The 144,179-nt window shown below is 38.8% G+C and overlaps 1 protein-coding gene and 5 pseudogenes across 1 annotated transcript; 5 read left to right on the forward strand and 1 right to left on the reverse strand.

Annotated features, from left to right (window-relative positions):
* The first annotated feature begins 20,724 nt into the window (after nt 1-20,724).
* Nucleotides 20,725-23,775, forward strand: LOC134384305 (T-cell surface glycoprotein CD1a-like; annotated as a pseudogene).
* A 13,208-nt stretch (nt 23,776-36,983) lies between these two features.
* Nucleotides 36,984-41,333, forward strand: LOC134384306 (TLE family member 5-like; annotated as a pseudogene).
* A 10,229-nt stretch (nt 41,334-51,562) lies between these two features.
* Nucleotides 51,563-53,045, forward strand: LOC134384307 (G1/S-specific cyclin-E1-like; annotated as a pseudogene).
* Nucleotides 53,046-63,646: 10,601 nt separating this feature from the next.
* On the reverse strand, nt 63,647-75,077 carry LOC134384308 (eukaryotic translation initiation factor 3 subunit M-like; annotated as a pseudogene).
* A 7,400-nt stretch (nt 75,078-82,477) lies between these two features.
* On the forward strand, nt 82,478-85,194 carry LOC134383883 (T-cell surface glycoprotein CD1a-like). Its single transcript, XM_063105382.1, has 5 exons — nt 82,478-82,538; nt 82,898-83,164; nt 83,846-84,124; nt 84,312-84,590; nt 85,100-85,194. Exons 1-5 carry the CDS (start codon nt 82,478-82,480, stop codon nt 85,192-85,194), a joined length of 981 nt encoding a protein of 326 aa, XP_062961452.1.
* A 40,287-nt stretch (nt 85,195-125,481) lies between these two features.
* LOC134384309 (T-cell surface glycoprotein CD1a-like) lies at nt 125,482-128,647 on the forward strand (annotated as a pseudogene).
* Nucleotides 128,648-144,179: the final 15,532 nt, after the last annotated feature.

Genomic DNA, 144,179 nt, shown 5'->3' on the forward strand with positions numbered 1-144,179 from the left:
ATATATATACAACATTTAGCTTTAATCAAAGAGTAGGTTCCACCATGAGCAGTAGTTAGTACATCCAAAGCCATTTTATTTTGTACAACAGCCTTTCTCATTAAGCCCCTTTCTGAGTTAAAGCTATTTTATGTCTAGTGTGTTTACAGAGAGTTGGTTTAATCTAGCCTAATTTGGGGATGTTATTGGGCCAACGGTCATAAGTATGGCTTCTTTCTTTCCAGCAGAAAGGGGAAGTACAACTTAATTGTCTAATGGTGGGAATTAGATAACCACTAAGGGAGGCCTGAAGTGCTGGAAAGAGGAAGTAGCCCATAAACATGGCAAAAATCTACCTTCAGACTGTCAGTGTTGGGCCCATTGTAAAAACAAGTTGGAATCATTTATTTGACATAATAAAGGTATACCTAAAAGTATAAATAGAAAACAATTATTAAAACCCACGGTGTTAATTACTTTTCTTTTTTAAATAGACGTTTGAGGCCCTCTAACAGTTCACAAATCTGTGAATCAGGCTTAGGTTCTACATCTAGTGGTGCCTTTTTTACAGTGATGAAAGCTTAACATTGGCAAACTTTAGGGAGGTATGAGTTGTTAACAAGGTGTCATAAGGACCCATCCACTTCTCAGTCAGTTGGTCTGGGTCCTGGTCTCACCATGTCTTCAGCAGAATTCTGTCTCCTGGATTGAAGGGGTGTAAAGGTTCATCTGCTGGCAAAGCTGACCTGGAAAAGGCAAACTGGTGTAGAATAGTTAGAGTCTGACATAACTGTTGTACATAAGCTTTCAGATGCAAGTCATGTTTTATATTTAGAGAGGGAATCCCTAACATGGAGGCTTGGAAGGGTCTCCCATATATCATTTTAAAAGAATTCAATTTGAGTTCATTTTTAGGTTCTACCCTAATAAGAAGCAAAGCAATGGATAATGTTTTAGCTCATTTCAGATGACTTTCCTGGAAAATTTTGGCTACAGTTCGTTCAAAGTATGATTCATCTTTTTGGTTTTTCCTGTGGACCAAGGTCTCCATGATGAATGTAGTTTCCATTTGATTTGTAGAGCTTCATTCACCTCCTGTAACATTGTTGAAATTAATGCAGGTCCATTGTCATTTTGTATCATGCTGTGTAAGCCAAATCAGGAAACTCTTTTAGTAAAAACCTGGCTACATCTGTAGGCTTTTCAGTTGAAGTCAGTGTTTTAGTCCTTTTTGTATTGCTATAACAGGATACCTGAGATTGGGTAATATATAAAGAACAGAGGTTTATTCGGCTTATGATTCTGGGACAGCTGCATCTGGTGTGGGCCTCAGGCTTCTTCTACTCATGGCAGAAAATGGCAGGCAGGCAGCAGGTACAAGCAGATCACATGGTGAGGGGAAGCAAGAAAGAGCAGAGAGAGGGAAAAAGACAACTCTCCTCTTATTTTAAAACCCTCAGAACCATGCCCCCAACCATCATTTTTAATCCATTCACAACTGCACAATCCTACAATCCAATCACCTCTTCAAGGCTCCACTTTTCAATTACCATAATAGGATTTCCCACCCTCTTAACAGTCACAGTAGGGACTAAGTTTTTAATACTTAAAACTTGGTGACATAGTTCAAAATTCAGTGAGTTTTGGGGGAACATTATTCAATCCACTACTGTGGGGTAGGCTTCTACCCATCCAGAGAAAGTGTCCACAAACACCAAAAGAAATTTAAAATTCTGCATAGTTGTGGGCATTTGAGTGAAGTCTGTTTGCTCATCCTCAAAGGCCCATGTCCCTCTGTATTGTACTCTCTTCCTAGGTGGGAGCTTTTCAGTCTTAGGATTATTTTTAGCATGTAGGTGGCATCCTTGAGTAATTCTTTGTATAGTCCTCTGAAGATGGGGTCCTTTTAAGTAAGGCCTGACTAAATCTGACAAAGCATCATGGTCATAATGAGTACCTTCATGTAGGTGTTTCATAACTGGGTTTACTAGAGCTTCAAGGGTGATACTGATGATCTTCCATAAAGAGTTTCAGTCTGTATTTGTAAATCGCCATTCTTGAGTGTGTTCCTCATCTTGACCTGTGTAATGGGGCTTAAAGTCAGTCCACATGAGATATCAAAGTCCCTAATAACTGCATTTCTTTATTTGTCTATTTTGCTGTTCTGTAGGCTCTTTGGTTTCCCTTAGCTATTTGGGAATCATCTCTTTGATGGCCCAGGCAACCTTAACTGGCAGCAGAACTACATTTAACCTTAACTGGTAGCAGAACTACATCCAAGATTTCTGCTGGATGTTTTTTGTCCTTGTTGTTGGAGATTGGTAAAACTGGTTGGATGTCTTTTAAAGCCTCCCTTTTGGCGGGTATTGTCTCTTACGTGGACATGTGCCCCCTCCTTCAATTCAATGGCTACCGGTTCCACATTTTTGGCACCACCAGGTATACCATCTGCCCAGTCAAGCTTACTCACTCTTTCATAGATCCCTGGTGATGTGAATTCTTCTTTTTGTCCTTCCAGGTGGGTGAGTAGCATCTGCAATTATAGGGCTTGCCCTGGGCGTACATGGACATGGAGTTGCTGTTTTTCAGGAGGGAATTTTACTTGGGCATTCAATTTACATAAAATATCTCAGTCCAACAAAGGGATTAGGCATTCTGGCATGTAGAGGAAGCTATGCTTCAGGTTTTTATCTCCTAGTGGGCGTTCTAGAGGTTGGAAAAAATTTTTTGCTGTATCTTTCCCATGACTTTGGCCATGGTGACCATTTGTTATGCACTTTTATTCATTTTGGTATTTAGTACTGAGCAATCATTTGGTTCCCTACTCTCAAACATATCTGGTGCTCTGGTAGGAAAATAACATAGGCTCTGAAAACTTCAGGGGAGCCCCAGGGCTTTTTCATTTTTCATTAGACTTTTTCATCTTGCTCTATGATCTGTCTCTCAGATTTTTCTCCTTATTTTATTTCATTTTTTTTGTATTAACATTCTTAGCTGGGTATTGTCTTAATGGAAATTGCCCTGCCCCATAAAGGGGAACACCTGGACTGAAATGAGTGCCCTGTCATGTCTTATATTGGGAGACCATTCCATTGCCTGAGTCATATTGGGGTAGAGAAGTAGCCCCAGCAGATTCCAAATCATCTGGAAAGTTTTGGGAAAGAGGTAGTAAAGGCAAAGCTGCTGTGGGAATAAGCTCTGGGGCTTGTGCAGCATTCTGATTACCCTATGGGCTTGGAGGGTTCAATGTTGTTAGCAAGTTGTGTTCCTCAACCTCCTTCTCTTTTGGACAATGGCTATCCAAAAGGGGCTTGATATCTCTCCCCCTATTCTTTTTTTTCTGGACCATAAAGCCATGAGCTTCCCTGTGAGGAGTCTTTATTACATAACAACACAAAATCTTGTACATAAGGAATTTCATCCAATTTCCTTGACTTCTAACAAAACAACTCTAATTGGAAGATAGTATAGTAAATAAGGGAACCATTTAGAGGTCAGCACTCTTTGGAGTCCAAAATATACATAGGCTGAGCAGTATTGTAACAACAACAAAAAATAACTTTTCCTATTGTCATGTTATTATAACAATAACTGGTCTATTCAGCTAAAATTCTTCCATTTCTAGCAGGGATTGAAGGTGACCCACCCATGTCTTCTGAGGCAGCAATGGCACCAAACCTGAGAATGAGGATCAAGAATTTGCTTCTGCACAGCAAAAGAAACAATCAACAGAGTGAAATGACATCCTACAGAATGGGAGAAAATATTTGCAAAATATGCATCTGACAAGGGATTAATATCCAGAATATACAAAGAGCTCAGACAACTTTACATGAAAAAAAATAATAACCCATTTAAGAAATGGGAAAAATTGTTGAATAGATGTTCCTCAAAGGAAGACATACAAATGTCCAACAGGTATATGAAAAAAATGCTCAACATCAGTAATCATCAGGGAAATGCAAATCAAAACCACTTTGAGTTACCACATCACCCCAATCAAACTGGTTATTATAGAAAAGACAGAATAACAAATGCTGACAAGGATGTGGAGAGAGAGGAACCCTCCTTTACTTTTGGTAGGACTGTAAATTAGCACAGCCATTATGGAAAACAGTATGGAGATTCCTTAAACAACTACAGATAAAACTTCCATATGATCCAGCAATCTCACCCCTGGGGATATGTCCAGAGGAATGGAAAACATCAGGTCGAAGGGATACCTGCACTCCCATGTTTATTGCAGCTCTATTTACAATAACTAGGTGATGGAACCAACTTAAATGTCCATCAATGGATGACTGGATAAGGAAATTGTGGTCTGTATGCACAATGGAATACTACTCAGCCATAAAAAAGAATGAAATTTGACCATTTGCAACAACATGGATGAGCCTGAAGAAAATTATCCTAAGTAAAACAACCTGGGTGCAGAAAGAGAAATACCACATGTTCTCACTCATTGCTGAGAGCTGAATCCATAAATAAACAAATGAACAATAAAGAGAGACAGAGAGAAAGAAAGAAACAACAATCACAGTAATATGTTGAACTTTTAGAAAACTAGAAGTGCAAAAGGGGAGGGGAGGGTTAAAGGGAGGGGGCTGATGAAGAATTGGTCGATGGACACAAAAAATGATTGCATATTGTAATGATGAATAAGCTAACTATACTGATCTAACCACGACACATTCTGCACAATTATTGAAAATCAATGTTTTACCCCACATGCATGTATAATAATTTAAAAAGTTGTCTTCAATTTCCCATTAGAGAGTTGCAATGGTTAGTGGGTACACACATACTTCAAAAGATTTTACCTAGATGTAATTATCTATTTTGATGGTTTGAAACATCATCCACAGAGCAAGGGAGTTCAGGGTTCCCTTACCAAATGGATCAACAATAGCCAATGAGTTTATAAACACTGGTGTAATGTTTCCTGGGCTTGGATGTTCCCCAAGTGCCAATTATTATTATTACTATTTTGAAAACATGAATCCCACCAGTGCTGGGTTGTGTCCTTGCACCCAAGAATTGCACTTTCTTCAATAAACAGAGCTCCTAAAAGACACATTGAAGCACTCAGGGCTAGCCCCCACTGTTGTAACTAGAGTAATCTAAGATTCAAGAGCCCAGTGAGTGCCCTGAGGAGCTAAAATCTAGTTTTGATATTGTGACTAGGACCTACATCCACATGAGAGTCATTCTACTGGTTTGCCTCAAAGAGAAAAATATAGAGGATCTACTCCCTCTATTCCTAAATGGAAAAGAACGAGGGTCTGACTCACAGTCTGCCAGCTCTTGACTAAAACAGCAAAACTCTCTCAAGGTGTACCTGCCATCTCAGGAGGCCAAATTGCACCAGTGTGAGTCCAGCAGACCAGCTGCTATATAAGCATTAAAGAAGAAAGTTAGAATGAGTAGCCAGAGCGACAAGCAGAAACAGACAGGTGCCTCGCAAACAAATGCCTAGTCCTGGGGAACCTGATTACAGTCCTCGATTCCCCTCTTCCTCAGCCAATTCGGTAGCACAAACAACCCGACCAGGTCCAAACAACCCAAAAAGGGTTCAAACAGACGGGCAGGGTACTCTCAGCATGTATGCCGATGTGAAAAACTGAAAGGGACCTTACCCAGAAAAAAAAAAAAAAAAAAACATCTTTGGGGTTACTAAGACCAAGCAGAACATTTTTAGCCAGACTTTAACTTGGAAACTGATAATTATCAATTCCTTGAGGTTAGCAGAAGAATTGAGAGAATGCTGGACGATGAAATCACTATGTTGATTTACTTCGGTGGCGGGGGGTGGGGGGTGTGTGTGTGTGCATGTACAATTAGGAACTGAAACTGGTTTCCTATTTTTCTTGCCAAAAAGAGAGATAAGAGAGAGGCAGACAACCTAGCTGGTTGCAAACTCCCCCTCTTGTGTAAAGGAAAACTGCATTCATGCTAATTAGAAGTCCAAGTCAGGTATTTTTATGATGTCTGACAAAGGTTGTTATCCTTGAGCTCTCCCTAGGAGATAAGGACTCCAACCTTGAGATAACATCCAGGACTCGAAGCTGACCACAGACTCTGTGATGCTGAAGTTTCCAATCCATCACAGGACCCTAACATTTAACTCAAACCACCTGCCGCTCCCAGACTCTCCTTCCACTTTTTCTTAGAACAAAGACTCACACCTCATCTTCCTGCCTCTTCCCCTTTATATACCCCAGAACAGGTATCAGAAGGCGGGATGCTTTCAGCCTGGTCTTCTCCCAGATGCTGGTTATCTGAATAAACCTAATCCTTGCACCAACGTCTGGACTTTCGAGTCATTTGTTTAATGTGAGAGGGAAAACCGAGCCTGGTCTGTTGGTAACATAACTGGTCAAAAAGGCATGTCGTCCAGTCCAGATGGTTCCAGTTCCTTCACCAACTGAAAGCAAAAATGGCAGCTGGTGCTTCAGCTGGGAGGACAGGGAGTTTCCCTACAGGAATAAAACCTCCAGTGGCCACTGGGAAAGTCCCTAAGATCACAGCCACAGGGTCAACTAGCCATGAGCAAACAACACATCCAGGCTGCCAAAACCTCTCTCTCAGCAGAAGCCGAAGGGGCTAGGCCACCCAGATTGCATAATCTCTTGGCTGGCTGGTCAAACTTGTTACCCAGATCCTCTTATTATTTGTGTGCAATGTGAGAGCAAGAGTCATTGTGTTCTGGCAATTAGCTGCAGGCTATGTGGTTTGGGTTACAGGAAAACAAGTTTTAAAGTCAAAGGTTTAACAAAATGGAGTCACTTCTGATCAGGCTGTTACACTACTGGATTATTGCAGCCAAAGTTGTGGTGCTCAGAGTGAGAAAGTTCATTTAAACAGTGCAAATATAGATGAAACAGATTAAATGGGGCTCATTTATTTCCCTGTACTTTCTCTCATGAGAGAATTATGATGCTTTGTGTTTATGGTTGTTTTGTTGGTTACTTTTCTAGAGTTTGAGCTTTTATCTTTTGTACTTTTTAAATGTTAGTATTTACATTGCACAGCCCTTGGTAATTAGTAGACATTGATTGAATGTTTATTTAAGAAATTACTGATATATAAGAAAAATTGAAAAATTTTGCCTTACATTGTCTTATATTCAGTTAACCATATCTTTGAGTTTCTTTCACTATGAAAAATAAAGATTATTTTTTAAACTCATTAATGTTGCTTTGTATATTTTGTCTTTCCTGAATCTAGAGATTCATATCATTCATTAATTATCAAAAAAATATTTAGCCGTGATTTCTTTAAATATTTCCTCTTCCCATTATGTGTTCTGTCTCCTTATCAAATTTCTATTGGACTTATATAACAGTTCATACTAACCTTAATAACAACATTTTTTCATATTCAATATAGTTCTTTATCTCTGTATTACATTAGAGGAAATTCTCTAGATATCCCAATTTTGAAATACTTTAAAATTGCCTTTTCAATATGGTTTTTAATCCACCATTGAGTTTTAAATTATAGTGTTTAGAGTTTATATTTCAAGAGGTTTACTTTGCTTTAAAAATATGCCTGATATTTCTTGATGTCACTTTCTTTTCTGCTATTATTTCTTTTTAAATCTTTAAACTTTCAAGATAAAATTTTCTTCATGTACAATTTCTAAGGCAAGTTAATTAAATGAATTATTTATCTCTGGGTTCCCTAATTTTGGAGAATTTCTTTATTTTCAAGATTTAAGCTTGTAGTGTGAGGTTTTGAACCAACCTAGTCAGGAGTTAACTGGATTTGTGTTTCATTGATAACAAAATCCACTAATGCTTATGTTTCAAGTTCCTGATTAAAAATGGTATAGTATTTCCATAGAACCTATGCACATCTTCCCATATATTTCAAATAACGTCAGGACTACTTATACTACTAATTAAATGTAAATGGTATGTACATAATTGTTTTATTATATTGTTTTAAAAATTTGCATTATTTGTTATTGTTGTATTGTTATTTTCCTCCTACTATTTTCAAGCCATGATTGGTTGTATCTGCACATGTGGAAACTGTAAATATGGAGGGTCATTTATACTTCCTATGGTGGCTCTGGTTTGCTTGGAGGTTTTCTTAATGTCTGCTCCACTGTCAGGTTTGGTATTTCCTTTGCACTGTGCCTCAGGAGGACCTATCTACATGCTCTTACCCCTCAACCAGCAGCAGACTGCTCCTGCTTCTTGATGTTTTCCTCTGTTGCTTGGCAGAGAGAGTAGAGGCTTTACGTTTGTTCTGGTTCAGACTCATGCTTAGAAAGGTGAGTTGTTTTCGAGAGTTTTGGGGTTGAGCCATGTAAGTGTTCTGCCTTTCTCCCAGCAGTTTGGGACCTCTAGTAGTCTAGGACCAGGATGTTTTCTTATTCCTTCCCATTCTTTTTCTTTCCCCCAAGTGCAGTTTTTGCCTGTGCCCTGAGGGCAGCAGCGCTTTCTTCCCCTCCCCATCAGATTAAGTTATTTTTTCTTCTGTGTGGAAAATAAGGAAGAAAGATCTTGTTGAAACATCCTACCTTTCCTGTGCAGTATGCTCTCATACATCAGGCCTGCATCATGAGAGAGGGTTTATCTGTCTACACTGCTGACTCTATATTTTCATGAGGCTCTGGTGAGTTGTATGCAAAAGAGCTTAGAAACTGATGTGAACTCCCCTGTGTCTGTGACTCCCAAGGCTTTTATACACTTATGCTAGCCTTTAGTAATTTCTTAACAATTTTAGCTGAATGCTTCTTCCTGGCTTATATAGCATCTGACATCTGTCCCAACTAAGCAAGGGTTTGCAATCCACCTCTTTACAGAGGAATCTGTCTTTCCTTATGTCTGGCTAGGCTAAGGCCTGGAATCCTCACAGTGCCAATTGTCTAGCTCTTAATCCTGTTTGTGATGCCAATTGTAAAGCTACTTGGCCACGCTAGTTGTTGGGCTCTTTTACCTGCCGGTAATCCTGCAGACTGGGCCGATTGTTGAGCTAAGGCTGGGTCTGGAGCTTCCAGACCCCTCAAGCCCACTCACAGACTGGGTCACAAATCCTTCATATGCCAGGTTGGGTCACCAGACCCCTTCACACAGGTCTATGAGGTAACCAGCCAAAAGGTCCTTGGAGCCATAGGTTGGAAAGCATGGCTGTGTGGGGTGGATGCCTGAGGTTGACATTGGCCCACCTGCTTCACCAAACTCCTCTCTACTCTCTCTCCCTTTCTCTCTCTCTCCCTCTCTCTTTGCAGAAGAACACAAGAATAACAATGAAACTAAAAAGTTACGTTGGCTCCTGCATGTGCACTAACTCCACACACACACACACACAATTTGCTTACAATGGATGTGTTAAACCACACCCAATGGGACCTGAGGTGAGGGCCCTGACAAAACCATTCTATTTTCCCAACACCTTAGATTTTGGATTGACTAGTTGCCCTGATATTTCAGGTATCTGATGGATTCAAGTTGTATTGCAGAAGCCCCAAATGTGAGAAGGCACTCTTATAGTGTTTGCCTGTTCCAAGGAACTCACGTCATCCAATAGGTAGAGACATCAGTTTATTAGACTTTCAGGAGTTGCTAGTAGTGGCCAGCAAGTTGGAAAACTGCACTGCCATGAGGTACATACAGCAGTTATACAGTGGACAGATCAAAGTAGAGGTGTAAATCATTTACATGCTTATGCAGAGACCCTCGCCACACTCACATGACTCAGAGTTCATGGGAGATCTGGATGAGTAGATATGTTAATCTAATTGCTACTCACCTGGTGCCAGAGTGCTTTAACACCAGTGTGCTAGTTCATTTACATGCTAACTTATTTACATTCTACTTCATTTACATTCTAATTCATTTACTCAGGATTCCTGCTTCCTCCAGCCTTCCATTTGTCTTAAAGGGGTGTTGGGAAAATAGAATAGTTTGGTCAGGGCCTTCCCTCAGGTCCTGTTGGGTATGGTTTAGCACATCCATTATAAGCAAATTGTGTAAACGTGTGTGGAGTTAGTGCGCATGAGCACCAACTGTATCTTTTTAGTTTTGTTGCTATTCTGTGTTCTTCACGGGAGGGGGGAGAGAGTTTTAGTGAAGCAGGTGGGCAGGCATCTGCCTCTAGCATCCACCCAGCACAGCCATGCTTTTCCAAACCTACGGTTCCAAGAACCTTTTGGCCAGTTACCTAGATCACAGACCTGCATGTAGGGGTCTGGTGACCCAGCCTGGCTTGTGAGGGGTCTGGGAACCGAGCCTGGCATGTAAAGGGTTTCTGGCCCAGTCTGTGAATGGGCTTGAGGGGTCTGTGGGCTCCAGACCCAGCCTCAGCTCGACAATTGTTCCAGTCGGTGCAGGATTACCAGCAGGTAAAAGAGCCTGACAAGGGTTGTGGTTGAGTAGCTTTACAATTGGTGATGTCAACAGGATTGCAGACATCAGCCCTAGCATAACATTGGCATAGTCTGTAAGCAAGATTTCCGACATTAGCCACCACAGGGTGCCACAAGGGAATACACCTTTCCTTGAGTAACTACCTGGCCAAGGGTAGTTTCCCAGGGCAGAAGGATAATTCTGCTATGCATCAGGAGGGGCAATAGGTCTATTCCCAGCATTTATCCTACATTCCACCCCTACATAGGACTATTCTACCCTCACAGTCTTCACATCTTCCACATGTTCCATAGGTGGAATAGCAAATTGCACACTGTCCATAGGAAACCTGACATGGCAGACAGCAGGAACTCTGAGCAGACCCAGCAGGCTAATAATGTATTATGTACTCAGGCCAGCGTTACACTAAGGAGAGGCTTCCCTGGATTAGCATTCCAAGCTCTATCAGGTCCTAGGGCTATTTTATCTGTGACACAGAGAGAGAGGGGCAGACCTGAAAAATCCAGAGGAAAATAATAAGAGTCCCTGTCTGTATAGTCTGGTCTGTGGAGTTGTGACATCTCATGATAGTTGGCCATTGTCCTCTCACTGATGGAAAGATCTCTAACCCTCTTTCTATTCCTTTACCCCAGGGAGACAATAGAGAGCACCAGCGTGGTTTGGTTTGAATTTCCCAGGGCCAGTGGAGGGTACTCACTCCAGTACTATGTCTTAAGGGGCTGGCAATAAGTTCTTTTCACTTCCCTTCTAAGGTCTTAGTGAAGTCTCTAAAGTCTTAATTTGCAGTTTTATAGCTGCTGTCCAAGGCCACATCAATGTCTCCAGTGGGGCGGGGCATCTGGATCTGGGCTTATTCATGATCAACCATTCCTGTTTTTTCTATTGGGGCAGCCACAACATGAGCCCTTAAAAACTGCCCAACTGTCAGTACAGATGGTTACTGGGCCTTTCTCTTTGGCTATCACCACCCATACTGCTCACTGTTCATCCTGTTGGCTGTTTTGCCCAGTGCCATCGTCCATCCAGATGGTATCAGTTGACTGTTGGTATGCAATGGCTTTTCATCAAGGGAGGTGCCCTCAACAGGAGCCATCAGTATACCAAACCTCCTCTGGCACCAGCAGCACACCTTCCTTAATGGATGAGGGAGTCATAGGTTCAGCGGGCACATCATCTGTGTCCACAAATGTGACAGGTCCCAATAACTGCTGTACTTCATGGCTCAAAGGACTTGTGGATAACTTAATGCATTGTTGTAAGTAGGCTTGCCATTTGGTCACCATAGATGTCTGAGCACTGGAACAGCTGAGTCACATGGATATATTATGAGTCCATCAGCGATTGGCAATGCAGTCCTCATTATCATAGTTGCCTGTCTGGTGACCTGCTCTGTGGCTATCACTGCTTGGTAAACAGTGTTTTCTTGTTGTTCAATGGGGCTAGATCTGGCCTCTGCTCCCTTCCATGTCTGGGACCAAAACCCTTTGGGGAGGTGAGCTTTCCCCTGTCATTGCCATAACCCCCAAGCATAGCCCTCCTGGGAAGTATTTATATCCAATTCACAGGGTAGTACTGGATTTAGAACACTCAATGCTTGCATGCCCTGCCCCCCGCCACTGCTGCTTCTGCAGAACTGAAAGTGGCTTGGCACTCAGAAATCCAATCCCATTATGCTCCACTTTTTCCTTGCTTGTATAGAAGCTTTACTATTTGACCTGAATGGGGAATGAACACCCCATAGTATACTAACAATCCCAGAAATTCCTGTAGTTGTTTAACAATAGTTGACCTAGTGTATGTCTGAATCTTACCTGTTTCCATTGAGGTCATTACTTTTGTCTTGACCAAATAACACCCAAGAATCTGACAAGTAATCCAGATCCCTGGACCCTGTTTTGGTTTACAGCCCATCCCCTTCTCTGTAGGTGAGTGATAAGGGATAGTGTAGTCTTCTCCAAATCTGTAAGAGCATCAGAGGTTAACATGATATCATCAATACAATGGAATAGTCTCACTGACAGAGGCAACTTCCATTTTTCCAAGTCTTCCACCACCATTCTATGGCAGATGATAGGACAATAAATGTAGCCCATTGGCAAAACTATCAATGTCCACTGGTGTCCTTCCCATGTGAAGGTGAATTGGTCTTGGCTATTTGGATGGATATCAATACTAAAGAAAGCATTAGCCAACTCTAGTACAGCATGATATGTTCCCAGTTGAGTTCCTAATTTATCCATAATATCAGTAATATTAGTTATAGGCACATGTAAAGGGGGAATTATATCTTTTAGTTCCCTGTAGTCTACAGTCATTCTTTGGGTGTAGTGGTTTATGGAAGGGCACACAGGGGAATTATGCAGCTTATGGGATGGGTGTATTTTTTTCACTTTGGCTAATTCCAGTATAGTTTCCTTGATTTCCTTGTGACCCGCTGGCAAATGATATTGCTTAGCTGCCACTAGTCACCAGGGCGGTGGTAGTTACACAGAAGAATACTGAGCTTTACATCTTTGTACCTCCTTCACACCCTACTTCATAGGTGAAACTCCCCCCCCACTAGTATGCAAATACAAACCTTGCAGTATATAAATCTCAAGTATGTATTCCCTGATCAGGGAGATATACACAGCATATTCCTTAAGGGGGAGCCTCTTAATCCTTAAAGTTAACTTCACCTTTCTTACTTTAATGGATTGCCCATCCTATCCATCTATAGCAGTAATCAGCCCCTCAAATTTTGATTAATTCCCATATATCAATGTTCATTCAAATCCTGTATCTACTAAAGCAATCACCCTTTGTATGTTCCATGGAGACTAATATATAGTGAGCTTGACATGGGGCCTGTAGTGTTTGATGGAGATAGCTCATGTTTCCTTTGTCTCTAGGCCCCCCTACCCTAGGCTTGGGACCAAGGGAACATAAAATATGTCTTGTTTTCCTCTGGAGGAGCAGTCAAAGCTCCACTTGGGTGAGCTAAAGAGGCCCCGTGTTGAGGGCAATTTTATGAATTCCTTCAGCTTTGGTTCTGCCTGCACTTCCCCTAAGGGAGTTCACTCCCTTGTCAGCTGTGCCTCCAACTGCTTGTCTGGCAGGAGCTGAAACTGTTTTTCTTTGGGCAGCTGTTGCCACAATTTAGACAATGTCCCATTGGGCTGCTTGTCTATTTCTGGGTGATTGACCCTTGACTTAGGTCCACCCAGAGCTGTTTTCTAGTAACTTTCTCTGGTTAGTTCTGATCTTCCTTTTCCCCTCTGTTCCCTTTTGGTGCAGCTTCAACCTAAGGCACCTGTTTTTCTTTTATTTTCACAAAATGACATGCCAAATCATGCAGCTGATCAGTGGCTTAGTCTAACTGATGTGCTATCATATCGTTGCTATCAGCCTGAGTTAAACAAGCCTCTCTATGTAAGCTTAATTCTTCCTTTAATTTTTTCTCTTCGGCTCCACAACTCAATTTCCTTCTCAGTCATTGGCTTGATCCCACAGAGGAGAGACCATGCAGCCATGGCAACCACAGCCTTATAGTCCTTTTCCTTCTTAATACCTCCTCTTTCCTTGACTGCCTTCAACACCTCCAGCAGTCCTGCTGCTGCTGACATTTTTGGGATGTCCCTGTACTCACACAGCAGTCCTCAGCTATTTACTAAACTGGTGATTATCAGACCATATTGAACAGGTGGCTCACCCAAATAGTTTTCCCTGCAGCATTCCCCTTTTCCTCTTCATCTCTCCCACAGCTGCTTCAGTGGGGACTTTCTCTGGAACAGCCTGGCACCTATGCCATTTGTATCATGGGAGACCCAAATGTGAGAGGGCACTTATATAGTGTTTGTCTGTTCCAAAGAACTCACCTGGTCCAATAGGTAGAGACATAGGCTCATTAGATTTATGGGACTTTCTGGCAGTGACTGGCTAGCTGGAAATCTGCACCACTGTTGGGTACATACAACAGTTATACAGTGAACAGGTCTAAGTAGAGGTGTAAATCATTTGCATGCTTATGTAGAGACCCTCACACAGCTCACATAACTCAGAGTTCATGGGAGACCTGGATGAGTAGATAAGTTAATCTAATTGCTACTCTCCTGGTGCCAGAGTGCTTTAACATTGGTGTGCTAATTCATTTACACACTAATTCACATACTCAGGGTTCCTGCTTCCTCTAGTCTTTTTTGTGAGCTGTAAGCAATAAATTTCATTTTTCTTTATAAGTTACCCAGTTCAAGGTATTTTGTTATAAGCAATGGAAATGGACTAATACAATCTTGTATGTAGTTGTGGGTCTTGTGAGGTCTGATACACCTGGGTTGTGTGGAAACTCTGGTCTGGGCCTGATGATTTCAGGAAACTGCACCTGCTGCAGATCTGTATTCCTGACCAGTCTCCACTGAGAGGTCCTGAGCTGATTGGAGGGTAAACCAGCTGTCCATGCTGTGCCCCAGTGTTCCCTGCTGGGCCTGTCTCCTGCACTGCTCCTTTGCCAAACACTTCCCGTGGGATGGGCCCTGCACTGGTCCCTTGTGATGACTCACCAGCCTCTGAGTGGCTCCTGTTTTCATTTGTTGTGGCTCCTCACTGCTATGTGGGTCCACAAGAACACTGTTAGTGGTCCTTCTGGCCTGAAGGCCACCAGGGCCCTCTCCTCCCCTGCCACCTCCAAGCAACTTCAAACAAAGGGCACAGCTTTGGCTTTTCCAGCTCTTGTTCCATGTGCTCACCAGCTCTAGCCTTGAAGTGGCTGGGATTCGAAATGGTGGGAGTGATCCTTTCTTTCTCTCATTGTGGCTTTTCCATAGGTCTCTCTTCTTCACCCCTTGAGCTCTAGTGGCCCTAGCTTGGCTGTTGTTGCTTTTTAAAAGCTGTAAATTGGTTGATTTGTGGGAGAGAGTGATGCTGGGGACTGTCTCTTCTGCCATCTTGACTAGAAGCCTTGGTTAAAAGGTGTTCAAAAGATTTTTAAGGGCCTGTAAAAAGTTTATAATAATCTTGTGTGGTTAAAACTAACTGATAATAAATAGATTTGTTTATAGTTTTTATTAAAATTAACTGCAATATTAACAGTACACAAAAAGTGGAATTTAGTATCCTCCTTTTAAATATGTTCATGTAATATTAATAACAGGTAATAATAGATTTGTGTTTAACTTTTTAGTAAACTATAAAAAACTAAACAATAAATAGGAGATATTTTTCATAAAACTTGTGGAGAACCAGCATTGCTGCCTCATTATTTTAACCTTTGCTGGAGGCATTTGGAACTACTTAATATGCCAAGTTTTTGACTGGGAAACCATTTATATCTATTCAGTAGAAATGGCCAGAGCTCAGACTAGGCCTTGTGTAATATACTCTGACAAATGGACCCCTCACCGCTTGTGGCCATTAATTTCAATGTTCTCCTGAAATCTTCAGCAGAAGGGCTAACTGGTAGTTAGCCCATTTTGTCTTCTATGCAGATGCCCAGTCAGATGGCCTGCATCCTAGTCCCACACCGAATCTTATTGTTTGGCACCAGATTTATTGTGAGTAAAAAGTGCCCAGAGGGAGAGATAACTGTACAGGACACCTAGGGATGAGAGGATGGAGCATTGAGTTCCTCTGACTTGGAGATGTCCAAGGACAAATGGTCTTACCAGAGAGAAATGCCTTCAGAAGTGTCCCTCCTAGATGCCTGAGAGATGCCTCCCCATCTACTTGAGTGGAGAGCATACCAGGAGAAAAATGCTTGCTCCTTGGTGATTGATTCTTCTTTCCTTTTTTTTCTTGGCTCCTTTTTTTCATACCCATAGGAGACAGGGCAAGATGAGAAATACTACAGCAATATTAAAGAACTGGAACTACTTGAAACTAGATGGTTTGAAAAGAAAAAATACTCATATTTTTCCACAATGTGGCTTAGCCACAATGTAAGTTAGATGATGAAGAACAATGGCTTCCAAATGGCTCTTAAATTACAACACCATCCTACAATTGGATCTTTTATGTCACAGGGCCCATAAGTGGAGTGAGGTCTTATATGTTTAGACCTTTATGACCTTATATCCAGATTGAAAACTCAAAGGAAATTGTCTGATTGTCTGTGTAGGAATCCAAGGGAAGCCTACCCTTTCCCCTGAGACTGACATCCCTGATGACCTCCCTCCTAAATAGAGCCACAGGGCTCATTTAAAAATATTATGTAGCATTTTGAGTTAGAGATGAAAGGTGGAATATTTCCTGCAGTGACTGAAACAGTATCAACTTATAGCCTGCAATGGAATGCAGTAGCTAAGACACAGCCTAATGGTTTAAAGAGTATCTACAGCAGTCAAATTAATGGAGACATGAGGGATGGCCTCTCCTTTTTATGTTCCTTCACCATGTTTTACCTCCTAGTATATTGAGTCATATGTGCTTTGCAGCCTTCTTCACTTTTTCTGTCATATCCCTTTTCATGTATCTTTTTTCTTCTTTAACACTCTTTCTACAATGTTTTTAAAAAAGTACTATTTGGGTATGAAAAATAATTCAGGGATTAAAAAAAAAAAAAAAAAAAAAAAAAAAAAAGCCAGCATTGGGAAAGCTCTGCATGCTTGGGTTTGAGTAATTAAGTGTGCCTTTTCATCACTAAAAACCTGATGACAAAAAAGAAAAAAATTTTTTTTTACTCTCTCTGAATTTCCCGAGGCAAGCATGAAAAACAAAAACCGATCCACAAAGTTACAATTAGCTACATCTGTAGATGAAATGTGTCTATCTTTAAATAGAATTCTGAAAATGTTAAAGCAGAAGCCTGCGGAGGGGGGTGGGGGTGGGGGAAAGAAAAAAGGAAAGGGTAAAAGTTTAAAATCAGACTGCTATAAAAAATGTTTTTGTTGTTGTTGTTTTTAAGAATTATCAGCATATATCTTGGTCTAGGTTTACTAGTCAGACGGGATTGCATTTGTCTTTGCTAGAAGCTTTTAAGGTTAAAGTTGTGAGTCCAGCCTAAAACAAAAACATTATTCTGTATGTAATTCTTAGACAAATGAGGCCAATTTAGTATTGATAAGAAAAGAAACAAGAATGTATGAGAAGAGGAGACATAAAGAAAGCTATGGATATGAAGATGTAATTGTGGTTAGAAAGGTTAAAAAGAAAAGAATATTTTTGTGTGAGAAAGCATCTGGTGTATTGTATTTTTGTCTTAGGGTAAAATGACTGGCTATTTAGAAACTATGAAGTATAGCATAAAAAACAGAATGTTTGAGTTAAGTCATAATAATGATTTGTGAAGGGTATATTTATAAAATAAGTTAGAAAAATTGGGTAAAATTAAATGCAATTATGTATAAGTTTTTCTAAAAATTGGGCATTAACATCAAAGTGCTCTGATGCAAAGCTAGTTTGCTCCCCTATATTGGACCAACCAGGTTTTCTGGAAGTACTGAACTGCACTTAATAGAAAATTGTGAATGATTTTTTCTTAAATCTTTTACGTAACCACCATAGGAAATATATTACATGTTTTATCAAGACAATTTCTTGTGCTCTGTGCCTTTGAAATCTTTTCTCACTGTGGCTTTATTTTGTAACAGTTTGTGATCCTATTTCACCAAGTGTTTCAAACCTCTGTTATTTGACAAACTTCCCAAAATCAAATTCTGAAAATTCAGTCTTTTGACTTGAACTAACTTTGAAAAGTTACAAGGGCCCTGGAGTTTCTCAAAGGGTATGTATAAAAGAGAGGTATCAAACCAATTGGCTATTCTGATAGATGAAACTATATGGGAAGCATTGCCAAAACAAGAAATAAAAATAATGTCTGACCTTCTTTATGTTGTATTGAGATATTATTAATACCAAAATTGTATAAGATTCCTAAAAATCTGGTGGGTCTAGGTAAAAATGCTATCAGTCATAATTCTGGTAATTTGAAATTGATGTATGCCACAGAAAGAACCAAAATTTCTTGTCATGGTCATTTTAAGTCTTGTTGTCTACAGTCAGTGAAAATGAAAAGAATTCAAGCACAGGTTTGATATAACTTTAAGATTAATGGACAAAGTGAAAGTTTTTGAGAACTCTAGTAAGAAACTGATGGGTTTTTGAAACACCATTCAAGATCAAGCAAAACAAAAAGTAATTCCATGAAGCTGAGTAATTGATAAACATATTATTTTGTAACTTTCATTTTTGGTTCTTTACCTAAATGTCTTGTTTTCCAGATTTAAAAAAACTTCTCTCTTAAGCTATCTTTAACTTACAGCAATTTGGTAAAATATAATTTATGAACAGAGATGGGAGCATTTACTTTTTTCCCTACTTGATTCCTCCAAAAAAAAAAAAAAAAAAAAAAAACTTTTTATGAGTATCTTTATGATTTTTGTGTCAATATGGTTATTTGCATAGGATCAATGGGAAGCTGCTTTCTCCTTATAATAGGATACAATTGGAAACATTGGTTATAAAATAGCTTGTCTTGTCTGAGTTCCTGACCCCACCTCATGCTGTCCTAATTTGGCCTAAATACTGTTTCAACTCCCCACCCCCACCCCATGTGGGATACAAGTCCTGGGAAAAAGCTTTCCTGCTTCACGTGATCGTTCTCCCTAGGTATGAGACTTCTTAGCACTGAAGAACCAATACAAAGAAAAATAAGACCTTGTAAATCTAAAATTGATCATCAATGCTTCCATGAGGAATGTTTTGATCAAAAAAGGGGGAAATGATGTCTTCTCTGCAAAAGCAGTTCTCTAAAAGTAATCACAGCCTGGAAGTGGGGCTTATGGCTTGGGTGAGATAAACTGTTTCTAATCAAAAGGATTGATGTAAATTCTAGAGACTGGCGATCTAACAATTGTACAGCTTTTTAACTCTAAGTATTGCTGGTCAGGAAATTGCTGGAGTGAGCAGGACAGAGGCTATGTTGGGACCTAAAACCACAGGACTGTAGGAAAATTTTAAACAGAATACATTCTTTCATTCTTAGCATGCATTTCTTTGAGTTCCCTCTTTCCTATGGCAAGATGACATTATTTCCATGAATGTGGAGTTGTTTTCCAGCCAGCCTGAGGCTGCCGACTTGCAGACCTGGGGAAGCCAAGGAAGACATCAATAAAGCTATGCTGACTCCACCCCTCAAGCAGGACCTTGAGGTGACAACAAGGATGGGAGAAGGTAACAAATGGAGTCCTGGTGATACTTTGCACCAGAGCTGAGTGGTTCAGGCTCAGTGTCTGAGGAGGGCATTAGCTCTCCTGCTCCAAGTTCCTATGGATTGACTGCCATCCAAAAAACACCATGGGGCTTCAAGGATATAAACTCTTGTGCCTCTATACACCTGAGCCTTCCCTGGGGCTGCTAGACATCTAGGCACAGAGTTGTGTTCCCAGAGACAGGCAGGGACTATTGTGCTGACCCAGAAGGAAGCAGCTATATGAACTGATGGGATCTACAGCCTTCAGCACCCCAAAAAGATTTATTGGAGCAAATATTCATGGGGGGAATTGAGGCAGGAAAGAGTGGGGACATGCCTCAGCGAGGCTGCTCATAAATATTCAGGCTGGATCAACCAGAGAATGTGCACTAGGTGGGACAGGAGTGACAAGGTTAAGCAATTAGGGAGTTTGGAGGTGGGATGGAGAGAATGGAGAAGGTCGGGAGCATGTGAATCTCTCTCTGGTGCAGATGCCTGTGCACTTGGGCACATACCTTTGCTTGGTAATAAAGCCCTGTTGTGTTCCATCTCTCTGTCTCTCTCTTCCTTCCCTTTTGCCAGTCCATGAAAGATTCTTCCTACAAGGATCAAGAACCTGGATATGCTGCCCTGTAACAATAATACTCTTAACTTCACTTCTTATGAGTTTTGACTATTTTTTTTCTTATTAGTTATGAGAAACATACAGCAGGTCCCTCTACATAAATGTTATGCTTAGTAACACAAGCTTTTATCCAAAATAAAACTGTACAAGATTTTTATTTCACTAAGTAGGGTTAAAAGTAACTTTTATGATGTCTTAAAAAGAGGTTTATGTTGAAGATCTCCTTCAAAATTAAAAGAAGTAATTGGATGCACGGGCTGAATTTATTCACTCTTTAACAAATATTCACTAAGCACATACCCCTTTCCAGGCACTCTGTTAGGTGGGTATACAGTACAGCAACAGTATAGAACCAAGACCCCAGGGTGACCACTGAAATCAAGATTATATTTGGGCAAACTTAGAAATATTGTTCAACCAGGCTTATCCTTTATAAAGAAAGTTGATGTGTTATTAATGAATTCAGCACACCAAGATTGATACTTGTTAGTGTATGCTTTTTCTCCCTAAGTGGACTAAAATCTTCTTGAATAAGGTGACTGCATTGTCAACCACTGTATATTCACAAGCACAGCAAGATGCTTGGTTCCAGGAAGGTGCTAAGTGACCACGTGGTGAGTAAATTTATATTCACGAAAGTCAAACAGAGGGAGTATTTCCTTGTATGTTTCAAAGTTCCTGTGGTTTCTGTGATGGCTACTTGCCCTTCTCTAAAGATAACAATGAATTGGTAGTTTATACTATTGAACATGGCAATTATATAGGGGACTCTGAAAAAGCAAATTAAAAAAACCAGAGATAAGTCAGAGATGTGAATGTGCTGTGGTGGGGAAGAGACAGAAGAAGAGACCATATGAGAGAATATCAAAAGGACAAGAGAAGGGCAGAGTGACTGAAAAGGTCAGGGACAGGAGAACGTTAGGTAGCATACTGGGAGCCAATAAGTTTTATGCTTTAATTGCATGAATGGGGAAAAAGCAAACAAAAATTTCCTGAGTGATAAAGTCACTTCTGAATACCACAGAAGACTTGTTCCATAGCAGTTTAATTGGTGGAAGGTGAACAGATGGAATTTGTTGAAAAAGAGAGAAGCTTTAAGCCAGAGAGGGAATGAGAAACTAAGGAGGAAGCCCAGGATTTCACGAAGGAGCAGATTTTTGGTTCCTGTTGCAGCCAGGGGAGGTTTATCCATTGGTTGGAGAAGGAAGTCACAATAGAGACAGTGTGGGAAAGATTTGTTTAAAACAGAAATCAAAGACCAACTTTTCTGAGAGAAAGAAATAACAACTGCAAGTAAAATGTTGTTTCTGCTACTTTTGCTGGCTGTTCTTCTCCCAGGCAGTCACAGTGAGTACAGTAAGAACTCTGGCAACTGCCCAGCTGTGCACAAGAGTGTGTGTTTATGTGTGTGTGTGGGTGTGTGTGTGTGTGTGTGTGAGAGAGAGAGAGAGAGAGAGTGTGTGTGTGTGTGTGTGTGAGAGAGAGAGAGAGTGTGTGTGTGTGTGTGTGTGTGTGAGAGAGAGAGAGTGTGTGTGTGTGTGTGTGTGTGTGTGTGTGTGTGTGTGTGTGTGTGTGTGTGTGTCTTTGGTGTGGTTTACCAGCATGTATGTGAAGAATTAATCATTCCGGGTTGGTTCCATTCTGAGAATCCTTGACTCTAGGTCCCTAGTCCCTTTTCAGGGTATTGACAAGGTATGGGGCCCTGCAGCAGGCAAATGTCTGCTAAGATAATTTTGGCTGTCCTGTCCACCTTCTGAGTTGCCCCACTCTGGCACTTGTTCTGCATTCTATCCTCTTCTCAGTGCCTTTTTGCTCCCCATCTTATCTGTTCTTTTGCCACAGGGTTTGAGGAGCATATCTCCTTCCTTGCCATTCTGATCTCATCCTTTTACAACCATTTCAGGATACAGTATCATGCTTTAGCATATTTGGGAGAGTTGCAGACAGCAGTTCTGACACCATCAATTTTCTGTGGCCCTGGTCTAGGGGCAGCTTCAGCAACAAGGAGTTGAGGGAAATGGAAATGTTATACCATGTGTACCTTGTTAGATTTCTTCAGGCAGTTTATGGCTATGCCCATTGGTTGCAATTTAAATGTGAGTACAAATCCCTCAATGGGGAGTGTGGAGATGTGTATGTGGGGGTGTCTCAATGAGTTTCTTGTTAATCTAAAAATCTGCTTCCTTTCTCTTCTGAATCTTACTCCACTTTCCTCACAATTAAATGGCAATCATACTCTTTTGGGCGGGGGCTATAAGTCAGAGCCTCATTCTTCAAACACTTCATGTCTTCAGCTATGTACGAACTCCTTTCTCATTGACTGCTGGACTGTGGCTTCTTATCCTCTCTCAGAGGTAATCTCTGGCCATCTTTTTGTCTGGCATACAACCAGATACTTTATGCTTACTCACTCTTTGATTGACTCCTTAGTGTAATTTTCTCCTACTTTCAATCTCTCCAGCAGTCTCTGTCTACATATTCATTGTAACCCATGCATTTCATTCCCCCTAGGCTGTTATCATCTCAGCTCTCTCACACTAGGTTCCTCCTTGCCCCACTCTGAACACAATTCACATCACGTTCTTTGAATAATTTTCCCTCTTTCTTATGTTATTCATCTTTTCCATTACTTCCAACCCCAACAATTCCCCTTTCTCTGAAACTCTGATTAAACCAAAATTTTGTTCCATTCCCTCATACCCCCTAAACTTCTCACTTCTGTTTCTATCCTCTTTTGTTCCCTCTCATTTTGTTTTATCTTTTTACACCTTATTTCCTCTAATTCATAACCCTTCTTCAACAGATCCTTTCGAGGTGCAGGTGATAGCAGGCTGTGAGCCGCACTTTAGAAGTGTCTCAGTAGGCTTCCTGCAGGGAGCTTACCAAGGGTCTAATTTCCTGAGCTTCTAGAACAATTCATGGCTGCCATCCCCAGAAGGTCAAAGTAGTGCCCAGCGTGTTTACAGAGCACTCAATCAATACCAACACAAGAAGGAAATAGCACAGGAACTCCTCAGTGACACCTGCCCACATTTCATCTTGGATCTTCTTGATGCAGGGAAGACAAATCTACAATGACAAGGTCAGTTCTGCTCCCTCCCCCCTCGAATTATCTATTCCAAGATTATACTTTCCCATCATCCCTTCAAATTTAAGATAAGAAGAAGCCTCCCAGAAGTTGGTAAGATGTGTCTCTCCAAACTGATGTGGAGATATCAACCTCTAAGTCTGTTTCAGGAACCTTGTCTAAATATCTTTCCAGTTTTTTTTTTTTTTTTTTTTTTGTAGTGAGGATTGGGTCCTGGCTACCCAGTGGCCCCAGTCCTATACCTGACCATCTTTCACTGGTGTGCCATGTCATAGGAATGTACCCAAAGCCTGTGTGGGTGATGTGGGTGCAGGGTGACCAGGAGCAGCTGGGAACTTGGCAAGGTGACCTCTTGCCTAATTCTGATGGGACATGGTATCTCTGAGTAACCCTGGAGGTGGATACTGGGGAAGAAGCTGGCCTGTCTTGCCCGGTGAAGCACAGCAGTCTAGGAGGCCAGGACTTTATCCTCTACTGGGATGAGAAAGAACTGGGGCCTAGGCTTCAAATGGGAGCAGGAGGTTCTCAGGAAGAGAACTAGGGCTAGCTAAAAATAGGGATTTTAGAGTTGTAGATGCAAAAGGAAGAAAAATAGTGTAGGGTAAATGCTGGACATACCTCTATTCCCCCTCCCCGTATGTGCCAGAGTTTCCCGCCCCCCCGCCCCCCCGCCCCCCCGGGAGAATACTCCCAGCCAAGGTATTTCCACCCAGAAAGGCACATTCCCTTTAAGAAAAACAGAAGGCTGGATCGAGCAGGGTCCCTAAATAAATGAACTAGCACTCTGGCACCAAGAAGGTAGCGAGAAGATTAACTTATGTACTTAACCAGGTCTCCCACATGCTCTGAGTTATGTGAGCTAAGTGAGGGTCTGCATGGAAGTCTGAAAATAATTTACATCCCTACTCTGATGTGTTCACTATATAACTGTTGTATGTACTCATTTTTTAATTGGATTATAAAAACAATTATTATTATTGCTTTTTAATGTTAAGTTGTTTGAGTTCCTTGATATTAATCCCTTGTTGGATGTATAGTTTGCAAGTATTCCCTCCCATTATGTAGATTGTCTTTTCACTTTGTTTATTATTTCCTTTGCAGTGCAGAAGCATTTTAGTTTGATATTATCCCATTTGTTTATTTATTCCCTGGTTGCTTGTGCTCTTGGGGTCTTATTCATAAAGTCTTTGCTCAGCCCTACATCCCAGAGTGTTTTCCTTAAGTTTTGTTCTCAGTATTTTATAGTTTCAAGAATTATACTTAAGTCTTTAACCCATTTTGAACTGATTTTGGTATATGGCAAGATGTGTGTGTCTAGTTTCCTTCTTCTACATATGGTTATCTAGTTTTCCCAGCACCATTTATTGAAGAGGCTGTGTTTTCTCCAGTGCATGTTCTTGGTGCCTTCATCAAACATCAGTTAATGTAAGTACATGGGTTGATTTCTGGGTTCTCAATTTTGTTCCATTGATATATGAGTCTGCTTTTCTGCCAGGACCATGCTGTTTTGGTTACTATAGCTTTGAAGTATAATTTGAAGTCAGGTAGTGTTATGCCTCCAGTTTCATTTTTATTTTTTTTCTCAGGATGGGGTTTGGCTATTCAGGGTATTTCATTGTTCCATAAGAATATTGGGATTTTTTTTCTATTCCTGTGAAGAATATCATTGGTATTTTTACGGGGATTGCATCGAATATTTAGATCACATTGCTTAGTGCAGACATTTTTACAATCTTAATTCTTGCAATCCAAGAGCATGGAATGTCTTTCCATTTTGTTGTGTCCTCTTGAATTTATTTCAGCAGAGATTTGTAGTCTCATTGTAAAGATCTTTCACCTCCTTGCTTAAATTGATTCCTAGATATTTTATTTATTTATTTATTTGATAAATGTTTAAATAGGTTTGCTTTCTGGATTTATTTTTCTGTGAGTTTATTATTATAGTATAAAAGCACTACTGAGTTTTGTGTATTGACTTTGTATACTGCAAGTCTATCAAAAGTGTTCATCAGCTCTAAGACTGTAGAGTCTTTAGGTTTTTCTTTATACATGACCATGTCATCTGAAAACATGGACAATTTGACTTCATTTTTTCCAATCTGGATGTCCTTTATTTCTTTCTCTTTCCTAATTGCTGTGGCTAGTACTTCCAGTGCTGTGTTAAATAAGAGTAGAGAGCAAGCCCATCCTTGTCTTGTTCTTGCTTCCTAATGAAAAAGCTGTTAGCTTTTCCCCATTCAGAATGAAATTGGCATTGCATTTGTTCTATAGGGATTTTATTGTTTTGAGATAGTTTCTTTCTACATCTTATTTGCTGAGAGGCTTTGTTATGAAGGGATGTTGGATTTTTCAAAATGTTTGTTCTGTGTCTATTGAGATAATCATGTGGTTTTTGTCCTTGCTTTCATTGATATGGTGTATCACATTTATTGACTTGAATATGTTGGATCATTCTTGCATCACTTGGATGAATCCTACTTGATCACGGTGTAAAATTGTTTTGATGTGTTGCTGTATTCTGTTTGCTAATATTTTGTTGAGAATTTTTTGTGTCTAGATTCGCCAAAGATATTGGTCTGTAGTTTTCTTTTTTATTGTATCTATGTATGGTTTTGGTATCTGTGTGATGCTGGCCTCATAGAATGAGTTTGGGAGAATGGCCTATGTTTCAAATTTTTGGAATAGTTTGAAGAGAATTTGCATTATCTCCTCTTTAAAATTTTGGTAGAATTCAGCAGTAAACCCATGTGGTCCTGGGCTTTTCTTTGTTGAGAGACTGCTGATCTCTTCTTCAATCTTGTTGCTTCTTATTGGTCTGTTAAGGTTTTCTATATCTTCTTCATTCACTTTAATTTCTGGACACTTCTATATGGCCAGAAATTTATCCATTTCCTCCAGGTTTTCCTATTTGTTGACATATAGTTGTTTTTGATAGTCTCTAATGACTCTTTGTATTACTGTGGTATTGGTTTTCTCATTTCTGATTTTTGTCTTCTGGGTCTTCTCTTTTTTAATCTGAGCCTAGGTAACTGCTTGTCTATTTTGTTTATCTTCTCAAAAAAAAATTTCTGACATTTTGTTTCATTGACTTTTTGCATCTTCTTCTTGCTTCTTCTTCTTCTTTTCTTCTTCTTCTTCTTCTTCTTCTTCTTCTTCTTCTTCTTCTTCTTCTTCTTCTTCTTCTTCTTCTTCTTCTTCTTCTTCTTCTTCTTCTTCTACTACTACTACTACTACTACTTCTTATTTTTCTTCTTTTTTGTGTCTTTATCATTTGAATCTGTTCTGATCTAAATTATTTTTTCCATCAACTAATTTTGGGATTGGATTTTTCTTATTTTTTAGTTCTTTGAAGCATAGTATTAAGTTGTTTATTTGAAATATTTTTATTCTTGCCATGTGAGCATTTATTACAATAAACTTTTCTCTTAGTACTGCTTTTGCAGTGCTCCACAGGTTTTTCTATGATGTGTCCTTATTTTCATTAGTTTAAAGAAATTTTTTGGTTTCCTGTTTAATTTATTCCTGGACCTATATGTTGTTCAGAGTACAGGGTTAGAAATTCTGATTTTCATTTTATTAATAGATAGGCTTGTTAGCTAAAAATCTTATTGGACGGAAGTCCTTAGCTAGGTGGCAAAAACCCATCGAATCACTGTTCAGGCAAAGGATTGTATACTTTGATTGTTAGCAGGTTGTTAACATACTGACCTTGTTAAAAGATTTTGAAAGAATTGTTGTGGGAAAATATGTAAACAATATTTGCTGAAGTGAAAGCTGTTCGTTAATGGAGACTTTAGAAACAATCATATATAGATATAATCATAGGAATGTAATGCTTCCTTAAGTTATTTGAGGAGAGGTTATATTTTAGATTATGATCGTAGATTGATTAGCTTAACTTTCCACAAATTGTACTTTGGTATGTCACACTGTTAGTTTTAATGATGCTGCTCTGCTCCATGCTTAGCAACGGATAACAACTGTCACATAACCAATTTCTGTATGTTCTTTTTGAAATGATTAAATCAACTGATTTTTTTATGTGAAACTTCTTTGTCTTTACAATAAAAACAGAAGCTAAATTTGAGATGGGGCTGTACCCAGTTCCTCCTTCTAGCAGAGGAGTTTCTGAGGTGCAGTCCCTTCAGACTTTTTATAGCTTCTGTATTGCTTTGAGTAATTTCTTTGGCATCTCTCTTACATAGCAGAAGTGTAACAGTTCAGGAGCATGTTGCTTGATTTCCATGTGTTTGTATAGTTTCCAGAGTTTCACTTGTTATTGATTTACAGTTTTAATCCCATGTGGTCTGAAAAGATACTTGGAATGGTTTTGATTTTTAAAAATTTTCTGAGATATGATTTGTGAACTAACATGTGGTCTATCCTGGAGTATGTTCCATGTGCTAATGAAAAGAATGTATATTCTGTAGTTGTAGGATAAAATGTTTTTTAGGTATCTGCCAGTTCCAGCTGGTCTAATGTGTAGCTTAAATCCTTTGTTTCTTTGTTGATTTGTTGCCTGGAAGATCTGTCCAACGCTGAGAGAGGAGTGTTCAGCTCACTCACTATTATCATGTTAGTGTCTATCTCTTTCTTTATGTCTGAGAGTATTTGCTTTATATATGTGGGTGCTCCAGTGTTGGGTGCATACTTATTTATGCTCTTTATGTCTTTTTTGCTGGACATATCACTTTGTCATTATATAGTGGCCTTCATTGTCTCTTTTTATGGTTTTTGATTTAAAGACTATTTTATCCAATGTAAGAATAGCTACTCCTGCTTATTTTTGGTATCTATTTGCATTATATATTTTTTCCATCTTTACACTTTTAGTCTTTGTGTCTCCACAGGTGAGACGTGAGGTGAGTCTCTTGAAAACAGCATATATTTGAGAATATCTTTTAATTCCAAAAGTTAGTTTGTGTCTTTTGAATATGGAATTTAGCCCATTTACATTTAGGGGTGTTATTTTTAAGTATTATTTTTCTCCTGTCATTATATTGCTTTTTGTTCAGATGTTCTAAATATCTTTTGTTCCTTTCTCCCCCTTTTATTTTATGTCTTCAATGTTAGTTGGATCTTTGAGGTAAATCAATGTAGCTTCTTCCTTTTCTCATTTGCATTTTTGTTTTAACAGTGGATTTTGCTCTTTCCTGTGTATCTGTGATAGTGATTATCACTTTTTGGATTCCAGATGCAGGACTCTTTTGAGAATTTCTTGCAAGGCTGGTTGTATGGTGGTGATATCCCACAATTTTTTTTTTCTTGGAATTTCACTATTACTCCCTCATTTCTGAAGGATGACTGTGCTGGGTATACAGTTTATGGCTGGCATTTGTTTTCTTATGGTATTTTGAATATATCATCCCATTTTCTTCTGGCTGTACAGTATCAGTTGAGAAGTCTGCTGTTAGTCTGATGGGGTCTTCATTATAGGTGACTTGATGCTTTTCTCTTGCTGCTTTTTGAATTCTGTCTTTGTCTTTGGGTCTTGTAAGTTTGACTATAATGTGTCTTGGAGAGGATACTTTTGGACTGAATCTGTTTGGGATTCTTTAGGCTTTCTGGATCTGAAACTCTGAGTTTCTCTCTACACCTGGGAAGTATTCTGTCATTATTTCCCTGAAAAAATTTTCAATGTCTTTTCCTTTCTCCCCCACTCCCTTCTGGAATACCCATGATTTACATGTTTTGTGCTTGAGGTTGTCTGCTAGCTCTCTTAGATATTCTTCATTCATCTGTGTTACTTAAAAAAAAAACCTTTGAAATCTGAATTTCTTTCTTTTACTTGCTTTATATTGCTGCTTAATGTCTCTGTTATGTGTTTGTTTCATTAAGTGAATCGTTCAGTTCCAGGAGTTCTGTCACATTCTTTTTAAAGGTACTAATCTCTTTGTAAATTTCCTGCTTCATAACCTGGATAATTTTTTTCTTCTTTCATTGTGTTCTGTAATTGAGTCTTCTCTTATCTCTCTGAATTTTCTTAAGATCACTGCTTGTAATTCCTTTTCAGACATTTCTAGAACTTCCTGCACTATGGGGTCTGGTAGTTGAGAGTTACACTTTTCCTCTGGTGGTGTCATATCATCTTTCTTATTTGTAGTTCTTATATCTTTTTATTGATGTCTGGCTATCTGGTTGAGTTCTTGTTTCTTCTGTTACTCTGGAGTAGGCTATAAGGAGAATGATTTCCTTCCCTATTTGCAGGCTCCACTGGTGAGTTTTCTTGTGTCAGTGCAGTTGAGTGATTGTCTGGCTGCCTGAAGGGTGGCTCTGACCACTACTGTGGTGTTGACCCATCAGGGCAGTGGCAGTAGATATGTCAGTGGCTATGGTAGACCACCTTGTCTCCTGCTTATTCCATGAGAGTTCCTCTCTGGGGCTTCAGACTAGGCCCCCAGTGGCATGTGGGATGCTTACCTAGGCTCTTGTTTGGCAGTATGAGGAGCTCTCCTATTTTTCCAATTAAGGAAATTTATCAACTGTTTTTGTTGGAATGTTAGGAGTTCCTCTTCTTATTTATTATTTTTCCAGACACTTTCCTCTAGCAGTACTGACTGGCAAATTCATAAGTACCTACACTCTTTAGAGCCAATCAAGGATGTTTGGCATTTGAATTGCAAGAAATGGAAGAAATAAGATGTAACAGAATGTAAATTTGTGGTCACCGCTCAGATCCTATTAATTTCTGCTTGTAAACCCTATTATTCCTCAAAAAATCTACCTGAGTAAGTGTGGAAAGTTCTATACAATGTTGGAATATAAGTGCACTCTTTGATGTGACAGTAAACATTAAATATCAAATGATAGAGCTAAACATATGTATATGTATATATACACATACATATACATGGATGTACATATGTGTGTGTATATAAAAGGTCCCTTCAAAAAGTTTATTGAAAGGTTTGTATTATCTTTTCATTATATTTTTCCTCAAACTTTGAATTATTGATGTGCGTGTATGTGCAAGAGGATTAAAAATCTCATACAGGTACATGAAGGAACCTAGGGAGTGGGACGTTAATGTTTTTAAAGTAGAACCATTAACACATTTTAGAAATTTAATAGACTCCAGTTTTTCTTTTGTGGCTAATAAACATTAACATTTTCTTGGTGTCATTCAGCATATAACCATAATCGTGTCTGGTAGAATAACTACCACTTGTGCTCTGTTAAAGTAGCTTGAGCCCAATTCTGATGCAGGAAACAAAGAAAGATGTGCCATTTCACTTTTTTTTCTGGCTAGAAAGTGAAAATTCTTTTAGGAGATTTTGCATATAGTTAGGAAAAAGTAGAATTTGGCAGTGATGCTGTCCAGTCACGGGCTTTTCATTATTGGGAGAGTACTGAGTACTGATTCAATCTCATTGCTCACTATTCATTTGTTCATACTTTCTATTCCTTCTTATTTCATCTTGATAGATTGTATGTGTCCGGAAATGTATCCATTTCCTCTAGTTTTCAAATTTTTTGGTTTAGAGTTGCTCATAATTATCTCTAATATTTCTTTGTGTTTCTGCTGAAGCAGTTGCAATGTTTCCTTTTTCATTTCTGATTTTTGTCACTTTGGTCTTTTCTTGGTTAGTCTAGCTAATGGTTTATCAATTTTGTTTTCTTCTCAAAAAATCAAGTTTTTGTTTTATCAGTATTCTATATTTGGGGGGGTCTTTATTCCAGTTAGTCTTCTCTAATATTTATTATTTATTTCTATATACTAATCTTGGGGTTGGATTGTTCTTGCTTTTCTAGTTTCTTGAGGTATAACATTGGCTTTATTTGAGATCTTTCAACTTCTTAAATTATTATTTTTTAACTTAGTGTTAAGATAGAAAATTATTTTCTCAGTATAGAAATGAAGGAAAACATTACAAATTAAAACTTAATTGATAATGAAAAAATAACACTAAAAAATTAAAATAGTCCAAAAAGTACTCTTAAAACTGAATTAGAAAAATCTATGAAGAAATTTGATGAAGGACATAAGTAGATAAGTGACACACACCAAAGAAACACATGTAGCTAATAAGTACATTCTAAGATGTTGTTGCAGTGGGGTGGTCGTGCTGGTCCTCGGCTCCTGTCTTGGGTCCCCAGGAAGATGGCTCTGTTGCTTGCCTGGTCAGGGGTGAAGATGGGACTGTGGCCCACAGCGCACATCTCAGGACCCCAGATGTCTAGCTTTATTGTTTTTGTCTGCTTCTGGGTGGGGGCAGGGCTGAGACCCATGGCCCCCATTGTCAGGAGTCTGGGCAGCTGGCTCTGTTGCTTGCCTGGGCATAGGTGAGGGCAGGACTGAGGCCCATGGCTCCCATCTTAGCTTTTTCAGCTTTTTTGATGTAAGCACTACTGCAATAGGTAATTCCTCTCTTAGTACTGCTTTTGCAGTATCCCATAGGTTTTAGTATGATGTGCTTCTATTTTCATTTGTTTCAAATAGTTTTTTGATTTCTTGCTTAATTTGTCTTTGACCCATTGGTTGATCAGGAGCATTTTGTTTAATCTTCATGCATTTGTATAGCTTCTGAGTTTGACTTGTTGTTGGTTTCTAGTTTAATTCCACTGTGGTCTGAAGAAATACTTGACATTTTTCAATTTTTAAAATTTGTTGATGCTTGACTGGTGGCCTAACATGTGGTCTATCATGGAGAATGAACCATGTGTTAATGAGACGAAGTTATATTCTGTATTCGTTGGATAAATTGTTCTGTAAATGTCTGTCAAGTCCATTTAGTCTAGAATAGACTTTAAATCCAATATTTCTCTGCTAATTTCTTATACAGGTGATGTGTTAAATGCTGACAGAAGGGTGTTGAAGTTTCCAACTATTATTGTTTTGGGGGGTCTATCTATCCCTATAGATCTAGTAATAATTGCTTTATATATCTGGGTTCTCTGATGTTAGGTGGAGATATATTTATGATTATTATGTCCTCTTGCTGAATTGATACTTTTATTATTATGTAACATCCCTTGTCTTTTATAGATTTTTGTTTAAAGTTTATTTTATCTGAGTATGGCTATTTCTACTCATTTTTGATTTCCACTTGTGTTGAATTTTTTTTTGTCACTTAAATGTTTTTATATGTGTTTTTAGCACTTTTGTGTTAGTGTTTTTCTGTCACTATATGTGTATGTCTACTGGTGAATTGAGATTCTTGCAATAGAGAATTGGACCTAGTGTCTTATTCTCTAGGTCCAGTTCTAGACCTAGTGTTGGACCTAGTTTTTTAATTCATTCAGCCAATCTATATCTTTTATGCAGGGAATTTAATACATTTATGTCAAGGGTTGTTATTGAAAGGTATTGCCTTACTCCTGCCATTTTATTTTGTTTTATTTTATTTTTTTATGTTTTTCAAAAAAATTTTTCTTTTGTTCCTCAGATACAGGACTCCTTTGAAGATTTTTTGTAGGGCTTTTCTTGTTGTGGTTAATTGCCACAGTTTTTATTTGTCTGGGAAAGACACTATTTCTCTTTCATTACTGAAGCATAGCTTTGCTTGGTGTAGTATTCTTGACTGGCAGTCTTTTCTTCTAGCATTTTGAAAATATCATCCATTCTCTCCTAGCCTGTATGATTTTTGTTGAGAAATCTGCTGTTAGTCTTACTGGGATTCCCTTATAGGTGACTTGATAATTTTCTCTTGCTATTTTTAGAATTCTTTTTCTTTGACTTTTGACAATTTAACTATAATGTGTCTTGGGGAGTACTTTTGTGGGTTGAGTTTGTTTGTAGATCTTTTAGCCTCCTGGATCTGGGAGACTGTATCTTTCCCAATACTTGGGAAGTTTTCAGTTATTATTTCCATAAATAGGTATGTAATGCCTTTTCCTTTCTCCCAGAACACCCATGACGGTGATGTTTGTATGCTTAAATTTGTCCAGTAGATCTTATAGGCTGTCTTTATTTTTTATTTATTTTTCTTTTGTTGCCATACTGGGTAAATTAAAAAAAACAAAACAAAAAAAGAACATTTGTCTTCAAATTCAGGAATGCTTTCTTCTACTTGTTCTAGCCTGATGCTTTTGTTACTTGATGTATTTTTTATTCTGTTGAATAAATTCTTCAGTTCCACAATTTCTGTTTGGTTCTCTTTATGATTTGTCTTTGCTAAATTGCTTCTTCATTTCCTGGAATTTTTTTTACTATATGTGGTTTCCATCCATATTTTCTTGCATCATGTTGAATAAACTCAGTTTCTTTAAGATTATTCTTTAGAATTCTTTTTCAGGCATTTCATCAATTTCCTGTTGTTTGGGCCTGGTACTGGAGAATTATTTTCTTCCTTTGGGCGTGTCATGTTTTCTTGTTTTTTCATGCTTCTTGTATCTCTGCATTGATATCTGGGCATCTGTTGAAGCAGTTTCTTCTAATTTTTGTAATAGTTTTTGAAAGGAGAAACTCTTTCCTGGAAAGTGTTCTAAATTGACATCTGGATTGGATAATTTAGGTGTGGTTCTGTGTGAGCATGGTAGTGCAATCTTTGTGTGATTTCTTTGACTCTATTCAATCTTGGAGTTTTCTTTGGGCTTACATGGTCTATATGGTGGGACCCTTGGTAATTTTTATTAGAGTGGGTGACAGTGGGTAGGGTTGTTGTGGCTGCCAGACTGGTGCACAGATCCTGGAAGCTCTGTAGAAGACTGATGAATCAGGTGTTGTGCCTAAAGCAGGCCTGCAAAAATGCTGTAGGTCCCATCTACTCTGTAAAGGCCTGTAGTGAAGGAGCAAAACTGCTACCTAATGTACTTTTGGTCTAGGAGGAAGTGTACATTTGGGTAGTAGGGCCTGGTAGCACTATAGAGTGCCAACTTGTAAAGTTAGGACTGGGTCTGGAGCTCACAGACCCCTCCAACCCATTCAGAAACCCTTCACATGCAGGTCTAAGAGCAACGGAACAGGAAAAAGGTCCTTGGAACCATAGGTGAAGTAATAATAGGCTTTATTTCTAGACACAAGCTCTGCTGAGCCACTGCTTCACACACTGAAGAATACACAAGAATAGCAACAAGCTAAAAATACGTGGGTATGCATGTGCACTAACTCCACCCCCTCACAACTTCTTTATAAAGAATGTGCTGTACCAAACCCAACCACACCTGAAGTGAGGGGCCCTGACTAAACTACTCTATTTTCCTCACGATCCACCCCTTCATGGTCCATCTACACATTCAGAATCTTCCATGATGTTCCCTTAGTGAGGATAAATGACCCTTACATTCATATAACCTATTGTATGTTCAATATGCTTTAAGGCTTGTCCTTAAGGCTTATCCTGAAGTTCTGTCCTTTCTACTATTAGCCACACATGTCCAGTTAGTAGTCATCATTGGTGTGATTTTCCATGGGAATCCTGTAGTAATCTGATGGGAAGTTCAATGCATATTCATTAAGCTGACACATTGATCACAGGACTGTGGTGCAGGGCCTGCAGCCAGAACACTATGGGTGAAAAGACAGAAGGGTTATTGGTACTAGTAGGGGGAGTTCTCACCCCTCTGGTAAGACACATGCCAGTTTGCCATCCTGAAAAAGAATGGTTGCAGGAATAAGTATCTTACCTGGTTTGGGGCCCCACAAGGCCATACAAACAGAAGACAAGTAATTCTCTGACTTTGGTAATGGTCCCACAAGATCCAATTGCCACTATGTCAGGGGCACTCTCACTTGAGTTATCTGTCCATCAAAGGCACCCATCTGCACATCAGGAGAACATCTGCCCATCAGGGGCATGTTTTCTTGGATTTATGTAGCACCCAGTGAGCCATCAGCCACCCGGTCTTGCAGCCAGCATACTACATTCTCCAATGTAGCCACCCGGCCACATCAGCTGCTGGAGCTCTCTCCAGCGACCTAACCTTAGCCAGTGCATCAGCTTCATCATTGCCAATTTAACATGAGCCCTCTGGTCCTTGCCTGCCCCCCAAAGACAAGCACCTTGGGCTGATCCCTATTTAAAGTGGAACAGTTCATCGCCTTCTTTGGGAACAACCAAAAAATCCTTTTAATCCACAGAGTGTACTTTTCTACCTGTTTCTGGACATTTAGTGAAATGCTGTTCAGGGCATAATTGCCGCTACAAGGCAAACAGAACCACATTTGGTTTCCAGTCAATTTTCTTACTATCAACCCCTGCTGCAAGCAAGCCAAGCCACATCTTCTTATGGCTAGTCTTGCTTGGTCCCTTTGGGATAAAATCCAAAGCATTTCTTGGGAGTTTGGTCTTAGCCACCTTTTGGCCCTTTTTTGCTTGTCTGCTATCCTCTACTTCACCCAGGCTGGCTATCATGGTCGTTATCTCATGTATAGGACAACCTATGTATAGGGCCAGTATGGCCATCCCAAAGGATGTTGACAGGGAATTTTGCAGCACTATGTGTCTCATGCTTCTTGTACAATTTTCATCATCTGGGCCACATGTGTTCACATTAAACATGGACTGCTGCATCCCCAGCTCCCGAATTAGTTGAAACAACTCAGCATATGTTTGCCATTTACTAACAATTTTGGGCAGTTCTCCAGCATTTACCCACATGGTTTGGGCAGCTACATTCACCCATTCCATTAAGGAGTGATTACCTGGCCCTTGTGCGTATCTATGGCTATTCTGTAGCTGCTGCCTCAGGGACAGGTGCATAGTGATGAATGCCAACTTTTCCATCTCCTCACCAGAGCATATCACACTATCCAACCCTAGGACCCATAACCACAGCAGCCAAGCAGCCAGGGGCTCTACCTGTTTCTGCCTGAACTGTCTCCCCAAGACCACTAATTCAACCTGGGTATATGGGACATAGGTGGTGAATTGGGTCACCTGAGCATTGCCCACTGGTTGTCCGCCCTGTCGCATAGGCTGCTTGCCTTTCACTTTCTGACGCACAACAGGTCATTCCTGGAGACAAACGGTCTCCCCCAACTCACCACTGGGTTCATCATCCTTCCTGGTGTGAGAAGCACGAGTGGCCAGTCACTGCACATCATCCTCCAGGACATCTATCCACACTTCCAACAACTCTGCTTTCTACTTCAAATCTTCCAGTCATTGCACTTCATCCTCCAGGACAATTGTCTGTGCTTCCAACAACTCTGCTTTCTTCTTCAAATCTCGATCAGTTTGCCTCATAATGAGCAGTAGCCAGGCTCCAGTCAGCAGAAAAGTGGCCACCGGGCACCACATGCTCAAGGACAGCCACATTTTCTCCCCCTCCCAGGGGTTCTGCATTGTAGAGCCTGGTCTATGCTGCCTTGAAGTATAGTGAGCAGCCACCAGATCCTGGTCAACAGGAAAGTGGCCATAGGGTACAATATATTCAAAAGAAGCCACATTTCCTCCTTCTCCCAAGGGCTTTTGGCTCCTGTACCTGCTCAGAATTATCCTGCTGACTGTGCCAATTGTAGAGCTAGGGCTGGGTCTGGAGCTCACAGACCCCTGGATCCTGTTCACAAACCCTGCACACACAGGTCTACAAGGTAGGTAACAGGAAAAAGGTACTTGGAGTGGTAGGTGAAGTAATAATAGGTTTTATTTTTAGACATGAGCTCTGCTGAGCAGCTGCTTCACACACTGAAGAATACACGAGAATAGCAACAAGCTAAAAATACACGGGTGTGCATGTGCCCTAACTCTACCCCCACACACCTTGTTTACAAAGAATGTGCTGCACCACACCTAACCAGAACCAAAGTGAGGGAGCCTGACTAAACTACTCTATTTTCCTCACACAGATGCTTCAAGTTCAACAGCTATGGGTAAGCTATTGAGCCTGAAATAAGCCTCCCAGGCCTGGCAGCTCTGTCGGGGTCTGCGGAGGATTACAGCCCCTGCCCAATCTGCAATTGGTCAAAGGACAGTTGTACACTGGTGCCATAGGTCCTGGCAGCTCTGTGTAGGGTGGTTGGTACAGCTTCTGGGCTTGTAGCCAACCTGTGTGGACAAATACAGCTGGTCCTGGTGATTCTGTGGAAGGCTGTGGATAGAAGATTTACAGCTGGACTGGCTGACTGCTGGTGCAAGCACCTGTGAACACGGTGGGCCAGTGGGTTGTGCAAGAGTGTGTACACATGAATGTGGGAGGAGGGCACATTGGTAGCTTTACCACTCAGCAGATCTGTCCACCCCCCTGGACGGTAGGGGTTGCCATGTGGGTTCATATGCTGGGGTTATGGTCTTTTTGTCTGACCTAAGCTCTAGGTAGCCAGAATGGTTGTCCTGCTGGTGCCTGTATGAACATGGCACAATGTAGGGAGGGCCTCAGGATGGAGGGAGTCAGTTTTGCTTGGTCCAGGGTGGAGCACACTCTAGCTTCAGCCATGAGTTCATTTTCAAGATGGCATTGTGCCTTAGTAGCTTGGGTGGGGAGGGGAAGTTTCCTTTCCCAGGGCTTTTTCTATGAGGCCGTTTGGTGGCACAAACTCCCAGCTACACTCCATCTGGGTTTGGGGCTTGAAAAGACTGTGAAACTTTCTTGTGGCAGGAATTTCTGGCAGCAGTGGAAACAGCTAGGGTTTTTCCAGCTTATCTTCTCTCTGCCTGGCTCCACACTGGTCCCTGTGGTGCAGCAGAGGCTGGATGCCTTGTTCTGTTCTCTATGGTGCTTTTCCTATTTTCTACACTTATAAGGATTTCATCTCTCCCTTGGTGCTCTGCAGCATATTTCTTTAGTCATTTTAGTCAATATGCATCTGTTTGTTGTCTTGGTCTCTTTGTGTGTGGGGGGAACTAGTGTCAGACACTTCTAGTCAGCCTTCTTTCCACATAGCCCTTCCAAAGTGGTTCTTCTGTGGATATTCTCCTTTAGCCCTAGAGTTCTGTGTAGAGTTTCCTGATGTCTTATTTTTTAAATTGCAGTTTACTAATTCTATTATACTTCCTCTGTTTAACTCACTGTGGTTTCTATTTTCTGATGGAACTCAGGTGGATACACATGTTTATTTTGCTGTACACAGAAATATGTGAATTTTCCAAACCTGTTACTTGAATTAGCTTTCGTCATAAGTATATGACATGGAGTTGATCCACTTTGCTGTAAGGTGTAGCTCTTCCTCCAGGAGCTTAGATTTGATGTTCTTTGGAAAACTGTCCTCAATACTTGTTACCTGTGCTACTCTTAATGCACTCCTCCTCTCACTCACTAGGGCATTTTTTTTTTTTTCCTTAGGGAAGCTGTGTAATTGAGAGGGGTGCTGTTATTATTATTATTAGCATTTTTTTAAAAGAGGGTTGCTCTTTTTCATTAAGCCAGGACAATAGGTGCATGCTGGCACTGGCTCAGACAAACTTTCTTCTAATTCATTGTTTTCTATTTGTGCTATACAATTGCTCAACCCAGTTCTGCTCAGGCCACATGTGTCTTCCACTCCCCACTCCCCAGTTTCTCTTGTCCCTTCGATCTTCCTTTGTCTTCTGTGTTATCATCCCTCCCCTCAACTTGTTTCCTGTATATGATAATGGTATAAGCTTTACCTTCCTCAACTTTTTTACTCTGGCTGGGTCTAGAAAAGACATGTATTCTTTTTATTACCAATTTTACTGTGCCATTCCCATGGAGACTCTTATATTTTTGTCTACCTGCTTTTCACCAGGTAGATAACCAGCTTTCTTATTTTTACTTTTTTATGAAAAGCAGAATTATCCAGTAGTTACTGCTTAATTTTCCTCCATCCTGGTTCCAAGAGAGATTTTCCCCTCCTCTCCATTTTCAGAAAAGTGATCTATCATAGCTGAGCCTGACCCTTTCTCTGTGCTTTCCTGGCATAACCTTGAGACCCACACCTAGTGTGCTGCCACCATCCATAGACTTTTTTTTTCAGTTTGAAAAGATATTTCAATGATAAAAATAAAATATCAATCTTTACACCACTTTTTTTCTAAAAACATATTTATTTCTTTATTTTTGATAGTAAATATTTATGAGCTATAGAGTTGACTAGTATCTGTGTACTGTATGTGATGATCAAATCAATATTAATAGCATGTTCATCATTACAAATTGGAACTATTCTTTGCGTCCCTTACCCAATTCTCCTTAACTCCCCTTCCCCTTCTACTTTCCCACTTCTAGTAACTGTAAGTCTGTTATCTCCGTCTGAAAGTTCAATGTTTTATTGTGGTCTGCCTGCCTTTCCTTCCTTCCTTCTTTCCTTCCTCTCTTTCTTTTCTTTTCTCTTCTCTTCTCTTCTCTTCCCTTCCCTTCCCTTCTTTTCCCTTCCCTTCCCTTCCCTTCCCTTCTTCTTCTCTCTTTCTCTCTCTCTCCCCCCCTCCCTCCCTCCCTCCCTCTCTCATCTCTTGCATTCAAATATTCACATAGAGCTTGTGCGATTTTAAGAAAAAGAAAAACCTCTGCTGGACACATTTCCCTTTTCCCCCTTCACTGAAAAACCTCTCCCACATATGATTGGTGTATGGAGTTGCTGCTTCCTCATTGCACACCCTCTTCTGCCATCTGGATTCTCTGCACTTGATTCTCCCTGAAACTAAATATTCTTACTTGTGTTCAGACCCTTCTTACCTCTCCCTTACATTGTGCAACAGCCTTTTCCTTGGCCGCTCCATCCTATGCAACACTGCCATATTAATCTTCCTAAACACCCCTGTCATTTTGTATCATAAGTCTTCCTGAGGTCCCCATTGCCTGTCTGATAAATGCCAGAATCCTTCTGTGGGCCGTTGCAATCACCATGTTCTAGTGACAATCTGTCTTCCACGTGTTATTCCATAGAGGCTCTATTTTCCTATTCACTTCCCTGCATGTCAACATCTTACCCTTGTTCAAGATTTAGCTTCAATGCCCTCCCTACTATGAAAAATTCCTTTGTCTTCTGGTTTCATTGTTTATTATGAGGCCTGTGTTTATTTCTATTTTCCCCCATAAATGTAAGATGTCCTTTTCTTCTTGTTCCTTTAAAACGTTTCTCTTTATCACTGTTAACCAATTTGATTTCAAAGTACCCTAGAATGTGTGTTTGTAATGTGCCCTTTTGTGTGTGTGAGAGCACTCGTGTGTATGTGTGTGCAATACACAGAGTCATAACAGGGAGCTGAATACATAAATAAACAAATAAACAATAAAAAAAGACAGAAGGACAGACAGAAAGAAACAACAATCACAGTAATGCATTGAACTTTTACTGAGAGGAAAGAACCGTGCTTACTAGAGGTGGAAAGGGAGAGGGGAGGGGGAGAGAGCGGGGGCTAATGAGGAATTGGTTGAGGGACACAAAGAATGATTGCATATTGTAATGAAAAATAAGCTAACTATACTGACCTAACCATCACACATTATATAGAATTATTGGAAATCAACGTTGTACCCCACATGTATGTTTAATACATTATCTTTAAAAAAAAAAAAGTAAAATAAAAATTGTCAGTGGGCGCAGGCAGTGGACGAAGCTGGGTACGAGAGGCTGTGGCAGTGGCCCTGGGAGCTGCGGATCGGGCGCCTGGACAAAGGCTGGGCCTCCTGGCTCCCCACCAGGAGGTGCGAAGCCTGCACCACCAGGCTGCGACTGACATATTTTCACAAAGCAGGCATTCATGCTCATTACACCTAATCTAGCAACTGAAATTGATCACCTCTGACTCCTGCCACTGCACAAAAGACGAATTTCAACTGTTGCAGATTCAGTATCGGCCTGAAGCTGGAAAGCGACAAGCTGGCCAGGAAGAAGTCGGAGATGCAGTGTCACTATGTGAAGTACTATGAGATGTCCTACAGCCTAAACATCGAGATGCACAGGCAGGCTGAAATCATCAAGAGGCTGACGTGTGCCCAGGTCCTGCCCTACCTCTCCCAAGAGCACCAGCAGCAGGTCTTGGGAGCCATCGAGAGGGCTAAGCAGGTCACTGCTCCCGAGCTGAACTCCGTCATCCACAGCAGCTCCAAGCCCACAACTTGTCCCAGCTTCGGGCTCTGGCCCTGCCCCTGACCCCACTGCCCGTGGGGCTGCAGCCACCTGTACTGCTGGTGGTCATTGTGGACACTGGCTTTCTATCGCTGTAGGTGCTGGGCTCCCAGGCCCACCTCTCCAAGGAAGATAAGAACAGCCATGATGGTGACGCCCACCAGGAGGATGATGGTGAGAAGTCGGATTAAGAGGTGGCTGGGATGGGAGGGGTAGGGACAAAGGAGAGAGAGGCAAGGAGAGAAAGGGATGTTCAGCACAAGACAGTATAGCTCAGGATGGCTAAACTCCAGTAGCATTTACGTAGCCACCTGCTGGGGTCCTACCCCTGCTTGTGTGCCTGCCACCCCCTAGATTTGCTCCAACCCCACCCAGTCCCCACCTCCCTTCCTCCTCCCCACATGCAGCCTGAATAGGTGAATACCTGCTCATTCCACAGATGAGGCAACCTGCGGCCTGGAGGGGCAAATGGGAGACCAGGTCAGATGGGAGCAAAACCTCAAGAAATCCAACACCCCTGGTACTTTCCCATTTCACACACATGTAACTGACAGTCTGCTCACTGGGCTCTTCTGGACACACACTAGAGCCTCCCACCACGGCACTGCATGCAAACACGAGGCTAGCCATCCTTTCCCATCCTGGGCACCCTGCCTCTCCCCTCTGGGACCCACCTGACACCCTGCTCACTTCTTCTGCTAGTCCCTGATGTACCCATGCCCACCTGGTCCTGATCCCTGGCCCACCAAGAGGAGGCAAAGGGAATCTAGCTTAGCTGGGACAAATGGAAGCGGGGGGGTGGTGACCCAGGCTTTCCTTTCTCCCCTTCCCAAATAAAGGTGAAGGTACTGAAAAAAAAATTACCTGTAGATGGAAAGGCAGGAACAGTATAGGCTTACCTGGATTTTTTTACTATATTTGTATCACAGTCCCTTTCTGTTTTTCTGAATGTTTGAAAAGATCTGTTTCATACATTTTAACTAGTTTCTGTAAGGTTTTTATTGTAGGAAAAGTTCCATGCATGTTAATCTTTTACAGTCAAAAAAAAAGTTCCATACCTCACTGTTTAATTATGTATTTCACTTATTTATTTACACATATACATATATTTTTTATTTCCTCCTGAACTGTAAAACCACTGCAGATTTTTTTTTTCTTTATGGATTTAGTGTCAAGCACTCTGAAATCTTGCACTCTGAAAGAGATGACTGAATTGATTACTAAAATTCAAAATAAAGATGACAGTAAGAGTGATTCTTCTGTATTTCATTTTCTAGGTATACTTACTAATCAGAATAATAACAGATTTTATTCATCAAATCAGATTTGATGTTGCTAGTACTTTTTATCTTTAGTGGCTTGTCTCCAGAACATTGGGTTAATATTTATAACTTCCTTGATTTGCTTGGCAGACATGAAAACAAAGTAGAAACATTGCTTGTGAAATATATTTCAGTGAATAGAGAGCTGAGGGCAGTAGTAGAAGTAAGAGGACATGAAGACAAACAATAATTAAAATAAAAAACATGGTGGTGTTAATATAAATTCCATTTAGAACAATAGTAAAAAGGTATTAAAAGAGGTCAGTTAATCAAACTAGAAAAAGAATCAAATAACTTATACCAACAACTGTTCCACAAAGGAAAAAATAATCCAATTTGCAGATGAAAACAAGAGGCAGAAAGAAAAAGGCAAACAAGAAAATAACAAAAAAAGGATACTTTAAAACAAAGAAGCTGCTAAAGGATCATTGGAATCTTATAAAAATCATGTATTTTTTAAAGTATTTAAATAAATATTTTTTGGAAGCCATTCAATTTCCTCTCCAGTTTTTCTGTAGCAGTTGATACTCTTAATTAAAAATTACAGGAGGTTATTGTTTTGGACTGAGCTCCTGCAGTAGGTGCTGACAGACCAAATTAAAAATCAAACTGGAGTCACCCAGGCTAAATTTCCCTGACACCATACCAAATCTTAGTTGTTATTTGACCTTTGGAGATATCAGAAGAAAAAGATAACAGCCAATTTCCCAAATAGGCCAGTTTCAGACTTTTAATCGGCATGAAAATGAATTTCCCTTTGTTTTGATCTTTACAATGAAAAGGTAACCTGAAGTAACCTAATATTAACCAATCTGTTCATTCTCAATTGTTCTGTCTCTTTGTACCTACCTTATAAGGAAAATAACTTTGAAATAACCAGTCCACATTTTTGTTCTTTGTTTCTGCTTTCTACAATCTTTTTTCTGTTCATAAAACCAACCCCCGCTGCTTAACCTACTGGAACACTTATTCTATTTTATGGAATAAGGTGTTGGCCAATTCTAGAATCACAAATAAAGCCAATTAAGATCTTTACTTGTTTATTTTTCAAACCCCAAAGGCAGAAAACCTTTATTTCATTTTATCATTACACATGTAAACATTTTTCATAGTTCTTTACCAATTTCTCCCTAAACCACTACCCACTTCGTGTATCTGACAGCTTCAGTTCCTTTCTTTCCTTTTGAAAGTTTAATGAATTATTTCAATTGTTGTATTTTTCTTTTTTTCTTTTCTTTTCTTTTCTTTTTTTTTTTTCCAGCTCCCACTTATGAGTGAGGACATGTGGTATTTCTCTTTCTGTTCATGGCTTATTTCACTTCACATAATTTTCTCTAAATTCATCCATGTTGCTGTGAATGGCAGAATTTCATTCTTTTTTATGGGAGAGCAGTATTTCATTGTGTATACTTATCACATTTTCCTTATCCAGTCGTCCATTGATGGACATTTAGGTTGGTTCCAACTCTTAGCTTTTGTAAATAGAGCTGCGATAAACACGGGAGAGCAGGTATCCCTTCCACATGATAATTTCTGTTCCTTTGGGTATATATCCTGCAGTGGGATTGCTGAATTATAGGGCAGTTCCATTTGTAGTTGTTTGAGGAATCTCCATGCTGTTTTCCATAACAGCTGAACTAATTTACGTTCCCACCAGCGGTGTAGTAGAGTTCCCTTTCTCCACATCCTTGCCAGCATTTGTTATTCTCTGTCTTTTTGATAATGGCCAGCCTAGGTGGCATGAAATGATACTTCAGCGTGGTTTTGATATGCATTTCCCTAATACTTAATGATGTCGAGCATTTCTTCATGTAACTATTGACCATTTGTATATCATCCTTTGAGAAATACCTATTCAGCTCTTTTGTCCATTTATAAATTAGGCTACTTGTTTCTTTTACTGTTAAGTTCTTTGAGTTCCCTGTATATTCTGGATATTAATCCCTTGTCAGATGCATAGTTTGTAAACATTTTCTCCCATTCTGTAAGTTGTCTTTTCACTCTGTTAACCATTTCAAGCCCCAGCTAATTTAAGGATGGAGCTGGTGAGCACACAAAGCAAGAGCTGGCAAAAGACACAGCTGTGCCCTTTGTATAAAGTTGCTTGGAGGCTGCAGAGGAGTAGAGGGCCTCGGTGGCCCCCAGGCCAGCAAGACCACTTACAGGGTTCCTGTGGACCCATATAAGAGCAAGGGCCCAAAAACAACTGAACAAAAGGAGCCAGTCAGAGGCTGGTGAGTCATTGCAAGTGACCAGCACATGGCCTATTCCATGGGAAGTATTTGAAGCGTAGGTGGTGGGGGAGACGGGCCCACCAGGGAAACACTGGGGTATAGCATGGACAGCTGATCTGCCCTCCAATCAGCACAGGCCCATTCAGTGGACACTGGTCGGGAACATAGAACTGAAGGGGTGCAGTTTGCTGAAAAGACACAGGCCCAGACCAGTTTCCACACAACCCAGGTGTACTGGACCTTACAAGACCTGGAAGTGCTCACGAGGTCAACAATTAAAACCTGAGTGGCACAAAAAGCCTTCCCTAGAGATCAGCAGCAAAGCAACAATTTAGCACAAGCATAGGACACAAGAAGTTCCCCATTTTAGAAGTAAGCAAAGTACAGCAAATTAGTTCCAGTGCAGACTTTAATCAGTGGGAACAGCAAAAAATACAGAGCAGAACTGAAAGCAAAAACAAAAAACCCACAGATCAGAGACAAATTTCTGATATTAAGAATTAAAGGTCTAACAACACCAAGAACACCTATAAAACCTAGAAGGACTGGAAACCCCCTGTGATCCCATGCTGGGATGGGGGGAGGGCTGAGGGCTTAAGTCATCCCCCCTGACCACCACACTGAAACCTGTGATGACCACTGAGCCACCACCGAAATTCCCTGGACTCCCCTGCCAGAATAAGGGGTGTGCCACGAGCCTTTACTATGCCCCCCTTTCCTCCCCCTCTCTCCCCATCTCCCTCACCCTTCCCTTCCCCCTTCCCCCGCAACTCCTCTGCAACTTCTGAGAATGCAAAAAAAAGTAATAATAAATTAATTAAATTAAATTAAAAAATAAAAATAAATACATTTTTAAATAATGTGTAAATACAATATAGTTATTGAGACTTATTTATTGGCCCATAGTATAGCCTTTCTTGGTAAATGTTCCGTGCACACTTTGAGTCTGTGTATTCTTTTTTTGTTGTATATAAATATTAAGTCAAGTTAGTTTTAGTGTTCTTCAAGTCTTCTGTGCCCTTAATGATTTTCTGTCTACCTGTTCTATCAATTATGGAGAAAAGTATGATAACTCTCCAACTGTAATTGTGTATTTACTTATTTCCTTTTTAGTTTAATCAGTTTTGGCTTCATATATTTTGAAGCTCTGTTAGATGCATAAACATTTAGGGTTATTGTTTTCTTGATAAATTGACTCTTTTATTATTATGTTATGTTCTTTAAATGTGGTAAGTCTTGCCTCTGAAATGTGCTTTGTCTGATGGTAATATAGCCACACCAGCTTTCTTCTGACTAGTGATGGCACGCTATATATTTTCTCATACATTACTTTTAACCTATTTGTATAATGATATGTAAAGTGGGTTTTGTTTTTTATTTTTAGGAAGCATGAAGGTGGATTGCTTTTTTATTCAGTCTGAAAATCTCTACTTTTTATTTCTTATTGGACATAGACCATTTACATTTTATTGATTGCTGGTATGATTGTGTTTAAATCTACAATTTAGCTATATATTGTCTATTTGTCTCATTTATTCTTTGTTCCTCCTTTCTACCTTCTTCTAAATTGAGAATTTTTTATTCCATTTTATTTCCTTTGTTTGCTTATTAGCTATAATTCTTTGGCTTGATATTTAGTGATTATTTTAGAGTTTACATTATGCATCTTTAACTTGCACAGAGTTAAAGTAATACTTAATATTTCAAGTAATACTTCAAGCAACACTTAATATTTCACCAATTATATGAGATTCTTACAAGAGTACATTTCCATATTTCCCCCTCCAATCTTTGTGCTATTGTTGTCATGCATTTTACTTTCACCTATGTTATAATACATATTTTATGTGTATTATGTATGTATGTATTATATAACACAGTACAATTACTATTTTTTGCTTCAGGTGGCCAATTATCTTTTCAAGGGATCAAAAATAACATTAAATGTCTTTTATATTTATTCACATATTAACCATTTCTGGTGCTCTTTATTCCTTTGTATAGATTTGGATTTCCATCTGGTATCATTTTTCTTCTTCCTGAAGGACTTCTTTTGAACATTTCTTATAGCAGGTCTGCTAGGGATGAATTCTTTCAGTTTTTATTTTACTGTTATTTTTGAATGGTATTTTCATTGGGTATAGGTTTTTTCTTTCAGTATTATGAAGACATTTCTCCCTTATCTTTTGTCTTGCATTGTTTCTGATGAAAAATTTGCTGTTATTCTGAATGTAATGTGTCATTTTTTTTCCTGTCTGCTCTTATAATTTTCTCATTATCACTGATTTTAAGCATGTTGATTTTGATGTGTAATTTTCTTTACATTTCTTATGCTTGGGGCTTGTTGATATTTTTGAAAGTGTGGTTTATAGCTCTCTTCAAATTTGGAAAGTTTTCAGCCATTATTTCTTTGTATATATGAATATTTTTTATTTCCCTTCCTTCCTTTTTGGACTCAAATTTCACATATACAGCCAGTCACTGTTGTTTCATGGCTCATTGATACTGGCTTAGTATTTTTTTGGATTTAATTTTGGATACATGTATTACTATGTTGTCATGTTCACTTATCTGTTTTTTTCTGTAGTGTCTATCCCATCCAGTGCATCTTGCATTTCAGACATTGTAGATTTCATCTTTAGAAGTTCTATTTCTTTCTTTTTTAAACATATCTTTCACTTCTCTAGCTAACATGTTCAATCTTTCCTCTACCTTCTTGAGCATAGGAAATTTACTTATAGCAACTGTTTTATAATCTTTTCTGCTATTTTTATTATCTGTTATTTCTGTTTTTTTATTTATTGACTTATCTCCTCATTATGAGTTGTGCATATATATTTTGATAGTGCTATAGTGGAGATAAAGAAATATTAGGTTGCATTTTAAATTTATAATTATATAATTATTAATTAAAATTAATTATAATAATTATTAGTTATAATTATAATTATTATTATAATTAATTTCATTAATTTTACTTAAGATGTAACTCACATTTCATAAAATTCACCATTTAAAAGTGTAAAATTCAGTAGATCATAATATACTTACTAGATTGTACAACTATCACCACTAATTCCAGAATATTTTCATCATCTCCCAAAGAAACACCATACTTACTAGCAGTCAACCTCCACTCCTTCCTCCTTCCAGCCCCTGTTAACCACTACTGTCTTGTCTCTGTGGATGTGCCTATCCTGGACATCTGATATAATGGAATAACAAAACATGTGGACTTTTACATTTGGCTTCTTTCATTTAACATAATGTTATCAAAGTCAATTCATGTAGTAGCATCAGCATTCCTTTTTATTACAAAATAATATTCAGTATAGATCTACCACATTTTGATCTTTTTGGCTACTATGAATAATGGTTCTATGAGCATTCATATACAAGTGTTTGTGTAAATAAATGTTTTCATTACTCTTGTCTACATACCTGGGAGTGGAATGGCTGAGTCATATGGTGATACTATATTTCACTTTTTGAGAAACTGCAAAAGTTTTCAAAATGTTTGTATCATTTTACATTTCCACCAGCAATATATGAGGGTTTCCATTTTTCTACATCTTCACCAATACTTGTTATTTTAATTATTTTTAATTTTATTTTGAATCATAACCATGCTAGTGGATGTGGTATACCATTCTGGATTTGATTTGCATCTACCCAAAAATGTTGAGCAACATTTCTGTGTTTATTGGAACTTTATATATATCTTCTTTGGAGAAATGTCTAGTAACGTTATTAATATCCTTTGCTTTATTTTAATTGGGTTATTTGCCTTCTTGTTGGTGGATCGTAACAGTTCTTTATATATTCTGGATTCTATGGATAACATATTTTTGCTTCTTTGTACTTGTATATCTGGTATTTTTTAATTGAATGCCAGACTGTGGATTTACCTTGTTGGATGGTGGATATTTTTGTGTTACTTTAAATATTCTTGAGATTTGTTCTGGGTTACAATTAAGTTACTTGGAAAACTTTTGGATCTTTTAGATATTTGCTTCTAAGCGTTGTTAGGGAGTGAGTACTATGACTTTAATGTGTACCCTTCAAAATTCGGGTGTTGCCTATGTGATACTAATAAGACGTAAGGCCTTTGAGAGGTAATTAGGCACTGAGAGCTTCTCCTTTGTTAATGTGATTAAGGCCCTTATAAAAGAGGCTTCACACAGCATTTGTTTAGCTTGGTCTTCTGCTATGTTTCTACTTGCTTATTCTTTCAAGGATTGATATGCCTGAAACAAAGTTCCTATGGGAATCAGTTGCAGGGCATCCGTGTCTTCTCTGCTTCTGCATCTCCAGGCTGGCTCCCTGCAACTCTTGTTAACTGCTGCTCTGTTTCCTACTTCTCTGGACTTAGTGGTCTACTTCTCTGGCTTTACTCTATGTCCCCAAAGCCCAAATTCCTGGTATTCCAGTTGCTGTCTCCCTTACTTCTCCCCCTGCAGCAGCTCCAGGCTCAGCTCGTTTATTTTTTCATTTATTATTTAATTTTGCTTGTTTACTTTTGAAGTAATGGGGTTGGAGATTTTTTACATTTTGTGAGTCACACAGAACCCAGATAGTGTGTCCTGTCTGTATTCTGTTTATACAGTAACAATGCCTAGGCTCATGATAGAAAAACTGAAATCTGAGAGACCACAGAGTTTTAAACATGTTATAGGCATTGGGAGAAATCACCCTTGGAGACCGATATGGAAAAAAATAAAACTTTATTGCCAGCAGCCGGGACGCACTAGCCAATTCAGAGTGCGGCCCTGAGCCGTTTTTACTTTTGGTTTTTACAGCTGCGAGCGTGGCAACTCAGTCGCCCGATCACCACGCTAGGAATTATTAGCCAATGCAAGCAAGCCAACAGTACATAAGCTAATTTTGCGGTTAGCATGGCTCCTCCCAGCCCCTCCCACATTTTCCCACCCAGGTTTTTCCCACCTGAGTTTTTAGGAAATGGAGGGGTTTTCTTAAAATGGAGCCAGTCCTGTCAACAGCAGAAACATCATTTCAAACATAACTAGACTCTTACAATCCTTTTGCCCATCAGGAGATAATTATGAGGAAGACCAGCTCAGTTACAGACAAAATAGTGAAACTATTATTTTCTTAGCAATTTGGCTGCAATTTAAACATAATAACCAAATTTCTGGCTGGGATGTGAAATAATGTGGAAGATATTTGTTCCCATGGTAATGCCAAAAAAACCTGAGATATTATAAAACTCATATTCAGCTATGAAACTACTAAACAGTGAAGGATGCAAGAAAAGCCCTGATGAACTGATTTTCAGAGAGAGGAGCCCTTTATAAGTGACCATCCAGCATTGACAGTTTATTCAGGCAAAGGTAAAAAAGAAAGTCTTCTAAAGATCGAGAGATAGATAAAGAGATAGATGAGCTATTGGTAATGTTAGTGGCAGGGGAGGGACATTGGAGTCTGGAAAATTCTAAAATACAGCAGTAATGTATTTGACCTAACAATTATCTCTTGGCTTCCCACTTCCATTTTGCAGAGAAAAGAGCAGTGACTGTGTGGCTAAAAGTAGAAATAACTCTCTACTCTCATGCATTTTTGTGGTGCCTGGAAATAGGGGCTCTACTACTACTGATTTGAGAAGTAAAACTGAGGTCCAACGGACACCAAGTTCCAGGATCAAACATTGAGAAGATCAAAGAAATCAGACTTGGGCAGAAACAGCTGTGGCACTGGGAGGAAAGGCTAACTAGTGGTGAGTTCAGTCTTAAAAAGTGCTACTTGGTGAAATTGGAATAATATCTTTAGCAGCAACAGAGAGGGAAAAGATTACTCATGATTAGAAATAAAAAGAAAGCAAGAGTTATGTAACTCAGTCTCCACTGTTGTCTATATACAATATTCAGTACATCATAAAATATTAAAAGACCATAAAACATATTTACATATAACCTAGACATTGGCACTGGCAGAAAAGGATTTTAAAAACTAGTGCTTTAAATATATTTGAATATTTATAAGTAAAAGATGAAACAAATAGGAGAATGTAAGGAGAATCTCATAAAATAAATAGAAATTTAAAAAAAGAGTTTTGTGAAACAAACATATCACATGGTCTTAACAGACGAACAAACAATGCAGAAGAGACAATAATTTTGAAGAAAGGTCAATAGATATTGTCTAAAATAAAATGTAGAAGAAAAAGCCTAAAAGATTAGAAAATCTGAATATAGTACCAATGTCTTGTGTTATAATAATTGGACCGGGGCAGAAATAATACTTTTAGAAATAATGGCCAAATTTTCCCCAACGTTGATGAAAATTATCAGTTCAGAAATTGAAAACTGTTTGGGATCCTAGTGAATCCCAAACAGAGTAAATAAAGAGAAAACTACACCATGTCATGTCATAGTCAAACTACTAAAAACCAAAGATAAAGAGAAAAATTTAAAAACAGTCATGAAAAATTACATAGACCTTACAGGGGAAGGGGAAGAATGTCAGGGGACTTATCAGAAATATAAGCAGAAGATAATGGAGCGAATGACATCTTTAAAGTGCTGAGGAAAAATAAATAAATAAAATAAACAAAACCCGACCCATCCAAGAATTCTACACCCAGCAAAAATACCTTTTAAAAATAAAGGTGAAATAAATACATTTTCTGACTAATGATACTTTCGAGATTTGTTACCAGCAGATTTAAGAAATGCTAAAGGAAGACCTTCAGGATGAAGAGAAATAATACAAGTTGTTAATTCAGATACATGAGACGGACTAAAAATAATTGGGAATAGTAAGTGGAATATTTAGTAATAATAAAATAATCAGTTCATACGCCGTTAACTTTCTAAATGTCAATGCACCCAAATTTATGATGGGGCCATGGAGGGGCCCAGAGCTGGGGCGGGGCGTCCAGGGACCGGGGCTCGAGGGCTGGCCGGGGCGGCTCAAGTGCAGGGATTTAGTCTCTGTTAAGCCGGGCTCGGGAGCAGCGGGACGGGCCGCGGGCCTGGCGTAGCGGGAGGAGCGGTGAGCGGTCCCGGCACCCGCGCCCTCAGCCCGCCGCTGCCTCTGGCCTCCAAGCTTCCTGTTCGCCACCTTCCTCGGCTCGTGCGCGCCTGTCTGCCTGCTGCGTAGGCTGCGTTGAGCTTGAGGTGAAGCCTGAGCTCTGCCCTGTCCTGACGGAGAGGAGAGAGGGGGCGGAGAAGGAAGGGGCATCTGCAAAGAAGGCGGCCCTGTTTCTCCCTACGCGCCAGGAAAAGGAAGACAACATGGCCTTTTTTTTTTTTTTTTTTTTTTGATTCAGGTGAAGAAATTGCCAAAATTGACGGGATCGTAACAGACCAGTCAGCCTTGGGGCGATAATACAGTCTGTGCAAACCCCGTCTCCTTGATCCCCACAGCTGACAAGAAGATGAACTTGTATATACCCGAGTTCTAAAATATGAGCCTTGCAGTTTTCCCCTCCAGAGCCTCAGCGCTGCCTATACTGAACTGGGCAGATAGGAGGTTTGGAAAATCATGTTAAACAAGAAGACTTGCAGAAGGACTAATGAGCACTTTATGCAGCGACACCCTCTCCTGCAGCCTAAAACACAAGCACTTTTTCTGGATTGGTTAATGGAAGTGTGCGAAGTCTGTTAACTTCACAGGGAGACGTTTTCATGGACACAGGCTTTCTTTGATAGATATATGGCAGCACAGGAAAATACTGTAAAACATTTTTTCAGCTTATTGAGATTACGTCTATATTTAATTGCTGCCAAACTAGAGGAAATCTGTTCGCTAAAGCTGCACCAGATAGCTTATGTTACAGATGGGGCTGTTCATGAGAAGACATTCTTACCATAGAATTAATGATTATGAAGGCCCCTAAGTAGCATTTAAATCCCCTGACCACTTTGTTCTAGCTGAATGCATACGTGCAGGTTGCATATCTAAATGACTTATATGAAGTGCTCCTGCTGCATTATCTCCATGACATCTTCATATAGATGGCACAGCTTTTAGATCTCTGTGTCCTGGATGTTGGCTGCTTAGAATTTTCTTAGTGTGTACTCCTGCTTCTGTCTTGTGTTATTTCTCTTCATCTGAATTGATGAGAAAGGTCTTAGGATATCAGTGCTGTGATACAGAGAACCGAGTCAAGTGGATGGTTCTGTTTGCCATGACTTTAAGGGAGAGAGGGAACTCAAAACTGAAGCACTTCAGGGTGGTTTCTGCTGAAAATGCACACAACATACAGACCCATATAAACAGCCTGGATTTGCTGGACAAAGCCCAAGCAAAGACAGCCATATTGTCTGAGCAAAATAGGATTTCTTCTCCCCCTACTGGGGTCCTCACCCCACCCACAGAACACTAAAGAGCAGAGCAGTGGGCTGAGAACAGTGTGACCACACCAGCATTCTCCATTCAAGACAGTTGTACAGAAATGCCTGCTTAAAATTCCCTTCTGTCTACTGCAGCAGAGGCGTGCATTAGCTTTTACAGATATTGAAATGGAGGAGTGTGTCTCTTTCACAATGGAAGTATTTCTTTGGATGCCATTGGACAGGGAAAAGTGTTTTTTTATTGAATACTTAGATTTTTTAAATAAGTGGGTCAAATACACCAGTCACCTCCGGAACAACAATGAATGCTCCAGATGCTTCTAAGGTACGTGATACTTGACTTGACTGACTATTCACATAAATGACCAGGGCTTGAGTTGTGTGAGGAGCTGCCCGAAATCGCCATTACAAGATGGCGCTGATTTCCGGTGGAGGGCAGGGCTGCTCGGTAACACGCCTGGGCCGATTAGGCAGCCACCAATAAGGTAGGAGCACGTCCTAGGCGAGGAGCAGTCTCTATATAAAGGGCGCGGGTTCCCTCGCTGGGGGTCTCCATTTTTGGCAAGCTTATGCTCTCCCTCTCAAGATGCATTAAAGCTGATCTGCAGAAGGATCCTTTGTGTGCCGCGTCGTTCTTGCTGGCGAGACGGTAGCGCGGGACAGAGTTGAGTCCCACTGTTGCTGTTGGCTCCCCTTGGGTGTTGTGGGTTGTATCCTGTTAAGTGGAGCAGGTGGTTGTGAGCATGTGTTGTGATGCAGAGCCCGGAACCAGCTGGGCTGGGGTCCTGCCCTTTTCACACTATCATTTGACAATTTACAGTGCCTTTTATGAACTTTTGTAAATGCTGCTATGTCTATCCATGTTTTAATAAAGATACTACTGTCTTTGAGAAAAAAAAATTATGATGGAAAGATTGAAGAAACAAAGGGAGAAATAAATCACAATCATGATGGAGATTTTAAACACACTGTCAGCAATTGATAAAATAAGTGAACAAAATTCAATAAGGACATAGAAGATTTGTACAATACTGTCAACCACATTGACCTAATATGCACCTATTGAACGTTACACCTAATGACTTCTGAATATATGTTTTTTTCCAGAACACATATAATCTTTACTGTAGTAGACCATATGCTAAGCCATTAAAAAAAAAAAAAAAAGCTCAATAAATATTGTAGGATTGAAATCACTGAGTATATTCTCTGATCACAAAATAGAATTTATTTGTCAGTAATAATAAGACATCTAGAAAATACCCAAGTACTTGAAATTAAGCACCACAATTTTAAATAATTCATGGGTTAATAAAGGATTTAAAAGAGAAATCAGAAAATATTTTGAGCTGAATGATAATGAAAACACAACATAAAATATGAGAGAGACTCCAAAAGTGGACGAAAGGGGAACTTCAGAGCTTCAAATGCTTATGTTAAGCAACAAGGAATCAGGTTTAAAATCATTGCTCTGACTCCAAACTTAAGAAGGAAAAACAAAAAGAGCAAACTAAAACCAACATAAATAGAAGATAATAGTGAAAATGAAGAAATCAATGAAACAGAAAACAGAGAAAAGCAATAAATATTGACAAGTGTTTGTTTTTGAGAATATTAATAAAATTGGTAGATCCCTACCAAGAATAATCACGACAGAAGAGAGAAAAAAAGAAGTTATCAGTATTAATGATAAAACAAGAGATATTACCACAGATCCTGTTATTAAAGAGGTAAAATGAGAATATAATGAGGAAGCTTTATTCCAATATATTTGAAAATGTGTATTAAATGAAAAAATTCCCTGAGAAACACAGTTACTGAATCTGAGACAAGGAGAAAGAGATCATCTATGGTAATGATAATTTGTTATTAAAACAATAAATAATACATATTAAATAAATAATAAATAATATAAAATAAAAATAAAATTAAAAAAATATTAACATATTTTTTAAAAAAAACCCTTCCATAAAGAAAAATTCTAGTCCAGAAGGCTTAGTAAATTTTATCAAACATTTAAAAATTACAATCTTCCATAAAATCTTTGAGAAAATATAGAGGTCAACAGTTCCCAATTTGCTTTATGAGGTCAGCATAACCCTAAAATAAAACTGTACAAAGAAATTACAAGAAAAGAAAATTAAGACTAATCTTACTCATAAACATAGACACAAAAAGATTCTTAAAATTTAATACAAACTGCAACCTCTATCAAAAAGCTATTATATTATTACCATGTGGAGTTTATACCAGAAAAGGAAGATTGGCTTAATATTTGAAAATCAAACAGTGTAATTAATCACATTAAGAGAATTAGCCAAATAATCATATGTTTGTATCAACAGGTACGAATAAAAGATCTGAAACTGTCAACACCTGAATGACAAACAAACAAACAAACAAAAACACGCCAGTTAATTAGGAATAGAAAGAAACTTCCTCAGTTTGATAAAGGGCAAAACCAAAAAGTTATAGCTAACATACTACCAAATGGTGACATTATATACTTTTTTCCCCTAAGAATGTGCTTACCATTTTCATTCAGCATTGTACTGGATGTATCAATCTTATTAAGAATTAATGAAGCAAAAGAAGAAATGAAAGCCATAAAGAGTAGAAAACAATAGGTCTAACTACATTTATTTGTGGATGAAATGATAGTCTTTATAACAGAGAACATTTAATCCCATTATATGTTCTTAGTCCAGAGCCTGCATACTTAGTATTCAGCTTGAAAAATTTGTGGTAGAAACAAATTAGCAATGTTACCATCCAATTCAGGACAAAGAATAATTATAGATTATCTCATTAGAAATACATCAATGAGTTAAACTACTTTTGCCTTATCTAAAATTTTAAAGACATATGAATAGCAGTAAAATTCATCACAAAATACAACTTATAGTGGATAAGATGGCATATAAAAACATTTAGATCTGTACAATTTAGCTGGGAAAATTGCATTTCATAAAAATAAGGGCTACAAAACAAAACTCAGAAATGCAAACCATTACAGGTATGATTTAACATTTTATTCACCAGTTAGTTTTTTGCCATGTATAATTTTTTATTTGAAAAATAATTGATCTCAACGAATATAGTTTTAATACAACATAAATAAAATTGGGAAAAATATAAATTATTTAATTGTGGTTTTAGAATGATGGAATTTACTTGGCTTAATGGAATTCATTTGGTATACTTTCTCATAGATACTTTTATTTAGAGATTTAAGTAAACAATAACCCTGGAAAGCAAGAGAAATTAGATTTGTTTAGATTACAAATGCAATATGGAGATCTCATTTAGGTTAACTGTAACTATGGGAAGTAGCACAGAGGTAGATAAAAATCTTCCATTTACCAACACAGCTCCCCACATCAGTATAGTTTAATTACACGTATGAAATTCTGCTTGCATGTTTTTCTTAAAGTGTGGGTTAAGATAAGGATCTCAACAGATGAACAGCTGTTACTGCAGGTGCGTTCTACATCGGGCTCCAGATATTCAATTCACAGTGCAGTGAAGCCAGCAACATAGAATATTCAGAGGATTTGCTCTTTATACACCATTAGAGTTCTAACATGATGCTTGTGAATGTCTATATTTCACCCTTTAGTGGCATCATGAAGTTTTCCTATGGAAAAACAACTGATTTTTTTATTTCGTGTATGTATTTTTTGTTTGTTTTCCTTGAAAACATGATAGTAGAAGACATCTTTTGTACGATGTTGCACATCTCAGCTCTCCAGTCCTTGCTGAGGAAATTGGTGACAGAACCTCACTTCAGTTGCAATGTATATCCCCTGCTTTTTTGCTCAAACACTTTTCTCATGATGTGTTCGGAACACCTGTGAGAAACTACTAAGCGTTTGTGAATGCTCAAAACTGCAAGTGTGGGTATATTAACACCCCATGGGAAGTTCTTGACAATTACGGGACATGGGTATGTTTTCCTCTCATGTCGTTCATGTGGACATTTCTGAGGCATGATCTTTATCTCTCATCAGAGGGTCCCAGGGAGATCAGATCCCAGTTTTCCATTGTGGTAATCAGCCTTATAACACAACTGTCTTGACTTTCTCTCTTTTCCTGTTTTACTTTGCTCAGGGTCCCACCCCTGTTATCTGGCATAATGTCCCCAAATAATCTTAACTATAAAGCTCTCCACGTCAATATAGGTTACCATATAGGCTTTCTCTCCTTTCCCATTTTAGAGACTGTTTCTGGAAGGAACCCAGGCATAACCCACCACCCCAGTAAGGAATATTTTCAGCAAGCATAAGTCTCTCTCATAGCTACTTTTCCCAGTCAACACCCTTTTTTATTTTTATTTACTATTATTTTTATTTTTGGCCACAGAATAAGTCTTAATATATTCAAAAAGAGTAAGATCATAGAATCTTACGATCTTAAGATCATAAGGTCTGGTCTTGTGGCTCGTTTTTTTTTTTTTTTAAATTTTATTTTGTCGATATACATTGTGGCTGATTATTGCTCCCCATCACCAAAACCTCCCTCCCTTCTCCCTCCCCCCCTCCCCCCCAACAATGTCCTTTCTGTTTGCTTGTCGTATCAACTTCAGGTAATTGTGGTTGTTATATCTTCTCCCCCCCGCCGGTTTTGTGTGTGTGTGTGTGTGTGTGTGTGTGTGTGTGAATTTATATATTAATTTTTAGCTCCCACCAATAAGTGAGAACATGTGGTATTTTTCTTTCTGTGCCTGACTTGTTTCACTTAATATAATTCTCTCCAGGTCCATCCATGTTGTTGCAAATGGCAGTATTTCATTCGTTTTTTTTTTTTTTTTTTTTGGTCTTTTTCGTGACCGGCACTCAGCCAGTGAGTGCACTGGTCATTCCTATATAGGATCCGAACCCGCGGCGGGAGCGTCGCCGCGCTCCCAGCGCAGCACTCTACCGAGTGCGCCACGGGCTCCGCCCTTCATTCGTTTTTATAGCTGAGTAGTATTCCATTTTGTAGATGGACCACATTTTCCGGATCCGCTCATCTGATGATGGACATTTGGGCTAGTTCCAACTCTTGGCTATTGTAAAGAGTGCTGCGATAAACATTGGGGAACAGGTATACCTTCGACTTGATGATTTCCATTCCTCTGGGTATATTCCCAACAGTGGGCTAGCTGGGTCATATGGTAGATCTATCTGCAATTGTTTGAGGAACCTCCATACCATTTTCCATAGAGGCTGCACCATTTTGCAGTCCCACCAACAATGTATGAGAGTTCCTTTTTCTCCGCAACCTCGCCAGCATTTATCGCTCAGAGTCTTTTGGATTTTAGCCATCCTAACTGGGGTTAGATGGTATCTCAATGTGGTTTTGATTTGCATTTCCCGGATGCTGAGTGATGTTGAGCATTTTTTCATATGTCTGTTGGCTATTTGTATATCTTCCTTAGAGAAATGCCTACTTAGCTCTTTTGCCCATTTTTTAATTGGGTTGCTTGTTTTCTTCTTGTAAAGTTGTTTGAGTTCCTTATATATTCTGGATATTAATCCTTTGTCAGATGTATATTTTGCAAATATTTTCTCCCACTCTGTTGGTTGTCTTTTAACTCTTTTAATTGTTTCTTTTGCTGCGCAGAAGCTTTTTAGTTTGATATAATCCCATTTGTTTATTTTTCCTTTGGTTGCCCATGCTTTTGGGGTCGTATTCATGAACTCTGTGTCCAGTCCTATTTCCTGAAGTGTTTCTCCTATGTTTTCTTTAAGAAGTTTTATTGTTTCAGGGTGTATATTTAAATCCTTAATCCATTTTTAGTTGATTTTAGTACACAGTGAGAGGTATGGATCTAGTTTCATTCTCCTGCTTATGGATATCCAGTTATCCCAGCACCATTTGCTGAAGAGGCAGTCCCTTCCCCAGTGAATAGGCTTGGTGCCTTTGTCAAAGATCAGATGGCAGTAAGTGTGTGGGTTGATTTCTGGATTCTCTATTCTATTCCATTGATCAGTGTGTCTGTTTTTATGCCAGTACCATACTGTTTTGGTTATTATAGCTTTGTAGTATAGCTTAAAGTCAGGTAGTGTTATGCCTCCAGCTTTATTTTTTTTGCTCAGCATTGCTTTGGCTATACGTGGTCTTTTATTGTTCCATATAAATGACTGGATAGTTTTTCCATTTCTGAGAAAAATGTCTTTGGAATTTTGATGGGGATTGCATTGAATTTGTATATCACTTTGGGTAGTATGGACATTTTCACTATGTTGATTCTTCCAATCCAAGAGCATGGGATATCTTTCCATCTTCTTGTATCCTCTCTAATTTCTCTCAGCAGTGGTTTGTAGTTCTCATTATAGAGATTTTTCACCTCCTTGGTTAACTCAATTCCTAAGTATTTTATTTTTTTGGTGGCTATTGTAAATGGGCAGGCTTTCTTGATTTCTCGTTCTGCATGTTCACTATTGGAGAAAAGAAATGCTACTGATTTTTGTGTGTTGATTTTGTATCCTGTTTTTCATGTCCGGTACTCAGCCAGTGAGCAAACCAGCCATTCCTAAATAGGATCCGAACCTGCAGCAGGAGCGTCGCTGAGCTCCCAGCGCCGCACTCTCCCGAGTGCGCCACGGGGTTGGCCCTTGTGGCTTGTTTTGTGGTAGTGAACTCCCATAATTTTTGTTTGTATGGGAAATACACTATTTCTCTCTCATTTCTTAAGAATGACCTTCCTGAGTATAGAATTCTTGGCTGGCATTTTTTTTTTTAATACATCATCCCATTTTCTTCTGGAATTTAAGATTTCAGTTGAAAAATCTGCTGTTAGCCTGATGTGTGCTCCCTTATAGGTACCTTGAAATTTTTCTCTTGTTGCTTTTAGAATTTTCTCTTTGCCTTTGAGTTTTACTAGTTTTACTATAATGTGTCTTGGAGAGGATCTTTTTGTACTGAATCTGTTTGGGGATCTTTGGGCTTCTTGGATATGAAGGTCTGCTATCTCTCCCTATACCTGAGAAATTTTTTGTTATTCCTTGAATAGATTTTCAATGCCTTTTCCTTTCTACTCCCCTTCTGGGATATCGATGATTCAGATGTTTGTGTGCTTGAGGTTATCTGCTAGCTTTCTTAAATTTTCTTTATTTTTCTTAATTATTTTTCCTTTCTTGGGGGGGTGGGGGTCTGCCTGGGTTATTTAAAAAACACCATCTTCGAGGACTGAAATTTTTTCTTCTGCTTGTTCTAGCCTGCTGCTCATCCTTTCTGTTCTATTTGTTTATTTCATTAAGTGAATCCTTTATTTCTAGGAGTTCTGATACATTCTTTTTAAAGCTGTTCATCTCTTTGTGTATTTCCTCCTTAATAACCTGGATATATTTTCTTATTTCATTGTGTTTTCTAATTGATTCTTATCTCTTTGAGTTTTCTTAATATCAGTTCTCAGAATTTCTTTTCAGAAACATCGAGGGTTTCTTGCTCTGTGGGGTCTGATATTTGATTACCACATTCCTTTGGTGGTGTCATGTTTTCTTGTTTATTTGTAGTTCTAGTATTTTTTCATTGATTGGTCATCTCGTAGGACATTTGTTTCTTCTATTACTCTGGAGTGGGCTTTGAGGGAAAAGGCTTCCTCCTGTGTTTGTAGGCTCTGCTGGTGACTCTCCTTGTAACAATGCATGCAGTTGAGTGTGTGGTAGGCTGCCTCAGCTCCTGTTTGGTAAGTGGGTGCGTCTCTGTGGGGCTTGGGAGGGTGTGGGCATGCCTGCAGCTGCATCAGATTTATTCTTATATTAAAAAAAGTACTCACTGCTTCTGCCATTGGTTGTAGACCTTCTTTTTATAAATATAAACATTTATTTAATTTAAAGCTGTAAATATCCCCCATGCACTGCTTTATCTACATCTCATAAGTAATGTTGCATTTTTCTAAGTTTAGAAATATTCCCTAATTTTTGCTGTTATATATTCTTTGATTTGTAGATTATTTAGTTTCCAAATATTTGTTTTAAAAATATATTATTATTATTGATTTCTAATTTACTTCTGTTGTTATCAGAGTACATAATTTGAGCAATTTCTGTTCTTTTAAATTCTGTATTTTTTTGTGTGTGTGGCTTAGTTTATGATCTACCTTGATGATCATGTCATGTGCACTTGAAAATAATGTGTCTTTTGCAGTTGTTGTCTGTAGATTATTGTAAATATAACTTAGATTGAGGTGGTTGCTTGTTTGTTTATGTCTTCTATGTTTTTACTGACATGGATGTGCATATGAAAATGTCTAACCTAATCTCCATAGATTGTACAATAGCCTATTTCTTCCTTTAATTCTATCAATCTTTGCTTCAATTATTCTTTATTTCTGTTATTAGGTATACACACAATCATGTTTGTACGTTTTTGTGATGAGTTGTGCCACGTATCATTATAAATTATCCTTCCTTATGTCTGATACATTCTCTGTTTAAATGTCTACTTTATCTGATGTTAATAAAACCATTAGAATTTTTAATGCTTAATGTTTGCATCATTTTTCTTTATCCATCATTCTACTATCAATCTCTCTTGGTCCTTAAATTTAATATGAATTTTTAGTACCACATATAGTTGTTTTGTACATTTATATCCTTTCTGATAACATGTGGCTTTTAATTAGTGTTTAGTCCTTTAACATTTATTATAATTATTAAAAAGTTAAATTTAGAACTATTGTTCTACTTTTTGTTTTCTGTTTGTCCTCTCTCTTTCTTTCTGTTCCTCCTTTTCTGCCTTCTTTTGGATTGATTGACTATTTTTTAAAATTCAGTTTTAATATTTCTACTACCTTTTATCTAAGCCTCTCTAATTTTTCGTGGTTCTGCTAAGGATTCAATATATATCCTTAGATTTTGATAGGTTAATTAGAGTGAATATCATACCAATTTACCATAAAATGTAACAATTTTATCACATAAATTGATTAAATTTCTGTATATTTGGTATAAATTATGTCTTTATGTGTTATAACCCTCACAATACAATATAATAATAATAACAATGGAAGTTATTTGTATATCTTAACATATTTAACATTTCTGGTGCTCCTCATTTCTCCCTTAAAATCTAAGTTTCCTTCTGGTTTTATTTTCCTTTAAAAATTCTTGTATAGCATATTTTTGAGATCCATGTCTGCTAAACACAGACTTTTTTTTAACCTAATTTTTTAAAAAAACTTTACCTTCATTCTTCAAGGATATTTTCACTCTATGTAGAATTTTGGGTTGACAGTTTATTTTCTTTCTGAACATTAAAGATGCTACACTTTCTTCTGGTCTCCACTGTTTCTGATGAAAAATCAAAATAATTCAAAATTGTTTTTTGTGTGTGGTTGCCTGCCTTCAAAATATTCTCTTTATCTTTGTTTTAGCAGTTCAACGCTAATGTGCCTAAGTGAGGTTTTCTTTTTTTTAATTATATTTAGAGTTTTCTTAGTTTCTTGAATCTGTCAATGAATATATTTCATCAAATTTGAGAAAATTCTAGTCATTACTTTTTCAAAGATTTGTTCTTCGTTTTCTATTCATTTTCTTGGCACTCCAGTTACATGTGTTAGATTTTTTGATATAGTCACACAGATCCCTTAGGCTCTGTTTAATTAATCTTTTTTATTTGTTCTTAAGGTTAGATAATTTATATTGATTTGTCTTCAAACTCAATAACTTTTTTCTTTCAGATCCATTTTGCTTTTATACCTAGCCTTAGAATTTTTTATTCCATATATTATACTTCGCATTTCTAGAATTTTTATTTCATACATTTTGTATTTTATATATTTCTGGTGGTATTTTCTATCTCTTTATTAAAAACATACTTTCCTTTATATGCTTGGGCACAGTTATAATAACTGCTTTAAAAATTCAGTCTGCTAATTCCACCTGAGCATTCTTGCATCAGTCTGTGATGATTTTCTTTTTCCTTCAAAGTGGGTCATAACTCTCAAATAATATTTATCTGTGTCTTGGACATTGTGTATGATATATTATAGACACTCTGGACTTTCTTGTGTTTCTTCAAAGAGTGTCAGTCTCTTGTTTTAGCAGGCAGTTAATTCAGCTAGATGGATATTGCAAATTCAGCCTTCCCTTTGCTGAATAACCAGTCAAATTTTAGTTTGCTTTTTCAGTCTTTACAGGGATGCTTGGAGACTTCTCATGGATGCATGGTTCAGGTCTCAGCCAAAATTTTGGGTAAAGTGTATGCACTGTATTTGAGGCTCCTTCTTTCTGTATTCTCCTCTCTGTTTCAAGTGGCTGTCCAGTCATGCTTCAAATCAGTGAGAACTGCAGATTTCCTATCAGAGTTCTAACCACCTGCATCATGCTAACTTGGCTTTCTCTAAGGCCAAATGCCCCAAACAAAACAAAACAAAACAAAACAAAACAAAAAACAGGTAAATTCATGCAGTGTTGATTTATTTTTCCTGGTGTTGACTCCCCTCCAGTATCTGCCTAATTTTGCTTACTTTCTAATACCTCCAAGTAGTTTTTTAAAAAAATATTGTATCTAGAGTTTATTTTTGTTATCTGCAGGAGCATTGCTTCAATAAAAGCTATTTGTCTGTTCCTGATAATTAAACCTTACCACGGACTTCTTGATATTTCTATTTGTATGTTTGAATTATATCTCCAATCTAATATGTTTACAATAAAATCCTGCTGTCCAAATCAGCTCCACCTGCACTCTCTCTTATGTCAGTTATGTCAATTTTATCCTTCCAATTGCTCACACCTAAAATCTTGCCATCATACTGAATTTCATTCTTCCTCTGGTACTCCCCATCTAATCCCTCAGGAATTCCTGTTGACTCTACCTTCAAAGTATATCTGGCATATGATCTCTTCTTACCACATACACTGCGTCAGCTCTTGCCCAAGCCATAAATGTCTGTTCCCTAGGTTATTATAATATACTCCTTAGTATGTCTCTTCTTCTACCTCTGCCCCCTAGAATCAATTTTCAACACAGTGCCCAGAATGATATATTTGAAACATAAATCACAATCATGGTACTTATCTATTCAAATTCAGAAATAGTTTCCATTTCTCTCAGACTAAAATACCAAGATTATTTTAATGCCTTCCAAAGCTTTACATAATCTGTCCCATACAGCTGCTAATACTCCCTATCTCATTTATTCTGACCTAGTTAGACCAGCCTCCTTGCTCTTCTTTGAAAATGTCAGACATGCTTTTGCCTTAGAGCCTTTGCATTGGCTGTTTTCTCTGCTAACATGTTTTTTCTCTATATAATTAGGCTAACTCTCTTATTAACTTTAAGTTTTTCCTCAAATGTCACCTTCTCAGTGAGTCCAAAGTTGATCCCTGATTTAAAAGTGGAACATACACCCTATGAATGTAAGTTCCACTAAGATCAGCATTTTACATGTTCAGTGAATTGATATATCACAAGTACTAAAAAAGTTTCTGGCACATAATGATCGCTAAATAAATATATTTTAAAAATAAATGAATGTAACATGATGTACTTGTGGCCTTTGCCTTTACATTAGCCTAAGAGGCAAAAGACCAAGAATTGCCACCACAATATTGAAGGAGAAGAACAAAGTCTTCAGGGAGAAAACAATGGTGAAACTGCCTGGGTTGGGTGTTGGGGTGTGAGGAACAGTAATGATAAAATATCTCCTGTATCTGCATAATAAATATTTTTACAGAAGTTCAAGCTGTAAGGATACTATTTTTAAAATTAAGGAAATTTATCCTCTGTTTTTGTTGGAATGTTAGTTCCTCTTACTTAAATTTTTTTCCAGACAGTTTTCACTAACAATACTTACTGGCAAATTCATAAGCACCTGCACACTTCAGAGCCAATTTAGGATGCCTGGTCTTTGGATTACAAGAAATGGAAGAAATAAGACGTAGCAAAATATGAATTTGTTGATCCTATGGACATTCCATTTATGTCTGTTTGTAAAACCTGTTAGTCCTCAGAAAGTCTACATGGGTATATGTGGGAAGTTCCAGAAAACACTGGAATATAAGTGCACTATTTGATGCAACAATAAATATACAAATATCAAGTGATAGAGCTAAACATACTTACATGTGTGTATACACATACATATGTGTGTATGTATATATATGAAGATACTTCAAAAAGTTCATTGAAAGATTCAGATTATCTTTTAATTTTATTTTCCTCACACTTTGAAGTACCATTGTGTGTGTCTGTGCAAGGGGATTAAAAATCTCATACAGGTATTTAAAGGATTTTAAGGAGTGAGAGTTTCATGTTATTAAATTGAAACCATTAAGAAAATTTAGAAATTTAAGAGACCCCTGTTTTTTTGTTTTTTGTTTTTTTGTGGCTAACGCAGATTAACATTCTCTTGCATTCGGCATATAACCATAATCATGTCTGGTACAGTAACTACCACTTGGGCCCCTTTAAAGTAGCTGGAAACTGATCGTGGTGCAGGAAACAAAGTAACATGTGACATTTCTTTCTGGCTAGAAAGTAAAAATGCTTTTAGGAGATTTTGGGGGTATGGTTAGAAAAAAATAAAAAAGCCTATTTAAAAAGTTTGCCACCATCTAAATGAATGCAAAGGACAATAAAATGTGTAAAATAAATGGCCATTATTATTATAGATAATTGAGATTAGCTACTGAAGAACCACGTATATATCATGAAATGTAATAGTCATATACAGTGTGACTACATAAGGTAGTTGTATACTCATGAGTTTCAATTTTTAAGAAAATTATATATATATATAGATGGAAAATTATATATATGTAGATTTATATATATATATATAGAGAGAGACAGATATGTACATATATGTATATATAAAGACAGATATGTAAGGCTTCCACTCGTGCTTTGGTCAACTACATATAAACAATTTAAATATTAGAATGGAATGAGAAAGGAGATCATACTTAGAGTGTACCTTAAAAATTGCATAATTTTAATAATAGGCAGTATTATTTTAGTGATAGACCTTGAAATTCCTTATTTAAATTAGAAATCTAGCCAGTATAATTATAACAGGTTTTTGTTTTTGTTTCTGCAATCATATGAAAGAAGAAGAAAAATGCAATGTTTCTCTTTGGGCTGAACAATAAAAAATTATAATTAACAGTTTAGAAAACAGAGACATTAATTTAAATACAATACACCTGTGGACATCAACTTCAGCCTGGAAAGCATTGTCTTTTGCATAACTTTAGAGCAATTCCACCATAACTTTTAAATCAGCATCACTTTCTGAAAATCTGCAAGTGCCTCATAAGAAGCTTCAAAAGGGTGTGTTTTTTCAGTGATGAGATTCTAGTCAGAAATCCATTTTCACACTTGATTTAGCTTAGTGAGAATGTCCTGGATGGCTCCACAAGATGCTGCCATTTTAATGAGGCTGCAATATACTGTATATCATACTAGAGTATTTTTATCCATCCCATGGAAAGGTTTGCTCATCGCAGGAAAAATATAGGAAAATGGTTAGGGCTCCCTCAAATGTTTGGAATCTTGCCAAGCATTTGATGTAAACATGTAACTGTGCACATGCACCCAGGTGTTCTTTGGGTATTGTCTGTGGATGTGTGTGGGCACCCAGGTGTTCCTGGGTTGTCTGATTTGCACTCAGGTGTCCTGAGTTATTGGACTTGAGTATAAAGGATGAGTGGCTCTGATCCACAGCACCCTCCCACCCCCAAGTTGCCCCCAGGGGGGCCACAGAGAGGCACCACTGCTGCTGGAAGCTGTTGCTGCAAGGTGTTTCTGCCAGGGCCCCTGGGATGCCTCAAGAGGCTGCCACTGCTGCTGCTGCTGAGGCTGCTGAGGAAGTTGAGGACTGACTTTGTGTCATCTGCCAATGGCTCCCAGGATGTTTCCCAATTACCTAGCTCATGGACCTGCTTGTGAGGGGTCTGGTGACCCAGCCAGGCTTATGAATGGTGTCATGATCCAGCAAGGCATGTGGGGGCTCTGATGACCCAGCCTGGCATGTGAGTGGTCTGTGATCCAGTCTGTGCAATGGGTGTGAAGGGTCTCTCTTTGAGTGTCCCTAGCCCTAACAATACAATTGGCTACATTGGCAGGATTCCTACAATTATCCTAGCCATACACTCATAAAACAAGATGAGATCTACAGAGGAAGGAAAAGAGAAATTTTATCCTCCCTCCCCCCGCCAAAAAAAGACAATCTGCAGATTGGGGAAATGGGACCTCCAGGGAAAAACAAAAATGCACACTCCAAAAGAGGGAGGTAGGGAACAATATTTATGTCTTTCAGAGTCATGCTTACACACATATTTAGCAGGTTCAGGGGATTTCTATGAATATTTATGAGGGAAGATAAACATACATGTAACATACCACCCATGTTTACTTTGGGTGCAGATTTAGCACCAAAATGTGGCTCCTGACGTCAAAAGGAAACTGTAGGGCACAAAAAGTTAATATGTAGTCTCTGTGAACTGGCCAAAGCTGATTTGGAGATTGAAGCCACTTATCAGAGAAGAATGTTGTGAAGCTGATTCTCTGTCCAATTGGAGCTGTAGTGGGGCCACAAAAATAGGGGGATAGTGTTGTTGGCTGGCAGCCAGGTGGTGTGTTGGAAGACAGATTGGAAATTTTCCAGTTGTGGCTGCTCTGGCATTATCTTTCAGGAGATGATTCCTGCTTAGCTGCAGGAAAGAAAAGCCTCATAACAGTAACATAAATACGTTTGGTAAGTGGGGGCAATGTGCTTCTAACCCCTCATTCTACCATGGACATTTAGTTCTGTTTCATAGTTTTAGAGCATCTGTTTTTGGCCCCAGGGAGCTCATTTTTTCCCATCTGTTGGGGTTCATTTTAACAGGTTGTTTAGCAACTGCAGTTGTAGAGACTTCCTGAAATTTGACCAACTTTTCACATAGACTTTCTTTTGTTTGTTTGTTTGTTTGTTTGTTTTTTAATTTTATTTTAATTTTTTATTTATTTATTTTTTAAAAAAATTTTATTTTGTCGATATACATTGTGGCTGATTATTGCTCCCCATCACCAAAACCTCCCTCCCTTCTCCCTCCCCCCCTCCCCCCCAACAATGTCCTTTCTGTTTGCTTGTCGTATCAACTTCAAGTAATTGTGGTTGTTATATCTTCTCCCCCCCCCCGGTTTGTGTGTGTGTGTGTGTGTGTGTGTGTGTGTGTGTGTGTGTGTGTGTGTGAATTTATATATTAATTTTTAGCTCCCACCAATAAGTGAGAACATGTGGTATTTCTCTTTCTGTGCCTGACTTGTTTCAGTTAATATAATTCTCTCAAGGTCCATCCATGTTGTTGCAAATGGCAGTATTTCATTTGTTTTTATAGCTGAGTAGTATTCCATTGTGTAGATGTACCACATTTTCCGTATCCACTCATCCGATGATGGGCATTTGGGCTGGTTCCAACTCTTGGCTATTGTAAAGAGTGCTGCGATAAACATTGGGAAACAGGTATACCTTCGACTTGATGATTTCCATTCCTCTGGGTATATTCCCAACAGTGGGATAGCTGGGTCGTATGGTAGACTTTCAATCAAAATATCTTTCCTGCCTGGTTCCAGAATCAAGATTAAGTATATCATGCTGTTCATCACACTTTCAAAATCCTTATCATCTTCTTTCAGGCACACATCACAGACTCCAGTAATTTGAGCTAATTCTACGTGAAATCCACCTCTGAGTTCTTTTCTGAGATCTCAACTTTTTAAATTTTAGATAAGTGTGAAGCTCAGCCGCTTGATCTTCCTCAATGATGGCAATGAAGACCCATTCACTGAAGATGCTCCACTCACAAACCACCCCAGGGAAGCAATTATTAATAAGAAAACAATACAGAATTACAGACTTTTTGGAAGTTAGATGTTACTTTCCTAAGCTATGGCAACCGTCTTTGAAGTCTACACTTTTATAAGACACCTCCATTAATAAAAAGATATTTGCAAGTATAGCCTACAAAAGTGAAGAGCACTTTGAAAAGTGAGAATACCTAGTGTTATGCAGTAAGTTGTGTCCCCTCAAAATTAATTTGTTGAAGCCCTATCACCCAGTACCTCAGCGTATGACTGTAATCAGAGATAGGGCCTTTAATGATATAATCAAGTTAAATTGAGGCTTTAGAATGGGCCCTAATCAATCTGACTGGTGTCCTTATGTGAAGAAGCAACTTGGACACACAAACAGACAGCATGGGTATGTGCTCATATAGGGAAGATGCGGGAAGACATGTCAAGAAGATGGCTATCTGCAAGCAAAGTAGAAAGGCCTTTGATCTCACAAGTATGATCTCACTGTATAGGTCCTATCTGGTTATTGTAGCCAAAATGCTAGTGCTCAGAGTAAGCAAGGCCATGCAAACAGTGCAAATATAGATAAAATAGATTTAGTGAGGCTCATTCATTTCCCTGTACTTTCTCTCATATGAGAATTATCATACTACATTTATGGTTGGTTTACCTGTTTCTTTAGAGTTTGAGATTTTATCTTTCTACTCTGCAATCTTAGTGTTTAGTGTCATTCTTCTTACTTAGTAGATTGTTTATTTAAGAAACAACTAAAATATAAGAAAAAAGAAACTTTGCTTTACATTGTCTTGTATTGTGAGTTACTTGTATCTTTGAGTTTTTTTATTCACTGTCAAGAATGATTATTTTTCAAAATCATTAATTCTTTTTTCGAGTTTTATCTTTCTTGAATCTAAAGATTCATATCTTTCATTAGTTCTGGAATATTCTCAGATATAATTTCATTAAATATTTTCTTTTCCCATTGTGTGTTTTGTCTTTCCTGAAATTCATATTGGATTTATATTAGATTTTATGCTAACTTTTATTTTCCTTATCTTCTTTTTTTTGTTTTCAACAGCTCCTTATCTCTGCCTTGCATTACAAGAAATTGTTCAGATCTCCCAATTTAGAAATATTTTTAAGCTAATTTCTCTATTTATTGTTTAATCCATGAATTGAGTTTTAAATTATAGTGTTTAGAGTTTTTATTTCTAGAGGTTTAATTTGCTTTAAAATAGACCAGTTGTTTTTTTCATAATGTATTTTTATTTTTTGGAATTTTTTATATATCTTTAAGCATTTAAAATATAATTTCCTATATGTGTGTTTTCTTAAGGGAACTAAACTATTTTATCTGTAAACTTTCCTTCCTGACAGATTGTTTATCCCCATGTTCTCTAATTTTGGAGTATGGCTTCATTTTAGAAAAGGCTTTAAGTGTGGGTATCTTTTGTAGCTTGTATTGGAGGTAGTTCTCTTGAGATACACATTGCTTTTGAAGGAGTGAAAGGCATTTTTCTTTCTCCCTCCCTAAGAAGGTTTGATAATTTAAGTCAATAAAACAAAATTATGTTAGACAGATTAGCAAGAGAAAAGGCACACACATTTTTCACATGCAAGTACATGGGAGCCACACACAATAGGAGACTCAAAGAAGAGCCAGATGGTTGAAGTTTTGATATTGCACAGCAACAGGTACAGGAGGGTGAGTGGAGAAAGTTCACTGCAAAGAAAGGTTGTTATCTTATGAAACAGATAAAGTCTCTTGAGTAATAGCCCTCGAAAGAATAAGTAATATCCTGTGTATATCTCTCAGCTAGGGTGCTAATATGATCATTCCTAGATCCAGATAAGGTAAATAAGGGGGCCTCAGAGAAAACCTGTGTGTGGAGGAACAAAAAGCTCTCATTGTTTTTTTCTGTTCTCTCAAAGCACAATCAGCACAGAAGACTGACTTCTGTGACCAAATGTCTGGGGATTTTTCTCCTCTAGCAAGCAAGACAGCAATTCTTCGGTGGACACCAGCTGGGTGGCCTCCAATTTAATTCCTACACTACCTGGAGATAGCATCAGATCCTACAGGTAGAGGGCTGAATCCCCAAGACTGCTCCTCCCTCCAATTTCTGATGCCAGTTGCAAGCTCCAGTTTGTTTTATCTGTGCTTATCACTGAATGGCTATAAATTGGGATTCCTGCACTCCCCTACTTGGGTTCCATTGATTTGGGAAGAAGTTCACAGAATTCAATTAAACACTTACTTACATTTTCACCAGTTTATTATAAAGAATATTACAAAGGATACGGATGAAGTGATGCATAGGTGAGGTATGGGAGAAGGGGTGTGGAGCTTCCATACTCTCCCTGGAAAGCACTTTCCAGGAACCTCCACGTGCTTAGCTATATGGATACTCCCAAAACTCTGTGTTCTTGGGTTTTCATGGAAGTTTTATTATGTAAGCGTGACTGAAATATTCTCAACTATGCCAAAATGAGATTGGACAAAAAGGATATAATCTAACATTAACAGACTGGGTGGGGAAACCCATAAAGACATGTTTGTTCAGGTTCTTCTTGGCCTTTCTGTGCAGCCTTCCTTTTCCCAGGAATGGAACAAAGCTCCTTCTAAAATGGGGGTCTTATGACCTACAATCAGGTAAGGTAGGTCAGACAATTTCCTGTATTGGAGAGAAAAAGGAGCTGGTAAAAGAAAGGCAGGGTAAGGTCAGAGTAGCATGAGCCAGGAACTGTGGACAAAAATCAATTTATAAATATCATAATGTCACAGCCTGTTTGCAACCTCTATTTGCTCACTAATATAGATTTATTCTGCAGATGCAAATCAAAATGACAGTTTTTCAGAACTATTCCTTTGTCTGCAGCCCCACTGAATAGCCATCTTGAAATATGCCAGAAAAGCACACTTTTGTGTTGCTGTGGGTTGATTCAATTGTGAACTTTGGGGAAAGTTCATATATTAAGTGCTTAATTCCCACTGTAACTGTTAATGGTGGGAAATTCTGTTATGGTAACTGAAAGGTGGAGCCTTGAAGAGGTGATTAGATTGTAGGACCATGCCACAGTGAATAGATTAATAGTGGTGGTCAGAGGTATGGTTCTGAGGGCTTTAAAAGAGAGCACACGAGAGGTCAATTTCTCTATGGTCTGTAATTTTCTGGCTATGAGACCCCTGAGTCATTGTTGTCAACACCAAGACCCTCATCAGATGTGTTCCCTGGACTTTGGACTTCCCAGCCTCCAAAACTGTAAGCAGTAAATTACATTTTCTTATAAATTACCCAGTTCCAGGTATTTTGTTATAAGTAATAGAAATGGACTAATACATATATCTTTGAGTTTTTTCTTCACTAAGAAAAGCAAAGATTATTTTTCAAAATCATTAATTCTGTTCTGGAGCTTTGTCTTTCCTCAATCTAAAGATTCATATCTTTCATTATTTCTGGAAAATTTTAGCTATAATTTTTTTTAACTTTATTTTGTCAATATACATTGTGGCTGAATATTGTTGCCCCTCACCAAAACCTCCCTCCCTCCTCCCTCCCCCCTCCCCCCACCAATATCCCCTCTGTTTGCTTGTCGTATCAACTTCAAGTAATTGTGGTTGTTATATCTTCTTCCCCCACCCCGTTTTTTTTTTGTGTGTGTGTGTGTGAATTTATATATTAATTTTTAGCTCCCACCAATAAGTGAGAACATGTGGTATTTCTCTTTCTGTGCCTGACTCGTTCCACTTAATATAATTCTCTCAAGGTCCATCCATGTTGTTGCAAATGGCAGTATTTCATTCGTTTTTATAGCTGAGTAGTATTCCATTGTGTAGATGTACCACATTTTCTGTATCCAAATATTTTCTTTTCCAATTCTGTGTTTTACCTCCTTATGAAATTCCTGTTGGATTTATTTTAGATTTTATGCAAACCTTTAGGTCTCTTAACTTCTTTTTCATACTCGACAGCTCTTTATCTCAGTATTGCATTACAAGAAATTCTTCAGATCTCCCAATTTAGAAATATTTTAAAATTGATTTCTCTATTTGTTTACTAATCCACCCATTGAGTTTTATATTATAGTGTTTAGAGAGTTTATTTCTTGTCGTTTAATGTGCTTTAAAAATAAGCTTGGCATTTTTTTGATAACATATATTTATTTTTTGGAATCATTTCTTTTTATGTCATTAAGCATTTAAAATATAATTTCCTGTATGTGTGATTTCTTAAGGGAACTAAACTATTTTATCTATCAACTTATTTTCCTGATAGGTTGTTTTCCCCAGTGTTCTCTAATTTTGGAGTGTGGACTCATATTAGAAAAGGCTTTAAGCGTGGGTATCCTTTGTAGCTTGTATTGGGGATGGTTCTCTTGAGATACATTTTACTTTTGTAGGGTGAAGAGAATTTTCCTTTTACCTTATCTCTGAAGGTTTGATAATTTGAGTCTATAAAACAAACAGACATTAGATAGATTAACAAGAAAAAAGGCATACAAATTATTAACCTGAAAGCACATGGGAGCCACACACAATATGAGACTCAAAAAAGATCCACATAATTAAATTTCTCATACTGCAAAGAAACAGAGGCATGGGGGTTCTTGGATTGGGATGGAAAGAGCTACAGGAGGGTGAGTGGAGAAAGTGCATGGCAAACAATGGTTATTATCTTATTAAGCAGATAAAGTTTCTCAAGTAATAGCCTCAGAAGAATATGTAACATTCTGTGGATCCCTGTGAGCTGGAGTGTTGATATGATGTTTTCTAGATCCAGATAAGGCAGATAAGAGGGCCTCAGAGAAAACATGTGTATGGGGGAATAAAAAAAACAAAAACAACAAAAAAAAACAACACTTTTTTTCTATACAATCATAGCACAGTCATCAGCAAAGACAGACTTCTGTGACCAACTGTGTAGGGATTTCTCCCCACTAGCAAGCAGATCAGTAGTTCTTCAGCCAACACCAGCTGGGTGACCTCCAGTTCAATTCCAAAACTATCTACATGGTAGTATCAGATCCCACAGGTTGAAGGCTGACTCTCAAGACTGCTTTCCCCGCCCCACACCTTCTGATGCCAATTGTGAACTCCAGTTTGTTTTACCTGTGCTTTTCACTGACTGGCTATATATTGGAGTTCCCACATCCCCCTAGTTAGGTTCCATTGATTTTAGGAGAAGCTCACAGAACTCAGGAGAACACTTATATTTCTACTGGTTTATTGTAAATGATATGACAAAGGATACAGTTGAAGATATTCATATGGTGAGGTTTGGTGGATGGGGTACAGAGCTTCCATTCCCTCCCTGGCACAGCACCCTCCAGGAACCTCCATGTGTTCAGCTATATGGAAGCTCCCCAAACCCTGTGTTCTTGGGTTTTTATGGAAAATTCATTACATAAGCAAAACTGAAACATGGGCAACCATGCATAAATGTGATTGGACAAAAAGGATATGATCTAATACTAACAAAGTGGGTGGGGAAACCCAGCAAGGCATGTTTGTTCAGATTCTTCCTGGCCATTATGGGCAACCTTCCTTCCACCTGAGTGTGTGACAGGGCTCTTCCTAAAATGGGGGTCTATGACCTACAACCAGTTAAGGTAGGTCAGACAATTTGCTTCCTTGGGGAGAAAAAGGAGCTGGTAAAAGGAAGTCAGGAGAAGGTAGTAGTAGTATGAGCCAGGAACCATGAACAAAAATTGATATATAAATATAATGTCACAGCCTGTTTGCAATTGCTATTTACTCACTAATATAGATTTTCTCACAGATATGAATCAAAAGAACTGCTTTTCAAAACTATTCCTCTGTCTGTGGCCCTTCTGAATAGCCATCTTGAAATATGCCAGAAAAGCACAGTTTGGTGTGGCACATTTTAAACTCCCATACTTTAAATTCCACCAGATGTCACAGAGATATTATAGACTTGGAATCACTTTTTATTTCGGCTTATGAGGTTGTGCACTTCACGATCTTGCAAATAGATATTTCTGCTCCAAACTCCAAACTCAGACCTGTGACTAGCAATTCTCAGGATAAGAAGAACAAAACCAAAACCAATATTTAATGAATAGTTGGAAAAGCTTTATTCCCTATATAATTGGATGGATTTTTTTCTAGTCTGTGTTATCATTCAGGTGAGGGTGCAGCAGAAGCTTTAGTTGCAGCCCTTACCTTGTTTGCCTGTTTTGAAGGCACATATCCTGATCCAAGTGACGACAGTAGCCAAACCCAGAGCGGATCCATACAAGACAATGCCATGTATGTGCACATACCAGGTCATGTTTGTCTCTCTGGGTTTCCATTTTATCTTTTTTTTGTTCCCTAGGGGGCTTGCCTTATTTAATTGTAAATGCAGTTCTGCATTTGAGAAGAATTAAACAAATAATCTTGCATTTTGGGGTGTTCCACACAAGTATGTCTTTTCAAATAATGTAGTGTGCCGTCTTGTCAGAAAGAGTATCATGGCTGTGTTTTATATAGTTACACACAGGAATCTAAGGGTCGTGTGGTAAAGCAATGCTTCATGTTTGGAAAGTGAGTCAAGGAGAAGGGACTGAGATTAGATTAAATGGATAAAAGAGTATGAAAAAATGAAGAGGAGGCCCTGGGAACTGAGATAAGGTCTGAGAGGGGAGTGATGGCAAAGACATGGAAGAGTGAGAGAGAATAAGGGAGAAGCAGAGTGTGGAAAGAGAAGAACATATGGATGGGATGGAGTCAGGGCACAGTGAGACATGCAGGATGTTGGAACTGTAAGTGATAGTAGAGAATATTCAGTTTGCACTGTCCAGCCATCTTACAGATAAGGAAACTGAGGCCGTAGTACTGATGATCTCTCCTATTCAGTGCATCCAGCAGGTGTCCTATGCAGAAGTTCATCCTGACTTTCCATATAAATCTCCTTTTACTGCAAGAAAGTTTCTGTGACAAGCCAGAAGCACATAGGCCAGATGGAGGGAGAGTTGCTGAAAGCCAGAAAGATGAGAGAAATACTTGAAGCAGAGTAGGAGGGAAAACAAGAAGCCCAGTAAAAGGCATGTGGTTACAAGAGTCATTGGTTTTTTCTGGTAGGGAAGCTGAGGTTTCTGTTGGTGAGAAGGGGAAAGTCAGATGAGAGTGTGAGACTGTGTGGGAGGGCAGATCACTTCTGGGGTCTGAGTAGAGGTTTATGGGGAACAAGCAATAAGAGCTGTTAGACAGAATGTGAGCCTGCTTATGGCCTGATCACCAGTGGCTCAAGCAGAGAAATATCCAGGGGAGGTCTCGTGACAAAAGTAACAATATTGGACAGTTGGGACCCCCTGCCTGGTTGAGTTCTAAACAGGGTATATACTATGGATAAACTGGAAATCTGCTCTTAGTGAGGTCAGGTAAATTACTAAAGCCTTGGCGGATGGGGGTGTGGAATGGAATGACAATCATGTTCCTACATCCTGCAATTGTTACCACAGGACTATTTTTCACCTAAGTCCAGACTTACTAAGGCCTGAAAAGGCAATACATTAATGTAGGAATGTTGAACATGTATCTTGTGACCCTTACTTATAAATCAGTGTGTAAAATGTAACTAAGGATCAACCACTAACCTATGCAATGCTATGTAACCAACAGAAAAACCAATGTGCTGATTAGGGGATGTCCCTCCTCCCCTTTGTTTTCTGCTTCTCTGTGACTATAAAATATTGAAATCAGGCCTGCAAATCAAAGGACATTCCAAGGCAACTTGACTGTGTCTGCTGGGCTGCAGTCACTCATATTGGCTCAAATAAACTCTCTGTTATTTTACCAGTACCTCAGGTTATTTTTTCAGGTCGAACACTACTCACCCTAGTTTTCTCTTCTGGGGTTTCCTGTGTTTAGTGAGCACACAATTTTCAGTGTCCTGTAAAGCCCCCTCCTTCTCTTCCAATTATTTTCTTTTTTTCTGCTCCTGGCCACTTCCCCCACCTATTTTATCTCCTGATTTTTGCCTATGGTTTTGTTCTTTCTCAGCTCCCCCAGTTCTCCACAACCTTCAGCCAGTTCCTCAGAAGCCCCTCTCCTATGCTTTCTCTCCCTCAGGTCTTGTTCTTCATCCACCATAGTTGGCCATCCACTCAGGTGTGGGGCTGGCTGGGAAAGTCCCACAGAGCCACAGTGGCACTGTGACTCAAGCATGCACTGTTTCTTGCATCTGGTCAGTACCGACTCTGCCCATGGAAAAGTTGAGGTGAAGAAAGTTGTGGTTCAGCTCCCCTTCCATTCCAAACCTGCCCCTTCCTTCCTCTTCTCTCTCCAGCATCTGTTATGCCCTTTTGTGTGTCTTAACAGCTCCCACCTGTTGGTCCCAGAACTGCATTTCTCATTTAGTTAATTCTCTTCCTTCTCCTTCCAAACCAAACCTAAACTGTCTCCCCCACTGCATTCCCACCCCACACTCACGGGTGTAGGCCCATAATTTGTGGGGTCTAGTGCGAAATGAAAGTGTGGGAACCTGTCTTAGTATGTTTGGGCTGCTGTAACAGAATACCACAGACTGGGTGGCTTATGAACAACACAAATTTATTTCTCACAGTTCTGGAAGCTGGGAAGTCCAAGATCAAGCAGATCCAGTGTCTAGTGGCCACCTACTTTCTGGTTCATAGAGGATACCCTCTCAGAATGTCCTCACATGGGGAAATGAATGAGAGAGCTCTCTGGGGTCTTTTGTATCAGGGGACTAATCCCACTTACAAGGCCTTTAACCTCCTGTCCTAATCACATTCCAAAGGCCTCACCTCCAAACACCATAACATTGGGAGTTAGGATTTCAACATATGAATTTTGGGAGGACACAAAAATTCAGATTATATAGCAGGTTTGTATTCAAAAAGCAGAAAAGAATGCCTTTAAAAGAACAAATATATAGAAATTTTTCATTTCTTCTGAAGTTACTGTCTCTGTATCTCAATCTGTTATGGCATTTTGTTTTGTTTTGCTGTTGTTTGTTTAACATGTTAATATTCCAGCTCTCGGTCACAGGTATACTCACAGGGCAAGTGCAGATGCTCTTAGGTGCCTGGGAGACCCACTCCATGACTTTGAGCACATGCAAGCTGCCCACTGGCTGCCTGGATCCCCCTGATGCCAGCTGCCTGGCTGGACAATGCCCCCACTGAAGGGAAGTGAAAAGTCAATCTGCCCTTCCCATGGTGGACATCCCAACCCTCAACAGATGGATGACCACTAAGAAATTGCAACCACTATGTGGAGAAGCACTTGATGCTTGGATCAAGGGTGGGAAAGAAGCTCTCTCTGATTAGTCTCAAAACACTCTGTAGTGCAGCCCAGATACTGTAGCGGGGGGATGTGCCTCCAAATCTTTTTCTCCTTGTATCCCTGCCAGGGGCAAGGTAATCATGGAGGGTGATGGGAGAAAGGACCTCTCTGCTGATGAAATCTGGGCCCTGCACTGTCCAAGGGCAGCAGTGGTAGCATGGTGGAGGTGGGCAGAGGAGTCCAGACCTGCCTGGGGCTACGGATAGCAGATGACAGAGAGCTAGCGCTGGGGAGGCAAGAAGGTAGCAGGAGGCAGGACTACCTGTAAGCTGAGGAGGATCCTGCAATCCCTCCCTCCCTAACCCCAAGTTTCACTGGCTCATTGGAGTTCACTTTTAAAACACAAATTCAAAACCCAAATTATTCAGAATTTCAAGATGGCAATCACAGAGCACTAACTCTGTGCTACTGCACTAGTTGCATATCCATGAAACCAGCACTGGGTATAGACACACAAACTAATTGACTAGTTTGGGGATGATCCTGACTCTGATTCTGACTCTTCAAAGACGCTTTGACTCTGCCCTCTCTCAGATTTTCAATCATATAACCGTGGATGGCTCAGTCTTCCCCAATCAAATCCACCATCTTCTTGCTCAGACTGAGGCATGGAACTGTCCTGTGCCTGATCAGTCCAATGTCATCTCTCCACATCTCACTCACCTTTTCATCCCCTACTCCTTGCACCCATTTGGGAAATATTTTTCTGTGTTTGCTAACTTTATCTCCCTCCTCTTGTTATTTCAGAGTGAAGTCTGCACAAATTGCCCACTTCTTTGCACAAGTTTCTCACTCCCCTCCCTTGTTTTATTCTTCCTCTGACTTGCCTTATAAGAAACATCTGTCCCTAGCCCCAAGCACAAATCCTCTTGCTGAATCCTAAGTCTTTCTCTTCTCATTCCTTCCACACTGATTTCTCTTTCCCTGAGCATGACTTCCCTGCAGTCTTATTTTATTTGCATAAGGGGGAAGCCTTATAAAGTTTCTTAAAGGAGGCTTTCAAGGGTCACAGTCCCTACATTTCTAAGAGTTTTCCCAGGAGCTATTCATGTGAATAATCAGGCTCAGCTTGCTAAGCTTGTAGTGTGGGGGTGTGAGTCAATATAGTCAGGAGTTAACTGGATTTGTGTTTTGCTGTTGTTTCAATAGTCCTCAAATTTCTGTAGCATTACAGTTGTCCATCGATATTCATGGAAATTAGTTTCAGGACCACCACAGATATCAAAATCCACTAATGCTAAAGACTCATGTGTAAAATGGTGTAGTGTTTGCACATAACCTATGCACATCCTCTCATATACTTTAAGTCATCCCTAGATTACTTATAGTACTAATTCAGTGTAAATGTCATGTAAACAGTTGTTATATTGCATTGTTTTAAAATTTTGTGTTATTTTTATTGTTGTATCTAATAGAGCTCCTTATGCCCTCATAACATACACTATCTGCTTGTGTAAAATTGCTTGCTTAACTTAAGTAACCCCATTTTGCCCCCTGTCTGACCTGCAGACTACCCCCTCTTCTGCACGAGAAATTGTTGACCTTCTCCTAGGAACAAAAAACAATTGCATAGAAACAGGAGCCATACACAGTGAATTATTACATGGGAACAGGAACCATACACAATGAAAACTTGTATGCTTGACTGCTTGAATGGCTCATTCTCGGTCTCTGTGACCTAGCTCCCTAGCTTGCTTTGCGCACCTGGACAAACCCATGTGCCAACGGGATGTAGATTTTGTCTTTAAAAACCCTACAAGACCAAAGCCCGATGACGCTCTACCTTGGTTGCTCCTTGGGAGATGGATGCTGGCCAGCTGGAGTGAATAAACTGCCCTTTTCTGCATGAGTGGTGTGTAAGTGCATTTCTTGTGGGACGGTGCCTCACAACACTATTGTTATTTCTTATTTTATATTTCAAACCGCAGTAGGTTGCATCTGCAGGTGTGGAACATGTTGGCACTGTACTTTGTAAAGTGAGGCTGGTTTGCCAGGAGGTTTTCTTAATGTCTGCTCTACTGTCAGGTTTATTATTTCCTTTGTGATGTACCTCAGGCGGACCTATCTCCATGTTCTTGCCCTTATTTTGTAGTAGACTGCTCCTGATTCTTCATGTTTGCTCTCCTGCTTGGCAGAGGGAGTAGCAGCTTCAGGGGTTGTTTTGGTTCAGTCTCAAACAAGTCTCAAACTGACTTGTTTTGAGTTTTTTGGGGGCCCTGTAAGTGCTCTGCCTTTCTCCCACCAGTTTGGGACCACTAATAATCTGGGACTGGGATATTTTCTTGTCTCTTCCCATTCTTTTTCTTCCTCTAGGCTGCAGTTTTTGCCTGTTCCCTAAGGGCTCCAGAGCTTTCTGCCTGTCCCCCTCCAGGTGAAGGGTTTTTTTGTTGTTGTTGTTCTGTGTGGAAGATAAGGGAGGAAGATCTTGTTGAAACTTCCCATGAAGTAGCTGCTCATACCTCAGACTCGCACCATGAGAGAGGGTTTATCTGCTCTACATTGGTTCTCTTCAGGAGCCCCTGGTAAGTTCTATATAAGAAGAGCTTGGAGACTGATGTGAATTCCCTCTGTGTCTGTGACTCCTGGGGCTTTCATACGCTCATGCTAGTCTTTAGTAGTTTCTTAACAATTTTAGCTGAATTCTCCTTACTGGCTTGTATTGCTTCTGACATCTATTCTAAGTAGCAAGGGTTTGCATCCCATCTCTTCATGGAGGAATCTGCTGTTCCTTAGACTTGTGGTTAATTCCTTTCCCTGATATTTCAGGTCTCTGATGGATTCAAGTCAAGTTGTGATTATGATTATACAGCTTTTCAAATTGTAAGTATGGAAGTAAAGTTTTTTCCAGCTTTCTGAATTCTAACTTTAACTTTTCAAAAATTATTTTCTTTTTAAATTTAGCTTTAGATAATTGTTTTCTTGTAAATCAAGAAATAACAAAATATGTAACCCAAATACATTGGTGCAGAGGAGAGTTAAAAAGTATAAACAAATATTTCAGAGGCTTTTAATAGTTATAAGCATCATGAAAGAGGAAGGTAAGCTTGCTCAAGAGTGACTAACTTATGATAAGACAACAATGGAAAAGACAAGAATAAACAGTTAGAAGAAAATTCCTCAGAAATGACTTTAGAATGCTCTGATAACTTCATTTATCACAAGTTTTGACTAGTTTCTTGTTAAAAGTTACAGGAAATTTACAGCAGGACACTGTATGTAAATTTTGTGCTTAGGTAAATATTTTTTTGTCCAAATAGAATTGTAGAAGATTCTCATTTCACTATGCAAGGTTACAAGTAAACTTATGATGTTCTAAAAATGTTTTATGTTGAAGATCTTCTTCAAAATTAAAAAAAGTAATTGGGTGCATGGACTGAACTTATTCATTTATTTAATAAACATTCACTAAGGACCTACTCCTTGCCAGGCACTCTGTTAGGTGGGTATACAGTACAACAACAGTATAGAACCAAAACCCCATGGGGACTACTGAAGTCAAGATTATGAGAGGGTAAATATCAGTTAAGGGTCACCATGTTAGAAAGCATTGTTTCAACCAGGCTTGATTTTATCCAGACAGTTGACATGTTATAATAAAATGCAGCACAGCAAGATTTACAGTTGTTGGTTTGTGTGTTTTTCTCCCAAAGTGGACTAAAAGCTACTTGAATAAAGTGACTGCATTGTCAACCACTGTATGTTCATAAGCACAGCAGGTGCTAAGTGACAGTGTGGTGAATGAATATACATACATGGAAGTCAAACAGAGGAAGTTTTTCTTTATATTTTTCAACATTCCTGTGGTTTGTGTGATGGCTGCTGGTTCCTCTCTAAAGATAATGGTGAATTGGTGGTAGTTTATACTGTTGCACATTGCTATCATAGGTTACTTTGAAAAAGCAAATTAAAAACCAGTTGATAGTCAGAGATGTGAATGTGCTGGCCTGGGGATGAGATGGGTAAGAGACTACATGAAGGATATCTAAAGGACGAGTGAAAAACAGAGTGGAAAGAGCAGGGTCAGGATAACATTAAGAAGCTTACTAGGAGCCAATAAGTTTCATGCTTTTATTGGAGAAAAAAATGGAAAAGTGACTTCTCAGTGCTGTCGAAGACTTGTCCATAGCAGTTGAATTAGAGGAAAGTGAACAGGTAGGAATTGGTGAAATGGTGAGAAGCTGTAAGTCAGAGAGGAAGTGAGAAACTGAGAAGGAATCCAGGATTTTGGGAAGCAGCAGATTTTTTGTTCCTGTTGCAGCCAGGGGAGGTTTATCCATTGGTTGGAGAAGGAAGTCACAATAGAGACAGTGTGGGAAAGGTTTTTTTATAACAGAAATCAAAGACCAGCTTTTCTGAGAGAAAGAAATAACATCTGCAAGTAAAATGCTGTTTCTGCTGCTCCCATTGCTGGCTGTTCTTCTCCCAGGCAGTCACAATGAGTACGGTAAGAACTCTGGCAACTGCCCAGTTGTGCACAGGAGTGTGTGTGTGTGTGTGTGTGTGTGTGTGTGTGTGTGTGTGATTCTGTGGGGTGTTTTGCCAGCTTGTATCTGAGTAAGAGTGCCAGGCTGGTTCCATTGGAGTTTCCCTGGCTCCAGGTCCTTGGGCTGTATTGAGGACATTAATAAGGTGTGAGACCCTGTAGCAGGCAAATGTCCTCTGGGATAACTATGACTCTCCTTCTCTCCACATTCTGAGTTCCTCGACTCTGGTGCTTGTATTAAAATGGTGCTAATATTAATTGTATTCTCTCTCCTTCTCAGTAACTTTTTGCTCCCCATCTTATCTGTTCTGTTGCCACAGGGTTTGAGGAGCCTGTCTCCTTCCATGTCACCCAGATCTCATCCTTTCACAACCGTTCCTGGACACAGACTCTTCTTTCAGGATGGCTGGATGAATTTCATATTCATACTTGGGACAGCAACTCTGGAACCATCATTTTCCTGCAGCCTTGGTCCAGGGGGAACTTTAGCAATGAGGAGTTTATGAAAATTGAAAATTTTTTGCATTTGTATCTAGTTAGATTTGCCCAGGCATTTCATGACTACATTCATCGGTTGCGATTTGAATGTGAGTTCAGAATCCTCAGTGGGGAGTGTCTAGGTGCATATGTGAGGGTGTCTAAATGAGTTTCTTATTTCACTCAGAAACAGTTTCCATTCTCTTCTGAATCTTACTCCACTTTCCCCACCATGAAGCTGCAATAACACTCTTTTGGGCAGGGGTTATAAGCCAGACCCTGATTCTTCAAACACTTCAAGTCTTCTGCCATGTATGATCTCCTCTCTTATTGATTGATTAATTATTATTTTCTCATAAAGGCATCCTGTGGCCACCTTTTTCCTTGGCCCCGAACCAGATATCTTCAGCCCCCTCATTCTTTGATTGACTCTTTAAAGTGAGATTTTCTCCCATATTCAATCTCTTCAACAGTCTCTATCTCCACATTCATTGTAACTCATGCATTCCATTCCCCCAGGTTGTTATTCCAGCACTCTCACACTAAGTCCTTCCTTGCCAACACCATTCACATCACATCCTTTGAATAATTTGCCCTCTTTCTTATGTCATTCATTTTTTCCTTCACCTCCAATCCCACAAATTCCCCTTTCTCTGAAATTCTGATCAAAGCAAACTTCATTCCATTCCCTTGAAACCCTCAAACATCTCACTTCTGCTTCTATGCTCTTGATTGCACTTATTTTATCTTTTTACTTCTTCTTTCCTCTAATTCATAACCCTTTTCTCCAGATCCTTTTGAGATACAGATGACAGCAGGCTGTGAGCTGCACCCAGGGGGGGTCTCAGTAGACTTCCTGTGGACAGCTTATCAAGGATCAGATTTCCTGAGCTTCCAGAACAATTCTTGGCTGCCATCCCCAAAGGGTGGAAGTAGTGCCCAGCTCGTTTGCAAAGTACTTAATCAGGACAAAGTCTACACAGAAATGGTACAGACGTTACTCAGTGACACCTGCCCACGTTTCATCTTGGGAATTCTTGATTCAGGGAAGGCAGATCTCCAGCGACAAGGTCAGTTCTGCACTCTCTCCCCAAGAATTTTCTATTCTAAAATTATACCTTTCTATCATCCCCTTCAAATTTAAGATAAGAAGATGCCTCTCAGAATTGAAAAAGATGGGTCTATGTGATCTCATGTGGAGATCTGAACCTCTAAATGTTTTTGAAGATCCTTGCCTGATTTTCCTGTTCTTTGCAGTGAAGCCAGAGGCCTGGCTGTCCAGTGGCCCCAGTCCTGGGCCTGGCCGTCTGCTCCTGGTGTGCCATGTCTCAGGATTCTACCCAAAGCCCATATGGGTGATGTGGATGCGGAATGAGCAAGAGCAGTTGGATACTCGGCAGGGTGATGTCCTGCCCAATGCTGATGGGACGTGGTATCTCCAAGCAACCCTGGAAGTGAATACTGGGGAGGTGGCTGACCTGACTTGCCGGGTGAAGCACAGCAGTCTAGGAGGCCAGGACATCATCCTCTACTGGGGTGAGAAGGAACTGGGGCCCAGGGTGGAAATGGGAATGGGAGGTCCTTGGGCAAAGCTAAAGTATATGGGATTTTAGGTTGTCACTATCCAAAGGAAGAAAAATAGGTAATGCAAAGAATAGAAGTGTTGATAATGTGGGACCTATAGGTGCAGAAAGATGTTGAGGGTTATGTGAAGGATTTAAATCTGAGGTACGATAAGAGAAGAAATGTAAAGTAAGGACAGTTGTGAGTTAAACACTCAAATGAGCATAAGAAGCCCAGTGAAATGCAGTGAAACAGGGGCCGAGCCCGTGGCGCACTCGGTAGAGTGCTGCGCTGGGAGCGCGGCGACGCTCCCGCCGCGGGTTCGGATCCTATATAGGAATGGCCGGGCACTCGCACTCACTGGCTGAGTGCCGGTCATGAAAAAGACAAAAAAAAAAAAAATGCAGTGAAACAGGGTGTGAATGGGGCAAAACTTGAGGTGAATTTAAAACAACATCCTTGGTGTCCACCCAAATCCACAGAACATCACAGCTCCATGGGCTTGATTTTCTTGGCAGTGATACTGCTTCTAGCTCTTCTGGCAGGTCTTGCATTTTGGTTTTGGAAGTGCTGGTGAGTTCATTGTGTCCATATTTCCTACTCTTTTCTCCTCTCCTGCTTGTCTTCCCATCTTCTTTTGTTTGTCTCTGCTTCCAGTTCCCCTCCCTTTCACTCCTCAGTTATCAACTTCATTTATGCAAAGTAACTCCACCTCTGTTCTCTGTATAGGACACACTGTGAGCCTCCTCTGCACGCTTCTCCCTTTGGAATGAGGACCCAACAGCTCAGGGGCTCATGACATACCTGAGCACAACATGGCAATGACGTCCTTTCAACTCTCCTTATAAATCTTTTGATAATATTTGTTTCTGCTTAATGATCAGTTGTCAGTGTAAGCTAAATATAATTTTGCAGAGTTTGTTGTTTTGACCTGGGTTCTGGAACTTTCACATTCAATTTTAACTCTGAATGGAATGGAGTCCTAGCAACCTCCACATGTTCAGATATTAATAGATCATCAGGCCTATTTCAGATGTCACTTCCTCCTGAGGGCCTTCCTGGATTTGCAAGTAGAAAGCAGTTTCACCCTCATCTGAACTCCCACCATATTTCAACTGTACTGTGCTACTCTGCTCCTCACTTCCTATCTTTCACTGTAGTTAGTTAGGTCCCTTTTCCCCTTCTAGTGTTTCAGCTCTTTGAGAGCAAAGTATGTCTTTCAAATATATGTATCCCTGGTGATAACATGTTTTCAATAAAAATCAGTGTGGAATTTATGTCAAATTTGTAGAATTTTCTTATTCTTTTTTTCCCTGATACTTTCATAGCAGTTGAGACCTTTAATGCTCTTCTTGTTAAAAATCTTGTAACTTGGCCAAGATGTTACTGGACACAGGTCCAGCTGACCACCCCCTTGAAAAGGAAAGAAAAAAAACCTCATAAGTTAAATGGTTGGTGTTAGAAAAGCAGATGTATTCACATGAAGGAGATGGTAGGCTATCCCATCTCCAAGATTTACATTTACTGAGGGGCTTTTAAAGGAGGGCTTGAGGGAATGAAATGTGGGAGGTGAAAAGCAGGAGAGCAGGAGATGTGAGTTACGAGGGGTCCATTTCTATGGGTCAGGTACAGGTCTTGCCAAGGCCTCATCTGGTTTCTGTGCTCATCTTTGCCGTTATCTCAGGACCCTGAAAGATTTTGATTTGCATCAGTGTACCTGGTTGGTGCCCAAGGTCAGCTTCAGTCATCTGGCTGTGATCATTTCTCAAAACTCTACAAGTCTCAAAGAAAGAACTGTTAGCTTTGCAAAGTACTAATTATCTTTTCAGCCTTGTTTTCCTACTTAGTGAGTGAGATAAGAAAGTCAGGGGATGGGAAGCAAGAGTGGAGAGAAAAAAAACGGTCATTTTAAAAATCCTCTCCCCGCCTGCAGCCCAGGCAGCTTTAGGTCCCAACATAGCTTCAGTCCTGCTCACTCCAACAAAGAAACTTCACACTTTCCTAGTTCTGTAGTTCCTTCTCTGAGACCCCGAGGAGAAACACAATTTTGATTCTTACCACTCTTATTTTTCAAGTATAGAGGGCCATTAGAGTGAAGCTACTGTTGCAAGTATTCTAAACAAAAAGAGCAAGGCAGGATGTAGGTCCTTACAATTCATTGTGGTTTGGGGACAAGCAGCAGAGTGATCACATTGCAGTGTGTTAGAAACGTAGAATCTGGGGCTTCATGTCAGATTTACTGAATTATGATTTGCATTGTAGAAAATCACCAGGAGGATATTCAGAGGTGCATTGAAATTTGAGAAGTACTGATGTAGGAGAGGCCTGAGATGTAGTAAAGTGTGTCACTGAAGAGAAAATGGTCAAGTAAAGGGCACAAGAGTATTGCACCTCAGGGATGAAGTAGAAGGTAGGCAGGTAGTAGACAGTCCATTCTCACTCTTCATGGAAATAATGTTATATAGAGTTGCTGCAAACACTGAATTAGTGACTACTGAGCCATTGCTCCTATAGGTAACATAGGATTAGGTTTTTGTGGGATTCTATGTCAACGTTTTTGTTAACTGATGAATATATAAGCTTATTTTATGTGTGTTTGTGTTCAAAACATATATAACATATATATTTGCAAATAATTCATTATATGTAGTATTTATTTATAACAAACATGAGCTGAGAAGTGCTTAATATTCTCTTGACTCTGGTTAACATGATCATATATTTCTTTGGCTTTCAGCCTTACAGCAATGCTGTTTACTATACTTCAAAAAAAAAAATCTGTTGTTATCTCTTGAATCCACAAATTTAGCTACTTTTCCATAGCTTCATCATTGCATTATAGATGTTAGTTCATAAGCAGCCTCACCTACAGTTCAGGGAATTTCTTCTTCTTTTTTCTGGCTGTATGGTATTGTTGATTCATTAACACTGAACTCACAGCCAGCAGCACTATAACTACAAGAAAGCTCGTCCATCGCACGTCTTTTCTCTGTAAGGCACATCACGGCCTTCTTGTGTGTAGGAACATTAGGCAGCTGTTACTCAATATGCCTTGGGGCCATTTGAAACAATAAAATCTCTAACAAAGAGCACAAAAATATGAAAAAAGTAGCACAAATAGAACACTAAAAATATCCTTTTCTAAGGTGTGAGAACTGAAACACCTTTTTCCACTTTAGTCGGGAACTTGTTGTTTTCTGTAACTCAAATTTTGCACCTCTTTGTGCACATCTACAAATGACTATATTGATTTAGGGATTAAAAATAAATTATAGCATGTAAATGTAGTAGAAAATACTGAATTGGTGAATAATAATGATCTACAAATGACCCCAAATAGCAGTATGAGTCATGTTATCCATGGGTAAACTTCAATTACTTAAGATTCATAAATTAAATCAACAAATATTTCTTAAGCATTTACTGCAGAACAGAAACACATTGAGTATAAATAGGTGGAGGTAAAAAGAGAGATCATCACTGTGCTCTGTGTTTGAAATTATTGCCTTTGATTTGCAGTTTACTGTTTTCATAGTTGTTGTTGTTTTAGTTTCCTATTATATTAATTTATTTGAGTTGAACTTGGGGAAGGAGACTTGGCTCTAATTTGTTCAGTGGCTGAGAAGAGGGGCACAAGACAAAGGGAACATCCAGAGAGACGAGGTACAGGTGGCAAAAGCTGGACATATAAAAAGTTTTAGAAAATGAAGTTGTGATGGCAGAAGAGATAGGGTAAAAATATGAGGTGAGGGAGAGCAAACATCATGACTGCTGCTGTCTTTCTACCTGGATTAGATATGACTAGATACAATCCATCAAGGTTCCAATCCATTTTCCCACATTTGCATGGAAGCTCTGTGATTTTTGTTTGGTTGACTCCACCCTCAGTTGTAGTAATCAGCCTAACGCAATAATGAGAACTCATTCTTGACAATGTGATAACTAAAGGATGAATAGGATTTAAACCAATCATCATTTGGATCCCATTTACCCTTGATCGGAGTGGTGGATCAGGCCATGCACCTTTCCTAAGGTGGCTCAGTTTTTATGAAGCCTGATTCTTGCATTTGATGTTAGGGGGAAAATATGCTCTCTCTTGTCCTGAATGTTATGGTGTGGGGTATAAAGCTTGAGACTTCTCAAGTCATTTTTTCAGTGCCAGAGAAGCAAATTATGCAGATGAGAAGATGAAGACAACAGATCCACAGAAGAATTCAGATTAAATTCCATCCACAGTCTGAGTGACTCCTGTGCTTCTCAGTTATGTCAGCCAATACTTTTTGTTTACTGTTTCAGCCCATCGAATTGAGTTTCTTCTTGTTTGTGCTGAAAGCATCCTGTTTCACACGGACCTCAGGGTACACTTTGCTAATTTTTGCTCTTGTTTGCAGCTTTCATCTTTGCTCCCTTTTCTTTCTCCTCTCTACCTGAGATTGACCATTCCTTAAAATTGATTTCCCTCTTTTACTTTTTTCTTGCATGTGTCTCTATTTTGTTAAACACTTACACTGTCTTGCTTTGAACTATAGTATCTGGATCAATTCTTCTCCTGGACTTTTTATATATTTTTGACAACGTAGGAACTCACTAGGAATCAAAGGGCTGGTTCTGCTGCTTGGTGTGTGAGTAGTTTTGGAAAGTTTCCTAATCCTCATTCTTCCATTGAGTTGAGGCAAAAATATATACCCTCAGTGTTTTTATAAGAATGAAGACAATCTAGCACCAGCATTTGTTATTTAAATTTTTTTTATTGTACATGTTTATGTGGGACAGTTTGTTGTTCTAATACATTTGTATATTGTATAATGATCCAGTCAGAATAGATAGCATATCCATCACCTGAATATTTATCATTTCTTTGTGGTTATAACATTCAAGATTCTGTTTTCTGGCTATCTTGAAATATCCAATACAATATTATTATCTAACATCACCCTGGGGCACCAGAACTATGTCTTTTTATCCACTCTAACTTTGTAACCTTTTACTTGTCTACCAACCTTTCCCTTCCCCCACCCCTCTCCCTTTCCCTGCCTCTGGTAACCACCATTCTACTCCCTATTTCTCTTTTTCTCTCTTTTCACTTTATTTTTCCTAATTGACCCATGATATTTGTCTGTATTTATGAGTACAATATAATATCTGGGTACATTCACATTGTGTACAATGGTCAATCATATCAGGGCACCTAACATATCCATCACCTCAGACATTTGTCACCTTTTTGTGTTGGGAACATTCAACATCATCTCAAATAACTATTAAAAGATATACAATACTTTGTGTTGACTGTGATCTCCCTATATTTCTATAGAACACTAGATCCCATTCCTCTCTGCAATTTTGTATCTCCTGGCCACCCCCTCCCATTCCGCCTCTGCCCCTTACCCCTACCAGTCTCTAGTAAGCACTATTCTACTCTGTACTTCTATGAGATCAGCTTTCTTTGCTTCTACATAGGCATGAGAACATTTGGTATTTGTTTTTCTGCCTGGCTTATTTCACTTAACATAATTTCCTCCAAGATCATCCATGCTTCAAATGTCATAATTTTTTTTTTTTTTTTTTTATGGCTGAGTAGTATTCCATTGTGTATATTTACCACATTTTCTTTATCCAATCATCCATTGAAGGAAATTTAGGTTGGTTCAAACTCTTGGCTTTTATGGATAGAGCTGCAATAGACATGGGAGCACATGTATACTTTTGACTTCTTGATTTCCATCCCTTTGGATATATACCAGGTATTGGTATTGCTGGATTATATGGTAGTTCTATCTGTAGTTGTTTGAGAAATCTCCATACTGTTTTCCATAATGGCTGAACTAACTTACATTCCCACCATCAGTGTATAAGAGTTCCCCATTCTCCACATTCTTACCAGAACTTATTTTCTGTCTTTTTGATAATAGCCATTTTAATTGGGGTGAAATGATATCTCATTGTGGTTTTGATAAGCATTTCTCTGATGTTTAGTGATGTTGAGCATTTTTCCATATGCCTGTTGGCCATTTGTGTGTCTTCATTTGAAAAATATCTGTTCAGTTCCTCTGCTCATTTTTTAATCAAGGTATTCATTTTCCTACTATTGAGTTGTTTGAGTTCTTTGTGTATTCTAGATATTAATCCCTCATCAGATGCATAGTTTTCAAATATTTTTCTCCCATTTTGAAGGTTGTCTTTTTGCTTTGTTGATTATTTCCTTTGCTGTGAAGGTTTTTAGTTTGATATAATCCCATTTGTTATTTTTTCTTTTGTTCCCTGTGCTTCAGAAGTAGTATTCATAAAAATCTTTACCCCGTCCTATGTTCTGAAGTGTTTTCCCTATTTTTTCTACTAGAAGTTTTAAAGTTTGTTTTACTTTAAGTATTTAATCCATTTTTAGATTATTTTGGTATATGGTGAGAGATAAGGGTCTTATTACATGCTTCTGTGTATGGATCTCCAATTTTCACAAGACCATTTATCAAGGAACTGTCCTTATCCCAATGTGTTCTTGGATCCTTTGTCAAAAATCAGTTGGCTGAGAATATGGGTTTAATTCTGAATTTTCTAGTATGTTCCATTGGCCAATGTGTCTGTTTTTGTGCTGGTACCATACTATTTTTTTTAATTTATTTTTTTCAGTTGAAACATAAACATTTATACATATTTATAGGGTAAAGAGTTGAATATCAGTATTTGTATACAGTATGTGATGATCAAATCAATATTATTAGCATGTTCATCACTACAAATCATAATTATTCTTTTTGTCCCTTACACAATTATTCCCTAACCCCTTCAGCCCCACCTTTCCACTTCTAGTAACTATTGATTTTTTCTCTCCTTTTGGAAGTTAAACATTTTATTATGGCCTTTCTTTTTTTCTTATTTCTCTCTCTTTCTCTTTTTCTCTCCCTCCCTCCCTCTCACTCTCTCTTCTTTCTCTCCTTTTTCTTTTGCTCCCTTCCTTCCTTCCTTCCTTCCTTCCTTCCTTCCTTCCTTCCTTCCTTCCTTCCTTCCTTCCTTCCTTCCTTCCTTCCTTCCTTCCTTCCTTCCTTCCTTCCTTCCTTCCTTCCTTCCTTCCTTCTTTTTGTTCAACAGTCTAACCAACTGAACTAACCAGGCAGCCTCACACTGTTTTAAACTATAACTCTATTATGTTTTGAATTCAGGAAGTATGATACCCCTCCACATTCTTTTTTTTCTCTGGAATTCTTTGGCTATTTGGTGTTCAATGTAAATTTTTGAACTGTTTCTTTCTATTTCTGCGATGTATGCATTGGTAGTTTGCTGGGGATTGCATTGAATCTATAGAGCACTTTGAATAGTATGGTTATTGTGAAGATATTGATTCTTCCAATCCATGAGCATGGGATGTCTTTCCATCATTTTGAATCTTCTTTAATTTCTTTAATCAGTGTTTTATAGCTTTCATTGTAAAGATATTTCACTTTCTTGGTTAAATTTCCATACATCCTCTGGAATCTGGGTGGAGGCTGCCATGCCTCAACTGCTCTCATGTCCTGCTGGCCTGCAGACTTAACACAACATGGATAACAATGAGGTTTCAGGCTTCTACTCTCCAGGGCTGCTGCATGAACCATGCTTGGGGCTGCTCTAGCCAGAGCAGCTGGGAGGCAGGGCGCAGGTTCCAGAGGGCAACTCAGTTGTTCCTCTGGGACAACTCAGTCCTTCTAGGCCTCAGGGCCTGTGATGGGTGGGACACCCTTCCAGACTTCTCAAATGCCTTTAGGGCATTTTCCCCATTGTCCTGGTTCTTAGCATCTGGCTGACTCACTGCCAAGATAGTCTTTAGCAAGCAGTTTATCTGCTTCACACTTCTGTTTTTCTCCTGCTCTGCTTCTCTACCTCATGGCCAGGCTGCAAATTTTCCAAATCTTTACACTCTGATTCCCTTTTAAATTCTGGCTTTACATCACGATTTTTCTGCCATTACTCTGAGTAGGCTGTTAAAAGCAACCATGCAACTTTGTTAATGGTTTACTGCTTAGAAATTTCTTTGGCCAAATGCTCTGATTCACAACTCTTAAGTTCCAACTTCCAAAGCCCAAGGGCATGAACACAATGCAGCCAGGTTCCTTGCTATGGTGTATCAAGGGTTATCTTTTGTCCAATTCCCAATAAGTCCCTCATTTCTATCTGAGACCTCATCATCCTCATGGCCTTTACTGTCCACATTTCTATCAGCATTCTGCTCACCACCACATAAGTCTCTAAGACGTTCCAAACTTTCTCACATCTTTCTGTCTTCTTCTAAATCCTCCAAACTCCTCCAAACTTTGCCCATTACCCAGCTTCAAAGCCGCATCCACATTTTCAGGTTTCTGTATAACAACACCCCACTCCTGGTACCAGTTTTATTAGTCTGTTTTGTGTTACTATAACAGAATGCCTGAGACTGGGTGATTTATAAAGAAGACAGGTTTATTTGGCTTACAATTCTGGGACAGTTGCATCTAGCATGGGCGTCTGGATGTTTATACTCATGTCAGAAAAGTGGCAGGCAGTTGGCAGGTACAAGCAGATCACATGGTGAGAGGAAGCAAGAGAGAAAGAGGAGGTGCCAGGATCTTTTAAACAACAAACTCTTGTAGGAAATAATAGAGTGAGAACTCACTCATTTATCCCTCCTCCCCAGGGAGAATATTAATCCATTCATGAGGGATCCACCCCCATGACTCAATCACTCTCCAGCACCCATGTTGGGGATCAAAATTCCACATGAGTTTTGGAGGGGACAACACACCCAAACTCCATCAGTGTATAACCTTTTTGATGTGTTTGCAACTAAGTTTATTAGGGATATTGGCTTGTAGTTTTATTTATTTATTTTATTGTGTCTTTGCCTGGTTTTTGTGTATGAATTAAGTATGGCCTTGTAGTATGAATTAAGAAAAATTCTGTCCATTTCAATTTTTTGAAACAGTTTAAAAAGTATTATCATTATTTCTTCTTCAAATGTTTGGTAGAATTCAGCAGTAAAACCATCTAATTCTGTGCTTTTCTTTGTTAGGAAACCTTTTATTATTGATTCAATCTCATTTCTTGGTATTGATCTATTTAGGTTTGCTATTTCTTCTTGTTTCAGTCTTTCCAGGTCATATGTTTGTTTGACATGGCTAACAGTATGTTGATTTTGTTTATCTTTTCAAAGAAACAACTTTTCATATGATTAATTTTTTTAATTGTATTTTTAGTCTCAATTTCATTTATTTTTGCTCAGTTTTTATTATTTCTTTTTACTTACCTATTTTGGGTTGTTTGTTCTTGCTTTTCCAGTTCCTTGAGTTGCATTTTTGGCTGATTATTTGAAACTAGGCCTTTATTGCAATAAATTTTCCTGTTAATATTGCCTCGAAATACTTAATATTTTGATTTCCTTCTTAATATTTTCTTTGACTCATTTGTCATTCAAGAGCATGTTGTTTAATTTTTATGCATTTGTGTAGTTTCACAGATTGCTTTTGTTATTAATTTCTAGTTTTATTCCTTTGTGGTCAGAAAAAATAGTTGATTTGACTTTGATTTTTTTTTAGCTTGTTGAGACTTATTTTGTGGCATAACATATGTTCACACCTAGAGAATGTTACATGTGCTGATGAAAATAATGTGTGTTCTATACCTGTTGGATGAAATGCCTTACATATGTCTGTTAGGTCCATCTGGTCCATGGTGCCATTTAAATTTTCTGTTTCCTTGTTGATATTCTGTCTTGCTGGTCTGTTTAGTGCTGAGAGTGGGGTATCATAGTCCCCAACAATTATTGTGTCTGTGTCTGTCTCTCCTCTAAGATCTGATAATATTTGCTTTATATAGCTGGGAGCTCTGGTATTTGGGTGAATATATATTTACAATTGTTATATCCTCTTGCTGTATTGATCCCTTCATCATTATGTAGTGCTCTTCTTTGTCTCTTCGTACATATTTTGATTTAAAGTCTTTTTTCTAATGTAAGTATAGCTAGCCCTGCTCACACTCATTTTCCATTTTCATGGAATATCGCTTTCCATCTCTTCATTTTTAGTCAATATATGTTTGTAGGTAATGTATTTTATTGTAGGTAGCATATGGATGGGTCATGTATTTTTTTTATCCATTCAGCCAGTCTATGTTTATTAATTAGGTCATTTAATCCATTTGTTTATGGTCATTTTGGATATGTAACATCTTACACCAGTCATTTTGTTGGTTGTTTGCTAATTGTTTATGCATTCTTTGTTCCTTTCTCACTCTCTTAGTGTTTATCCTTGTGGTTTGGTACATTCCTATATTGATATTATTTGGTTCATTTCTCTTTCCAATTTTTGCATCTACTCTACCAGTAAGGATTGTATTTTCTGATGTTTTCATGATTGTTGTCATCATTCCTTCTCTTTTAGATTTAGGACTCCCCTAGGCAAATCCTTTCATGCCAGACTGGTAGTGATGAATTCTTTAATTTTTGTTTGTCTGATGAAGGCTTCATTTCTCCTTAATCTTGAAGGATATCTTTGCAGGGTATAATATTTTTGGTTGTCAGGTTGTTTTTTTTTTTCTTTCAGTACTTAGAATATACTATCCCAGTTTTCTCCTGGCCTGTAAGATTTCTATTTAGAAATATGCTATTAGTGTAAAGGGGATTCCTTTGTAAGTGATGTGACATTTTTCTCTTGCCATTTTTGGAATTCATTCTTCATCTCTCACTTTGGATAGTTTGACTACAATGTGTCTTGAAGATGACCTATTTGGGTTGAATCTATTTGGGGACCTTTGAGCTTCCTGGATTTGTATGCCCATATCCTCCTAAGACTAGGGAAGTTTATAGTTCTTAATTTATTGAAGATTTTTTCAGTTTTATTGTCTTTATGGAATGCCCTTTTCTTGAATATTTGGTTGCTTAATAGTATCCAATAGTTCTTGTAAGCTGTGATAATTCTTTTTTTTTTCCTCTTTTTTTTTTTTTTTGGTATTCCTGTGTTATTTCAAAACTGCTATTTTAAGATGAGAAATTATTTCTTCTACTTCATCTAGTCTGTTTTTGAGACTCTAAGATATATTTTATATTTCATTCAATGCAGTCTCCAATTCCAAGATTTCTGTTTGATTTTATTACTATCTATCCTTTTGTTGAATTTCTCATTCAGGTGGTGAATTGTATCACCAGAATTTAATAAACCATGAATGTCATGGCAATGACAGTTAAATACCCCAAATCCAGGATTTCTTTTTCATATTTACCTCCTGACAAGGTGGTCATTCATTTGTTTGTTCATTTATTCATTCATTCATTAATGAAATATTCAGTTTTACTTTTTGTATGGCAAACAATGGTGGTTCCCAAATATATGAAATGCAGCCATGATTCTAGATATTGAAAATATAATTAATAATCTTCTCTGAGCTGTTTCCTCTTTTGATGATCATATTTAATCATGCAGAGTCAAACCTCAGAGGTTACTGTAGCCTTTCTTTCTTAGCTTTTCTGTTTATCACATCATTCTTTAACAACCTTCAACATAGGATAAATATAATGCTCTCTTCTCTCCTGTAATAGATTTCTGTTGGTTTCCTATGCAAGCACTTTGCTTTCATCCATAATGGGCTCCTTTTAAATGAAGAAAGTTTACCTCTAATGGGAAATCTCAAGAAAGAATTGAGACCCCTTCTATAAAATGTGAGGCAGCTTTTCAATTAGACTGATACACAGAGTTCCTGGTATTCATGATTGGAATAAGGTGGTATGTCCTCTACTGTCAGAATACTAGACAGAGCATGGAGGTGGGTTAGTGAAGGATGCTTAGGCTGCTCTATCTGTGAGAACATGTCAGGAGCTTGGCTGTGCCCTACCCTACCTTGCACCATTCTTATATTATTTGATTGAGTGATGTCACCAAAAATGGTGGAGTAGAAGAAAACTGGCTTCACTCAGAGAAAACCAAAACTAACTATCCAGCTGATGATTATGAACAGGAACATTCCAGGACTCAAAATTGAGGTTGTGACAGCTCCTAGAGACACAGAGAAGTGAAAGACCACAGCAAAATGCAATAGTAAGGGACAGTTCTAATTACAATATTCCTTACCCAAGCTGTCAGGAATCACATGGAATAGACTTCCCCTCTAGTTTCTACACTGAAGTAAATCATTTACAAGTGGACAACTTGCATTCCCACCATCATGGTTTTCTTTGAAAGGAAACCATTCCTGCCTTAACCCATGGGAAGCCACACAACTGCCCACAAGTTGAAAACCCTGGAGGGTACAAGGCAACGAAGACTGGGGTTGAGGTTACCATAAGCTAACACTCCACCTTAGATGACTACATTGCATCTCAGCCAAAAGAGACACCAATCAGATAGGCTGTTCAGCAACACTATCCTAAGATCCAAGGGTCCCCTGAGCACAGACCTTTTGCAAGCCTACCAATGTAGCTGGGGTACCCCCTTTGGCACCCCACCCTCACCTAGGAAGACAGTGCTCCAACCTATGTGGCAAGTTACACAGCAAATCTTGGTTTATGGTGCCATCTAGTGCCACAAATGAGGCAATGATTTTGAGCTAAAGAAAATCCACAGACAAACTCTACAGAATTACAATCATACATACACTAGAAAAACCAAATTAAACAAGACTGTGAAATTTGGACTAACTAAATAACTTCAAAGCTGTATATGTCCATAAGAAATAACAGCAGACAGGGAATCAGGACTTCCCATGGAGAAAACAAGGAACCAATGATAAACCCTAGTGAGACAATGACGTGTGAGCCCTTAGATCAAGAATTCAAGAGAGCAGTTTTCAGAAAACTTGGTGATCCCCGACACAACACAGAAAAGCAATTCAGAAATTTATCAAAGAAATTTAATCAGAAGATTGAAATAATTAAAAAACTAAACAGTAACTTTGGAGCTAAAATGTACACTGTCACATCTGAAGAGCACATTGGAGGTTCTCAACAGCAGAACTGACTAAGCAGAAGAAATAACTGCATTTGAATAAAGACCATATTAAAATACACAGTCAGAAGAATAAAAAGAAAAAAAATGAAATGGAAAATGCCTGCAGCAATCAAAATTAACCTCAAAAGAGCAAACCTAAGAGTCATCGGCCTTGAAGAAGGAGTTGAGGAATAGTAAAGAGTAGAAGATTTAGTCAAAGAAGTATTATCAGAAAACTAGATAATATCCAAACTTAGACAAAGATATAAAGGTCAAAATACTGGATGGTTAAAGGTAACAAAACAGATTCAGCCAAAATAAATTTACTTCAAGATACATAGTAATTAAACCCTCATAGTTCAAGGACAAAGAGATGATCTTAAAACTGCAAGAGAAACTGCAAACAACATAAAGAGACACAGATTTGTTCAGCAGCAGACCTCTCAGTGAAAACCCTATAGGCTGGGAGGGAGTGGAATCACATATTCAATATGCTGAATGAAAAAACTGTGATCTGAGAATAATATATGCAGCAATAATGTACTTGAAACAGGAAAGAGAGATAAGGAGTTTTTCAGACAACCAATAGCTGAAAGACTTCATTACCACACCTATCATTCAAGCGATGTTAAAAACAACCCTTCAAACTGAAAAATAAGATGCTAAACTGTAAGGAAAAACTTCTGAAGATATAAAACTCACTTGTAAAGTAAGTGTATAGACAAATTCAGAATACTCTGATATTGTAAAGATGGTGTGTAAACTACTCATTTTGTAGCATGAAGATGAAAAGACATAATTATTTAAAAGAATACATACAACATTATTAAGGGATAAGCAATATAAAATACTGAGACAATAAAAGTCAAAATATAAGGGTTATAGAGTCAAAGTATAGAGTTTTCTAGTTTTTTCTTGTTTATCTCTTTTCTCTGTGATCAAATTTAAGTTGTCATATGTTTAAAATAACCTGCCATATCTATAGATTTTTTGCAACCCCTAATCAAAATCCTGTAATAAATACAATTTTTTAAAAAAACAAAAACCCAGAAGGAATTGAAACATACTATATGAAAAAATCAATAACCACAAAGGAATACAGTAAGAATGAAAGGAAGGAATAGAGGAATTATAAAACAACCAATAAACAAATTACAGAGTGGCAGTATTAAGTCCTTACCTATCACTGATAACATTAAAATAATGAAATGAAATCTCCAATTAAAAGACAGAATAACTCAATAGATTAAAAAACAACTGCCAACTATTTGCTGTCTACAAGAAACCCACCTATTCATTAAAGAAACACATAGATTAAAAGTGAAGAAATGGAAAAAAAAATCCCAAGAAAATGGAAACCAAAAAAGTCGTAGCTATATTTATGTCAGATAAAATACACTTTAAGTCAAAATCTGATAAGAGATTATAAAATGATAAAGAGATCAATTCATCAAGAGGATATAATTGTAAATAGATATGCTTTCAACACTGGAGCACTCAAATATATAAATTCAAATATTAATAGAGCTAAAAGGTGAAATAGATTGCAGCACAATAATAGTAGTGTACTCTAACACCCCACTGTCAGCAATGGATAGATCATCTAGACAGAAATCAACAAAGAAACATTGCAATTAAACTACACTCTAGACGAAATGGACCTAACTAATATTTACAGAACAGTTCACCTAACAGATGCCAAATGCACATTTTTCTCATTAGCACATGGAACATTCTCTAGGATTGACAATATATTAGACCACAAAATACGTTTCAACAAATTTTTAAAAATTAAATTCATATCAAGTATCTTTTCTAACCACAATGGAATAAAACTAGAAATGATTAACCAGAGGAACATTGAAAACTGTAAAAATACATGAAAATAAAACAACATAAACCTAAATCACCAATAGGTCAATGGAGAAATTACAAAAGAAGTTAAAAATTTCTTAAAACAAATGAAAATGTTAACATACTTAAACCTATGAAATACAGCAAAGCAGGAGTGAGACAGAAGTTTAGAGCAGTAAATGCATACACCAAAAAAGTAGAAAGATGTAAAATAAAGGACATTATGGTGCAACTCAGAGAACTAGAAAAGCAGGACCAAATCATACCTAAAATGAGTAAAAGGCAAGAAACACTATGAAAGCAGAAATAAATAAAATGGACACACACACACACACACACACAAACTAATACAAAAGATCACTGAAATTAAAACTTACTTTAAAGAGAATCAAAATTGACAAATCACTAGCTAGACTAAGAAAAAAAGAGGGAAGACTCAAATAAATAAGTCAGAGACAAAAGGGTAGACATTACATCTGATTCTTCAGAAATATAAAGATTATTAAAGACTATTATAAGCAACTATATACCAACAAATTAAATAGCAAAGAAGAAATGGACAAATTCCTGATCATGTGCAACCTACCAAGATTGCAACAGGAAGAAATAGAAAACCTGAACAGACCAATAATGAATAATAATATTAAATCAGTACTATAAAGCCTCCTAACAAAGACAAACCCAAGAGTAGGTGAATTCACTGCTGAATTCTACCAAACATAAAAACAAAACAAAACAAAATACAATGACAAAAAATGGCTACCAAGTCTTCCCAAACTATTTCATAAAATTAAAGGGGAATTATTCCAAATTAATACTACAGGGCAAACATTACCCTCATTCTACCTTGAAAGGGAGCAGGAAACTGAAGACCAAACACACACACACACACAAATACAAACACACACACACACAAATACACACACACACACACACACACTCACACCGAACCACCCACCCACCCCACACAAACCCAAAAAACTACAGGCCAATATTACTAAAGGACATAGGTGCAAAAATTCTCAGCAAAATACTAGCAAACCAAATCCAGCAGCATATTAAAAATATCATTCACCATGATCCAGTGAGATTCATCCCAGGGATGAAAGGATGGTTTGACATACGGAAATCAATTAACATGATTCATCACATCAACAGAATGAAGGACAAAATATTTAGATAATCTTGATAGATGCAGAAAAAGCATGTGATAAGATTTAAAATTTCTTCATAATAAAAACACTCCAGAAATTAGACACAGAAGGAACATAGCTCAAAATAATAAAGGCCATGTACAAAAAAACTGCAGCTAATGTTATACTTCGTGGGGAAAAATTAAAAGTCTTTCTTTTTTGATTTAGAACAGGATGATTATGCCCACTCTCACCACTTTTAATCAACATAGTACTGGAAGTCTTAGCCAAAACAATCAGGCAAGAGAAAGAAATAAAGGTCACCCAAATTGGAAAGAAAGAAATTAAATCATCCATGTTTGCAGATGACATAATCTTATATTTAGAAAAACCCAAAGACTCCACTAAAAAAACTGATAGAACTGATAAATGAATTCAGTAAAGTTTCAGAATAAAAAATCAATATACAAAAATCAGTAGCATTTCTATATGTTATCAATGAATAATCTGAAAAAGAAAACAAGAAAGCAATCCATTTACAGTAGCTATCAAAAATATAAAACACCTAGGAATAAATTTGACTAAAAGGGTGAAAGACTTCTAACAGGTAAACTGTAAAACTCTGATAAAATAAATTGAAAAGGACACCAAAAACAAAAAATAGAAAGCAGGAGAATTTCTCATCTTGTAGACAGTCTTTTTGAAATAGCCCATGTGAACAAAAAAGTGAAGAAAATCAGAGAAAGCTAGTAGACAACCTGAAATGCACAGACGTCCAAATCATGTGTATCCCAGAAGGGCAGGAAAAAGGAAAAGGCATTGAAAACCTATTCAATGAAATAAAGGAAGAAAACTTCCCAGGTAGAAGGAGAGACATGGAACTTCAAAGATCCCCCAAAAGATTCAATCCCAAAAGTTTCTTTCTGAGACACATTATAGTCAAACAGGCAAACCTCAAAGACAAAGAGAGAATCATAAAAACAGCAAGGGAAAAGCATCAAGTCATCTATAGGGGAATCCCCATCAGACTAACAGCAGACTTATCGACAGAAACTGTACAGGCCAGAAGAGAACAGGATGATATATTCAAAATACTAACAGAAAAAAAAAAGCCAGCAAAGAATACTTTAGCCAGTATGGTCTTCCTTCATAAATGAGGGTGAGATAGTGTATTTTCCAGGTGAACGAAAACTGCAAGAGCTCATCACAACATGGCCAGCCCTAAAAAAAAAAAAAAAAAAATCCTCAAGGTAGTCCTACATATGGAATCTAAGAAATGACAATCACTATCAAGAATACACAAGAGAGAACACTAGTAGAACAAAATTCCACTGTAGTACAAAAGTGCAAATGAGAAAGAGAAATTAATTTTATCTATCCACCTCTAAAAACTAACAAACAGGAAAACAAACAATAAAAGGGGAAGAAAGGAGTGAAAGATATTTAAAACATCCAAATGAAAATTGATAAAATGCCAGGAGTAACACAATCCCTTTCAATAATAACACTAAATGTAAATGGATTAAATTTCCTACTCAAAGACAGCGACTGATAGATTGGATTAAAAAGCTAGAGTCAACTATATGCTATCTTTGAGGGCCTAAATCTGTAAAGACACACAAACACTAATAGTGAAGGGGTGGAAAATATATACCACACAAATAGAAACCCAAAATGAGAATGAGTAGCTATTCTTATATCAGATAAAATAGATTTTAAGTAAAAACCATAAAATTAGACCAGGAGGGTCATTATACAAAGGTAAAAGGATTTATCCTGCAAGATATAACAATCATAAATATACAGGCATCCAACACTGGAGCACCTAGATATATAAAGCAAACACTGATGTTGTTGTTAGGGTTCTGGGGGGCTTAGAAGTCAGCCTCAACCAACCCAGTCCTCTTACCAGGTTCTTGACTCTACCACAGGAAAGAATTCAAAGGAAGAAACACAGTAGAAAGTGAGAACAAGTTTAATAAAATAGATAAATACAGGTTCCACAGAGAGAGTGTGACATGCTCCAGAGACTGAGCAGAGCCCACACCAAGTTTAAAACAATGGTAAGTTCAGTACAGGCATCAAGTCTGACACAAAATCCAGAAAAAAATACTTAAAGTTCAGTACAAATTGCAGGCTGGTTCAAGAGAATGAGCAGCTGCTTGCTGAAAGTAAGCTAGATACAAAGTAAAATATACATACCTCAGCCAGTGAAGTGTGGGTTGCCTCCAGGAGAATGAGCAGCAACAATACTGTCTTGGCTGGGATTTGGCTTTTATAGTTTTTCTATCTAGTGAATATTCAATCAAGGGCATGGTTCCCAGTTATATGCACCAGAATGTTCTGTGCTCTCTATTGAGCATGCCCAGCCACAGGATCGTATAAGATAGTCCCCTGTCATCTCATTTTCTTCATGTTAGTGCTAAAAATATGTCTAACTGGCAACAGTAACTTTCCTCCAGGGGAGAGCTCAGAGGAGGGAGCCTTAGACATCGGGGAGTGGCTGAAAACTCAGAGACATGTCCTGAAACCTGAGCCCAGGGAAAATGAACACATCCTGTATCAACACTATTAGACCTAAAGAAAGAGATAGCCCCCAATATAATAATAGTTGGGGACCTGAACACCCCTCTCCCTGCATTGGACATATCATCTAGGCAACAAATCAACAGAGAAACACAGAATTTAAGCTACACTTCAGACCAGCTGGACTTAGCAGATATCTACAGAGCATTTAATCTAACAACTACATAATATACATTCTTTTCATTAGTGCATGGAACAACCTCTAGAATAGACCACGTTAGGTCACAAATCAACTGTCAGCAAATTTTTTAAAAATTGAAATAATTGCAAGTATCTTTTTAGAACAAAACAGATTAAAACTAAGAACCAATAACAAACGAATCACTGGAAACTAAATAAGTACATATAAATTAAGCAACTGAATGACAACTGCTCCTGAGTGACATATGGATCCAAGAAGATAAAAAGTTCCTTGAAACTAATGAAAATAAAGGCACATCATACCAAAACCTGTGGGATATTTCAAAAGCAGTACTAAGAGGGAACACTTTTTTTCAATAAATTCTTACACCAAATGAATAGAAAGATTTCAAATAAAGAATTTAATGCTAGATTTCAAAGACTAGAAAAACAAGAACAATCCAATCCTAAAATTAGTTGATGGAAATAAATAAGATCAGAGCAGAACTAAATGAAAAAAAGACACAAAAAATGATACAAAAAATCAATGACACAAAAAGTTGGTTTCCTGAGAAGATAAAGAAAATAGGCAAACCTTTAAGTAGACTAACTAAAAAAAGAACAGAGAAGACTCAAATAACAAAAATCAGAAATGAAAAAGGGTACCTTACAACTGATACCTCTGAAATAAAAAGAATCATTAGAGATGATCATAAACAACTATATGTTGACCAATTTGAAAACCTAGAGGAAATGGAAAAATTTCTGGACCTATACAAACTATCAAGAATGAACCAAGGAAACATCAAAAACCTGAACAGACCAATAAAAAGCAACAAGAATGAAGCAGTAATCAGAAGTCATCAAACAAAGAAAAGCCCAAGACTGGATGGCATTTTGCTGAATATTAACAAACCTTTAAAGAGGAATTAATTCCAATTCTCTTCAAACTATTTAAAAGAATTGAAATAGAGGCCATTTGCACAAACTCATTCTATGACATCACCATTACCCTGATACTAAAATCAGACAGAGATGCAACAAAAAAAGAAAACTACAGGCCAACATCTCTGATGAACATACATGCAAAAGTCCTCAACAAAATATTAGCATTTAGAATACAGCAACATATCAAAACAAAAAAACAAAAACAAAAAAACCTAAAAAACTCCACTACGATCAAGTGGGATTCTTCCCAGGGATGCAAGAATGGTTCATCATATGCAAATCAATAAATGATACAACATATAAATAAAATCAAGGCCAAAAACCATGTATTTATCTCAATAGATGCATACAAAATAAAACAAAAAAACCCCACATTTGACAGAATTTAACATCCATTTGTGATAAAGAATCTCAGCAAAATAGGCATAGTATCTCAACACAATAAAAGCAACATATGACAAACCCACTGCCAATATCATCCTGAATGGGGAAAAGTTGAAGCTTTTCCCTTAAGAACAGGAACAAGATAAGGATGACCCCTCCCATCACTCTTATTTAACATAGTATTGTAAGTACTAGCCAGAGCAACCAGATAATAGAAAGAAATAAAGGGTATTCAGATTGGAAAAGACAAAGTCAAACTGTTCCTGTTTGCAGATGACATGATCCTATGTATAGAAAAAACTAAGGACTCTCCAAAAAAACAAAAATGAAAACAAAGAAACAAAAAAAACCCTTCTTAGAACTGACAATTTCAGTAAATTGTAGAAAATCAACACACAAAAATCAATAGCATTTTATACTCCAATAATGAACTAGCATAAGAAAAAAATCAAGAACACAATCCCATTTACAATAGTCACCAATTAAATAAAATACCTAGGAATCAATTTAATCAGTGAGGTGAAAAACTGCAATGAGAACTAGGAATTTCTGCTGAAAGGAATCAAAGAGGACACCAAAAGATGGGAAGACATTCCATAATCTTGTATTGGAATATTTAACACTGTCAAAATGTCCAACTAACCAAAGATTCAGTGCAATCCCCATGAAAATGCCAATAACTTTCTTTATAGAAATAGCAAAAACAATCTTAACATTCGTATGGAACAACAAAAGACCCCAAATGGCCAAAGCAATCCTGAGTAAAAAAAATAAGGCAAGAGGAATAACAGTAACTGACTTCAAATTATACTACAGTGTTATAGTAAACTAAACTAAACTGAATAGTACAGTTACAAAATCACACTTGGACCAATAGATCAGAATAAGGAACCCAGATATCAACCCACATATTTACAATCAAGTGATCTTTGACAAAGGCAACAAAAATATACATTGGAGAAAAGACTGCCTCTTCAATAAATGGTTCTGGGAAAACTAGACATCCCTATGCAGCGGAATGAAACTAGACCAGTTCTCTTGCAATATACCAAAATCAACTCAAAATGGATTCATAACTTAAATATAAGACCTGAAACTAGAAAATTCCTAAGAGGAAACATAGGGGAAACACTTCAGGAAGTAGGACTGGACAAAGACTTTATGAATAAGACCCCCAAAGAACAATAAATAAAAGAAAAAATAAACCCTTGGGATTATATCAACCTGAAATGCTTCTGAACAGCAAAAGAAGCAATTAACAGATTGAAAAGAAAATGTACCAAATGGGAGAAAATATTGACAAATAGCATCTGAGAAGGGATTGATATCCAGAATATATAAAGAACTCAAAAACTGTAAAATAAATAAATAAATAAATAATAAGTAAACCAATCAAAAATTGGGCATAAGAGCTGAATAAGCATTTCTCAAAGAAAGCTAATGAATGGCCAACAGACTCATGAAAAAATGTTCATCATCACTCAGATCAGGGAAATGGAAATCAAAACCATAGTGAGATATCTTCTCACTCCAGTTAGACTGGCCATTATTAACAAACAAACAAACAAAAACCCCAGAGATTAAAAGATGCTACCAAGGATATAGAGAAATGGGAACCCTTCTACACTGTTGATGAGATTGTCCATTAGTTCAACCCTTATGGAAAATGGTATGGAGTTTCCTCAACTACAGACAGCTCTGCCATAGCATTCGTCAATCCCACTGCTGGGTATATTCCCAAAGGAATGGAAATCATCATGTTAAAAGGATACCTGAGCTCCCATATTTATTGCAGTTCTATTTACAAGGCAAGAGTTGGAATCAACTTAAATATCCATCTATGGACTACTGGATAAGGAAAATGTGGTATATATACACAATAGAATACTATTCTCCATAAAAAAGAATAAAATTCTGCCATTTGCAGCAATATGAAATTAGGGAAAGTTATGTTAAGAGCAATAAGCCTGGAAGAGGAGGAGAAATACCACATGTCCTCACTCATAAATGTGAGTTTAAAAATAAACTGAAGAAAAAAATAAAAATACAATAAGTACAATAATTCATTGAACTTTCTAAAGGAGAGAACACAGCTCTGTATCCCATGAACATGTATAATCAATAAAATAAAATAAAAAATATAAAATAGAAGAGAACAGAACTGAGGCCACCAGAGGTTGGAAAGGTGGAGGGGGAGAGGCAGTTAGCAAGAAATTGTTAAAGGCCCACAAGTATGATTATATCATGTAATGTTGAAAATGGGTATTATCTTGATTTGAGAACCACATAATACATACAAGTATTGATTGTCAATGTTAAACCCCTCAAAAATGAATAACCAATTGTGTTTCAATAAAAAATATAACCAAACAATCCAATGAAAGAATGGGCCAAGTATCTAAATAGACATTTCTCAAAAGACATACAAATGGCCACCAGGCTTATGAAACAATGCTCAACATCACTAATCATCAGGGAAAATTAAATTAAAACCACAATGAAATATCCTCTGAGCCCATTAAAAAGGCTATTATCAAAAAGAGAAAAACAACAAATGCTGGGGAGGATGAGGAGAAAGGGGAAATCTGGTGAGCTGCTAATGGTAATGTAAACTAGCACAGCCATTATGGAAAACAGTATGGAGTTTTCTTAAAAAAACTAAAAATAGAAACACCATGTGATCACCAATCCTACTGCTGGGTATAATTCAAAGGAAAGTAAATCAGTATATCTAGGAGATACCTGCACCCTCATGTTTATTGCAGCAATTTTCACAGTAGCCAAGGTTTGGAATCAACCTATGTGCCCACCAACAGATGAACAGATAAAGAAAAATTTGTACATATGCATAAGGAAATATTATTCAGCCATAAAATAAATTGAAATCCTTTCATTCACAGCAACATGAATGAGCCTGGAGGTCATTATGTTAAGTGAAATAAGCCAGGCAAAGAAAGAGAAATATTGCATATTCTCACTCATGTGGAAGTTAGAAATAAAAGTTGACTTCATGAAATTTGAGATTAGCGCAGTGGCTACCAGAGGCTGGGAAGGGTAGAGGGGGTGGGAAATTAGGAAATGATGATTAATGTGTATGAAAAATACTGTTAGATAGAAGGAATACATCCAGTTTTAAATACAACTGGCAAAGAAGAGGCATCTACCAGGAGTGTTAATTATTATCTTTTTGTGATTGCTAGAACTGGTGGGAAGTATTAAATACAGCTGAGAAAATGTTCTTTGAAGGCCAAGGAATTCTCACTGGCTTCATATCGAGGAGTTAGAAGTCAGTATCTGAACTCATTTTGTGTCACATGTGGCGCTATGTAGGTTCAGTTTCAATGACTTTAATATCTTGATAAATTTCTGAATTAAAAATCACTTTAGGGCCGAGCCCGTGGCGCACTCGGGAGAGTGCAGCGCTGGGAGCGCAGTGATGCTCCCGCCGCAGGTTCGGATCCTATATAGGAGTGGCCGGTGCACTCACTGGCTGAGAGCCGGTCACGAAAAAGACAAAAAAAAAAAAAAAATCACTTTAGATTTTCTCATGGATATATGATCTCACTGTCTATGTCTTTCTGTTATCAAGGTCCCCAAAGGTCCATTTGCTTGTTGGTCAATAGCTAATAATTAAAAGACAAGTGTTGGACATAAGGAAAAGTAGCCTTTACTCAGGAAGCCATCAGCCTGGAGAAATGGTAGACTTATGTCTCAAGGACCTTCTCCCTCTCTCTCAGGTTTGTCAGAGTTTTAGTGGGGTCTGTGGTGGGATGTTGATGCATGTTTACCAAACAGGGATGTGCAGACACATTTGACTGTTTCAGATAATTGTCAAGGAACTTCGTGGGTGAGAGTTGACCACCATCATACTTCATTCTACATGGGTTCAGTTCCTGTTATTCTCAAGTAAGATCAGGTTAGAAAGCTGGTAAAGAATGGCCAACTGGATTAAAAATTTTTCCTCTAATTATTTGTACACAATGTGAGAGCAAGTCATCGTGTTCTGGCAATTAGTTGCTGGCTATGTGGTTTGGGTTACAGGAGAGAACAAACTTTAAAGCCAAATGCTTGACAAAATGGAGTCACTTCTGTTCAGACTGTTACACTACTTGATTATTGCAGCCAAAGTTCTGGTGCCTAGAGTGAGCAAGTTCATGTAAACAGTGCAAATATAGATGAAACAGATTAAATGAAGCTCATTTGTTTCTTTGTACTTTTACTCATGAGAGAATTATGATGCTTTGTGTTTATGATTGATTTATCTGTTTCTTTTCTAGAGTTTGAGCTTTAATCTTTGTACTTTTTGAATGTTAGTGTTTATTTAGGAGATCCCTTCGTAATTAGTAGACACTGATTGAATGTTTATTAAAAAATTACTCATATATAAAAAAAATGAAAAAATTTGCTTTACATTGTCTTATATTCGGAGTTAACGATATCTTTTAGTTTATTTCTTCACTATGAAAAATAAAGATTATTTTTCAAACTCATTGATGTTGCTTTGCATATTTTGTCTTTCCTGAATCTAGGGGTTCATGTCATTCCTTAATTATAAAAAAAAAAATTAGCCATGATTTCTTTAAATATTTCCTCTTCCCATTATGGGTTTTGTCACCTTATGAAATTTCTGTTGGGCTTATATAACAGTTCATACTAACCTTAATAACTCAACATCATTTTTTCATACTCAATATAGTTCTTTATCTCTGTATTACATTAGAGGAAATTCTCTAGAAATTCAAATTTTGAAATACTTTTAAATTGCCTTTCCTATATGTTTTTTAGAGTTTGTATTTCAAGAGATATACTTTGCTTTAAAAATATGCCTGACATTTCTTGATAATGTCCCTTTCTTTGCTGGTATTATATCTTTTTATATCTTTAAGCTTTCAAAGTAAAATTTTCTTCATGTGTAACTTTTAAGGCAAGTTAACTAGATGGATTATTTCTTTCTGGGTTCTCCAATTTTGGAGAATTTCTTTATTTTCAAAATTTAAGTGAAAGAAAGTGAACTGAAATGCCAGGTACCAATCAAGCTTTATTTAAAAAGAAAATCAGCAGGGCTGCACTCAAAATGGAGGGTAACACCAGGCCTGGGGGTGGAAGAGCTTATATAGACTGTAGGGAAGGCTGACATAATCAGGGAGGGGGTTTGGTGCTGGAGTGGAAGGTAAGGCTGGTGGATGCAATTAGGTGGAAGGTTGCACCCATGTGGAAGTAGAGGAGTTTCTGTTTCTCAGAAACCAAGAGGTTTCTCGTAAGGAAAAGACTGGAGGCTATTTTGTGCTTATTGTGTGTAAAATGGCACCAGTCACATCCAAGATCCATCATTTCTGCCTTTTAAGTATAGGGAGAAGGGAAAAGGGGTGAAGGTCTTATTCTTCTGAAGTTACTTCCTTCTGGAGATGGGCAAAGATATGAACAAATAAAAGATTTATGTTGGCAGGTAAAACAACTAGGTAGTGGGTATTGGTTTTGTGTGGGGAGGCTGTATTCTTCTCAGGAAGGGTCGCTGATTCTGAGGGGCTGATATCCACCTCCCATGAAGAATTCAGTGACCTTTTGATTGGTGAAGGCCTTCATCCATTCCTGTAAGAAACTAGAGAAACTCCCAAAGAGGCAGGGACCAAGAAGAAGGATAAGTCCCATCATGTCAGGGGTCTGATGTGTTTTGTCCTGAAGTCTTCCCCTGTCTCTATAGCCTAGGTGAGTGGTTTGAGTGAAGCAGAAATATTTTTATTGGGGGGAGGCACTGGACTCCAGCAGAATCCCCTTTGGAAAAAGCTATCCAGTGGTTTTTTACCCTTGAAAGAACATGATGTGGCAGTTGTCTGGTCATAGCATGTTCTGGGAATGTATATCAGGGATATGAATGTGTCCTGTAGGATTCCCCTGAGGATTCTGGGTAGCAGACCCAGGTGGCTGGAAAGTTTCCTACCACCCACCAAGACCTTGGTTATACATTGTGAACAGGGTGTGGTGTATGTATCTGTTAGGAAAAGAAGCAGGTGGAAGATAAAAGGCAAGCATTCAGGGGCTGAGAAGTTGAGAGGGTGCATAGTAGGAAAAAGGAATAGAGGGTAACTTCGTTGAGGGTGTAATCACAGAGGGTGCCCTGCCAGGCTAATTCAGTCACCCACTCAAGGATGCCTTCAAACCTGAAGATGGCGGGTGGGAACCAGTCTTGGAGCAGCTCTGTGTGAAGGATGTGAAGCAGGCTTGCGGGAGCGAGAGGATAATTGCCAGGGGAAAGATCATCCTTCTTCTGGGATAGGGGTAAGAGTGGAGGTCCTGGAGATTTTCAATTTTGTGTGTCCTAAAATGGATGAAGTGTAAAGAAATGTTGGGTTGGGGATTGAGCAGAGGGACCCCTCTGGCTTGGTGTTAACAGATTCTTTGGGGAAAGTCTCAGGGGCTAGTTTTATCATGTATAAATGATACCAAGGGGCCTTTCCTTGTACTTTTACTGCTGTGGTGAGAAGTCCTGTATAAGGCCCTTCCCAACATGGTGAGAGGGGCTTTGGGATTCAGGTTTTATTATACACTTGCTGTCCTGGGCTCAGTTTACAGTCTGAGGGGGTGGTGAGGAAAGGATGAGGTAATAGAAGGTGGGTCTGTTCCCAAAGAAGATCCCTAATGAGCAAAAGAGTAGGGAGATACTGGCCTAAAGGCAATGAACTGGAAGGGAGAGATGTGAGAGTGAAGGGTCTACTGTACATAAGTTTGAAGGGGCTGAGGCCAGTGGGTTTGCAGGGAGATGTGTGGAAAGGGATTAAGAAAGAGGTCTAAAGCCTTTGTGCAACTATGTTCTAAGCATTGTAAGTATTTTGGGATAAGAGGTGCTGGATTTAAGGGAGGGCAAGGTTTAAAGGAGAACTGGGGATTTTCAGTGAAGGTAAGGTGGATAAGATGTAGGTAGGAAGGGAAGAGAATTGGCAGAGCCTTATAGCTGAGATAGTCTTGAAGATGATGGGGAGAACAAATGACTACTTGTCCAAAAGCTAGCTTAGATCTTTCTTGTGCTAAAAGGGTGGCTGCTGCCAAGGCCTATAAACAGGGAGCCCATCCCTGGGCTGTGGTGTCTAGCTGTTTAGAGAGGTATGCAACCAGGGAGAAAATATCTCCTGCCCCTTGTCCCAAAAACCCGACCACCAATCCTTGGGTTTTGGTGATGTATAGGATAAAAGGATGGAATAGGTTTGGGAGGGATTAAGCTGGGGCTGCGAGGAGAGTGGCTTTTAATCACTGGAAGGAAGAATGAATGGGCTTTGTGGGATCCAAGGGAATGGTAGGATTCCCTTTGGCTGCCCTATAAAGTGGTTTTGCTAGCACACTAAAGTGAGGAATCCATAGATGAAGATACCCTGTAAGCCCCAAGAAAGGAAGAATTTCACCCTTTGTGGTAGGAGTAGGGAGTTCAGAAATCAGACTCTTGTGATCCACCATTATTTCTCTGGTGTTGGGGGTGAGGTGGACTCCCAAATAGGTAACTGTAAGAGAAGAAATTTGGGCTTTGCTGGAGGACAATTGACATCCCCTGGAGGCTAGGAAATTAAGGAGAGCAACAGTGTGGGCCTGTGAATCCTTATAGGAGGAGCTACAAAGGAGGAGGTCATCCACATATTGTATTAAAGTGCTAGAGGTTGGAGGAAGTTCAGATAAGTCTTGAGCTAAGGCCTGGTCAAAGAAATGGGGGCCATCCCTAAACCCCTGAGGTAGTGCTGTCCAGGTGAGTCATTGGGAATGATGCATATCAGGATCAGTCCAAGTGGAGGCAAACAGGTTTTGACAGGAAGGGTGTAAGTGGATAGAAAAAAAGGCATCTTTGAGGTCAAATACAGGGAAGAAATGGGTTGTTGGGATGGTGGATAGAAGAGTAGAGGGGTTAGAAATGACTGGGGTTATGGGTAAAATGGCCACATTAATGGTCCCGAGGTCTTGAACTAAAAGTACGAGCCATTAGGCTTTATAACTGGAAGGATGGGTGTATTAAATGGTGAGTGGGTAGGCCATAAGAGATGAGAAGAAAGGAGTTTGTGTATGATGGGTTTTAAGGCTATTAGGTGTTTGTTAGTGATGGGGTATTGTGGGACATTAGTGAACAAAGAGGGGTTCTGCAACTTAACAAGGATAGGGGAATGGTGCATAGCAATGGAGGGAGAAGAAGCATCCCATACTATGGGATTAAACTTGTCTGAGGGGAAAGGGAAGGTGGAAGCCTCAAGGGCTAGGTCTGGGGTGGCCTGCAACAGGAGTATTGTTGCTGGAGTTAAAGTGTTTAGGGTAAGGATAGCTTTGAATTTGGAAAGGATGTCCCATCCCAGTAAGGGGGCTGGGCATTGAGGTATTATTAAAAATTTGCATGTGAATTGTGTGTGATGTAGGATGCAAGAAAGGGATTGAGTGATCTGTGGGTGGTATTCTGATCCTGTGACCCCTACTATTGTGATAGAGGATGGGGTTGTTGGTCCTGCATATTCAGGAAGGGTAGAGTAAATGGCCCCTGTATAAATGACAAAAGAGATTAGCTTATCTGCTACAAGGAGAGTTACCCAGGCTCATGCATGGTGATCTCCATGGGGGCCTCGGGCCCAGGGCATCATCAATCCTCCTCTTGGGCAAAGCCAAGAAGCTCTGGTAGGAATGGCCATGGAGTTTAAAGGTTGTGGGTTAGGGACTGGGCTGCTCCCTCTCTGGTGAGTGGAACAGTCAACCCTTCAGTGACCTAGCTGTTTGCAGGGCCCGGGAGAGAGCCTGGGGTTAGAAGAGGCCCATGCTCAGTGGGCCAGATGACTGCATTTGAAGCAGTTCCTGGCTGGCTTGCCCATAGAGGCAGCCAGCTTTGGAGTATGTGAGCCTTGGATGGCATTAGCTCAGAGCTGGTATTTGGCCTGATCTCTTTTGTAATGATCTTTCTTCTCTTCCTCTTCCCTATTGTTAAAAACCTTGGAAGCAGCATTGAGGAGGTCTTGTTGGGTTGTACTTGGACCATCCTCAAGTGTTTTTATTTTTTTTATTTTTTTTCTAATATCAGGGGCTGATTGGGTAATAAAATGAGAATGAAAGAGCCATGCCTGCAGGGGAGTTTGGGTCTATACATGTGTTCTTATGTAAAGCCTCAGAGAGGTGGGTTAGGAACTCACTGAGATTTTGGGTGGCTCTCTGTGTGAATTCTCTAAGCTTGTCATAATTCACTGACTTGTGAGTAGCCTTTTGGAGGCCATAAACCAAGTGTGTGATCATGTCATCCTGGAGATCCCAATACCCATGGCCAGCCTGTTAGTCCCAATTTGGGTCTGTATGAAGAATGGCAATGGCTCCCACAGGCTGCCTATTATTTGGGGCATGTACCTTGTCTGCCTGTTGTTGGGCTATTATCCAGACCTGCTCCCTGTCTTCAGGGGACAAAGTAGTAGTGAGAATCATAAAAATATCATGCCAGGTGAGATCATAAGACTGGGTGAGATATCTGAATTCCTTAAGACATGTGTCTGGGTTGGACTAGAAAGATCTCAGTTGTTTTTCAGTTTGGGAGGGATTGGAAAGAGAAAAGGGGACGTGAACCCAGGCAATTCCCTTCATCCCAGCCACTTCATGGAGGGAGTATAAAGGAACCAGAGCTGAGGTGGGGTTGTCACCTGATTAAGGGGGAGAAGGGGAGGAGTTGGGTGGCTGAGGATGAGCATCTGGAGACCAGGTGTGAGGAAGAGAGGGAAAATGTGGAGGGGTTGGTGAAGGATCTGGAGCATAAGGAGGTGGTTGGGGAGCAGAGTGGTCTGATGGATCAAAAGAATGATCTGAGTCCAGAAGGGGAGGTTGGCATGAGCTACGAGAATTTGAGAGGTAGGACAGTTTTGACTGAGAGAAGGATGTGATTGAAGATAGAAGAAGGCTTGAACATAAGGAATCTCTCTGACTTTGCTGTTTTGGTGACAAAAGTTGTCTAAATCTCTAAGAGATCTAAATCGAGAGTGCCATCTTCTGGCCACTGGGATCCATTGTCTAGTTTGTATTTAGGCCAAACCTAAAAGTAGAAAATGAGGCATTTAGGTTTAATATCTCCCTGGAGGTCAAGAGGTTGGCCAGGAGTCAGCCCAGAAGGCATAGAGCATGGAGGTTTGGATTGTGAGGATCCCATTTAGGGTGTGAGAAAGGAGGTGATCAGTCCCGGTAGAAAAAGGGTAATACCAAGGAGCATCCTCTTTGGTGCAAACATTCTTTTTGGGAGAGAAGCCACTGACTGGCTAGAGAAGCATCCTCCAATAACTGGGGGGCTGAGAGGTGTTCCCTCAGCCAGGCATCTGGGCTTCATAGCAAGTAGACAGTAGTCGTAGACAGTAGTAGAGGAACACATAGAAGTAGGACAAACCCACCCTAAATTGAGGTCAATTGTGGCTGCATTGGTCTGAAACAGCAAAAGGAGAGAGTCCTGGAGACACCTGATTCAGCAGGTCTGGGAAGGGCAGCCAGGAGGGCCAATCAACCCAAGAGAGGGGATTGTCCAAAGGTCATGGCCAGGACCCTTCCCATGAATCAGCACCATAATGAAAGAAAGTGAGCCGAAACACTGGGTACCGTTCAAGCTTTATTAAAGGAAGAGAATCTGCCAGGCTGCACTCAAAATGGATGGCAACACCAGGCCTGGGGGTGGGAAAGCTTATATAGACTGTAGGGAAGGCTGACATAATCAGGGAGGGGGTTTGGTGCTGGAGTGGAAGATAAGGCTGGTGGATGCAATCAGGTGGAAGGTGGCACCCATGCAGAAGTAGAGGAGTTTCTGTTTCTCAGAAAACACCAGGTTTCTTGTAAGGAAAAGACTGGTGGCTATTTTGGGTTTATTGTGTGTAAAATGGCACCAGTCATGTCCAAGATCCATTATTAAGCTTGTAGTGTGGGGGTTTAAGTCACCCAAAAAGTCACCCGAGTCAGGAGTTAACTGGACTTGTGTTTCATTGTTGTTTCAAAATTTCTCAAATTCCTCTAGCATTAACAGTTGTCTCTCAGTCAGCATCCATGGGCATTGCTTCCAGGACCCACATAGATAACAAAATCTACTAATGCTTGAGTTCCTGATACAAAATGGCCTAGTATTTGCATATAAACTATGCACATCTTCCCATATACTTCAAATCACCTCAGGACTACTTATAATACTAACTCAATGTAAATGCCATGTGAATAATTATTATATTGTATTGTTTAAAAAATCTGCATTATTTTTGTCATATTATTTTTTTCTCTTACTATCTTCAATTCATGATTGGTTGCATCTTCACATGTGGAAATTGTGGATATGTAGTGTCAATCATACTTCCTATAGTGACTCTGGTTTGCTTGGAGGTTTTCTTAATGTCTACTCCACTCTCAGGCTTGGTATTTCCTTTGTGATGTGCCTCAGGAGGACCTATCTCCATGCTCTTGCTCCTCATCCCACAGAAGACTGCACTACTTCTTGATGTTTGCTCTCCTGCTTGGCAGAGGGAGTAGGGGTTTTACATTTTGTTCTGGTTCAGTCTCATACCTAGATGAGTTGTTTTTGAGTTTTATTGGGTTGCACCATGTAAGTGTTCTGCCTTTCTCCCGGGAGTTTGGAACCTCTAATAGTCTAGGACCGGGATGTTTTCTTATTCCTTCCCATTTTTTTTCTTCCCTCCAGGTGCAGCTTTTGCCTGTGCCCTGAGACTTTTGCTCCTCCCCCATCAGGTTTTTTTTTTTTCCTGTGTGGAAAATTAGGAAGACAGATCTTGTTTTAACTTCCTACATTTCCTGTGGGGTAGCTTCTCTCATACCTCAGGTCTGCACCATGAGAGAGGGTCTACATTGCTGACCCTAAGTTTTCTTGAGGCTCTGGTGAGTTCTATGCAAAAGAACTTAGAGATTGGTGTGAATTTCCCATGTGTCTGTGGCTCCCAAGGCTTTTATACACTCATGATAACCTTTAGTAATTTCTTAACAATTTTAGCTGAATTCTTCTTACTGGCTTGTATTGCTTCTGACATCTGTCCCAAGTAACCAAGGGTTTGCAATCCATCTCTTTGTGGAGGAGTCTGCCTTTCCTTAGATTTTGGATTAATTAGTTGCCCTGATATTTCAGGTCTCTGGTGAATTCAAGATGTATCACAGGAGCCCCAAATGTGAGAAGGCACTCATGTAGTGTTTGCCTATTCCAAAGAACTCACCTGGTCCAACAGGTAGAAGCATCAGTTTATTAGACTTATGGGAGTTGCTGGTGGTGGCTGGCAAGCTGGAAATCCTCACTGCCATGGGGTACATACAACAGTTACATGGTGAAGAGATCAAAGTAGAGGTTTAAATCATTTGCATGCTTATGCAGAAGCCCTAGCCTGGCTCAAATAACTCAGAGTGTGTGGGAGATCTGGCTGAGTAGATAAATTAATCTAATTACTACTCTGCCTGTTACCAGAGTGATTTAACACCACTGTGCTAATTCATTTACAGGCTAATTCATTTGCTCAAGTTTCCTGCCTCCTCTAGTCTTCTGTTTGTCTTAAAGGGACCATGCCTTTCCTTGGGTAACTTCCTTGGCCAGGGTTAGTTTCCAGTGGGGAGGAGGAATGCTGGTATGCTTGGGGAGGGGGAATAGATCTATGTGCAGCATTTACTCTACACAAGTCAAGTTGTAATTCTGATTATCCAGCTTTTAAAATTATAAGTATGAAAGTGAAGTTGTTTCCAGCTTTCTGAAATCGAATCTTACCTTTTCATATATTGTTTTATTTTCTAACTTAGCTTGAGGTAACTTGTTTTCTTGTAAATCAAGAAATTAAAAACATATATAGCCCAAATACATTTATGCAGATGATGCTTACACAGTACAAATAAATATTTAAGTACCTATAAACAGTAATAAATACCATGAAAGAGGAAGGTAAGTCTGTTCAGGAGAGAATAACTTATGACAAGGCAACCATGGAACATCCAAGTAGAAACAGTTAGATGAGAATTCTGCATACATTTCTTCAGAATGAGGCAGGACAGAGTAGTGAAACACCCCTGGGAGGCTGCTCATAAATATTCAGATGGATTGGGCACAGCTTGCACGCAAGGCAGTATGGGAGGGGCAGAAGTGAGAGATTAGGGAGTTTGCAAGTGGGATGGAGAGGACGGGGAGAGTCTGGGGTCCATGTGTCTCTCTCTGGAAGTGATACCTGTGCAATTTTGCATTTACCTTCAAACTTTGGCCTTTACCTTCACTCAGTAATAAAGCCCTGTTATGTTCCATTTCTGTCTCTCCCCTTATTTCCTTTTGCTGGTCCATGAAATATTCTTTTTTTCATGGATCAAGAACCTGAATATGACATCCAGTAACAAAATTGGTTTTCTAGCCAGCAGTTAAGGGAACTCTGGGTCAGGCACCAGAGGAGGCTAAATTCTCTCCTCCTCCTTCTCCTCCTCCTCCTCCTCCTCATCCTCCTCCTCCTCCTCCCTTTCCTTTTTAATGTGAGTGACAGAAAGCATGGTTAGGATTTGGCACTTTCACTGCGCCTGCAGTTGCCATGGGTTGCCACGTGCCCACAGGTGTTAGGCTGGCTCTCTCCTGCCCTCTCCTATGCATCTGGCTCCTTCCCCAGTCCAGGTGCTCTTCATTCTGAGCAAATGAATGGGCCATTTGTCTGAGGCTGTTACTTTGCAACTGTTTGGCTTTCTTTGAATGTATTTTTCCTTGATACCCCCTTTTCTCTGTGGATTTTTGCTTCTCCCCAAATAAACTATTTAAGCACTTGAAAACCTTTTCCCTTGAACCTCTATGTGCTTCTCTTGCTAATGTTTTGCCAAAAGACTCTGAGGCTTCATGAGAAATGCAGCCATGGCATGCCAGCTGACCTCCTTTTTGGATCTGCTGCTGTTGGGAAAAATAGGAAAATGTCAGGGCCCCAGATGTTCAGAAACTTGCCAAGCATTTGCTGTAAATATCCTCAGGTGTTCCTTGTTACTACTTAATGTAAGTTGTGTATGGGCACCCAGGTGTCCAGGGTTGTGGACTTAAGTATAAAAGACTAAAAGCTCTGCTCCACAGTGCTTCTCAGAACTCTCAGAGAAGCCATTGGGATAGTTGCTCTTATATTGGAATAAAACCCATTCATTTTTCTATACCTATGGCTCCCAGAACCTTTTTTTTTTTTTAAACCTAGCTCACAGACCTGTGTGTGGAGGGTCTGTGACCCAATCTGTGCAACAGACTTGAGGGGTCTGTAAGCCCTAGCTTTACAATTGGCAGTCAGCAGGATACTTGAACAGGTACAGGAGCCAAAGTCCCTTGGAGAGGGAGGCAATGTGGCTACTCCTGAATAAGTTGTGCCCTCTGGCCTCTTTCTTGTTGACCAGGATTTGGTTGCTGTTTGCTATACTACAAGTCAGCATAGACCAGGCACTCCACGAAGCAGTGCGGCCTCAGAGAGCCCCTTGGGAGGTGGAGGAAATGTGGCTATCCTTGAGCATACGGTGCCTGGTGGCCACTTTTCTGCTGATCAGAGCCTGGCTCCTTCTCACTATGATACAAACTGATTGAGATTTAAAGAAGAAAGCAGAGCTGTGGGAAGCACGGATAATCTGTCTGGAGGATGATGTGCTGTGACTGGGCACCACTGCCTCTCACACCTGGAAGAACAACAAACCCAGTGGTGAGTTGGAGGAGACTTTGCATCTCCAGGCACGACCTGTTGGGCACCAGAAACTGAAACATGGGCAGCCTATAGGATCAGGTGGACAACCGGAGGGTGATCCACAGGTGACTGAATTCACTACTTAAGTCCCATATACCCAGGTTGAATTAGTTGATTTAGGGAGACAGTTCCAGCAGAAATAGGGGGAGCCCCTGGCTGCCTGGCTGCTGCGGTTATGGGACCTAGAGGTGGATAGTGTGATGTGCTCTGGTGAGGAGATGGAAAAATTGGCCTCTGTTACCACGCACCCGTCCCTGAGGCAGTGGCTGCAGAATAGCCACAGATATACACAAGGGCCAGGCAATCACTCCTTAGTGGAATGGGTGAATGCAGCTGCCTGAACCATGTGGGCAAATGCTGGAGAACTGCCCAAGACTGTGAGTAAATGGCAAACATATACTGACTTGGTACAAATAATTTGGGAGCTGGGGATGAGGCAGTCCATGTTTAATGTGAACGCCCGTGGCCTGGACGATGAAAATTTGATAGGCAGCATGAGAGAGACATAGTGCTGCAAAATGCCCCATCAGCATCTTTTGGGTAACTGATGGCCATACCGGCCCCACACATTGGTCATCCTATACATGAATTAACTACCATGATAGCCAACCTGGGTGAAGTAGAGGAGAAAAGACAAGCAAAAGAGGTCCGGAAGGTGGCTATGACCCAACCCCTAAGAAATGATCAGGATCTTATCCTAGGGGACCAAGCAAGACTAGCTGTAAGCAGATGTGGCTTGACTTGCTTGCAGCAGGGGTTGATAGAAAGAAAATTGACTGGCAGCCAAATGTCTTCCTATTTGCCTTGTGGCAGCAATTACGCCCTGAACAGCATTTCACTAAACATCCAGAAACAGGTAGAAAAGTGTGCTTGGTGGACTTAAAGAATTTTTGATTGCTTCTGAGGCGGCGGATGAAATGTTCCGGTTTGATTAGGGAGCAGACCAAGGTGCTCGTCTTTTGAGGGCAGGCAAGGACTGGAGGCCTCACGTTGAATTGGCAATACACTGGTCAAGGACTAATGTGCAGCATGTTTTGGCTGATCCACAGAGTTACAATTAGCTACATCCTGGGTGAAATGTGTCCATCTGTGAATAGAATTCTGTAAATGTTAAAGCAGAAGCCTCCTATAGGAAAAGAGGGAGGGAAGGGGGGTGGGGGAGAGAGGGGGGGGAGAGAAGGAGAAAGAGAAAGAAAGAAAAAGAAAGAGAGAAAGAAAAAGAAAGAGAGAAAATAAAAGGTTAAAATCAGACTTTTATAAAAATATTTTAGAATTATCAGCATGCGTCTTTGCCTGGGTTTACAGGATTACATTTGTCTTTGCTAGAGGCTTTTAAGGTTAAAGCTGTAAACCCAGCCTAAAACAAAAACATCATTCTGTATGCAATTCTTAGATAAATGAGATCAATTTAATATTGCTAAGAAAAGAAACAAATGTGCAGGAGAAGAGGAGATATAAAGAAAGCTGTGGATATGAAGATGTAATTGTGGTTAGAAAGGTTAAAAAGAAAAGACAATATTTTTATGTGAGAAAGCATCTGATGTAGTGTATTTTTGTCCTAGAGTAAAATGACTAGCTGTTTAGGAACTTGGAAGTACAAGACAAAAACCAGAATGTCTGAGTAAGTCATAATAGAGAAATTGGATCAAATTAAATGCTGTTTACATATAAGTTTTTCTAAAACTTGGGCATTAACATCAAAAGTACTCTGATGCAAGGCTAGAGTTAGTTTGCTCTCCTATTTTGTACCAATCAGATTTTCTGGAAGCACTGAACTTCACTCAATATGAAAGTTTTTTTAGAAAAATCTTTTATGTACCCAGAATAGGAAACATATTCCATGTTTTATCAAGACAATTTCTTGTGCTCTGTGCCTTTGAAATCTTTTGTCACTTGTTTTTATTTTATAGCAGTTTGTGATCCTATTTCATTAAGTGTTTCAAACCTCTGTTATTTGAAAACTTCCCAAAACCAAATTCTGAAAATTCAGTCTTTTGCCTTGAACTAACTTTGAAAAGTTCCAAGGATCCTGGGGCTTCTTAAAGGATATGTATAAAAGAGAGGTGTTAAAACCAATTGGCTTATTTGATATATTAAACTATATGGGAAGCATTGTCAAACCAAGAAATAATGTTTGACATTCTTTGTGTTATACTGAGATGTTAGTAATGCCAAAATTATATAAGTTTTCTAGAAAACTGGTGCATCTAGGTATAAATGCTATCAATCATAATTCTGGTAATTTGAAATTGATGTATGCCACAGAAATAACCAAATTTTCTTGTCATGGTCATTTTAAGTCTTGTTGCCCACAGTCGATGAAAATGAAAAGAACTCAAGCACAGGTTTGAAATAACTTTAAGATCAATGGAGAAAGTAAAAGTTTTTGAGAACTCTAGTAAGAAACGGATGGGTTTGTGAAAGTGCCAATCAAGATCAAGCAAAACAAAAAGTGATTACATGAAGTTGAGTAACTGATAAACATAATATTTTGTAACTTTAATTTTTGGTTCTTTACCTAAATGTCTTGTTTTCCAGACTTAAGGAAACTTCTTCTCTCTTAAGTTACCTATAACTTACAGCAATTTGCTAAAATATAATTTTTGTACTGAGATGGAAGCATTTGCTTTATTCCCTATTTGATTCCTCCCCTCTAAAAAAAGATCTTGTACCCAATTAAAAATGGGCAAAAGAGCTAAACAGGCATTTCTCAAAAGAAGATATATGAATGGCTAACAGACATATGAAAAAAAAATTCTCAACATCACTCAGCATTCGGGAAATGCAAATCAAAACCACACTGAGATACCATCTCACCACAGTTAGGATGGCTAATATCCAAAAGACTGTGAATGATAAATGCTGGCGAGGTTGTGGAGAAAAAGGAACTCTCATACATTGTTGGTGGGACTGCAAAATGGTGCAGCCTCTATCGAAAATGGTATGGAGGTTCCTCAAACAATTGCAGATAGATCTACCATATGACCCAGCTATCCCACTGCTAGGAATATACCCAGAGGAATGGAAATCATCATGCCGAAGGGATACCTGTTCCCCAGTGTTCATCGCAGCACTCTTTACAATAGCTAAGAGCTAGAATCAGCCCAAATGCCCATCATCCGATGAGTGGATACGGAAAATGTGGTATATCTACAGAATGGAATACTCCTCTGCTATAAAAAAATGAAATACTACCATTTGCAATGACATGGATGGATCTAGAGAGAATTATATTAAGTGAAACAAGTCAGACACAGAGAGAAATATCACACATTCTCACTTATTGGTGGGAGCTAAGAATAAATAAATTCACACACACACACACACGCACACACACACACACAACGGGGGGGGGGAGAAGACATAACAATTGCTATTCCTTGAAGTTGATATGACAAGCAAACAGAAAGGACATTGTTGGGAGGGAGGGGGGAGTGGGAGGAGGGGGGGAGGTTTTGGTAATGGCCACAATAATTAACCACATTGTATTTTGACAAAATAAAATATATAAAAAAATAAAGATTTTGTGAGTATCATTATGATTTTTATGGCAATAGGGTTAGATGCATAGAATCAATGGGCACCTGCTTTCTCTTTATTTCTTTATGTATCTCTAACAGGATACAATTGGAAATATTGATTATAATACATCATGTATCATCTAAGTTCCTGACCCCACTTCACATTGCCCTAAGTTGGACTAACTGCTGTTTCATCTCTCTCCCACCAATATGGGATATAAGTTCACGGGGTAAAGCTTTCTCATCTCCAAGGGATCAGTTGACCTAGGAATGAGACCTCTCAGCACTGAGGGACCAATACAAAGAAAAATAAGACCTTGTAAATAAGAAAATTGATTGTCAGTGCTTTCATGAGGAATGTTTTGAACAAAAAAGGAGAAATGATGTCTTCTTTACTATGCAAGCAGTTCTCTAAAAGTATTCACAGCCTTGATGGGGGAGGGGGGTCTCATGACTTGGGTGAGATATCCTAAGCAAAAGGATTGATGTAAATTCTTGAGATTGTCAATGTACCAATTAATGTTTAGCTTGTTAATTCTAAGTATTGATAGTTGAAAAGTTGTTGCAGTGAGCAGGACTGAAGCCATGTCAGGACATAAAATCACATGGGCTGTCAAAAAATTGAAGAAAGGTTACGTTTTTTTTTTTTCTTTCTTTGCACACATTTCTCTGAGTTCCCTCTTTCCTATGGGAAGATGACATTATTTACACGAATGTGGAGTTGTTTTCCAGCCAGCCTGAGGCTGCAGACTTGTAAACTCTGGGAAGCCAAGGAAGCTTCAATAAAGCTATGCTAACTCCACACCTCCAGCAGGACCTGGAGGTAACAACAAGAAGGGGAGCAGGGCCCTGGTGATACTTTGCATTGAGTGGTTCAGGCTCAGTCTCTGAGGAGGGCATTAGCTCTCCTGCTCTGAGTTCCCACAGATTGACTGCCATCCAAAAAACATCATGATACTTCAAGGATACAAACCCTTGTGCCTCTACACACCTGAGCCTTCCTTGGGACCACTCAACAGTCTATGTAGAGTGTTGTGCTCCCCAGGACAGACAGGGACTACTTCCCTGACCCAGAAGGAAGCAGCTATAGAAAACTGATGGGATCTACAACCTAGCACCCCAAAAAGATTTTTGGAGCAAACTCTGTTGGGGTGAGTTGAGGCAGGAAAGAATAGAGACATGACCCAGGGAGGCTGCTCATAAATATTCAGACTGAATTGACAAGAGAATGTGCTTTATAGGTGGGACAGGAGGGGCAGAGGCGAGTGATTAGAGTTTGGAGGTGGGATGGAGAGGATGGAGAAGGTCAGGGACATGTGAATCTCTAGTGGAACCTGTGCGCTTTGGCACATACCTTTGCTTGGTAATAAAGCCCTGTAATGTTCCATCTCTGTCTCTCTCTTCCTTTCTTTTTGCCAGTCCATGAAAAATTCTTCTTTCGTGGATCAAGAACCTGGATATGCTGCCCTGTAACAAGAATACTCTTAATTTCACTTCTCTTGATTTTTGACTAATTTCTCTTATCTGTAATGAGAAACTTACAGCAGGACCTTCTATGTAAATGTTATATTTAGTAACGCAAGCTTTTGTCTGAAATAAAACTATGTAATATTTTTATGTGACTTTTTTGATGTCTTAAAAAAAGTTCATGTCGAAGATTGCTTTCAAAATTAAAAAAAAGTAATTGTATGGGCTGAATTTCTTCACTCTTTAACAAATATTCATTAAGCACATACCTCATGCCAGGCACTCTGTTAGGTAGGCATACAGTACAAAAACAGTATAGAACCAACACCCCATGGCAACCACTGAAGTCAAGATTATGAGTGGGCAAACATGAGTTAAGGCTTGCTACCTTAGAATGCACTGTTTCAACCAGCTTGATCCAGAGAGTTGATATGTTATAATGAAACTCAGCACACCAAGATTTATAGTTGTTGGTGTATTTTGTTTTCTCCCTAAGTGAACCAAAATCTCCTTGAATAAAGTGACTGCATTGTCAACCACTGTATATTCATAAGCATAGCAAGATGCTTGGTTCCAAGATACTTGCTAAGTGACCATGTGGTGAGTGAATTTACATTCATAAAAGTCAAACAGAGGAAGTTTTTCTTTATATGTTTCAATGTTCCTGTGGTCTCTGTGATGACTACTGGCCCTTCTCTAAGGATAATGGTGAATTGATGGTAGTTTATACTATTGCACATGACAATTATAGGGGACTCTGAAAAAGCACATTAAAAAAAGAAATAAGTCAAAGATTGAATGTGCCGGGGTGGGGAAGAGACAGAGGAGACTACATGAGGGAATATCAAAAGAACAAGAGAAGGCAGAGTGACTGAAAAGTGGGGAAAGGAGAACATTAGGTAGTTTCATGCTTTTATTGCATAAATGAGAAAAAAAAAATTCCTGAGTGATAAAGTGACTTCTGAATGCCACAGAAGACTTGTTCCATAGCAGTTGAATTGGGGGACGGTGGACAGGTGAAAGTTGATGAAAAAGAGATAAGTTGTAAGACAGAGAGGAAATGAGAAACTAAGGAGGAGGCCCAGGATTTGGGCAAGGAGCAGATTTTTTGTTCTTGTTGTGGACAGTGGGATATTGTCTGCTGGTTAAAAAAGGAAGTCAGAATAGAGATAGTGTGTGATAAGTTTATTTAGAACAGAAACTAAAGACCAACTTTTCTAAGAGAAATCACGTCTGCAAATAAAATGCTATTTCTGCTGCTTCCATTGCTGGCTGTTCTAGCAGGTGGTGACAATGAAAATGGTAAGAACTCTGGCAACTACCCAGCTGTGCACAAGAGGGGTGTGTGTGTGTGTGTGTGTGTGTGTGTGTGTGTGTGTGTGTGTGTGTGTGTGTGTGTGTGTGTGTGTGTGTGTGTGTGTGTGTGTGTGTGTGTGTGTGTGTGTGTGTGTGTGTGTGTGTGTGTGTGTGTGTGTGTGTGTGTGTGTGTGTGTATCCATAGGGTGTTTTACCAGCATATATCTGAAGAGTTAAGAGTTCTAGGCTGGTTCCATTCTGAAAATCCCTAATTCTAGATCCCTGGTGTCTTTTCAGGGTATTGATAAGGCCTGGGACCTGCAGCAGGCAAATGTCTGCTAAGATAACTTTGGCTGTCCTTCTGTCCACCTTCTGAGTTGCCCCACTCTGGCACTTGTTGTTCTGCATTCTATCCTCTTCTCAGTGCCTTTTTGCTCCCCATCTTATCTGTTCTTTTGCCACAGGGTTTGAGGAGCATATCTCCTTCCTTGCCATTCTCATCTCATCCTTTTACAACCATTCCTGGATGCAGTATCTTGCCTCAGCATGGTTGGGAGAGTTTCAGACTCATAGGTGGGACAGCATCTCTGACACCATCATTTTTCTCTGGCCCTGGTCTAAGGGCAACTTTAGCAACAAAGAGTTGATGGAAATGGAAAAGTTACACCGTGTGTACCTTGTGAGATTTTTTCAGTTGGTTCATGGCTATGCCCATCGGTTGCAATTTAAATGTGAGTAAAAATCCTTCAATGAAGAGTGCGGAGATGGGTATGTGGGGGTGTATCAATGAGTTTCTTATTTCTCTAGGAATCTGCTTCCTTTCTTTTCTGAATCTAACTCCACTTTGTCCACAATTAAACTGCAATAACATTCTTTTGGGCAGAGGCTACAAGCCAGACCCTGATGCTTCAAACACTTCAAGTCTTCTGCTTTATATGAACTCCTTTCTCATTGATTGCTGTGTTGTGGCTTATTATCCTCTCTTAGAGGAATCCTCTGTCCACCCTTTTCTCTGGCCTCTAACCGGATACTTTACATTTCCTCACTCTTTGATTGACTATTTAATGTGATTTTCTCCTACCTCCAATCTCCTCAATGGTCTTTGTCTGCACATTCATTGTAACCCATGCATTCCATCCCCCCTAGGCTGTTATAATCCCAGCTCTCACACTAAAGTTCTTCCTTGCCAACACCATTGACATCACATCCTTTCAATAATTTTCCCTCTTATGTTATTCATCTTTTCCATCACCTCCAACCCCATCAATTCCCATTTCTCTGAAACTCTGATTAAACCAACACTTAGTTCCATTCCCTCAACCCCCCAAACTTCTCACTTCTGCTTCTATCCTCTTTTGTTTCCACTCATTTTATTTTATTTTTTTACTCCTTCTTTCCTCTCATTAATAACCCTTCTTTGCCAGATCTTTTTGAGGTGCAGGTGATAGCAGGCTGTGAGCTGCATCTTAGGGGGTTCTCAGTAGGCTTCCTGAAGGGAGCTTATCAAGGATCAAATTTCCCGAGCTTCCAGAACAATTCATGGCTGCCATCCCCAAAAGGTGGAAGTAGTGCCCAGTGTGTTTGCCGAGTACTCAAGCAGTTCCAACATGAGAAGGAAATAGCACAGGAGCTCCTCACTGACAGCTGCCCATAATTCATCTTGGATTTTCTTGATTCAGGGAAGGCAGATCTCCAGTGACAAGGTCAGTTCTGCTCCTCCCCACAGTAATTTTCTATTCTAGGGTTATACTTTCTCATCATCCCTTCAAATATAAGATAAGAGGAAGCCTTCCAGAAGTGGAAAAGATGTGTCTATCCAAACTGATGTGGAGATATCAACCTCTAAGTCTGTGTCAGGAACCTTGTCTGAATATCTTTCCTGTGTTTTTGCAGTGAGGCCTGAGGCCTGGCTGTCCAGTGGCCCCAGTCCTGTACCTGACCATCTTTCACTGGTGTGCCATGTCACAGGATTCTACCCAAAGCCTGTGTGGGTGATGTGGATGCAGGGTGAGCAGGAGCAGCTGGGAACTTGGCAAGGTGACCTCTTGCCCAATGCTGATGAGACATGGTATCTCCGAGTATCACTGGATGTGGCAGCTGGGGAGGCAGCTGGCCTGTCATGCCTGGTGAAGCACAGCAGTCTAGGAGGTCAGGACATCATCCTCTACTGGGATGAGAAGGAACTGGGGCCTAGGCTTCAAATGGGAGCAGGAGGCTCTCAGGCAGAGCATCAGGGCTAGCCAAAAATAGAGATTTTAGGGTTTGTAGATCCAAAAGGAAGAAAAATCATGTAGGATAAAAGCTGGACATACCCCTATTTCCCCACCCCATGCATACCAGAGTTCCCCTTCCACCCCTGGGAGACTACCCCTGGCCAAGGAAGTTACACACAGAAAGGCACATCCTCTTTAAGAAAAACAGAAGGCTGGAGGTACCAGGGACCCTAAGTAAATGAACTAGCACCTGGCACCAAGAAGGTAGCGAGTAGATTAACTTATGTACTTAACCAGATTTCCCATAGGCTCTGATGTGAGCTAACTGAGGGTCTGCATGTAAATCTGAAAATGATTTACATCCCTCCTCTGATCTGTTCATATATCATTGTTGTGTGTACCCTATGGTGACATAGATTTCTGACCAATGGCCACCTCAGTATATCTCATAAGTCCGATGAACCAATGTCTCTACCTATTTCACCTCGGGTTGATTTCTCTGGCATAGATAAACATTTCATGAACTCCCTTTCAGATCTGGGGTTCTCACATTACATCTCACATAGGTAATGCAAAGAAAAGAAGTATTGATTATAAGGGGCCTGTACATGCAGGTGCAGGTGGAGAGTTAGATGAAGGATTCATATCTGAGGACAGAGGAGAGAAGAAATAGAAAAGAAGTATACTGATGAGTTAGACACTCAAATGGGCATAAGAAGGCCAGGGAAGTGCAGTAAAACAGGGCATAAATGGGGAAAATGGAGTGAATTTGAAATAACATCCTTGGTGTCCACCCAAATCCACAGAACATCATAGCTCCATGGGCATAATCTTCTTGGCAGTGATATTGCTTTTGGCTCTTCTGACAGGTCTTGCATTTTGTTTTTGGAAGTGCTGGTGAGTTCTTTGTGTCCACTTTTCTTGCTCTTTCCTCCTCACCACTTGTCTTCCCATGCTTTTTTGTTTTGCTCTGCTCAGTCCCCCTCCCTCTCACTCCTCAGTTCTCACCTCTACCTTCTGCAGAGTGACTCCATCTCTGTTCTCATACATCTCATACAGGGCACACTGTAAGCCTTTTCTCCATTCTTCTTCCACTGGAATAAGAAGCCAGCAACCTAGAAACTTGGCGCATATCTGAACACAACATGGTGACGATGTCCTTTCAACTCTCATTGTAAAACTTTTGTAGTTGTTATTTCTCCTTAATGATCAGTTGTCAATATAAGCTAAATGTAAATTTGCTGGACTTGTTGTTCAGACCTGGACTCGGGAACTTGAACACTCAAATTTTAACTCTAAATGGAATGAGGTCCTAACAACATCCACATGTTCAAATATTAAGGGATCATCAGGCCCATTTCAAATGTCACTTCCTCAAGGGGGCCTTCCCAGGTTCCCAAGTGGAAAGCAGTTTCTCCCTCACCTGAACTCCCACCACATTTCAACCGTGTTGTGTTGATGATACTCCTTGCTCCCTGTCCTTCACTGCAGGTAGTTAGATTCCTTTTCCCTTCTAAGAAACGTGTGTCTTTTAAATACATGTATCCATGGCAAAATGTCTTGCTTACATATAACGTGTTCTCAATAAAAATCTGTGTTGAATTTATGTGAGATTTGTAGACATTTTTATTCTTTTCCTTCCTGACACTTTTGTAGTACTTGAAACCTTTCATGTTCTTCTTGTTAAAAGTCTCGTAACAGCAAAGAGACTTCCCACTTTCCTAGTTCTGTAGTATCTTCTCTGAGCCCCTGAGAAGCACAGTTTTGCCTCTTACCGATCTCGTAGTTCAACTATTGAGAGCTGTTAGAATAAAACTATTATTCCAAGCATTCTGAACAAAAAGAGCAAGGTAGAATGTACGCCCTTGGTATTTAGTGTGGTTCAGGGACAAGCAGCAGTGATCACACTGTCGCATGTTAGAATTGTAGAATCCGGGTCTTCACCTCACACTGACTGAATTATGACTTGCATTTGAGGAAATCAGCAGGAGATTCAGAAGTGCATTAAAATTTGAGAGGCACCGATGTAGGAGATGCCCGAGATGTAGTACAAGTGTGTCGCTGAGGAGAAAATGGTCAAGTAAATGGCATGACAGTATTGCTTTTCAGGGTTAAAGTAGGATGAAGACAGTCCATTCTCCTCCTTCCTGGCAGGTGTGTTCTATAAAGTTGCTGTAAGTCTGGATTGGTGAATACTGAGCCATTGCTCATAGTGGAAATGTAGGGTTATGTCCTTGTGGGATTCTGTGTCAATGTTTTTGTTAACTGATGAATATACAAGCTTGTTTTATGTGTGTTTTTGTTTCAAACCATTTTATTTAATATATATGTTTATAAATAATTCATTATATGTAGTATTCCTTTATAATGCAATAGTGAAGGAGTATTTAATATTTTCCTGATTCTGGTTAATGTGATCATGTATTCCTTTGGCTTTCAGCTTCACAACAGCGCTGTCCACTAACTTAAAAAAAATCTTTTGTCATCTCCTGAATCCTCAAATTTAGCTGCTTTTCCATATCTACATCATAACATTATAGATGTTACTTTCCAAAGCAGCCTCATCTACAGATTGGTGAGTTATTTTTTTCCCTTTATGTACCATATTGTTGATTCATTAACATGGAACTCACAGCCAACAGCATTATAACTACAAAGTTAGAAGCTCATCTAACTCCTCTTTAAGGCACATCATGGGCTTGTGTCTAGGAACACTAGACAGAACTTCAACAATATGTGTTCAGGATATTTAAAACAAACTCTAACAAAGAACACAAAATGTGGCACTAAATAGACCACAAAAAGGACACTTGTTTACAGTGTGAGAATTGAAACAAGAAGACAGAGCATCACCTTTTTCTACCTTAGTTAGGAGTGTGTCCTTTCAGTTACTCAAATTTTACACCCCTCTGCCCGTATCCACAAATGACCTTGAACATGCCATAAGTATGGATTTTGAGATTACAAATAAATTTTTGCAAGTAGATGAATTAGAAAATAAGAAATTTGTGAATAATGATGATTGCGACTTAGTTGGTTGTACATACCTTTGGGCTACGGAGTTGAATATCTACCCGTATGGAACATGTGATGCTCAAATTAGGATAATTAGTATATTCAACATTATACAATGTAATTGTTTTTCATGGCCTAAACTTCAATTACTTAAAATTTGTAAATTAATTCAACAAATATTTCTTAAGCACTTTCTGTGCAGCAGGAACATATTGAGTATAAAGAGGTGGAGAAAAAACAAAGAATTATCACTGTGCTCTGAGTTTGAAAATTTTGGCTTTGATTCTGCTGTTTACTGTTTTCATTGTTTGTTGTTTTTTTATTTTCCTATTACATTAACTTATTTGAGTTGAACTTGGAGGAAAGGAACTTAGCTCTAATTTGTTTAGGGGACTGAGAAGAAAGGCACAGGGCTAAGGGAACATCCAGGTGCAGGTGGCAGCAGCTGCACATGTGGAAATTTTTGGAAAATGAAGTGATGGGAGAAGAAAAAGGTGAAAGATATGAGGTGAGGGAGAGTGGGAATGCTGTTGTCTTTCTACTTGGATTAGGCATGATTAGGTACTGTGCATCTGGGTTACAATCCATCTCACCACATTCACATGGCAACCCTGTGGTTCTTGGTTGACTTTACCCCCAGCTGTAGTAATCAGCCTAAGGCAATTACAAGAACCCATCCATGACAATGTGATAGGCTAAACCATGATCAGGTAACCTATAATTTAAGCCAATCATTATATGGATCCCACTTACCCTTTCTCAGAGTTATGGAGCAGGCTATGCCCCTGTCCTAAGGTGGCTCAGTTTATATGAAGCCTGATTCTTGGTTTTGATGGTAGGAGAAAGAGATGCTCTCTCTTGTCCTAGATGTTATGGTATAGCATACGAAGCTTGAAACTTCTCAAGTCAATTTTTTCAGCACCAGTGAAGCAATCCAGTGGTTTGAAATCATGCAGTAGATGAAATCATGCAGGTAAGAAGAAGGAGACAACAGACCCACAGAAGAGCCTAGATTAAACTCTACCCAAAGCCTGAATCACCCCTGGGTTTCTCAGTTATATCAGCCAATGGTTTTCTCTTGTTTGTGCCGAAAGAATCCTATCTGTTGCATCTGGACCCAGGGAACTCTATGCTAACTTTTGCTCTTGGTTGCAGCATTCCTCTTTACTTTTCTCTTCTTCCTCCTCTCTTCCAGAGATTGGCTATTTCTTAAAATTGATTATTTTCCTTTTACTTTTTTTCCTGTGTGTGTCTTTATCTTGTTAAACACTTACACTGTCTTGCCTTTAACTAAGATATCTGGATCAATTCTTCTCTTGGACTTTTCAGGTATTTCTGGCAAAGCGGGAACTCACCAGCAATCAAAGGGCTGGTTTTATTGCTTGATATGCATGTGATTTTGGAAAATTTCCCGATCTTCATTATTTTCTTAGGTCAAATGGAGACAAAAATATATACTCTCTGTGTCTTCATAGAAATAAAGAGACACTCTAGTACCAGCATTTATTATATTAATTGTTTTTATTGTACATTTTTATGGAGTACAGATTTTTGTTTCAATACATGCATATATTGTATAATGATCCAATCAGAATAGTTAACATATCTATCACTTAAATACTTATCATTTCTTTGTGGTTATAACATTCAAGATCTTTTCTGGCTATTTTGAAATATACAATATTAATAGCTTGTCACCCTGGAGCACCAGAGCTTATTCTTCCTATCTAACTGTAGTTTTGTAACTTTGTACTAGTCTAATGACATTTCCATGGACCCTTCCCCTCTTTCTGTCTCTTCTTCTGGTAACCACTATTCTACGCTGTTTTTTTTTTTTCTTTCTCTCTCTCTTTTAACTTTACTTTTCTGAACTGACCTATGATAATTGTCTATGTTTATCAAGCACCATATAATATCTAGGCACATTCACATGTGTGCAATAATCATGTCAGGGTGCCTAGCATATTCATCAGCACAGACACTTGTCACTATTTTGTGTTGAGAACATACAACAGCATCTCAACTACCTACTCTAAGATATATTTCTTCATTGTGGACCATAGTCTCCATACAACACAACACAACACAACACTAGATCCCATTTTTCCTTTCTCACTACAATTTTGTATCTACTAATAACTTTCTCCCCACCTTCCCCTACCCCTTCACTGCCCCAGTCTCTGGTAACCACTATTCCACTCTCTTTTGAGATCAGCTTTTTAAAATTCCACATATGAGTGAGAATACGTGGTATTTCTCTTTCTGTGCCTGCTTTGTTTCACTTAACGTAATTTTCTCTACACTTATGCATGTTGCTTCAAATGGCATAATTTCATTCTTTCTTTATGGGTAAGTAGTATTCCATTGTGCATATAAACTACATTACCTTTGATTTATTGAAACATAATTGATTGTACATATTGATCATGGGGTAGTGTTGAATGTCAATACTTGTGTGCAATATGTGATGCTCGTATTAGGATAATTGGTATATTCAACAAGACACAATATGATAATTTTTTCTGGCCCTTTACCAATTTCTCACTAATCCTCCACCCCACCTCACCTCCCTGTTTACCACCACTGGTGGCTTCACTTCTATTTTCTCCTTTTGAAATTTCAGCAAATTACTGTGATTATTGTATTGTTCTTTCTTTTTTCTTTTTAAGTTATTTGTTTATTTTTTAGTTCCCACTTATGAGTGAGGACATGTGGTATTTATTTTTCTATGTCTGTCTTATTTCACTTAACATAATTTTCTTTAAGTTCATCCATGTTGCTGTGAATGGGAGAATTTCATAACTTTTTATAGCTGAGTAGTATTCCACTGTGTAAATATACCACATTTTCCTTATTCAGTCACCTGATGATTGACATTTAAGTTGGTTCCAACTCTTGACTATTGTAAATAGACCTACAGTGAACATGGAAGTGCAGGTATCCCTTCAACAAAATGATTTCCATTCCTAGCAACAGGATTGCTGGATCATATAGCAGTTCTACCTATAGTTGTTTGACGAACTTTCATACTGTTTTCCATAATGACTGCACTGATTTACAGTCCCACCAACATTTAGGAGGGTTACCCTTTCTTTGCATCCTCATGAGCACTGTTATTCTGTCTTTTTGAAAATGGACAGTCTATCCAGGTTGGCACGATGTCTCAGTGTGGATTTGATTTCCATTTCCCTGATGCTTAGTGATGCTGAGCAGTGTTTTTCATTTGTGTGTTGGCCATTTTTACATCTTTGCAAAATGCCTCTTCAGCTCCTTTAACCATTTTTAATTGGATTATAACTATAATTATTATTACTGTTTTTTCCTGTTAAGTTGTTTGCATTGCTTGTATATTCTTGATATGAATCCCTTGTTGGATTAACAGTTTGCAAGTATTTCCTCCCATTCTGTAGATTGTCTTTTCATTTTGTTGTTTATTTCCTTTGCTGTGCAGAAGCATTTTAGTTTAATATAATCCCATCTCTTTATTTATTTCTTTGTTGCTTGTGCTCTTGGTGTCTTATTCATAAAGTCTTTGCTCAGTCCTACATCCTGGAGTGTTTTTCATATGTTTTATTCTTGGTGTTTTATAGTTTCAAGACTTATACTTAAGTCTTTAACCCATTTTGAGTTGATTTGGTAGATGGCAAGATGTGTAGGTCTAGTTTCCTTCTTCTACATATGGATATCCAGTTTTCCCAGCACCATTTATTGAAGGGGCTGTGTTTTCTACAGTGCATGTTCTTGGTGCTTTCATCAAGCAACAGTTGATGTAAGTACATGGGTTGATTTTGGGGTTTGCTATTCTGGTCCATTGATTCATGAGTCTGTTTTTCTGCCAGGACCATGCTGTTTTGGTTACTATAGCTTTGTAGTATAGTTTGGAGTCAGGTAGTATTATGCCTCCACCTTTATTTATTTATTTATTTATTTTTGCTCAGGATGGCTTTGGCTATTCGGGGTATTTCATTGTTTCATATGAATGTTAGGAATGTTTTTTTCTATTTCTGTGAAGAATGTCATTGGCATTTTGATGGGGATTACATAGAATATTAAGATCACATTGCTTAGTATGGACATTTTTACAATCTTAATTCTTGCAATCCAGAACATGGAATGTCTCTCCATTTTGTTGTGTCCTCTTGAATTTATTACAGCAGTGATATGTAGTTCTCATTGTAGAGATCTTTCACCTCCTTGGTTAAATTGATTCCTAGACATTTTATTTTATTTTATTTTATTGGTCAATATTTAAATAGGTTTGCTTTCTTGATTTATTTTTCTTCTCATTTATTATTATAGTATAAAAGGACTACTGAGTTTTGTGTGTTGATTTTGTATCCAGCAACACTACCAAAATTGCTTATCAGCTCTAAGAGTTTATTCTGTAGAGTCCTTAGGTTTTTCTCTATATACAAACATGTCAAATTCAAACATGGACAATTTGACTTCATCTTTTCCAATCTGGCTGCTCTTTATTTCTTTCTCTTTCTTAATTGCTCTGGTACATCCAATACTGTGTTAAATAGGAATATAGAGAGAGCCCATCCTTGTCTTGTTCTTGTTCCTAAGGAAAAAACTGTTAGCTTTTCCCCATTCAGAATGAAATTGGCAGTGAATTTGTTGTATAGGGATTTAATTGTTTTTAGATACTTTCTTTCTACACCTTATTTGCTGAGAGCCTTTGTCATGAAGGGATGGTGGATTTTGCCAAATGCTTGTTCTGTGTCTATTGAGATAATCATATGTTTTTGTACTTGCTTTCATTGATATGGTGTATCATGTTTATTGACTTGAATTTGTTGGATCATTCTTGCATCACTTGGATGAATCCTACTTGATCATGGTGTATAACTTTTTTGATGTGTTGCTGTATTCTGTTTGCCAATATTTTGTTAAGAATTTTTGTTCTAGAGTCACCGAAGATATTGGTCTATAGTTTTCTTTTTTATTGTATCTATGTCTGGTTTTTGTATCTGTGTGATGCTGGCCTCATAGGATGAGTTTGGGAGAATGGCCTATGTTTCAAATTTTTGGAATAGTTTGAAGAGAATTTGCATTATTTCCTCTTTAAAATTTTGGTAGAATTCAGCAGTAAACCCATGTGGTCCTGGGCTTTTCCTTGTTGAGAGACTGCTGATCTCTTCTTCAATCTTGTTGCTTTTTATTGTCTGTTAAGGTTTTCTATATCTTCTTGGTTCAGTTTAGTAACTTGTATGTGTCCAGAAATTTATCCATTTCCTCCAGGTTTTCCTATTTGTTGACATATAGTTGTTTATGATAGTCTCTAATGACTCTTTGTATTACTGTGGTATTGGTTTTCTCCCTTCTGATTTTTGTCATCTGGGTCTTCTCTTTTTTATTCTTAGCCTAGCTAATGGCTTGTCTATATTTTTATCTTCTCAAAAAAACAATTTCTGACATTTTGTTTCATTGACCTTTTGCATCTCTTTCTTTCTTTCTTTCTTTCTTTCTTTCTTTCTTTCTTTCTTTCTTTCTTTCTTTCTTTCTTTCTTTCTTTCTTTCTTTCTTTCTTTCTTTCTTTCTTTCTTTCTTTCTCTCTCTCTCTCTCTCTCTCTCTCTCTCTCTCTCTTTCTTCTTCTCCTCCTCCTTCTTCTTCTTTGTCGTCGTCGTCGTCGTCGTCTCTGTATCATTTGAATCTGTTCTGTTCTAAATTATTTTTTCCATCTACTAATTTTGGAATTGTATGTTCTTGTCATCTTCTAGTTCTTTCAAGTGTAGTATTAGGTTGTTTATTTGAAATATTTTTATTCTTTCCATGTAAGCATTTATTACAATAAACTTTCCTCTTAGTACTGCTTTTGCAGTGCTCCACAGGTTTTTGTATGATGTGTCCTTATTTTCATTAGTTTCAAGAAATTTTTTGGTTTCCTGTTTAATTTATTCCTGGACCTATATGTTGTTCAGTGTAGAGGGTTATAAATTCTGGTTTTCATTTTATTAATAGATAGGCTTTTTAGCTAAAAGTCTTAATGGACAACAGTCCTTAGCTAGGCGGCAAAAGCCCATCGAATCAACTCTAATCACTGTTTAGGCAAAGGATTGTGTACATTGTCAACAGGTTGTTAACATACTGACCTTGTTAAAAGATTTGGAAAGAATTGTTGTGGGAAAATATGTAAAAATGTAGGCTGAAGGGAAAACTGTTTGTTAATGGAAACTTTAGGAACAATCATATATAGATATAATTATAGGAATGTAATGATTGCTTAAATCATTTGAGGAGAGATTATATTTGAAACAGTGATCATAGTTTGATTAGCTTAACTTTCCACAAATTGTACTTTGGTATGTCATACTGTTAGTTTTAATGATGATGCTTTGTTCCATTGTTTAAGATACACTCAGCCATGGATAACAATTGTCACATAGCCAATGGCTGTATGTTCTTTTTGAAATGATTAAATCAACTTATTTTTCTTGTGAAACTTCTTTGTCTTTAAAATAAAAACAGAAGCTAACTTTGAGTTGGGGCTGTACCCAGTTCCTCCTTCTAACAGAGCAGTTTCTGAGGTGCAGTCCCTTCAGACATTTCATTGCATGTATACTGCTTTGAGTAATTTCTATTGCCTCTCCGTTACACAGCAGAAGTATAACATTTCAGGAGTGTGCTGTTTGATTTCCATGTGTTTGTATGGTTTCCAGGGTCTCACTTGTTATTGATTTCCAGTTTTAATCCTATGTGGTCTGAAAAGCTACTTGGAATGATTTTGATTTTTAAAAATTTTCTGAGATGTGATTTGTGAACTAACATGTAGTCTATCCTGTAGTATGTTCCATGTTCTGATGAAAAGAATGTATATTCTGTAGTTGTAGGATAAAATGTTCTTTAGATAACTGCCAGGTCCAACTGGTCTAATGTGTAGCTTAAATCCTTTGTTTCTTTGTTGATTTGTTGCCTGGAAAATCTGTATAATGTTGAGAGAGGAGTGTTCAGGTACTCACTATTATCATGTTAGGGTCTATCTCTATCTTTAGGTCTAAGAGTGTTTGCTTTATATATCTGGCTGCTCCAGTTTTGGGTGCAGACATATTTATGATCTTTGTCTTTTTTTGCTGGATAGAACATTTTATCATTATATAGTGGCCTTCATTGTCTCTTTTTATGATTTTTGGTTTAAAGTCTTTTATCCAATATAAGAATAGCTACTCCTGCTTATTTTGGGGTTCCATTTACATTATATATCTTTTTCCATACTTACACTTTTAGTCTTTGTGTCGCCACAGGTGAGAGGTGAGTCTCTTGAAGACAGCATATATTTGAGAATATCTTTTGATCCAATAAGTTAGTCTGTGTCTTTTGAATATGGAATTTAATCTATATACATTTAGGGGTGTTATTGTTACGTATTGTTTTACTCCTGTCATTATATTGCTTTTTGTTTAGATGTTCTACATATCTTTTCTTCCTTTCTTCCCCTTTTATTTTTCATCTTCAATGTTAGTTGGATCTTTGAGGTAAAATAATATAGCTTCTTTCTTTTCTCATTTGCATTTTTGTTGTAAAAGTGGGTTTTGCTCTTTCCTGTGTATCTGTAATAGTGATTATCATTTTTTGTATTCCAGGTGCAGGACTCTTTTGAGAATTTCATACAAGGCTGGTTGTATGGTGGAGATCTCCCACAATTATATTTTCTTGGAATTGCACTATTACTCCCTCATTTCTGAAGGATAACTGTGCTGGTTATAGGGTTTATGGCTGGCAATTTATTTATTTTAGTATTTTGAATATATCATCCCATTTTCTTCTGGCTGTACAGTATCAGTTGAGAAGTCTGCTGTTAGTATGATGGGGTCTTTGTTATAGGTGACTTGATGCTTTTCTTTTGCTTCTCTTCAAATCTGTCTTTGTCTTTTGAGTTTTGTCAGTTTGACTATAATGTGTCTTGGATGTGGAGTGTACTAACATTTACAAAGCAAATGTATTTCACAGGGCCTAGCTTCCAAAGCCCTGTAGTTTCAGGTATAGCCTAACGTTTTAAAATTACCCATAGAAATGTTCAGCTTGCAAAAGACAGGAAACTTTCCCTAGGCTAAAGTCTCTGTTGTAGATAATGAATTGTAACACAGCAAAATTGCGGCTCCAAGGGCAGATGTCCTTGGTGCAACTAAACCTAATAACTGTTGCCATGAAAATTATCTTACTGTTCTTTCTATAGCCACCTATGTTCCTTTTCTGTAATTTTCTGGCCTGGAGAATAAATATTGAGAGAAGACTCCAGTTCATTGTTATTTTTCCAAGGAATGCTTCTCTTTTGAGGGTTGGTGGAAATTAACCCCTTTGGGGCCTCTCACTGCTCAGAAGAAATGAGCTTTGAGTAATTCTTTTTGTGTCTCCATCACCCTGGGGGAGAGGTGACACTTGGAGAGGATCTTTTTGGACAGAATCTGTTTGGGGATCTTTAGGCATTCTGGACCTAAAGATCTGTGTCTCTTTCTACACCTGGGAAGTTTTCTGTTATTATTTCCTTGAATAAATTTTTGATGTCTTTTCCTTTAATAAATTTTCAATGTCTTTTCCTTTCTCTCCCACTCCCTTCTGGAATACCCATGATTCACATGGTTTGTGCTGAGATTGTCTGCTAGCTCTCTTAGATTTTCATCATTTTTTAAATTCTTTTTTTCTTATTGTTCACTTGTGTTACTTAAAAAATCTTTGAGATCTGAATTTCTTTTGAGATTCTTGCAACAGAAAATTGGATCTAGTTTCTTATTCTCTAGGTCCAATTCTAGACCTACAGTTGTACCTAATGTAGAGTTGGACCTAGTTTCTTAGTTCATTCAGCCAATCTATATCTTTTAAGTAGGGAATTTAATACATTTATGTCAAGGGTTGTTATTGAAAGGTATTGCCTTACTCCTGCCATTTTATTTTTTTATGTATTTTTTATATTTCCTTTGTTCCTTTCTTTGACATTTATTATTTGCCTTTGCTTTTTTTTTTTTGTTAGTGGTAAGATGTAGTTTTTTTTTTTCTGTTTCTTATTTGTGTATCTGCTCTACTGCTTGGTTTTATTCTCTCTTGTGTGTTCATGATGGTAGTGACCACTTTACCACTCTTTTTTTCCAGATATAGGACTCCTTTGAGGAGTTTTTGTAGGGCTTTTCTTGTGGCAGTGAATTGCCAGTTTTTCTTTGTCAGGGGAAGACTCTATTTCTCTTTCAATACTGAAGCATAGCTTTGCTGGGTGTAGTATTCTTGGCTGGCAGTTTTTTCTTCTAGCATTTTGAAAATATCATCCATTCTCTCCTGGCCTTTGTGGTTTCTGTTGAGAAATCTGCTGTTAGTCTTATGGAATTCCCTCATAGGTGACTTGACATTTTTCTCTTGCTATTTTTAGAATTCTCTTTATCTTTGACTTTTGACAATTTAACTATAATGTGTATTGGGGAGGACCTTTGTGGGTTGAGTTTGTTTGGAGATCTTTGAGCCTCCTGGATCTGGAAGACTGTATCTTTCCCAATACTTGGGAAGTTTTCAGTTATTATTTCCATAAATAGGTGTGCAATGCCTTTTCCTTTCTCTTTGCCTCCCAGAACACCCGTGATGGTGATGTTTGTATGCTTAAATTTGTCCAGTAGATCTTGTAGGCTGTCTTTATTTTTTATTTATTTTTCTTTTGTTGCCCAACTGGATAAATAAAAAAAAGAAACAAAAACCTGTCTTCAAATTCAGAAATTCTTTCTTCCACTTGTTCTAGCCTAGTTCTTAAGTTACTGGTTGTATTTTTTATTCTGTTGAATGAATTCTTCAGTTCCAGAATTTCTGTTTTTTTCTTCTTATGATTTGTCTTTGTTATATTGCTCCTTCACTTCCTGGAATTTTTTTTACTGTATGTGGTTTCCATCCATATTGTCTTGCATCATGTTGAATAAACTCAGTTTCCTTATGATCATTCTTCAGAATTCTTTTTCAGGCATTTCATCGATTTCCTGTTGTTTGGGTCTGGTACTGGATAATTATTTCCTTCCTTTGGGTGTGTCATGTTTCCTTGTTTTTTCATGCTTCTTGTATCTCTACATTGATATCTGGGCATCTGGTGAGGCAGTTTCTTCTAGTTTTTGGAATAGTTTTTTGAAAGGAGAAACTCTTTCCTGTAAAGTGTTCTAAATTGATATCTGGATTGGATGTTTTAGGTTTGGTTCTGCATGAGCATGGTAGTACAGTCTTTGTGTGACTTCTTTGACTTTATTCAGTCTTGGAGTTTTCTGTGGGCCTACATGGTCTAAATGGTGGGACCCTTGGTAGTTTTTATTGCAGTGGGTGACAGTGGGTAGGGTTGTGGTGGCTGTCAGACTGGTGCACAGACTCTGCGAGCTCTGTAGAGGGCTGCTGAATCAGCTGTTGAGCCTAAAGCAAGCCTGCAAAAATGCTGTAGGACCCAGCAACTCTGTAAAGGCCTGTAGTAAAGGGGCAAAATTGTTACCTAATACACTGTTGGTCCAGTAGGAAAGGTACATTGGTGTAGTAGAGCCTGGTAGCACTGTAGAGTGCCAGCTGTTTCATGTTCAACAGCTATGGGTCAGCTGTTGAGCCTGAAATAAGCCTTCCATGGTACAGCCTGGCCTGGCAGCTGTGTAGGGGCCTGCATTAGAGGATCACAGCCCCTGCCCAATCTGCAGTTGGTCAAAGGACAGTTGTACACTGGTGCTTCAGGTCCTGGCAGCTCTGTATAGGGTGGCTGGTACATCTTCTGGGCTTGTATCCAACCTGTGTGGACAAATACAGCTGGTCCTGGTGACTCTGTGGAAAGCTATGGATAGAAGATTTATGGCTGACCTGGCTGACTGCTGGTGCAAGCACCTGTGAACTCAGTGGGCCAATGGGTTGTGCAGGGTGTGTACACATGAATGTGGGAGGAGGGCACATTGGTAGCTTTACCACTCAGCAGATCTGTCTACCCACCTGGAGGATAGGGGTTGCCATGTGGGTTCTGATGCTAGGGTTATTTTCTTTTGGTCTGATCTAAGCTCTAGGCAGCCAGGATCGTTGTTCTGCTGGTTCCTGTGTGAACATGGCAGAATGTAGGGAGGGCCTCAGGATGGAGGGAGTCAGTTTTGCCTGGTCCAGGCTGGAGCATACTCTAGCTGCAGCCTTGGGTTCATTTTCAAGATGGCACTATACCTTAGCAGTTAGGGGTGGGGAGCAGAAGGTTCCCTTCCCAGAGCTTTTTCTATGAGGCCATTTGGTGGCACAAACTCCCAGCTACTCTCTAAGTGGTTTGAGGCTTGAAAAGATTGGGGGACTCTCTTGTGGCAGAAATTTCTGGCAGCAGTGGATACAGCTTGGGTTTTTCCAGTTTGTCTTTTCTTGCCTGACTCCAAGCTGGTTGCTGTGGTGTGGCAAAGGCTGGATGTCTTGTTCTTCTCTCTGCGGTGCTTTTCCCATTTTCCACACTTACAAGATTTCATCTCTCCCCTGGTGTTCTGCAGCATATTTCTTTAGTCATTTCAGTCAAAATACATCTTTTTGATGTTTTGGTCCCCTTGTGTGTGTGAGGAACTAGTGTCAGACACTTCTAGTGTGCCTTCTTTCCATGTAGCCCTTCCAAGTTGGTTCTTCTGTGGATGTTCTCCTTTAGCCCTAGGGTTCTGTGTAGAGTTTTCTTATGTCTTATTTTTAAAATTACAGTTTACTAAATCTACTATACTTTCTCTGTTTAACTCACTGTGTGGTTTCTATTTTCTGATGGAACTCAGGTGGATACACATGTTTGTTTTGCTGTACACAGAAATATGTGAACTTTCCAAACCTGTTACTTGAATTAGCTTTTGTCATAAGTATATGGCACAGAGTTCATCCACTTTGCTGTAAGGTATAGCTTTTCCTCCAGAAGCTTAGATTTGATGTTCTTTGGAAACCATCCTCAGTAGTTGTTACCTGTGCCACTCTTAATGCACTGCTCCTCTCATTTACTGGGGCGTTTTTTATTTGCTTAGGGAAGCTGTGTAATTGAGAGGGGTGTTATTATTATTAGCATTATTTTATTATTTTTTTTAAAGCGTGTTGCTCTTATTCATTAAGCCAGGACAATAGGTGCATGCTGGCACCGGCTCAGACAAACTTTCCTCTAATTCATTGTTTTCTATTTGTGCAATTGCTCAACCCAGTTCTGCTCAGGCCACATGTGTCTTCCACTCCCCACTCCCCAGTTTCTCTTGTCCCTTCAATCTTCCTTTGTCTTCTGTGTTATCATCCTTCCCCTCAACTTGTTTCATTTATATGATAATGGTATAAGCTTTATCCTCCTTAACTTTTTTACTTTACTCTGGCTGGGTCTAGGAGAGACCTGTTATTCTTTTCATTACCAATTTTATTGTGCCATTCCCATGGGGGCTCTTCCACATTTTTGTTTACCTGCTTTTCAGCATGTAGATAACCAGCTTTCTTATTTTTTTTTTTTTATGAAAAGCAGAATTATTCAGTAGTTACTGCTTAATTTTCCCGATCCTGGTTCCGAGAGAGATTTTCCCCTCCTCTCCATTTTCAGAAAAGTATCTATCTCAGCTGAGCCTGACCCTTTCTCTATGCTTTCCTGGCATAACCTTGGGACCCACACCCAGTGCGATGTCAACATCTGTACACTATATTTTGTAGTTTGAAAAAATATTTGAATGATTAAAATATCAATGTTTGTACCACTTTCTTTCTAAAAAGTATTTATTTCTGATAGTAAATATTTATGAGGTACAGAGTTGAGTATCAGTATTTGTGTACAGTATGTGATGATCAAATCAATATCATTAGCATGTTCATCATTACAAATTGTAATTATTCTTTGTGTCCCTTACCCAATTCTCCTTAACTCCCCTCCCCCTTTCATGTTCCCACCTCTAGTAACTGTAAGTTTGTTTTCTCCTTCTAAAAGTTCAATGTTTTATTGTGGTCTGCCGGCCTTTCCTTCCTTCCTTCCTCCCTCCCTCCCTCCCTTCCTCCCTTCCCCCTCCCCTCCCCCTCTCCCTCTCCCTCCCTCTCTCATCTCTTGCATTCAAACATTCACATAGAGCTTGTGCGATTTTAAGAAAAAGAAAAATCTTTGCTGGACACATTTCCCTTTTCCCCCTTCACTGAAAAACCTCTCCCACACATGATTGGTATATGGGGTTGCTGCTTCCTCATTGCACACCCAATCTTGCCCTCTGCCTTCTGTACGCTTGATTCTCCCTGAAACTAATTGTTCTTACTTGTGTTCTGGCCCCTCTTGCTTCTCTCTTACACTGTTCAAGAGCCTTTTCCTTGTCCACTCCATCCTATGCAACACTGCCATATTAATCTTCCTAAACACCCGTGTCATTTTGTATCATAAGTCTTCCTGAGCTCCCCACAGTCCATCTGATAAAGGCCAGAATCCTTCGGTGGGCCTTTGCAATCATCATGTCCTGGTGACAGCCCGTCTTCC

The sequence above is a fragment of the Cynocephalus volans genome, chromosome 8 (assembly GCF_027409185.1).
Source record: "Cynocephalus volans isolate mCynVol1 chromosome 8, mCynVol1.pri, whole genome shotgun sequence".
Classification (NCBI taxonomy): domain Eukaryota; kingdom Metazoa; phylum Chordata; class Mammalia; order Dermoptera; family Cynocephalidae; genus Cynocephalus; species Cynocephalus volans.

Excerpts from the sequence above, each read along its gene's own strand:
- LOC134383883 (XM_063105382.1), top strand. The coding sequence starts at position 82,478 with ATGCTGTTTCTGCTGCTCCCATTGCTGGCTGTTCTTCTCCCAGGCAGT. Across the intron at positions 83,165-83,845 it reads TCATCGGTTGCGATTTGAAT|ATCCTTTTGAGATACAGATG; the intron begins GTGAGTTCAGAA and ends CCTTTTCTCCAG. Across the intron at positions 84,125-84,311 it reads GGCAGATCTCCAGCGACAAG|TGAAGCCAGAGGCCTGGCTG; the intron begins GTCAGTTCTGCA and ends TGTTCTTTGCAG.